The sequence below is a fragment of the Oryctolagus cuniculus genome, chromosome 16 (assembly GCF_964237555.1).
Source record: "Oryctolagus cuniculus chromosome 16, mOryCun1.1, whole genome shotgun sequence".
Classification (NCBI taxonomy): Eukaryota; Metazoa; Chordata; class Mammalia; order Lagomorpha; family Leporidae; genus Oryctolagus; species Oryctolagus cuniculus.
The window spans coordinates 4,499,869-4,644,047 of NC_091447.1; the positions used below are offsets into that span (position 1 = coordinate 4,499,869).

The following is a 144,179-nucleotide window of genomic DNA, read 5'->3' on the forward strand; positions in this document are numbered from 1 at the left end:
CCCAGAGTTGGTGTTTCTGCTTCTCTTGTCAGCAGGTAGGTGGCTGCCACTGCCCAGCCCACCAGCAGGTGGCCATCTCCAGGTCACTTTATGAAAAACACCTCCCCTTGTTTTCCTTGCCCCCACATTTGGGTCAAGACCCTCCCTGCAGTTCTTTGCCATTCTTGAATACACAGGTCAAAGTTGACAGAGAGGTCAAAGTTGACACACAGTTGTTTGCCACTTGACACACAGATCAGAGGGCTTTTCCAAGTAGGCAGTCCCAAGGGAGGGAGGGGCCGCTAACAGGAGCTCCTTCAGCGTCTTACAGGCCTGAGCCAATCACATTTCTTACCGCTCTCTGAGAGCTCAGTTTGCATCCTCTCAGTGGGTCGCAGAGGGATTTTGTCAATAGTGCAAAGCTGAGGCCGGCGCCGCGGCTCACTAGGCTAATCCTCCGCCTAGCGGCGCCGGCACACCGGGTTCTAGTCCCGGTTGGGGCACCGGATTCTGTCCCGGTTGCCCCTCTTCCAGGCCAGCTCTCTGCTGTGGCCAGGGAGTACAGTGGAGGATGGCCCAGGTGCTTGGGCCCTGCACCCCATGGGAGACCAGGAAAAGCACCTGGCTCCTGGCTCCTGCCATCGGATCAGCGCGCCAGCCGCGGCGGCCATTGGAGGGTGAATCAACGGCAAAAGGAAGACCTTTCTCTCTGTCTCTCTCTCTCTCTCACTGTCCACTCTGCCTGTCAAAAAAAAAAAAAAAAATAGTGCAAAGCTGGGTCTCCAATCTGGCAGAAACTGCGCGTTTCCAGGAGTCCCTGTAATAGCTTTCTAGTCTCCAGCAGAGCCAAGTTGCAGTTAGCCAATTTGTGGTTCTAGGGGAGGCTCCTCCATCCCTGGGATATTATAAAGCTTCACTTCTTTACAGCTTCCTTGTAAATCTGGGCTTTCTCTTTTCACACATTCCGTCTCCTCTCGGTCAGATAATTCAGTTTGTGTGTTTTCATCAAGACCCCCCTCTAAAGGACTAGTGATAAGAATGCTTATCCACACACGTGGGAACATTGCCCTTTTTCTAAATGTCAACCACTCAGTCTAAAAATTTCCCTGAAAACTATAGAACTTTCAAGCCCTTTGTTGGAACTTCTGGTGAGTTTTTGGGTTTTTCCACTCAAAGGCAAACAGCTCTTGGGATTCAGGATCCAGAGGCATGTCTGCCATTCTTCCTGACCCTGGCAGACTGGACAGCAGTGCCAAGGACTGGGAACTCCAGTGGATTGTCCTGAATGAGGTCAATCACCGCCCTCGGTCCCTGTCCAAACCTGTGTCCATCAGATGCAGCTTTCTGCACAGGCCAAGCAGGGATCTCACCAGGCCACCTGGAGTGCCTCACCCATCCCTGACAGGAGCTTGTTTCAACTAGGTGAGACACCAGCTGTCGCTTCAGGTCTCAGAGGATACGGTTTAGCACTGGACCAGCGAGCAGTCTGCTTTGCTGTGATGTGTCCAGGCTGGGAGTTGTCCACTGACAACTGACCCAGGGCCCATACTTCTGGATGAACCTGGATGCCGACCTTCCTGGCGTGGTTTCAGGGCACTTAGATGCCTCCTGGGGAGAGCCAAAGGACTGTGCCCTCTCGCTCCTTGGGCTGTCCACTTCTACTCAGCCATGAGTTCACTGCTCAGGGGCGCCTTGTTAGGTTACGAGGTGCTTCACATGAGTGGACTGTGGCATTCAGAACACACAGAAGAACTGAAACAGAACCGTAGATCCTACTTGGCAGGTCAGAGGCTACAGAAATCTCTTTACATCCCCCTTTCCTGATGCTCTTTTTACATTCAAAAAGCCCGTTTCAGTAATTGACCTAGACTGTACGGCCCAGCATTAAACTACATCTCTGCTTTCTCAGCTTCTATTTTGAGAACAATCTGAGACTCCTCAGGGAAAACTGGATGAGGAAGAAGGCCCCAAAGCTTCTTCCCTCGGGAGGAGCAGGAAGGAATCAGGCTGGCTGTGAGCCCTCACCTGCTGGGGGAGCCCGGGACATGCTCACACCCAGCATCCCTCTTGCTTTCGTTGTGCAAGGGGGGAGCTGGGTCACTCACCCATGGCCGCTTTTCTCATCCTCCTGCACTGCCTGGAGCAGAATGGGAAAAAACAACCAGAGACCTGCCTGCCTTTGCATCCTTTTGCCATCATTCTCCTCTTCCACCATAACTTGGCTGCTGAAAACCTCCAAGGCAGTCTCTACCGCTAGCCGGTTTCTGACGCTTCCTCCAGTGCCCCGGAGTTCTGGGAGATGCAAAGCAGATGTTTACAATGACCTGACTTAGCTGGGCTCAGGGTCCAAAGAAGAATCCTGTCTGACACACTCTCCACCTCTCCAGGAAGGCAGAGGGACCGGGAAAGACCATTTGTTCTGTCACCGTTGTGTAGGGGTGGTTACAGTCATGGCCACACACCTTCCCCCTTGCCCTCTCCACAGCCCGCTGAGGGGTGGGACATGGCTGCTTAGCCTCCGTCACTTCCTTTTCCCTCACAGTGGCTGTCTCTGGGCTGCCCCTGCACTGGACTCTGGAAGGAATATCTATTACGCAAAGGGCCACATGCCTTTCCCTTCTGTACATGTACAGGAGATGTGGTTTTTCTCTGTTGCCCACTCAGATGGGTTCAATTTTCTAATTTCCGCTATTGTGCTGTTAGGGCTGGCAGCTGCTCTACACTGCTTCCCCCAAAAGTTCTGTTGACTCTTATTTCAGCGGCTCTCCCAGAACTACTCTTATCTCAGCACTGGTATTCCTTGTGATGTAAATTAAATTTATTTGGTAATTTCATAATTTAAAATGGTTTTTCTTAGGAGTGGAAAGAGAGGAACACAGAAATTGATCTTTCCAGCTGATTAGCTTTAAGATATCCATACAAGATCAGAAATGAAAATTTATGTTCAATCTCTTTGTCTATGGGATAGACTTAGGAAAATGCCAATATAAACCAAGAAGTTGAGTTAAAAGTTAAGATTAATATATTGTGAACAGAGAAAGGAAACGTGAATGTGGTTCTTGAGAACATGAAAAAAAAAATAAAGTGAGGACAACAAAACAATCGGGTAGCCCAGGAAACTCCTGGGATGTAAGGACAGAGCAATTCACACCGAGGCTCAGCCTGGCTCCAGACAGCTCAGTCCCATGATCCTGGCAGCTGCAAGGTCTGATTTTGCTGCCAGCCCTTCACTGCACAGCCCTTGTCTCGTAGGATGGGAGATTCCCCCTGATAACACTGCTGATCATCAGGGCCTGACTCTGCAAACTCAAGAATGCAAGCTCCCCTCTGATTCCAATTCCAGCAGCTCAAGAGAAGGATACTCCCTGGCTGAAAACAACTTGAAGTCTACTTATTTATATTACAATGGAACTCATACTTTGTCATTGCAGTGCAATTAACTAAGTCATTTGCTTGCTTAGTTCGTTCAATTTCATTTCTCAAAAAAGATGAATAAACAAGGCCGGCACCGCGGCTCACTAGGCTAATCCTCCGCCTAGCGGCGCCGGCACACCGGGTTCTAGTCCTGGTCGGGGCGCCGGATTCTGTCCCGGTTGCCCCTCTTCCAGGCCAGCCCTCTGCTGTGGCCAGGGAGTGCAGTGGAGGATGGCCCAGGTGCTTGGGCCCTGCACCCCATGGGAGACCAGGAAAAGCACCTGGCTCCTGGCTCCTGCCATCGGATCAGCGCGGTGCGCCAGCCGCAGCGCGCCGGCCGCGGCGGCCATTGGAAGGTGAACCAACGGCAAAGGAAGACCTTTCTCTCTGTCTCTCTCTCTCTCACTGTCCACTCTGCCTGTCAAAAAAAAAAAAAAAAAAAAAAAAAAGATGAATAAACAAATGCAGGGCGTAAGGCATAGGGATGGGATTTTCTTGCTCATGGTATCTTCATGGTTAAAGATATGTGGAAAGAAGGAAATAAGAAAAGAATGGAGAAGTAGCAAATGGAGGAGTATCTGCTCTCTTCCTGTTTTAAGCAGGGAGAAGTGAAGTGGCTGAATGGTGGCTTGAGCACAGCTGTTTCTACTTGTTATGTGGATGGCCTGCGATGGTGTGGACACATGCATATGAGGTGGGAGAACTGAGGTTTGATTTTATTAATCCAGGTCCTTGCCTTTTACTTAAGAACATTTTAAATGCAGGCACATATACAGTGCACAAAATAGTAAAGCTTATGTAAATGGTAAGAAAGCAAACACACACACACACACACGTACACGCACACACACACACACACACGTGGGCATAGTTAGAGTGGGCCAGAAAGAGAAAGAGTGGAGGAAGGGAAGGAGGGAGAGGGGGCACCCTCAGCACCTTCTTTTGTCCTTGTCTCTGATGGGAGAGAGAGTGAGCACCTCCCAGCATCTCCTTTTATGAGATAGTGTGGTCACCTGGGAGATTTATGACACCTCCATGAAATTCCACGTGGAGCTTAATATTATATTTACATGGTGACCCTTTCCCAGGTTCCTGATGGAAAAAAGAGGTCTATTTGTATGTAAATACAAATAGAATAGAATTACATGGGTCAGAGCCTTGTGGTTTGTGACCTCCAGCTCAGCTAACTACCTTATCTCATATCACTTACATGGTGGTTTGAAACTTGGTGGAATAATTTGATTTTGCAAACTATTCAAGTCACTAATAATTGTGCACAGTATAAGTTCTGTGGAGATACACATTGTAGTTTTCAGATAGATGAATACTAAGCAATCTTCGGAATGCAATTCATTTCATAATTGAATTATCAGAGAATGTTCAATGGGCAATTAGAAACTAGGGATTTATGACAGAGAATTTGTTACCGAAATGTTGGAAGGGGTGGAACAGCACATGAGAGGAACAGTGGGGAAATTGTTCAGCTAATATCCAGGATCTATACAGAGCTCAAGAAACTCAACAGCAACAAAACAAACAATCCAGATAAGGAATGAGCTGAAGACATGAAGACATTTTTCAAAGAATAAAATACATGGCCAAAAGACATATGAAAAAATGCTCAGGATCACTAGCCATCAGGGAAATGCAAATCAAAACCACAATGAGGTTTCACCTCACCCAGTTGGAATGGCTATCATACAGAAATCAACAAGCAATAATACTGGCCAGCATGGGGGGGGGGGCGGGGGGATGGACCCTAATACACTGTTGGTAGAAATGTAAACTAGTACAACCATTATGGAAGACAGTATGGAGATTCCTCAGAAATCTGAAAATAGATCTACCATATGACCCAGTCACCCCACTCCTGGGAATCTACCCAAGGGGAATGAAATTGCATATACAATAGCTAAGATATTGAATCAATCCAGATATTCATCAAATGATGACTGGATGAAGAAACTGTGATTATATATACACTATGGAATACTACTCAGCCATAAAAAAAGAATGAACTCCTGTCTTTTGCAAGAAAATCGATGCAACTGGAAACCATTATATTTAGTGAAATAAGCCACTCCTAAAAAGACAATATCATATAATTTCCTTTATTTTTGGTAGGCAGAGAATTTCAGTGAGGAACAAAGGACTGAGAGATTTCCAGCTGTCATTGCACCTTAGCCCTGCATTGCTAAAAACTCCATCTTCTTCCATGCCAATTCAACACACTCACTTTCCCATGATGCATCTAAGCTTCTTGTACCATGAAGAAGAATCCAGGATGAACAAATTACACTGAGCTCCTCATGATTCCCAGAGATCATTGCATACACGGAACTTTGCCCAACTCCACCTCATTTGTATATTCAATTAGGGCACCGTCCCTTATCCAATAAAATGGACCACTGAACTCAGGTGCGCATGGACTCTTGTTTTGGCACATCTCTCCTTTGGGGCTGCCCACATTCACCTCTGAATATGCACTATTTCTCTACCTCTTTAAATACATCCTACTCCCATTCATGTACTTCATCTATGTACTTCATCTGTGTCTCTGCTTTGGATCCTTATCTCGTGTGGAGACAAGAACCTGGAATAAATACAGCTAGCAATACTCTCCCACAACAGAACCAGGTACTCTGATATAGGATGTAGTAATCCCAATTTGCTGCCTGACCTGCCGCACCGCAAGGCCCACGCCAGAACCAACAACAGTCACCTGTGGTTGTGACTGGACCCACCCTCAGCCATGGTGGGCCATAATGGGCCATAGTCACTGGCCAGTGATGCTGCTCCCGCTGCAAGGGCTGTAAGAAGCAGAACAACAGAAATGTGTCAGTGAGCCACACTGAATCTTCTCTTTGCATGAAGGTCACATTAACATGACAAAAATAGAGCAAAGAAAGAAGAAACCTTCTCCCTGCTCACTGTCTTTCTGGTTCCTCATGGAAACAAACCAAGAGTTCCTTGCAAATATAGTCTGTATGCCTTCTGCCTCCTGAGATACAGAGGAAGCATAGACCAGAAAAGGAGCTGAGAACCAGGGACAAGTGCCCTACACACCATGTACCTGTACTCCCATGATCTTTTCCTGTGTTCAGGTTCATTCTGTTAGGATGCTTTTAGTTTTTATTTTTTCATAAGTATACAAGGATCTTCAATAGTGTTTGGAAGATGGAAATGTTTTTTGGAGAAGCAGTTGAGCATGCAAAATAGTATATACATGTAATAGATCTCACTAGTACAATGATCAGATACTAATTGTAACAACTAATTCAAGATCCTTGAACTTGAGTGTGAGGTCTGAGGGGACTTTTTAACTTCCTTATACAGCAATTAAGTCTTCCAAGGGACTTTCAAGTAGTCTGTATATTCTGCCCTGTGTGTTTTATGAACTAAAATCAATAAAAATATATTCAAATTTGGGGATGTCTAGTACAATTTGTAAGGAATAAAATGTGTGCGTGTGTATGTGTGTATGTGTGTGAAAGAGAAAGACAGAGAGAGACAGAGAAACAGAAACAAAAGTAAAGAATCCTCAATTTATTATATGTTCAAACTCCAATCAAGGCCACGAATACATACTTTTATGTCACAGCTGGAACACATTTTGCTAGAGACTTAAGTCAACTATGTTTGAGTATTGGCTACGTCGGATATTAAACACACGTTATCTCATTCTGGTGCAGCTGTCACTGAGAAGCAGTGATGAAACCCCACCCAGTAATCAGGTGCAGCACAACAGAAGCAGAGAATGTGGCCCTACCTTGTTGGTATTGCCAGATATGGGACTTAACTGGGATAGCCTGAGAGAATCTGCTGGCAGGCTGCTCTCAATCCTTTCCCAATTACCATAAAAAACATACTTTATGAAACTCTTTATTCCATTACGGTTGTGCTGGTATGAGTATAGGTATTAATTAAGCTACTGTATCTGTTTCCTTTGAAACAACAAACAAGATTTTGATGCATCCTTTATTTTCATAAAGGCACTGAAGCTGTTGGTTTCTTCCACAGTGAGTCTGGTGTATGTTAATTTAACAGGAAAGTCAGCCAAAATTCTCCCTGATAATCATGGAATCTGTTTTAGATACACTACACAGGTCTTGATTAGAGTGAGGCTCATTAAAACCTAGAAGGGCATTTATCACAAGCTTCCAAGACACTAACTTAGTTACTATGCTCATTTCCAGAGAATTTCCTGGTCTGGTTGTTGGACAGCATTGGACTTTCTGCCTGTAGATTAATCTTAATGGTCACTGAAGTGGAAGAACTGAAGAGCGTGGAATGACTGTGTGTTTATCAGATGTGAAAAGGGCAGAGGTTCAGCTGCATGCGGCAACCTGGCTCCTATGCGTGATACGAAAGTTTCATATTTTCTCCTCTCTCTCTCTCATTGTTCTCCACCCTTTTTCCTGTTGTCCTATGGGATCTTGGATATGAACACAGAAACCAGGGCAGATGTTGTGGTGGAGTAGGTTAAGCCACTGCTGTGGCTCCAGTAGCCACTATTGCTGTACTGCTTTGCATTCCAATTGCTCTGATTCTGATCCAGTTCCCTACCAATGCCCTTGGGAAGGAAGAGGATGCCAGCCCAAGTACTTGGGTCCCTGCCAGGTGGAGCTCCTGGCTCCTGAATTTGGCTTGGCCCTCTGCTTCCTCTTGCAGCCATCTGGGGAGTGAACAAGCAGATGGAAGATTCTCTCTCTCTCTCTCTCTCTCTCTCTCTCTCTCTCTCCTTCCTTTCTTCCCTCCCCTGTCTCTGTCTCTCCCCCTCTCTCTGTAGCTTTGCCTTTTAAATAAACAAACAAATAAATATGTAAAATAAATAAATAAATGATATTCAAGAAACAAAAACAGAAACCTGACTCTCTAAACTTGAATCCTACATATTTTTTTTTTTTTTTTTTGACAGGCAGAGTGGACAGTGAGAGAGAGAGACAGAGAGAGAAAGGTCTTCCTTTGCCGCTGGTTCACCCTCCAATGGCCGCCGCTGCAGCCGGCGCACCGCGCTGATCCGATGGCAGGAGCCAGGAGCCAGGTGCTTTTCCTGGTCTCCCATGGGGTGCAGGGCCCAAGCACCTGGGCCATCCTCCACTGCACTCCCTGGCCATAGCAGAGAGCTGGCCTGGAAGAGGGGCAACCGGGACAGAATCCGGCGCCCCAACCGGGACTAGAACCCGGTGTGCCGGCGCCGCAAGGTGGAGGATTAGCCTATTGAGCCACGGCGCCGGCTCGAATCCTACATATTTAACACCGTGTAACCTTCCCTCATTGCATGATTGATATTTTATCTGTTTAATTGCAGACTGCATAGCACCTGTCTCATAGATTTTTAACAAAGATTAAGAGAATTAATACTTGCAAAGTTCTTAGAATGGTGCCAGGCAAAGTGTAAGCATTCCGTAAATCCCTTCTCTCACTTTTACTCTGGAGTGTTTGCTTCCTTTCACGGTGTCCAGTGGTTGGGGTTCACTACCCATTTAGGCTCCCAGGTCACTTGGTACTGTGAGTTTTCCCTCCCTTCATTTCTCTGTTGCTCCTCTTCTCTCTGCATTCTCTGGACCATATTATTTTTAGTTCTAGTAACATGATTTCCACTACTTACTCCCCTCTCCTCCTCAGTGCCTCTTTCTCTCCCCTTCTTGACTCTTTCCTTCCTTTCTCCTTTCCTTCTCTCTCAAGTGCTGACTCCTCCAGACTCACACAACCACAGTCCTGACCTCAGGGACAGTTGCTATCTTTCAGAGAAACTGCAGATGTGGTTGCACTGTCTTGCTTATTATCTTGTTAATTTTCCTTGTAAACTGCATATAATTGATCTTTGGTATCCATGGAGTCTGCCTCTGTGGGTCAACCCATCACGGATGGACAATGTCGCGTTGTTGCTGACAGACACGCTGTGATTGGGCTGACATCATTTCATTTGTATTGAACAAGTAAGGACTTTTTTTTTGTGTTGCCATCATTCCCAGACAATACACTATGACAACTGTGTGCACAGCATTTGCATTGTGTTAGGTATTACAAACAATCCAGAGAGGATTTAGAATCCTGAAAGGATGTCCATCAGCTCTCTGCAAAAGCTAAGTCCTCCTGTACAAAGGAGCTGAGCATCCTCAGGTTTGGACCCAGGGTTCTTGGAACCAACCCCCGCCAGCGTTTCCTGACTTGAGTGTTGACGGAAGCCAGGCAAGTGTGCAATGTCAGGCTGTAATTCGACTGCCTGGTCGGCAGCTTCACAGCTGACTGATCAGCCACGCCAGTGCAACATCCTCTACCTGACAAGCAAACAGCTTCATCAAACCCTCATCTCCTGTCTTCTAGAAAATGCCTACAGGCCTTGGATCATTCCACACTCAGTTCCACTCCTTTCATCACACATTTCTTTCTTCCCTTTTCAGAAACACTTTTTCTTTCCTCTTGTTTCCAAGCTTTGTCTTGCCGCAGTTTTTTTTTGTTTTTTTTTGTTTTTTTTTGTTTTTTTTTTGTTTTTTTTACTGGTCCAACAGTCTTGTCTTCACTTTTCTTTTAAGCAAGAAACAGAATGCAAGTATCAGAAAGCACTAGCAGGCATCAGTTAATACAAGATACAGCTTCTTAGTTCCAAAAGCACTTGCAAAGAAAACCACTGGTAGGGAGGGAAGGGATAAGGAGAGGGGAGCAATTTGTAATAACTGGAATCCCATGAGTGTGTACACCAAGTCTCATGAGGTTATTTTTTAAATTTATCCTTTACTTGGTCACTTTTTTCCTCAAATACTACAGTTTTTCTTTGACTTTTTTCCTCAAAGTATAAAAAGTATGAAATATAAACAAGCTCTTGCATTGTACATTTAGAAGTGTACAATTCAAGCATTATAGAGCTATCTACATACCGACAAATCCCATCAAATCTGGATAATTCAATAATATACAAAATATCAGGGCACAGAAAGAACTAAAACCCACTTCTTTTGTTACACGTAAGATTCAAATATTCAATCTAAAGAAAAACACTTAATCATTTTGGCTCTCTTCTACATGTGCATGTTGATACACTTATTAAAATATTCCTGTATAATCATGTTTGGTCTTAACTATTTCAAGTCAGGTTTAAAACCTCAAAATCAGCCATCCAGACAAAACAGGTAATCAGAAAGATTATCTCTTCTCCACCTCCCTAACCCCAAGAACTATGAAGTCAATTTTACGACATGACTCCAAACACTGGATTGTGACGACAAATGCTAGGTCCAATTTCTTCACAATCCTTTTTGGTATGGCACACTTGGTAGAACTCAGGTGTTGAAGCCAGCATCGATCCTCCAAACCAAACTGCATATCGTTGCATGTGGTGTGTAATAACTTGTACGTCGATAGGTTTTTGGCTTCAATCTACCGCCACTCAATTCTTCACTCAACTTCAGCCTGGCATCTACAGTTCTTTTCAAATCTCTTTGCAAACGACGTCCAAAGTCCCTGAACATGGTTGAACCTCCGGAGAGGACAATATTCTTGTAGAGAGGACGTCTAACATCAATAGGACAATTCTGAATTACTTCATGTACAACTTCTGAGATAGGCGGCGTAAAGTCTGGATTAGCAAACCCTGGATGAAAAAAGATTTCAGGTCCCAGGAATCTCTCATAACCAGCATCAATGGAAAAGTCTTTCTTAGAGATAGCATTGATTCCAGTATACTGCTTAATCCACTTTGACCCATCTGTGTCATACTTGTTAAATTCCTTTACTAAATCTGGGCAGACATAACTATAGCGCTCCTTTACTGCCATAGCAGTTTCCAGGGATTGTTCTGGAGGGATTCCTACTTCTCGGTCTCTCAGCAGTTGCTGAATAAAGTATGTTATATCTCATCATGTGTTTAATACAGCTGCCAATCACATACCCTTCAGCCACAGGAATGACATGAGTGACACCATCTCCACTGTCTATTACCGTACCAGTCAATGTCCCTTCTCCTACTTGTCTTGAGGTCCAGGATGCCGCTAAGGCAAGAACAGCCTGTACAGCAATGTACAAGCCTGGAACATTGAAAGACTCCAACATTATTTCAGCAGTATATTCCCTGTTTTCTGGAGTATTCAGTGGAGGTTCAGTCAAAAGAAAATAATGGTCTTCAGGTTCTGCCCTTAAATATTTAAAGATCACTTGTTCCATAAACCTTTCCATCAAATCCCAATCTTCCACTATACCATGGCGAATTGGCCACTCTGTTGCATATGTAGGTTTTTCTATTGCCTCATCACCAATGAAGAAGTCTAGGTCATCAACACCTTTCATCACCCTCCTTTGAGCTTGATCACCCACTTTTGCTGACTCCTTAATAGCAATACAGGAAGGGATGATAAACTGTGGTTCTGTATCTCCAGCATATCCTAGTTTTGTATACCCCATGCCACAGTCCACCACACAGGCCGGCAGCCGTCCCGCCATCTTCCTCCTCGCCTGCTGCTGCCGCAGCCGCCGCCGTCTGCTGTGTGCTGGTTGGGGCCAGGGATTGGCGGCAGGAGATGGGAACTATCTGACCATCCACAGCCGGGCCGCCCTCTCCGTCCGGGGGGGGGGGGGGGGGGGGGAAGCTGGCAAGCCGAAGCAGTAGCAAGAAAGCAGCAGGCTCGGTCAGCGGCTACCACTTGCGCAACCCAGGCAGCCAGGCAGTCCCCGCCCTGCCCCGCCCCGCCGTGGCCTCCTCCCCCTCTCTCTTCCCTCCTCCTCACTCCTGCCCCCACCCTACAACTTCTCCCCCTCACGCCGCCTTTCCCCAGCGCCATAGTTTTTTTATATTCTTCTCACCCACTATGTGTGTGTCATTCATTTCTTTTCTCATAACCCCTCCCGCAATTTTTAAATGCCTTATTTGTTCATCACTGTTTTATCTGGGCATGAATTCTCTCACACACGAACACCAGTCCACGCTGCACCTGTCTCACAGCCCCTCTTTCCACACTTGCCGTCCTGGTTCCTCCTCTTGTTCACTGCTGCACCAATTCCAGGAAGCTTTGCTTAGCCAGATCCTCCTGGACTTTACAAGAATGCCCCCAAAAGTTCACAGAACGTAGAGTCGAAAGATAGGTTTATTTAGGTGCAACAAGGTCACAATCCATGCAAAGTCTCTTTCATAATACTCATTTTGCGTGAAGTTTTTGAAGATCTATCATCCATGATCTCTCTGGGGTGCAGCAGACACCAGGACACTGAGCCCCAGTGCTGGCTGCGCTCCAGGCTGGAGCTCTGAGAGCTCCGCACTTTTGCACCTACTAGTGATGCATTGAAAATGATTTTTTAAAAATATGTTTTATATGACCTTAATTGTTTTTGTTGGAAAGTTATGCAAAGTGTCTAATCTGCCATATTGATGAAGCAGAAGTCTGCTTAGCTGTACACTTTATATGTAATTATGTAGGCATTGACTTTTAATAATTGAGAGAAAAAGACATGAAGGGAAGTCATAACAAACATCAATATTTCTGAAATTAAAACAGACGAACCACGTCAAGATTTTCTTTTCAGTTTGTTTATTCATTTGTACTTATTTTAAAGGCATAGCAACAGAAACAGGGAGAAATAGAGAGATCTTTGTCACTTTCCAAATGGCCACAAGAGCCAGGGTTGAACTAGGAGCCAGAAACTCCATCCTCTTCTGCCACATGGATGGCAGGCACTGAGGTACTTGGACCATTGTCAGCTGATTCTCAGATGCATTATCAGGGAGCTGGATTGGAAGCAGTGGTGGGACACTATGCCACGCACTCCAGAATGGGATGTATATAGGAGGCCCAAGCTGCAGGTTAGCCCACAGAGCCACAGTGCACACCCACTCTGGATTGTCCTTTTTTTTTTTTTTTTTTTTTGACAGAGTGGACAGTGAGAGAGAGAGAGAGACAGAGAGAAAGGTCTTCCTTTTCCGTTGGTTCACCCCACAATGGCCAATGTGGCCGGCAGGCTGTGGCCAGTGCACCACGCGATCCGAAGCCAGGAGCCAGGTGCTTCTCCTGGTCTCCCATGGGGTGCAGGGCCCAAGGACTTGGGCCATCCTCCACTGCACTCCCGGGCCACAGCAGAGAGCTGGCCTGGAAGAGGGGCAACTGGGACAGAATCCGGCGCCCCGACCGGAACTAGAACCCGGTGTGCCGGCTCTGCAGGTGGAGGATTAGCCTATTGAGCCACGGCGCTGGCCCTGAATTGTCCTTTTTAAAGATTTATTTATTCTATATGAAAAAGTGACAGGGACAGGAAAGGGACAGTAACAGAAATATCTTCTATCTGTATGTTCATTCCCCAAATGCCTGCAACAACCAGAGCTGGGGCAGGACAAACCTAGGGGCCAGGAACTCCATGCAGGTCTCTCACATGTGTGGTGGGAACCCAAGTACTTCGGACATCATCCTCTGTTTTCCAGGCCCATTAACAGGAAGCTGGATAGTAAGCTAGAAGCAGTTGGATTCAAAGCAGCTTTGTATTTTGGGCTGTGGGCGTCTCCACTTTATCACAATGCCCAGCCCTACTTGAAGGTCTTGTTTATTATATACTTAATGTAGTGGCAAGCTTATAATTTTGTATTAGTCTATGAATTAAATTATGTTACCATATAATTAAAGATGTTGATCTTATATTCAGTTTTATTCAAATCATCACATCTAATAGCTATTATACTTTTTCACTGAATGTGTTTGAATCAAATTCCCCTCACTTATTACTAAATTTGTATGATATATATTTTATGTGTAGGAAATATAATTATACACATATATCTGCATACATTTACATTATATTTATGTTATTTTAAGTTATATATAATTATGCAAACTTACAAATCATGTAGATATCACTTATATATATAAGAATGTATGTATATAAAACTATGAGTTACAGTTTAAAAATGATTGACTATAATAGTGTTTCATAATTAAAGTGCATTTTCCTCACTGGATATAGAAGAAATGCATGCCACTTTCCAGGCCTTGGATTTTTTTTTTTTTGCAAGATATAGGCTTATATTTCTTTTTTTTTTTATAGGCAGAGTAGACAGTGAGAGAGAGACACAAAGGTCTTCCTTTTTTCCGTTGGTTCACACCCCAGTGGCTGCTGTGGCCAGTGCGCTGTGGCCGGTGCACCACGCTAATCCGAAGCCAGGAGCCAGGTACTTCTCCTGATCTCCCATGGGGTGCAGGGCCCAAGCACTTGGGCCATCCTCCGCTGCACTCCCAGGCCACAGCAGAGAGCTGGCCTGGAAGAGGGGCAACCAGGACAGAATCTGGCGCCCGACCAGGACTAGAACTCTGGGTGCCGGCGCCACAGGTGGAGGATTAGCCTAGTGAGCCACAGCGCCGGCCTGTAAGCCTATATTTCAACAGGCACATAGGGCACAGTCGTGTCATGGTGCTTCAGCTTGGTTCCAGCATGAGAGGCACTGGCCAGCCTGCACAGCCTGGTCTTAGGGCGAAGTTTTCTTTCCGTGTTGGATTTCATGTGATTGTACCCTTTTGGAATCTTCTTCATTGAAGTAGGAGGACTTTCTGCAGAGGCAACCCAGAGAGAGAAAGAGAAGCAAAACAGCAGAGGGAAAACAGAGAGCGGGAGTACATAGACATTGGGAAGAGCCAGGAGAAGGGAATGTAATGAGTTAAGTGGTCCATTTTTCTCCTGTTGTCTTTGGAGAGTTTACCCGCGTCAGATGCTCTCTGACATTTCATTGCTTCTGCATTTTGGATGTAATCAGACAGAGTAAAAGCCAGGTGGCTGATGGCTTGGGGAAGCTCTGGAAAGAGTGTTCTCCAAGTAGACTGGGGAGGATAAGTTATTCTTACAGGTAGGAGGAAGAATTCTAATGTATTGTCCAAACGGAGCCCTTGTGAAAATGAAGATGTAACAGTAAAAATTACTCTCCTTAAAAGGGTGCAATTTATTTCTGCCTGGGGCAAACCGGATATGTCGTGACCCTAATTGCAGCTTACTATGCTTTTCTTATGACTGTCGAAGTGGAAATGAAGCCACATCTACCTTTGTCACTGTGATGGTGTTGGACGAAGGCATTGGCTAGGTCCACAGACACCTGCATTAGCAGGTGGTATTAAAGCATTAGCATGGTGGTGTTAAAGACCCTGTTTTGGTTTAAAGACAATTTAGAAAAAAAATTCCAAATGTTTTATGACACAAGTTTAAAAGACAGAAGAAATTTATTGACAAAAGACATTCAAACATAGATTTTTAGGAAAAGGCTTATTTATTTGAAAGGCAGAGTGGCAGAGAGAGAGAGAGAAAGGAGAGAAAGAGAAAGAGAGAGAAAGAGAGATCTTTCATCTGCTGGTTCACTCACCAAATACCCACAACAGCCAGTGCTGGGCTCAGCCAGAGCCAGGAGTCAGAAGTCCTTCCAGGTCACCCATGTCTTGGCAGCAGCCTGAGTCCTTGAGTGCACAATATCTGTGTCCCACATACATTAGCAGGGAGCTAGATTGCAAGCAGATAGAGCATCCAGGACTTGAACCAAACACTCTGATACGGTGCAGGTGTCTCAAGTAGTGGTTTAACCTGCTGTGCTGCAACATCCTCTCCTCAAATACAGACTTGAACAACTACTTGTAAAAGATGCGTCGTCAGAACTCAGTCAACTTCTTGACATTTATTACTTGAAAGGCTGTTTTAACTTGGAGCTTCGGTGCGTCTACTATTTACTTTCTATACATTAAGGTATTAAGGAAAGAGAGCCACATCCATTTTTGGAAATGTGTATGTTTATGAAAGAAAGAGTCATGGAAAATAACCAAGAAACTTTGAGCATCTCTGACGAACCCCACCATTCGTTGCTTCTCTTTTTGTCATAATGCTGGAGAATCAGATTTACTCAGGGTTAGGCTATCAATGGGATAAAAAGCAATCAGCCACTTCTCTACAGTTTACTCATGGAAACAGGGAGAAAAAATTAACTACTGGTGTTTCCAATCTCCCTTCCCACTGGGTGTGCATTCCTTGGATTCTTCAGTGAAGAGATATGGCAGAAGTAAGCCCAGAATTGTCTTGGTTCACATTCACCTGCAGTCAGTCCATGTTTAGTATTCTCAGGAGAAGCTTGGGATGTGTCCAAATCCAGAAGCCTTGTTTCATGATCCTCATCAACAACTTTATCATAACACACACTCGGGCGGCTTAAAAATTATTTTATTTATCTGAGAGAGTGACACAGGGTAAGAGGGTGAGAGAGATCTTTCATCTGCTGGTTTACATCTCAAATGTCTACAACAGCCAGGGTTGGGTCAGGCAAATCCAAGAGTCAGGAATCCCACCTGGGTCTCCCACAAGGTGGCAAGGTATCCAGGCCGTCATCACCTCCCGTCCCAGACACATTAGCGGGGAGCTGGACTGGAGGCAGAGTAGCTGGCTGGAGCCCAACTGGGCACTCCGATATGGATACAGTCATCCCGAGTGGCAGTTAAACTGCTACACCCAACACCTGCCCCAACCCTGGGAGACTGAACTTAATAAAAAACTCTTTGTGCTACTTTTTTTTTTTTTTTTTTTTTGGCCACCCATTTACCAGAAATCAGAATAGAACTTCTTGGGGCTTCATTACTTTTGTCATGAGAAAAAATTAATGAACAGACTTTCCCATTTTCATTTACAGCACATACAAAATTTCTTGTGGCTTTTTTCTCTTTTTTTGCAAAGGAAACAGCATTTTTTTCTTCTACCTTCTGATATAGAGGATCCTTAGATGAAGAAAAATTTCTGTTGGCAAAGATTCTCCCTTTGGGAAAATAAAGTGAGGATGGGTTCACCTATTGGACATTCCAATGCTTCAGGTTATAGGCCTTCCCTGGAAAAACCTCTTTCCTATCAAATTCACACAAATTGGATCATACTTAAAACTTACCACCTTTTCATAGTGATCAGTAACAGCAAAAGTTAGACAGCAGAACCTAAACATTCACCTCTCTTTTCCTGTTTATAAGGAACCAACTGCTGACTTCTATTTTTCACTTCTTAATTCACTTCTAAAAATGAGCAAGCTCAATGCAAGCGACCCATGGATCAACACACATTCACCGGCTAACTTCATGAATGGTTCTCCTTTATTTTCTAAATCACTTCCTGAATCAACCAGTTTTATGAAGGTTGTCAGAGACTATTTTTGACTTTTTTGTTCTAGTCTCTAGTATACTATTCTCTGTACACCATATCCTGTGTTTGTGATATCTTGGTTTTATAGAGTAGAGGCATACTCAGGGACCTGCAAGGTTAATGGTTTATTACAAAGATGAAAGTGGCAACACAGTGAACAAAGATGTGCTAGCCTTTTGGGAATTCAAGGAATAACCTCAGGAAATAGCAAGACCCAAAGTGCCCATACTGGAAACTGAAGTTAGGTATGACTCCAGGCTTGTTGGGGACGTTGGCATCCGAAGGCACTGCTCTGTACGTCAATATTCGGTTATTAATGAACTCCGGCTACTCGTCTCATCTCTGCTCGTCAAGACCCTGTGCACCTTGTAGTGCTTCTGCCTAAATGGATCCACTGTCTTCTGCCCTGAATAGCTTTTCTGTAAGTAACAGCTAATGCTTACCCATGACTTCGGTTGCTTCAGAGCCCATCAAAGGCCCCGTCTCAAGGCCTTGCTCTGTGCAATCTTTCTAACGTCAGCTCCCAGTGTTTACAGCCTTGCACTTCAAAGCCAGGCTAGGGGAAGAATTTGATTGATCTGATCTCTTATCACTGGGCTTTACCACAGCATAGGCAACCTAAATCAAAGGCTTTACCCAATCAGGTCTGGCCGTGGAGGACAGGAGTGGGAGGGTAAATTGCACAATTGTTGCTGGAAGCTTCTCTCTTTGCAAGACATGATATGAGGCCGTTTGCCTGAGAATGAGCTCCAGATACACAGGATCCTAAGGTTGCTTTCAGTCCCTTCGGGGTTGCTTCTGCACAGTTTGTGGAAACCCCTCTTGTCAATGTTACCCATGAGCTCTCTTTCACAGATAAGCTGATCACGTTCCATCACTCCTCATGGCATTTACCATTTTATTCTTACTGATATTTCTCTCCTTTCCAAAACTCTCCCCTGTCTTGTTTTCCCTCCTGCTTCTAATTGTGTTAGCCCTTTCTCCTCTCCTAAGATCTCTTCTGCTCAAACTCCCAACTGGGTCTTATATCCTCTTATCTCTCCTTTCTCTCTCTCTCTCTCTCTCTCTCTCTCTCTCTCTCTCAATTTCCTAACCTATCAGTTGCATCTGCATCATTAATCCATACTGACTCATAATTGTAAATCTTTGGCTCTAAGTCTCCCCTCTGTCTCAAATTCCTACTTGACATCCTCACTTGGATTCCAAAAGACTGTCTCACTCTGAATATAACCAGACCTGTATTCTTGGTATTATCCCCAAACCTGTTTCTACATGATTCTCTGTTCCACCCAGATTCTCAAGCCCAAAACAAGCAAAATGTCTTTTTCTCAGCCTCCTCTGTTGCCCCTTAGCCCAAGCACTGATCATAATTCACCTTATTTTGCGCAACAGATATTTAATGAATCACTTTTCTCCCACAATTCATGCTCTGCATTTGGAGTATTCATTTAAAATGTGACTCAAACCATGGGACTCCCTGCCTGAAGTCCTCTTATGGCTTCCTTCTGCATTTAGGGAAAAAATAACAATTCTGACATGGTTCTACAAGGCCCTATATTATTTGTCTTCTGTCTGCTTCTCTTATCTCTTATCTATCCTGTCCTATTTTTTATTTTCTTTCCTTTTTTATTTTCATTTATTGCAAGTTTATTCCAGATCCAAAAGCCTTTTACTTCTGAACTACTGATCTTCCATCACTTAGTCAGTTTCTTTTTCCAATGAGTTCCAGATCAAATATCCCTTCCTCAGAGACTTTCCCATAAAATCCAAATAAAATGAGTCACATCTGGGACTGTCATATGTCATTTCATTGGCTTTATCTTATTTCAAATGTCCCTGTTGATCAATTGTTTATTTACTGTGTGTCTCTCCCACTGGAGTACAAGCTTCACAACCAGGCAAGACTTCATTGTCACTTCATTCTCCATTCTCAGGGTCATAAGCATGGTGTATATGCATCATTTAATAAATACTCAACTATTATTTGGTAAATATTGGAAACACAATGAACACATGAGAATCGACTCTTTCATTAATGGCAAATAGCTGATACAAAACTGTTTGAATATCAACTGTGTGCAACGTGCTAAATAAACATTATCTCATTCACTAATTAGTCATACTCGTTTACTCAGTAAATAGCAAGTGCCTAAATATGCAGTACCTTGTGGAACACAATTTCTGCCAAGAAGAAATGCTGTCTTCTCCACTATCAGCTGCCTTATTCTTTAAAGGAGACACAGGTATTCCAACAATTAAAAATAGTGCTCTGGAATCAGCCTTGTGGCCCATGGGTTATGCTGCCACTAGTGACACCAGCATCGACTGGTGCCCTTATTATTCCTGGCTGCCCTGCTTCTGACCCAACTTCCTGCTAAAGTGCTTGGGGGACAGCAGAGGATGGTGCATGCACTTGGACTTCGGCCTCTGATGTGGGAGACCTGGCTTGGCCTGGCCCTGCCTGGCTATGGTAGCCATTTGTGGCATGAACCCATGGATGGAAGATCATTACTTTTTCTTTTCTCTATCACAGTACCTTTCTTTTTTTTTTTTTAACTTTTATTTAATGAATATAGATTTCCAAAGTACAGCTTATGGACTACATTGGCTTCCCCCCACCCCCCGATGACTTCCCTCCCACCCGCAACCCTCCCCTTTCCCGCTCTCTCTCCCCTTCCATTCATATCACGATTCATTTTCAATTTTCTATGTATACAGAAGATCAGTTTAGCATACATTAAGTAAAGATTTCAACAGTTTGCACCCACATAGAAACACAAAGTGAAAAACACCATTTGAGTACTCGTTATAGCATTAAATCTCAATGTACAGCACATTAAGGACAGAGATCCTACATGAGGAGTAAGTGCACAGTGACTCCTGTTGTTGACTTTACAAATTGACACTCCTGTTTATGGCATCAGTAATCTTCCTATGCTCCAGTCATGAGTTTCCAAGGCTATGGAAGCCTTTTGAGTTCTCCGACTCTTATCTTATTTAGACAAGGTCATAGTCAAAGTGGAAGTTCTCTCCTCCCTTCAGAGAAAGGTACCTCCTTCTTTGAAGACCTGTTCTTTCCACTGGGATCTCACTCACAGAGATCTTCACTCATAGAGATCTTTCATTTAGGGTTGGTGTTTTTTTTTTTTTTTGTTTTGTTTTTCTTTCCAGAGTGTCTTGGCTTTCCATGCCTGAAATACTCTCATGGGCTTTTCAGCCGGATCTGAGTGACTTTAGGGCTGATTCTGAGGCCAGAGTGCTGTTTAGGACATCTGTCATTCTATGAGTCTGCTGAGTATCTCGCTTCCCATGTTGGATCGCTCTCCCCTTTATTTATTCTATTGGTTAGTATTAGCAGGCACTAGACTTGTTTATGTGATCCCTTTGACTCTTATTCCTTTCATTATGATCAATTGTGAACTGAAATTGATCACTTGGACTAGTGAGATGGCATTGGTACATGCCACCTTGATGGGTATCACAGTACCTTTCAAATCAATAAGTAAACCTTAAAAAGATATGTTGTAATTGTCATGTTGTTCAACTGCATGAACACAAACACATGATGGCACGAGGAACACGCATACCCACAGCGGTCTGCCTCTGGTAGACAACAAAGGTAGAAGATAAACATTTTGAGCACAAATTGATAGCTGTAGAATTTGCCATGCAACCAAACTTGACAAGTACATCCCTTTTAGGTAGAGAATGCAACTGAGAACACATTGGGAAAATGAGTGTAAAAAGTGATCGGTGAATTACAAACAGTTCAGTTTGCTTGCAAGGCTAAAAGAAACAGTGTTGATAGACAATTCTAGAAATGAAGGCAGAAGTCAACTTATAAAATGTCTGAAAATCAATAGAGTTAAAATGTATGTGAAGATGCTAGATGAGTACCTTCAGAAAGGATTAAGTTGTCAATCAGAAAAAAGGAAATCACTCTGGAAGAAAACGCAACAGTTTGCAAGGGGAAATCAAGATACAGAAAAGCCATTCAGGAGGCTCTTAGAAAATTCTCATCCCAATTGATGTGGGCCTGATTTGTGAGGCAGCACTGATGCTGAAGATCAGGAAAAGAATATGTGATCTATCTAGGAAGTAGGATCCACAAGTTTAGAGAACAAAGGAGGGACATCTGGGCTGACTCCTTACTGTCTGATTTGCCTATTTGGGGTGTTTGGAGGTAAGCACTTTGGGGTAGAAAAGGATGACTTCTTGCCAGATCTGAGTGATTTGTGCTTGGTTGATGTGGAAGAGTAATCAGTTACTCCAGAGCCTTGCATTAAATATAGATTTCAGAGTTACTAGTAACCAGATAGTAGATTTAAGAGTATAATGGCTCTGAGGTAGTTAGTAGGAAAGACATGAAAAAGCCCACGTGTGGATTCCTCTGAAGCATGGTGTACCAGGTAGACTGCAACGCCGAGACAGCATAGCAGTACCATGGAAACTTAGGTGCATGTAAAGTTTCAAGGCGGTTTGGGGAAGAACAATACTGCTCACAATCTTGAGAAAAATGGAGTCTGAAAAATTATATATTTGATTTGGAAAACAGAGGGTCTTTGGCTGACTTAATGATAATACTTCAGGTGACTTAGGTGAGCAGAAACCATCGTGTAGTAGATTGAGGGGTTTGGAAACAGCAAGTAATTCCAAGGCAGTTACGATCTGTTCATTCTCAGAATTTGACTGCAAGAGAAAGTAGAGATAAAGATAAGGATAATGAACTTTTCATCAGCAAAATGGATTCCACTGAATGAAAACAAAATTGGCTCATTAAAAAAAAAAAAAGCTGCTCTGGGAATTAAATAGTATCTTTCCATTATTTACTGTAGAAGTTGAGCTCAATATTTTTGTGCGTGAATTCCTAATAGGATCACATAGTTCTAGATCTTTCATGGTGTAATACTGTAAGTGACCCAAAAAATTATCCCAAGACCAATTTTGAATGTCACCACAAATGGAAATGCCCCTAGAGTAAGGAAGGAAACCTTTTTTGTTCTTTGGTAAATTTCCACAATTCTCCTTGTTGACTGCAGACAAAATCAAACAGTGTATATGGCGAAAAGTTGCTCTGAGACTGGTTGTTCAAATTTCTGAAATCCCAATGGTGAAAAATGTAGAGCTGTTTCAGATATCAGCAGTATATTACCTTGCTACTGTTATTACTTAGAAGAAGAAAAAATGTCTTTTTAGGATGGGGAAAAAAAGCTCTGATGAACTTTTTGGAAAAAGATAAAGCTCTAATCTCATATTATTGTGCACAACCACATAGCACATGTTTAGTGTGTTTCTGAACTATGTTGTATCTGGTTTGTGGCTTGTAACCCGGGCGGAGGTGATGATTAAGGGACAATTTTCTAGTCCTTGAACAAACATCAGAGGACTTTCTTCTTCATTCATGTTACCATGGTTAAGGTTAATTAGTGCTGTCTCTGTGACTGAAGTCTGGATTACTGCAATGAAAGACACTTTCACGGTATGCTTCTGTTGTTTTTTTCTCATTTTTTCTTTTCTGCGATTAATAAAGCGTTTTATTTTCTGATTATTTCTCTTGGGATTCTTCCAACATCTGATCTTACTTACATTTCTCTTGGAAAATGTATTTACATAAACATCTAGCTAATTTTCTCTCATCAATGGATATTATTTCAGAGAATCTGTTCACAGATTATTAAAAAACCAAGGTTACATTTGAATAAACTAAATGCATTTTGGTATAGGAATACAATGGTTTAAAACATAATTCTTTCCTTATACTTTATTTGACTCCTTTTGGTTTAAAGGATAATCAAGTAGTTTTTTTTAGTTTTTAAAGATTTTTTTTTGACAGAGTGGACAGTGAGAGAGAGAGACAGAGAGAAAGGTCTTCCTTTGCCGTTGGTTCACCCTCCAATGGCCGCCTTTAAAGATTTTTTTTAAAGATAGGAGAAAGAGGAAGAAGTGAAAGGTGGGGGGGGTGGAGAAAGAGAGAAATCTTACATCCATTGGTTCAACTGGTTCATTTCCCCAAATGAATGCAACAGCCAGAACTGGGCCAGGCAGAAGTCAGGAATCAGGAACTCCATCCTGGTCTTCCCTATGGGTGGCAGGGTCCCAAATACCAGGCCACCTTCCGCTGTCTTTCCAAGCTAGAATTAACAGAGATCTGGGTCAGGAGCAGAGTATCTGGGACCCAGTTGGTATTGCGATATGTGATGCTGATATAACAAGCCACAGCTTATCCTGCTATGCCACAATGCTTGCTTCAGTTGAATATTTTTCATTTAATACTGAATCAGGTTCTGAAGCGTGGCATAATAGTAACAATTTATTGGTCATTTAGTGACATTTAGTGGTCATTAGCATGGCTGAAGAATCAAAGAAGTGGCCAACACCGCGGCTCAATAGGTTAATCCTCCGCCTTGCGGCACCGGCACCCCAGGTTCTAGTCCCGGTCGGGGCACCAGATTCTGTCCCTGTTGCTCCTCTTCCAGGCCAGCTCTCTGCTGTGGCCCGGGAGGGCAGTAGAGGATGGCCCAAGTGCTTGGGCCCTGCACCCCATGGGATACCAGGAGAAGCACCTGGCTCCTGCCTTTGGATCAGCGTGGTGCGCCAGCCACAGCGGCCATTGGAGGGTGAATCAACGGCAAAAGGAAGACCTCTCTCACTGTCCACTCTGCCTGTCAAAAAAAAAAAAAAAAGAATCAAAGAAGTAAGGGAAGGCTTTGTGGCCCAGCAGTTTAAGTCATTGCCAGTGATGCTGGCATTTCATATGGGCGACAGTTCAAATCGTGGCTGCCCCACTTCCTGTCCAACTCCCTGCATGTGTGCCTGGGAAAGCAGCAGAAGATGATGGCTCATGTACTTGGGCTCCTATTGCCCATGTGAGAGACCTGGATGGAGTTACTGGTTCCTTACTTCTGCTTGGCCCAGTTCTGGCTGTTACAGACATTCAGGGAATGAACCAGTTGAACCACTGAATGTAACATTTCTCTTTTCCTCCCTCTCTCTCCCTCCCTTTCTCTCCCTCTCTCTCCTTCTCTCTCTTTCTATCTTGATCTCACATGTTTAAAATGGCTGTTGAAAGGTCTGCTCTTGTCTGCAACTGAAACCCTTGTAACAGTTTTGATGCCTCTCAAGCAGAAAGATTGCTCCACTTTAATTTTCCAGTCAGAACTGTTTAAGTAGAGCCGATTGAGATGTCTGTGGCATTGGCTACTGCATCTGCTGTTAACTGTCAGTCTTTTTAAATTAGGGAATCAATAACATTATTTTGTTTTCCATTCTAATTGTTGCGGACAATCTGTCACTGAAGTCTTCTTCTTTATTATCATTTCATCTCGTCTTAAACCAAGTCCACCATTTGTAAACTGTTGATTTCCTTGGGGGCATTGTCCTCATAAACTTTTCATAAAGCATCAATAATTTCATCCTTTTTCACCCAAGTTACATCATATATTGATGTTTGTTCTTCAATTTTATCAAATTCACTTTGCTCTGATAGGAGTTCTTTTCAAACTGGTGTCATATCCTTCTTAAAGTCTCAAACCAGATATTGATCAGATATGTTATAGCAAGTTAGTATGAGTTTATTTTTTTACAAACAATAATTGAAATTCATCCATAGTTTTCTCATAATACTCATTTTCCCTGAACTTCCTAAAGACCTTTTGGGTATATGTGTGTGTACCTTTATCTGTACACTCATTAGATACTTCAATAGTCAATATTTTCCAAGACCGTAGCAGATACAATTCTAATGGTGTCTCCTTAAATTTGGAAAATCCTCTGAATTCCACTTCTAACATATGCAGCTTATTAAGAGAAAGAAAGGGATTAGCTGTTAGCTTATATCAAAGAGTTTCATGATGGTTTTTGACCTTTTGGTGACAGTATTGTGGAAATCGGCTTTTCAAATTGGTAAGAGTGCTTTGAGCCGAAATCCGTGGTAGTTCCTCCCTGTGCTTGCTCCCTGACTCTGATGTTTGGTGACTTGTGTGTGTTGAGTGTTGGAGCTTACTTGAAGAGACCCTGCAGATGGGGATTTGGGGAGAAAGCAAATTAATTTATCCTGGAATGACAATTGTCATGGTTTTGCTCATATTCAGATGTTTATTTAATTTACTGAAACTCATGGATGTTTAAATTATGTACTGAGAGGCCAGTGCTGTGGCATGGTGGGTGAGGCCGCCGCCTGCAGTGCCCGCTTCCCATAAGGGCGCCGGTTTGAGTTCCAGCTGCTCCTCTTCCAATCCAGCTCTCTGCTACGGCCTGAGAGGGCAGTGAAGGATGGCCCAAGTGCTTGGGTCCCTGCACCCACACAGGAGACCCCGAGAGGGCTCCTGGCTCCTGGCTTTGGATCTGTGTAACTCCAGCCATTGCAGCCGTCTGGGAGTGGATGGCGGATGGTGGATGGCAGGTGGTGGATGGAAGACCTCTCTCTGTCTCTGTCTCTGCCTCTCTTAACTGTTCCTTCCAGATAAATAAATAAACAAATAAATCTTTAAAAAATTATGTACTGAAACATTGAGATAGTTAATAAATTATATTTTTCTCACAAATAAATAAGGTACTTCAGTAGAGGTTTAACATCACATTTAATAACACTACTGAAATTAGAAAACTACAGAAATGTGAAGAGAAAATAATTTATTAGAATGATGAAGTCATTCTCCACCTCCTTTTGGTAAGGGAGCCCATTTTTGGAGTATTAAAATGAAAGTTTTTTTAAAGTGAACATTTCCCCACATTTCAGCAACATTTAAAAATGTCTGCCATGTGTGATAAATATCTCTGTGAAAAGGTGTGTAGAGAGTGTGTATTCAGTGAAAGGTTCAAGATTAGGAAAAGCTACATTCATTGCTACCTAATGTGTTCAGGATTCTTAGATTTTCAGAAGTTCAGTTTCTTCATAGGAAATTACCCTTATCTTGAAGTATAGGTTAGGTTATTAAATGAAGAATTTCATGTTTTACTAGGGTAGCATCTCTCTCTCTCTCTCTCTCTCTCTCTTTTTTTTTTTTTTTTGGCAGGCAGAGTGGACAGTGAGAGAGAGAGAGACAGAGAGAAAGGTCTTCCTTTGCCGTTGGTTCACCCCACAAGTGGCCGCCACAGCCGGCGTGTTGCGGCCGGCGTACTGTGCCGATCTGAAGCCAGGAGCCAGGTGCTTCCTCCTGGTCTCCCATGCGGGTACAGGGCCCAAGCACTTGGGCCATCCTCCACTGCACTCCCGGGCCACAGCAGAGAGCTGCACTGGAAGAGGAGCAACCAGGACAGAATCCGGTGCCCCAACCGGGACTAGAACCCAGGGTGCCGGCGCCACAGGCGGAGGATTAGCCTAGTGAGCAGCAGCGCTGGCCTGCATCTCTTAGTAAGTGATAATTTCCTTTGTTTCATAAGAAGTCTATAAACTTTAAGATTTATTTATTTATTTGAAAGAGTTACACAGAGAAAGAAAAGGCAGAGAGAGAGAGAGAGAGAGAGAGAGAGAGAGAGAGGGAGAGAGGTCTTTCATCCGCTGGTTCACTCCCCAGTTGGCTGCAATGGCCAGAGCTGTGTTGATTCAAAGCCAGGAGCCAGGAGCTTCTTCCAGGGGCCCAAGCACCGAGGCCATCTTCTCTTGCTTACCCAGGCCATAGCAGAGAGCTGGATCAGAAGTGGAGCAGCCGGGCCTCGAACCGGCACCCATATGAGATGCCAGCACTGCAGGTAGCGGCTTAACCCGCTATGTCACAGCACGAGCCTCAAGGAGTCTATAAACTTAAACTCTCTCCTCACAGCCCAGATTGCTCAAGCTCTGTTACTAAAACCCAGAGGAGGCTCCACTGGAGGCTGCAGTACTACCATGCGTGAGTTTCAGTGTTGCTTCAGGCTCCCGTGTGCTCCTCAATGTGAGTCTTACCACTGGTAGGATGCCATTTCAGCAAGTCTCAGAACTGATGGAGGATATAAACGCATGTTACTCACAGCAGATTTTCATGAGTAGATAAGGCCAAAGAGAATTTAGGGCATTTTAGAAACTTCCTGGGGATGGCGCTATAGCTCATTGGGTTAACGCCCTGGCCTGAAGCGCCGGCATCCTATATGGGCGCTGGTTCAAAACCCTGCTGCTCCACTTCCGATCCAGCTCCCTGCTATGGCCTAGGAAAGCAATAGAAGATGGCCCAAGTCCTTGGGCCCCTGCACCCGCATGGGAAGACACAGAGGAGCAGCCAATTGGGGAATGAATCATCGGATGGAAGACCTCTCTCTCTGCCTCTCCTCTCTCTGTGTAACTCTGACTTTCAAATAAATAAATAAATCTTTAAAAAAAGAAACTTTCCTACCCCACTGCAATATCTACATTTTGTGGCAGAGGGTAAGTAGAACACACAGTAGTTCCAATTTATTGTTTTTCACTGTGAAACTTATTTTCCTCAGGCTTCTCATGACTACTCTCCACAAGTGAAGACTTTGAAGTGTTTATAATTATTCTAGAAGTAGACCAAGAAACACAATTCTTCCCAAGTAGGCCTCATAACATCTTTCTCTTGGTAGAAGCACTATTGAAATCAGACTTTTGCATATTTCTATAGACACACAGAGACTCTGCTATTCATTTAGACATTAGTTTTTAAAAGAATATGGAAATGCTATATATCACCCTTAAGGCCAAATGGATGCAAGGGCTTCCTCCAGATTTGCAAACTTCCAGTGGAATTTGATTCAGAGCATTGTCTTCTATGTGTGTATGTCTTCAATGTGCCTGCTGATTCTAGGCCAGAAAAACAAAGGCAAACCATGATTGAATCATAGGTTGAAATGACAAGGGAGGCATTTTCTCAAACCGATCACCCTCTTCATTAGCATGGTAAAGAGTAATGCTTTGTTTTTAATATTTTGGAATAAAGTGCCATGGATATTATTACTCATATCCCACTCACTATGGGACTTACCTTAGTTTACATTTGCAGTCATGTGAATGCGATTATCTACGTTCCCTATTGGAGAAATGGGGAAAACGGGACATTATGTAATTTAAAGAATCTCTCCCCAGACATCCATCTATTTTGTTCCTAGGAAACCAGGAACAGAATTTAAGAACTCCTAACTCTGCACGCTGTATTTTATTCACTGAGCCAGCATACTGAATTCAAATTGTGTAGGCTATAGAGACGTTTGCATGTGACTCCAAGGAGCAACAGAAATATTACTATGAGTTCTTCAAGTACATTTTGATAACCCCAGTTGTGGATGTTGATCATGCCAGTGCCTTCTGATATTTTAGACATGAAAAGCAGTGAAGGAGGAAAGTGGAGAGACGTGAAAAAACAGGGCATCGTCATTTCCACGCTAACATTTCTTGAATCCACGTAGATCAACACAAGTCTCCACCCGGGCTGAACTGGTCACAGCGTATGTCAATGGCTAGCTTTTCCCATCTGGGGTGGACAGTTCATTTGGATAGCAATCCATTCTATTACAACAGTTTTGTTATTCTTTACCATGATCCTGATAGGAGCCTGTATTGATAGCCCAGAGAAAGAGAAAACGTGAAAACTACAGTTCAGGGTATTCGTTCGTATCCATGTTAACTCCTAATCTTGACAGCATCATAAATTTACCCTGAGATGAAACCAAGGTTCTACAAAGCTTCCCCATTTGGTTTGCTTTGGAGTCTGACTCATCACATAGTCGTATGGCGGGAGCAGTCTTCTCTGGGCAGCAAAGATGTTCCCTTCAATACCTTCAGAAGCCTGGGATTATCATTATTTTGAAGCTGTAGAATGTAAAGTTGAGATCACAAGAAAACCAAAGCAAAACAGATGATTCAGAAGACAATGTTTATTTTCCTTAAGATTTTAACCTTGCTAAATAGCCTAATGAAAAGAAACCTCACATGAGAACAGGACTTCTGTAGGATTGACTTGACCTGCAGCTCTGGAGTTGGTGTAATGAGAGAGCCCAGATGCAGGCTGAGCCGGGTGCCTTTAACATTTGACCCAGTTCATCCACTACTGCAGAGAGGGAAGAGAGAAGCAAGACAGTTCAGACAGCAAACCTTGACATACTCTAAGAGCAATACCAATTAATGTGGGGACACAAACTTATCTTAATTCACTTTCTTATTAATATATGAAGCATACGACAAAGAGCAGTTTGTGAATGAAAATTAATGAGGGGGAATGATTTACTATGCTGTGAGAAGTTTTTGTCATTCTGGACATAAGAATAGGTGCAAATTCTTCACTGATCCCAAGGTTATGATTTGTAAAAGTTATTTGGATTTGTTTTTTAAGTTCATAAACATTTAAAGAAAATCTTTGAGGTGTAAATTTGAAAAACACAAAGAATTTATGGAAAAGAACCAAACAAATAAAAGGATTTATCAAGCTAGTTGTATTGTTTTGGCTTGGTATAATTCTATAATTAGATAAATTTTGTGTATGCTATCAATTAAGCCATTTTGCTATCAAAATTATATTATCAATATATTTTATTTCTAGAGCTTTGGATTTTGCATCAAAAGCATATGAAAGACTCATATTCTTGCCTTCTTGGTCACACTTGACGGCATTCTGGTATCTAATTTTGCTTATTTTATTCTTTTTTTTTTTTTTTTTTTGACAGGCAGAGTGGACAGTGAGAGAGACAGACAGAGAGAAAGGTCTTCCTTTGCCGTGGGTTCACCCTCCAATGGTCGCGGCGGCCGGCACACTGCACTAATCTGAAGCCAGCAGCCAGGTGCTTCTCCTGGTCTCCATGGGGTACAGGGCCCAAGCACTTGGGCCATCCTCCACTGCACTCCTGGGCCACAGCAGAGAGCTGGACTGGAAGAGGAGCAATTGGGACTAATACCCGGCGGGAGGCATTGTTTTTTAATGCCTGTTTTGTCGTTGTTGTTGTTGTTGTTGTTTTGACAGGCAGAGTTAGACAGTGAGAGAGAGAGACAGAGAGAAAGGTCTTCCTTTGCCTTTGTTTCACCCTCCAATGGCCGGCGGTGAGGGGCCACACATCATGGGGCGGGCTCAGCGTGGGGGCCTCATCCGTGAATGAACTCCTCCTGGAAGTTGCTGATGTCCGTGCACCACGCTGATCCGAAGCCAGGAGCCAGATGCTTCTCTTGGTCTCCCATGGGGTGCAGGGCCCAAGCACTTGGTCCATCCTCCACTGCACTCCCGGGCCACAGCAGAGAGCTGGCCTGGAAGAGGGCAACCGGGACAGAATCCGGGGCCCCGACCGGGACTAGAACCTGGAGTGCCGGCGCTGCAGGCGGTGGATTAGCCTATAGCCTAGTGAGCCGCGGCGCCGGCTGCTTATTTTATTCTGTGATAAAACTTAGGTTAGTGATGTGGGTGAGGAGAGGGTTGGGTGTACAAGGCGCCTCATGCTAAGACAGGACAGCGCCTGATAGCACAGAAGCTGGAATCTAAGACTTCTGGCTGCTGAGAATATGCCCAGGAGATGTCCAGGTGGAAAGGGTGGATGAACTAGGCTTGATGTCACAGTTTCGTGCTACCTTGGGCATTCCCCTTTCCCTACCATAGCTAACACCAAGCTGCCTCCAAAGGGTCGGTCAACTTCTTTCTTAAATTATTGGGCCTGTGTGGACTAGAACTCCTACTGTTTTTTTTTTTTTTTTTTTTTTTTTTTTTTTAAGATTTATTTGTTTATTTGGAAGGCAGAGGTGTTTTTTTTTGGGGGGGGGGGAGGCGAGGCGAACCCCAAGGGCCTTTTTTAAAAACTAGGATCCCTGGGTCAGGGGGCGGGCAGGAGAGGGGGGCGGCTAGCAGCCCCCAGCCACAAAGTCAAAGTCCCGGAAGGCTGCCTGCTCGGCGGCGGTGAGGGGCCGTGCGTCGCGGGGCGGGCTCAGCGTGGGGCCTCGCCCGTGAACTCCTCGTGGAAGCTGCTGACGTCCGTGCGGCCGGCCAGCGTGGGCACGAAGGGTGGCGGCAGGGGCCGGGCCAGCAGGGCGTCCCAGCCCAGCGTCCTGAAAAACGGCTGCTTTTTGACATCCTCCGCGTCGCGCTCGCTGGACCCCAGCCGGCGCTCCGGCTTCCTCCCCAACAGCCTGCGCATGATGCCGATGGCTTCGGCCGGGAGGAAGCGGGGATAGCGTTCTTCATCGTTGACGATGCTGTCGAACACCGCTTCTTCGTCGTCCCCTGGGAACGGGGACTCGCCAGCCAGCATCTCGTAGAGCAGCACCCCTAGCCCCCACCAGTCCACGGCCCACGTGTATGACGTGTCCGTCAGCACCTCCGGCGCCAGGAACTCGGGGGTCCCACAGAAAGTGCTGGTCCGGTCCCCGTAGCCCATCCCCTCCTTGCAGAGCCCAAAGTGTGCAAGAAAGGTGGAGAGAAAGACCTTCCATCGAGAGAGGTCTTCCATCCACTGATTTACTCCCTAAATGGCCATAATGGCCAGGCTTGGCTTAAGCTGAAACCAGAAGCCCAAAACTCTATCCAGGTTCAGCAGGTGGGTGGCAAGAATCCAGGTGCTTGGGTCATCTGCTTCTGCTTTCTCAGGCTCATTAGTGGAGGGCTGGAAGTAGAACAGCTAGGACCCGAATCAGCCCTCATTTGAGATGCTAGCATTGCAGGTGACATCTTGATCCGTGTGCCACAATGCTGACCCCAGAGCTCCTCCTCTTGGTTCTCCTTAATACTGCTGAAGAAGGCTAGATCCTATGAGAAAACGTTGTTACATTCCCTTAGAAAACCAATCGTGCAGAATTTGAAAAACATGGAGCGTTTCTTTCAACAAAGCAGAGATTTATGAGCTTAAGCTAGCTGTTTTCAGATAGCTGCATGATGTTTTTCCTCTCTTGACCTAGTACTGTACTCTTACAATAAACTGTGTTCTGCTAATATTTTGACTCCAAATATGGGAATAATATCTCAGCTATCTAAATACTTTTTCTCGAAGAAGAAATTTTTACTTTGCTTCCTTCCAAAAATTCTTGTTTCATTAAAATTTCTCTCAGGCCCATCTTGCTGAGAATAATTATATGATAAGCTCTAGAAATATATTGGTTAAAGCAAATATACACACATATACAAGATTTAGCAACTTAAGGTTTAGAATCAAATAAAAAGGAATGAGAACTATGTTTCTCTTAAATTGATATTACTAGAAAAGAAGTGTAATGCGGTGGAAGACAGCTGGGGAATTGCTCATACAGGCCCTCGTTGTCTTTCTAATAATGACGGCTTGTATTTTTGCTCTTGTTGTTAACTAGTGGTACTAGGGGATTATCCGTTTTATTATGTTAACAAAAATCCAACTTTTTTTTTGCTTCATTGATTTTCGCTATTATTTTTCTTCATTTTATTTCATTCTAGTTTTTTTAACTTCTACTTATTTTGAGTTTAATTTGATATTCTTCATTAATTTTTAAGGCTTATGTTTCCCTCATTTATTTAATCTTTTTCTTATCTGACATAGTATTGTCATTTAAAGCTATAAATCCCCCAGTTAGTACTGTGCTTATGCATTTCACAAGTTATGACAAACTGGGCTAATGTTATCATTTAGTTTCAGATACTTTCTTATTTCCCTTGCGATTCCCTGTTTAACTCATGGGTTATTTGGAAGGATACTATTTCATTGGTAAATTTATTTTTGTCTTCCTACTTGAGAGATATTTTCACATACTATGGAATTCTGGGTTGGTAATTTTTTTCTTTCTTTGTTGTTTTTCACTAAGTCTCTAAATATATTCTGTTTTCTTCTGGCTTTCTTCTTTCTTTTGAGAAATCAACACTCATTATTTTTGTGGTTCTTCTATACATCTGTTTTTAAGGTCTGATTATTTCAGGATCTTTTTCTTTTTTTAAGTTTTTATTTGTTTTTGTAGATTTAGTTATTTATTTGAATGGCAGAGTTAGAAAGAGAGAGAGAGAGAGAGAGAGAGAGAGAGAGAGAGAGAAATCTTCCATCCACTGGTTCACTCCCCAAATGGTTGTAACAGCCTGAGATGGGCCAGGCCAAAGCCAGGAGCCAGGAGCTTTTTCTGGATCTCCCACATGGGTGCAGGGGCCCAAGCACTTGGCCATCTTTCACTGCTTTCTCAGGCACATTAGAAGGGAGCTGGATTGGAAGTGGAGCATCTGGGACTGAAACCGGTGCCCATAAGGGATAGCAGCACCTCAGGCAGCTGCTTTACTGTCTACACCACAGCACTGGTGTCTTCTCTACTTCTAATCATAAGTCTGTTGATTGTGATGTGTCAATATTTTGCTTATTCTGCTTAGATTTGACTCTCTTTTCCCCAATTTTTGCATGTTTTGGAAAATTAAATTTAGGAAAATTTTATCCTGTGGATTTCAAATATGTTTGCAACCCCAGCCTTTCTATTTTCTCTTTCAGATTGCAATTTCAAATGCATTACGCCATGTGATGCTGTCCAACATTATGTTTTATCTTTTCCTATTTTCTTTTTCTGTGGCATAGTCCAGATTATATATTTCAACCTGGCATTCATTTTTCTGACTTGCTTTTGTCATCTCAATCAAATTAGAGTGAAATTTATTCTTTAATATATTGCAATTCAATTCTAAACTTTCCATCTGGGTCTAGACTTTAGTGTTCATTTCTATGCTAAGATTGTCCTGTATATCCTTGGTTTCCATATTTTTATTTATGTTTTGAATATTTAAGAAATGGTGACTGACATCTTGTTTGTTTTTTGTAACATTTCATTCCTCTCATGGCATGTTTGTTGACCGTTTCTGACTTTGCATATACTCCACACTGTCCTGTTTCTTCTTATCTTATAGTCCTTGAATTGTTAACATTGTGGATGATGTGTTCTGAATTCTGTCTCCCTCTGTTGAGTGTGCTGTTGTTTTCCTCTCCCTTGTGTTACTCACTGATCACTGTGAACTTCATGAGCTTTATTTTTATATCTTAGGCAGCTGCATTTCAATATCACCATGAATACAAGGAAAAACACTTAGGTCTGGGACATAGCCTATACTTGAAAGGTGCGGCTCTTTTAGATTGTCAGTGGAACGCCTGGGATTCCTAGAAGCCCTCTAAAGGGGTGCAAGTCACAGTCTCAGCTCTGCCTCCCTGGTAGGGACATCATCTAGGATAAACACGCATTCTTCCAGGCTTCAGCTAGCTCGCTTTCTACCAGCTTTCCTAGTCTCCCTGATTCAAGTGCATTTCAAGGTTTGCTAATGATTAAAGGCGTTTTTAAAAAATTCTTTTATTTATTTTCATTTTATTTGAAAAGCACATATAAGAAAGAGAGAGAGAGAGAGAAAGATGAGAGAAGGAGAGATCTTCCATCCAATGGTTTACTCTCCAAGTGACTGCAACAGCTAGGGCTGTGCCAAGCAGAAGCCAGGAGCTCTGTGCTCAGTTCACGTCACCTATGAGGGTGGCAGGGACCCAACTACTTGAGCCATCAACCGCTGCCTGTCAGCATGCACATCAGCAGGAAGCAGGAATTGGGAACTCAGGCAAGATGTGCACCAGTCACACCTGTCTGTGATGCAGGCATCCCAAGTGACATCCTAGCTGTTGAAGTAATTCCCACCCTTAAGGGTATTGGGACACATATTAGGGGCACTATGCCCCAAATCTTTCTCCTTCATTTTATTTTCATTGTCAGATGTCCGCTCTTCTGGTAGCCCAAAATTTCATCTATGATACCCCAAGCTCATAAAATCAGAGATTTTTGCATTTCATTCTCCATGTTCTATGTTGTGTGGTCTTGGGAAAAGTCAAATGTTGAATTCCCGACAGTTTCTGTCTATTTTGTTTGTTGTTTACTGCTTCTAGGTTTCAAAACATTCTTTTTGTCTTCCAAGGTTACAATTATATTCCTAGTGGGCATCTTAGTCTGATAGAAACTATTCCATAATTACTGGAGCCAGAAGACTCTTAAGTTAATCATTTTGTATTTGAAGTTCCTCATAATGACAGTGGGTCCCAGCCACCTCTGCTTTCATCCAAGACTGGACCCTTTCTTCTGATTTTTTTCACAGCCCCTCACCAATGGCAGGCCTGCTCCCTCTGTGGGAACCAGGACCAGGCATCTCATTCTAGCTGTGTGGCTGCACATTGTTTGCTCAACTGTAAAGGGCTTATTTTGCTTTCAACCTCAGCTCACGTCTTCCTTGCATCCATCACTCATGATATTAAGAAAAGTGTGATTTATATTTCATGCAATTTCCTTATAATTAATATAAGGACTATTCAATTTATTATTAAGTACTTATTTATGTTCATATGGAAATATATAATATAAAATATAATTTATTTATATAATATATAATACTTATTATTTAATATTATATTTAATTTATAATTTAATATAAGGAATATATTAATATAATTAATTTATTTCATGTTTTTCTGTTTCTTAACTAGAAGGAGAAATGACCTGCCTTTATTTTATTTAATTTCATTTTTTAAAGATTAATTTATTTACTTGAAAGTCAGAGTTACACAGAGAAAGAAGAAGAGGCAGAGAGAGAGAGGTCTTCCATCTTCTGGCTCATTCTCAGTTGGCCGCAACGGCCGGAGCTGTCCAATCTGAAGCCAGGAGCCAGGAGCCCTCTCAGGGTCTCCATGTGGGTGCAGGGGCCCAAGGACTTGGGCCATCTTCTACTGCTTTCCCAAGCCATAGCAGAGAGCTGGATCAGAAGTGGAGCAGCCAGGACTCGAACTGGCACCCATATGGGATGCCAGCATTGCAGGCAGTAGCTTTACCCACTCTGCCACATGCCGGCCCCTATTTTATTTAATTTTGAAGATTATTTATTTTAAAGACAGAGTGACCAAGAGAGAGAATGAGGGAGAGAGATCTTTCATCTGCTGATTCATGCCCTAAGTGGCTGCAACAGCCACATCTAGTCCGGCCAAAGTCAGGAGCCTGTAACTCCTTCCTGGTCTCCTGCATGCTTGGCAGGGGCCCAAGTACCTGGGTCATCATTTGATGCTCTCCCAGTTACATTAGCAGGAAGGTGGATTGGATACAAGGTAGCCAGGGCTGGCACCGTGGCTCAATAGGCTAATCCTCTGCCTTGCTGCGCCGGCACTCCGGGTTCTAGTCCTGGTTGGGGCGCCGGATTCTGTCCCGGTTGCCCCTCTTCCAGGCCAGCTCTCTGCTGTGGCCCAGGAGTGCAGTGGAAGATGGCCCAAGTGCTTGGGCCCTGCACCCCATGGGAGACCAGGAGAAGCGCCTGGCTCCTGCCTTCTGATCAGCGCGGTGCACAGGCCGCAGCGCACCGGCCGCGGCGGCCATTGGAGGGTGAACCAATGGCAAAGGAAGACCTTTCTCTCTGTCTCTCTCTCTCTGACTGTCCACTCTGCCTGTCAAAAAAAAAAAAAAAAAAAAAAAAAAAAAAAAAAAAGGCAGCCAGAATTCCAATTGGCATTCCAATATGGAAGGCTAGGATTTCAAGAGGTTGTTATGGAAATGGAAGTGGGCTGTTCATTTCACTTAGCATTTTAAAGAGACTGACCCATTTTCTCCAGGTTTCTGAAGATTTAGTGGAAAGTCAGTTTTCCCTCTTACTGTTGTTTCATGGAGATAATGCAACTTTTTTCTTCTTTTTCCTTTTTTTTTCCAGACTGTATTCTTTGTGATTTTCAGAAGTTCTACTGTGAATTGTTTAGATGTCATTTTCTGTTTTTAATTGTATTTGAATTTTGTAGTACCATTAGAATTCATACCTCAGCATCTTTCATAGATTTGAAAGTTCTTGACTTTTATATTATATACCCCTCAACTTGTATACTCAATTACATATTTATTCAGAATTTTCACTATGTTAGTACATTTCTCATTCTCTTTTATAATTTTCATTCTCCCTTTTCTCTACAATCTGGATATGTTCTACTTGTATTCTATTTGGCTTAATAATCTTCCTTTTGATTCCTTTGTTAATCATTTCTTAATGAAGTGTTTAGTGTCTCAGGAAGTATTGTGTTGGTCCTCAAATATTTTTATGATTAGCATAATAATTTAATTTAATTTAATTTTGGTGATCTTTATTCTTCAATATATTTTTTTAAAAAGATTTGTTTTATTTGAAAAGCAGAGTTACAGAGAGACGAGAGAGAGTGAGAGAGACCTTCCATCTGCTGGTTCACTCTTCAAATGACCTCAAAGGCCTGGACTCAGTGAGTTCAAACCCAAGAGCTGAGACCTTCATCTCCCACATGGGTGCAGGGACCCAAGGACCATCTTCTACTGCTTTCTCAGGTCATTAGTAGGGAGATGACTGGGGAGTGGAACAACTGCGACACCAGCCAGCGCCCATATGAAATGCTAGCATTGCAGGTGGCTGCTGTAAACTGCTGTGTCACAACACCAGCCCCAATTTGAAAAGATGGGAGGAAGAAAGGAAGGAAGGAAGGAAGGAAGGAAGGAAGGCCGGCCGGAGGGAGGGAGGGCGAAGATAATGCAGAACCCCTGGGCCTCAAAGTGGCACCCATGGCACCAGTCCAAATTTTACCAAGCATCCGAGGTATCTTGACAATCTTATGCCCTACTACTTCTCTGAAGGAACAGAATTGGAATAATCAGGGAGCTATTAGAAATATAAAATCCTTAGGCCAGTGCCACAGCTCACTAGGCTAATCCTCTGCCTGCGGGGCTGGCACTCCAGGTTCTAGTCCCGGTTGGGGCACCAATTCTGTCCCATTTGCTCCTCTTCCAGTCCCGCTCTCTGCTGTGGCCCAGGAGGGCAGTGGAGGATGGCCCAGGTGTTTGGGCCCCTGCACCTGCATGGGAGACCAGAAAGAAGCACCTGGCTCCTGGCTTCGGATCGGCACAGTGCGCCGGCCATGGCAGCCATTTGAGGGGTGAACCAACGGAAGGAAGACCTTTCCCTCTGTCTCTCTCTCTCTCACTGTCTAACTCTGCCTGTCAAATTAAAAAAATATTATTGCATGTGACCTTTAGTCTATAGGAAATATGATTTCTTCCTGGTTCTTAAGTATATTTTCTCACCTGTCATATTGTATTTATTTGTTTTTTCCTATCTATAATTGTTTTTACCCTACATACTTTATTTACATTCAAAATTATCAACTTCTCTACTTAATATGATGACACAGAGATCTAAGCTTTCCTTCTTTCTTATCTGCAGCCCTGAGTTTATACAAGTCAAACACAAGTAATATTTTTATTATGTGTATTCTATCACTGCTAAATGCTCTTCTCGAGCTGAGAATCATATTATCATATTCTTTAAAAATAATTCTCTATCACACTACCTTCTACAAGGTTTTGCTCCATTTTGAATGGGTGAGACATTGGTGAGATTTAGAGTTAGAATTGGTATTTCAGGGAACGCACATTATGTAAAACGCAGTTGTACATTAGGTTAACCTTCATCCTGCCCTACCCCTGAAGGGTTTTTCTTGACCTTGGCAGGCCATTAAAGGAAAGACCATCTACACTAGAAGCAGAAGTGTAGCAACCAAATGCAAAATGACTGCCTGGCAATACCCAGACTTGTCTCAACTACTCACCGTAGCAATATTAGAGTTCTTCCAGGAATGTCTTATTTTCTCCCGTTAATTTCAGTGTGTGGGATACTGAACTGGTAGCTGGTTATAAGCATTAGAACCACCAGAGGTTTTGGGATATTAAGAAAGGAGCACATTAACAACAAATCAGCAAATGAAAGACTTGCTTGTAATTAACCTTCAGATCCCAAGCCCAGTTAGCTCTCTGGGAAAAATAAAATTAGCATCAATTATGAGAAAATGTGTTGGTACAAGTTATTAAATAGCATATTCCTTCCAATAAGACGCATCCAATTATTGTTGTATTGCTAAGGAAGGGTATGAAATTGCTCCCAGAGAAAAAGCAGAAGCAGGCGTGCAAGATGATGAGCAGGCAGATAGCTTAGGGCTCGCCCTGTGTAAGCTGAGTCCCTGGGAGGTGGTAGGTTTTTATGGGAGGTGATCTATTGGTGGCTGGAAGAGTGCTTGACCCCTGAATTGCTAATGACTCATTGTGAAGTTATCAATTAGCCAAACTCACTGCTACTTGTAATTCTTTTAATTTATCTTTTTCCTAATGCAGCTCTTTAAATGTTTTTTTTTTTTTTTTTTTTTTTTTTTTTTTTTTTTTTTTGACAGGCAGAGTGGACAGTGAGAGAGAGACAGAGAGAGAAAGGTCTTCCTTTTTGCCGTTGGTTCACCCTCCAATGGCCGCCGCTGCAGCCGGCGCACCGCGCTGATCCTGGCAGGAGCCAGGAGCCAGGTGCTTTTCCTGGTCTCCCATGGGGTGCAGGGCCCAAGCACCTGGGCCATCCTCCACTGCACTCCCTGGCCATAGCAGAGAGCTGGCCTGGAAGAGGGGCAACCGGGACAGAATCCGGCGCCCCAACTGGGACTCGAACCCGGTGTGCCGGCGCCGCAAGGTGGAGGATTAGCCTATTGAGCCACGGCGCCGGCTTTTAAATGTTTCATTAGTCTACTGAAACTAAACTTTGCCGAGATGTTATTATTTCACTTCACTGAGAATATAAAGCTGCTGAAACTCCCTCAGCTTGCTTCCAGTGCGTTTCAAAGTCCCCTTCCATCTTCAGCGATCTTCCTTTCATATCAATTGGTTTTGAAAAGTAGAAGTTTGTTATCTCACATAACACTGGGGTTGATATTATTTAGTAAGATCCAAATGTATTCCATGTTTCTATTCCTAAGTCCTTTCTGTATTGAATTTGTCTGCAGACTTTAACTCCAGTGATGACTGTCACAGCTGCAAGTTGCAAACATTACACAAAAGGGTACAGGAAAACAGGAGGACTGTGTTCCTCAGTGTCTCCTTCTGCGACCACGACCAGCACCCAGCTCTTCACATTCTCTGCCGTGCCCTTTCCACCACTGAAGCCTCCCCTCCTTCCTTCCTTTTCCCCCTTGGCACCATGGGCACCCTGTGAGTTTCACTTCTTCACGTATTGTCTTCATCCTCGAACAATCTGTGCTTTTCTAGAGGGAGGGGATTCTGCTTTAAAAAAAAAAAAGATTTATTTATTTATTTGAAAGTCAGAGTTACACAGAGGAGGAGAGGCAGAGAGGAGAGGGAGGAGAGGCGGGGGGGGGGGGTCTTCCATCCGCTGGTTGACTCCCCAATTGGCCGCAACGGCTGGAGCAGCGCTGATCCAAAGCCGGGAGCCAGGAGCTTCTTCCAGGTCTCCCACGCAGGTACAGGGGCCCAAGGACTTGGGCCATGTTCCACTGCTTTCCCAGGCCATAGCAGAGAGCTGGATGGGAAGAGGAGCAGCCAGGACTTGAATCAGTGCCCTTATGGGATGCTGGCACTGCAGGCCAGGGTGTTAACCCACTGTGCCATAGTGCCGGCCATGCTTGCTTTTTTCATTGCTGTCCTCCCTGAAAATGTTGTGCCCTCAGCTCCTCATTTCATCTCACTCATTCCATCCTTGTCTGTGACACAGAAAACTAGTTTATTTCTTTAAATTTCCCATTTCTGGTGGCAGTATATTTTTCTCAATTGTCTTTTACTGCTATGGACACTATTCTGACTTCTCTGCTTTATCCTCTGCCTCCTTGAGAGATGATGAATATAATCCTGCTGTGTGTCACTTGCAGCACAACTGTTTGTTTTTTTTTTTGTTTTTTTTTTTTTTGTTTTTTTTTTTTTTTTTGACAGGCAGAGTGGACAGTGAGAGAGAGAGACAGAGAGAGAAAGGTCTTCCTTTTTGCCGTTGGTTCACCCTCTAATGGCCGCCGCTGCAGCCGGCGCACCGCGCTGATCCTGGCAGGAGCCAGGAGCCAGGTGCTTTTTCCTGGTCTCCCATGGGGTGCAGGGCCCAAGCACCTGGGCCATCCTCCACTGCACTCCCTGGCCATAGCAGAGAGCTGGCCTGGAAGAGGGGCAACCGGGACAGAATCCGGCGCCCCAACCGGGGCTCGAACCCGGTGTGCCGGCGCCGCAAGGTGGAGGATTAGCCTATTGAGCCACGGCGCCGGCTCACTTGCAGCACAACTGTTTATGGTAGTCATCCAGGTACTAATGCAGCAGACATGAAATCAAACATGTATAGAGCCTCTTAGATGGGCAGTAGGTGTTCTGGCCAGAACTTAACACAAAGTTCCTCATAGTCACAGACAGATTTGGAAGTATACTCCCATTGCAAACCCAGAAAGGGACGGCACTGAAATTCTTTGGCAAACTGTTTTCCAGGAAACTTGTGATCACAGCACTGCTGTTCACATAGAGAGTCAAAGTGCCCTGGCAACTTTTAAATTCCTTAACTGACCACCCACGATGTGTCTGACACCTGCTGAGGCTCCAACCCTCCAGCTAGGATGGCAAGAAGAATTGCAGGATGCACTGCTACATTTTAATTTCAGGGGCCAGCATGTGGCATAGTGGGTAAAGCTGCCACCTTCATGCCTGCATCCCATATGAGTGCTGGTTTGAGTCCCAGCCGCTCCACTTCTCATCCAGCTCCCTGCTCATGCACCTGGGAGAGTAGCAGAGGATGGCCCATGTTCTTGGGCCCCTGCACTCACATGGGAGATGAGAAGAAGCTTCTGGCTCCTGGCTTCAGTGTGGCCCAGCTCTGGCTGTTGCAGCCATTTGGGGAACAAATCAGCAGATGTAAGAGTTCTCTCTCTCTCTCTCTCTGTAACTCTGCCTTCAAATAAATAAAATAAAATCTTAAAAAATTTTAAATTTTAATTAAATAAGTTTTATAAAGTGACAATTGTTTCCTAAATGCCTTAGGAAGCAATATTTACAATTAAACATAGTCATTGTTTATCTGAAATGAAAATTTAACTCAACACCCTGGGTGTTTTTGTTAGTATAAACCTCAAAAAATTTCCTTCCCTCTATTTTCCCAGTTTATTCTTTCATATTGACCTTTTGTTGGCTGACCCCTAAGACTGGTCCAGAGAATCATGGGACCTAAGAAGGATTTACTGCAATTTCTTTCCTTTCTTTTCCTTAGTTTAGGTTTTTGTGCCTTTTCCACTTTTTTAAAAGATTCATTAATTTATTTGAAAAGTCAGAATGACAGAGAGAGAGAGGGAAGAAGAGAGAGGGAGATCTTTCATCTACTATTTTACTCTTCAAATGCCTACAATGGTCAGGGATAGGCTGGGCCAAAGGCGGGAGCCAGGAACTCCGTCTGGGTCTCCTACATCGAGTGACATGAATCCAAGTATTTGGACCATCACCCTCTGCCTCCCACATGCTTTAACAGAAAGCTGGATCAGAAGTGGGGTAATTACGATTTGAACAAAAAAAAAATGTTCTTTCCTAAAAGTTCATTGATAGAATATTTTGAGGGGAGGGAATCAAAATTACTAAGGAACAGAGATTTGAAAGTGCCATAGTCATGTGTAAAAAAAAAAAAAAAAAAACTTTGCATTTAGTATACACTATAGGATATTTTTATTGTATTTGTTCAGTGGAAACAGGACTAGATGGTTTTGGGAGAAACCAATCTGTGAAATCTTTATCAATTTTTCAGGTTAGAAGCAGTAATTAGTTTCATATATGTTATTTTCAAAAGTTTTCTGGTTTTGCAGCCTGGTACTGGCACAAAAACAAACGTGTAGACCAATGGAGCAGAACAGAAAACCCAGAAATAAGTCTATGCATCTACAACCAAGGAGCTAAAAATCAATACCTGGAGCAGAGACAGTCTCTTCAACAGATGGTGGTGGGAAAACTGGATTTCCACATGCAGAAGTATGAATCAAGAACCCTATCTCACTCCTTATACAAAAATCCACTCAAAATGGATAGCAGACCTAAATCTATGACCCAATAACTTTACAATATATTGACAAAGGCAAAGAGTTCTAGGGAAAAAATCACAGAGCCACAGAGCATCAAAGCCAAAATTGACAAATGGGATTACATCAAATTGAGGAGCTTCTGTACTGCAAAAGAAACAGTTAGCAAAGCGAAGAGGCAACTGACAGAACAGGAGAAATTATCTGCAAGCTATGCAACTGATTAAAGAGCTCAAGAAACTCAACAATGAAACAAACAACCCAGTTAAGAGATGGGCAAGGACTTAAACAGGCATTTTTCTGTATTTCAATTATTATTACTTTATGAGTCAATGAATTACCCCTTGCTGTTGGTAGTAGTACTTTTTTCTAAAATGTTCTGGGAATTTGGTATGATATGAGGAATTTGTAACCTTCCTGGTAAAGAAACTTTGCAGAAATTTCCAACCAAAAATAAATGGTTTCTCTTTCACAGTCTAAACTTTTCTCTGCTAGTAACATTTTAACTGGTGCTCCAAATTTTGTGTTTGTATTTTCTTTTTTATTTTTGCGAATTTCCTGAACAAATCTTTGGCAAAATTCATTCCTCCCTTTGCTGGAACCCCATTCCCATGTAGGATGGAATGGAAATTGCCCTCTACCCTGTGAAGCTTTGCTGGAATGAACTGACAGCAAATAGAATGAATGGGAGAAAAAGCACACACATTTATCAAGGTGCAAAAGGGGAAAATCACATCACAGAGGTCCAACACAATTCAGACTAATCCACCTCCTCCCTGTTTTCTATCAGGAAGGGGGAGAATGGGAATGCCAGCGGAAGGGTCCATTATTGTTCTTGAACTCAACAGAAAAGCAGGAAAAAAGGCTATGGGATCCATAGAGCAGACGATGGTGGTAAGACTGAACTAGGGAACAAGCTGTCCAGGTGTGCAGGAACCTGTGGTAGGAGTGGAGCTAATGAAGGCTCAAGGAAGGGCCCTGGAGCTGGCGTAGCTGTCTGTTCTTTGGTGGATCCTGTCTTTAGGCAGGAAAGAGGACTTCACGGAAAGTCTTTCCTTGAGCTCAGTGGGAGAGTCCAAGGGAGAAGCCAGCCAAGGTCAGAGGGTCCTTGATTCTGAGCTTGCTTTTAAGGCCTTTTAATTTCCTTTAGGTCAACTCACTCAGCATGCCAAGACTACCGTATTTTAGGGGTGTCATTGTCCAGTCCCTGTGGGGAGCAACTCGGACTAGACTAAGTTACTGGAATTAAGACTTATTCTATGCATCTGCTCTCCCACAATATGGCGCTGAGAAGGGAGAAACAGCTTCTACACAGCTGCCTCCAGTTCAACCAATAAACTGTAGGACCTGCTCCTGATTGGAGGAGAGCAGTGTACTCGGCGTGTGGGTAGCAGAGTTGGGATTGGTGGAAGAGGACTATAAAGGAGGAGAGAGACAACATGCACCAGAAACATCTAACGGGAACATCCAAATAACATCTGAGCAGCCCCCGAGAGAGCCGGCTGGCGGTGTGCCGCTCCCCCGCGGAAGTGGGGAATGTGGCAGGGGGAACCGCCCTTCCACGGAGGTGGAAGGGTCGGTAGCCAACCCGGGAAGAACCAGCAGCAAACCCGGGGAGGGCCGAGCAGACGAAAGAACAGCGCAGGGTCCTGTGTCGTTCCTCCACGAAGAGGGGGAGCGACAAGTCCCCACCACTGCTGAGTGTTTCCAGGCCTCCACTTACTGGAGATGCACAGGGAGCCTCTGAGGAGCTGCACAGCTCTGCTGTGCACCAGGGAGCGATGGGAGGGGAGGGCACAGGTGGAGAGGAAACCTGAGGAGCAGGGCTGAGATTCTGGCTGATTGCTTGGCTTGGCTCTCACCCTCTGTCCCCAGGTTTCTGAGAGCAGACACCCTTCCATAAGAGAGAAAGATGCTTGGCTTCTCTACCGAAACCAACCTGGAAAATTTTCCTGTAATGAAATGGTTTGAGAACCCCTCCCCTCTTTTTATTCATTCTCACCTGTATTCACTGTAGATGATATTTTTGGAACTCTACAGCACTTTCCATATTACAGTAAAGAAAAGAACATCTTTATAAGGTATATGATTGTGTTAAAAGTAAAAAAATGCTGATTGTGTTTTAGTAATTAGTTTCTAATCAAATCTACCACTTTTATCAACTATTTCTTTTTATGGTTTGGGACTGATTTATAAATTACTCATTCTCCATGGAAATCATTGAAATTTATTAGGAATAGATTTTTTCAGCAAATATGACAAGGAAAATAGGAAAAACAACAGATCTAGTATATTGAGGTATATATTATTGAGGTATATATACATTAGATTAATGCTTGGCGTAGTGGGTAAAGATACTGCCTGCATTACTGATATGCGATATGGACACTGGTTCGAGTTCAGGCTGCTCCACTTCCAATCCTGCTCCCAGCTAATCATCCTGTGAAAGCAATAGAAAATGATCCAAGTGTTTGGGCCCTTGTACCTCCATGGGAGGCTCAGATGAAGCTCCCGGCTCCAGGCTCCTGGCTCCTGGCTCCTGGCTTCAGGCTTCAGCCTAGCCCAGCCCTGACCACTGCAGCCCCTTGGGGAGTGAATTAGTGTATGGAAGACCTCTCTCTGTCTCTGTAACTTTGACTTTCAAATAGATAATGAAAAAAATCTTTTAAAAAATTTTGTATGTACCAATTGAGATAGGAATGTCTTCTGTAAAGTTACAAAGTAAAGAGAATGTATTTCCATGACATACTCTGTATGTAAGTAACAGCCCATCTACATTTGAATGGAAAACTATACTGAGAAAAATAGATTAAGAATTTTATGAATTCTCATTCAAATATGTAGCATTCATTTCACTGAATATAACTTTAGTTTCTATTTATGAACTTGGAAGCATTCATTAATAGCATGACAATGTGTATGCTTTAGGCTTCTGTAAAAAAAAACTTTTCACATAACTTAAAATTAACTCCTTTTAAAAAAATGAATTTAAGAGGCAGAAAGACAAAACACAAAAACAAACAAACAAACAAAAAAACGCTTTCATCCCTGGATCCATTACCCAAATGCCTGCAACAGCTGGGGTCAGCCAGGCCAAAACTGGGAGTTGGGAACTCAATCCTCAATCCAGGTCTCCCACACTGGGGGCAGAGACCTGACCACTTGAGTCATCACCTGCTGCCTCCCAGGGTGCATATTGGCAGGAAGCTGGAAACAGAGCAAAGCCAGCACTTGAATCCAAGCTCCAAGCAGTCCTACATGGGATGCTGGCATTCCAACCTGCAGCTTAACCACTTGGCCAAATGCCTGCCCCCAAATCAACTCTTTCTAAAGCAAACAATTTAGTGGCATTTGGTAGATTCAGTGTGTGTGACAACTGTGTCTAATTACAGCATTTTATCCTTGCAAATGAAAACCCTGTGCTCATTAAGCAATTGCTTTTTGTTTCCACATTTCTGAACTCCCAGCCCTGGAAAATCACCAATCAGCTTTCTGTCCCCTATGAATTTACCTCTTTTACCTATTTAATTCAAATGGAATCTTATAAGCCCAGTCTTGTATTGGGCTTTTTTCACTTACCACAGTGCTTTCAAGGTTCAATTATGTTGTACCATGTATCAGTATTTCATTCACTTCTGTGGATACATCATAACTCCACTGTGTGTTTAGACTATATCCTGTATATTCACCCTAAGTGGCCATTTGAACTATCCTTTGGTTATTCTCAACAGTGCTGCTATAAATGTCTTTGTCCAAGTATTTTTTAAGTATCCTTTTTCTTTTTTTTTTCTTTCTTTCTTTCTTTCTCTCTCTCTCTCTCTCTCTCTCTTTCTTTCTTTCTTTTGACAGGCAGAGTGGACAGTGAGAGAGAGAGAGAGAGAGACAGAGAGAAAGGTCTTCCTTTGCCATTGGTTCACCCTCCAATGGCTGCCACGGCCGGCGCACCACGCTGATCTGAAGCCAGGAGGCAGGTGCTTCTCCTGGTCTCCCATGTGGGTGCAGGGCCCAAGCACTTGGGCCATCCTCCACTGCCTTCCTGGGCCACAGCAGAGAGCTGGACAGGAAGAGGGGCAACCAGGACAGAATCTGGCGCCCTGACCGGGACTAGAACCCGGTGTGCCAGTGCCGCAAAGCGGAGGATTAGCCTAGTGAGCTGCTGTGCCGGCCTTAAGTATCCTTTTTCAACTAGGACTAGGAGTAGGGTTGTAAAGTCATATGATAATTCCATGTTTAACTTTTTTCTAAGAAATTTTCATTTTATATGAAAGGCATAGTTACATAGAGAGAGAGAGAGAAACAATCTTCCATCCACTGGTTCACTCCCCAATGACTGCAACAGCCAAGGTTGGGTCAGGTTGAAGCCAGGAGCCAGAACTTCACCCAGATCTCCCACATGGGTACAGGGACCAAGCACTTGGGCCATCCTTCAATGATCCCAGGCACACTAACAGGGACCTGGTTTGGAATTGGAGTAGCTAGGAATTGAACCGGCGCCCATATGGGATGCCAGCACTGCAGGTGGCAGCTTAACCTACCATGCCACACCAGCCCCTATAAGTTTACCTTTTTGAGAAACCAGCAAACTGTTATCCACAGTGGCTGGGCCATTTTATATTGCAGTGACTAATGGATGGTGGTTCCAATTGCTCTACATCCAACCAATACTTGTTTTGTTTGTTTGTTTTGATAGTAATCATTATAGTGGTGTTAAAGTGGTATCCCACTGTGATACATTGATTCCTATTTCCCTCGAGAGAATCTTTGCATGTGTTTTTGCCCATTTGTTTATCTGGTTATTCTAGTTCAGCATATTATTAAACTTGTTTTTTGTTTGTTGTTTGTTTGCTTGAGTGATAAAAGATCTCTGTAATCTATGTACTCTTCATATATATGAACTGTATCTCATTCTGTAAAACATCTTTTCACTTTGTGGAATATGTTATTTAATACTTTAAAATTTGAAGATTTTTTTCCTAAAAAAAATTTACTTATTTCATTTTAATTGTCAGGCAGAAAAACAGAGAAAGAGTGATAGAGACAGACAGAATGATAGACAGGTAGGTCCTCCAACCACTGATTCACCCCCTCAAAAGCCTGCAATGTAGTTCTGGGCCAGAATGAAGCCAAGATCTCAGAACTCAAACCAGATCTCCTGCATGTGTGGCAGGGACTCGACGACTTGAGCCATCACATGCTGCCTTCCAGAGTGCAAATGAACAAGAACTGGAATCAGAACCAGAACTCAAATTCAGACACTCTGATACTGAATGATGCATCCCAAGTCCTAACTTCTGTATGATTTTGATGAGATTTAGTGTATCTGTTTTTTTCTGTTGCTCAGTGTTCTAGTTCTTAAGAATCCTTTGCTTCATCCAAGGTCATGAAGATTCACCCTTTGGTTTTTGTCTCTGAATCTTTAACCTTCAATTGTTGATTTGAATAGAGTAAATTTTTGTACAGTATGAGGTAGGACTTCAACATCATTCTTCTGCATGCAGATGTCCAACATGATTTGTCAAAAAGGCTATTCCCTCCACGTTGAATAATCTCGGTACTCTTATCAAAATCAGTTGGAACTAGATGTATGGATTTATTTCTGGAGCTCAATTCTAATCAATTGGTCTACACTGCTATCCTAGGTCAGTTCCAAACTGTTTTAACTACTGTAGCTTTATAGTAAATTTTATTCCTTCTTCTTTTTTCTAAATTGACAGACACAATTGTGTTTTTTATTATGTACAAATTAATATTGTAGAGTATTCATATATTCTTTTTAAATTTATTTTGTTTATTTGATAGAATTACAGAGAGAGGTAGAGACAGAGAGAGAGAGGTCTTTCATCCTCTGGTTCACTCTCCAGATGGCCGCAACGGCAGGAGCTGCACCTATCTGAAGGCAGGAGCCAGGAGCTTCCTCCAGGTCTCCCACATGGGTGCAGGGGCCCAAGGACTTGGGCCATCTTCTACTGCTTTCCCAGGCCATAGCAGAGAGCTGAATCAGAAGAGGAGTAGCCTGGACTAAAACCAGCACCCATATTGGATGCCAGCATTTCAGGTCAGGGCTTTAACCTGCTGCGCCACAGCACTGGCCCCATTCATATATTCTTAAATGGTTTAAATTTTGCCAGTAAACATGATTTCTCACATAGTTTTCTCATAATGACAATAGTTAATACCGTATTATCTTCTTGAACATTGTAGTAAATTTTTAAATTGGAAAGAGGAAGTTCAACCTTATTCTCCATATTCAGTATTACCTTGGCTGTTTAGGCCCTCCTGCCAATCTATATGTGAATGTGAGTTTTGACTTTCCCACTTCTACACAAAGACTTTTAGATTTATAAATCAGAGATTGTATCAAATGTGTAAATCACTTCAGTAATATTGTCATTGGATGGCTGGGTTCAAATTCTTATCTCTGATCAAGGAAAGAGTTTGAGAACGTGATGTAAGCCAAGGTTAATAAAGTAATAAGACATTGTTAACAAAGCAGAAGCAAGCACTGGAGAGGCAGTGTGGGCATGCTTCAGTGTGAGCTGTGCCCAGCAGGTTCATGGATATCCCTTTCTATGATTTCAAAAGAGCAGAGGGATTGAATATTCACAGGGAGCAGTATTTGGGTTGAAATTTGAGTACCAGCCATTTTCTTGTCTTTTTTTGGAAATCTCAGAAAGTTTGTGGAAAAACGAAATAAAAGATAAAGTTATTTTAATGTACACATTGGAAAATTCTTAAGTATGCCTTTTTGTTGTTGTTGTTATTTACAAGTTCCATGTACTCTGTGAAGATTTCTTATTCTTGTTGTCCTCTTGGGTATCTGCTAGTGAGAAATGTCTATTCAGATAATTTACACATTTAAAATATGTGAGTTTTTGGCTGTTGAATTTTTTTGAGTTTCTCACATATTCTGGGCATTAATCTATTGTGAGATGATTACACTGTTAATATTTTCTACCATTTTTCAGCTGTCTATATATTCTGTCAATTATTTTGTCTGCTGCGCAGGGAGGGTCTCAAAGAAATGTCTGCACTTCCATGTTCACTGCAACACTATTCAAAATACATTAAGTATGGAAACAACAACGTTCCATCAAGAGATGAGTAGATAAAAAACCCACATATATACACAACAGAATATTATTCAGTCATAAAAAGGAGTGGAGTCCTTTTGTGTGAGGCAACATAGATGGCAATGGAGAACACTGTGTTTAGTGATATAAGCCAGGCACAGAAATACAAACATTGCATGTTCTGACTGATATGCAGAAGACGAGAGTAGAAAAGGGGTCACTGGAGGCAGCAGGGAAGCTGGAGGCAGAGATAATGGGAGGCTACATAAAGAGCACTAAACTACAGGGAGGAGGGAAGAGTTCTAGGGTTACAGTTTATCACAAATCTTATAAAGAATCAGGAGAAAAGAGTTCAAAGACTTTCAAAAAAAAGAAATTACAAATGCATAACAAGATGCAAATAATTACTCTTATTTGATCATTGAATGTTGTATACATGTTTGAATTGTTACACCATACCTGATAAATATGTACAATTATTATGTGCTAGTTTTAAAAAGAAATTCTATAGTATGTCTACATAAATATAGTCTATGATCTTTGACAAAGTTACAAAAACATTCAAATGGTAGTAAAGCAATTGGTCATCTTTATGCAAAAAATAAATAATCTAGACAGAATCTGCACACCTTTCACATAAACTAATGCAAAATAAATCAGATTGAAGTGTAAAATGCAATTCTACAAAATTTCCATAAGGTAAGATTGGAGACTGTCTTGCTGATACTGTATTTGATCACGACTTTTTATAGGGAAGGACAAAAAAGTTCTATGATAGAAAAAGTATAAGTTGTATTTTATTAAAGTGAAAAACTTGGGGCCAGCGCTGTGGTGTAGCAGGTAAAGCCACCACCTCTAGTGCCGGCATCCCATATGGGTGCTGTTCGAGTCCTGGCTGCTCCACTTCCAATCCAGCTCTCTGCTATAGCCGGGGAAAGCAGTGGAAGATGGCTCAAGTCCTTGGGCCCCTTCAGGAGACCTGAAAGAAGCTCCTGGTCCCTGACTTCAGATGGGTGCAGCTCTGGCCAATGCAGACAATTGGAGAGTGAACCAGTGGATGGAAGATTCTCTCTCTCTCTGCCTCTCCTTCTCCCTCTGTGCAACTCTGACTTCCAAATAAATAAATAAATTTTTAAAAAATAAAGTGAAAAACTCTTGCTCTATGAAAGGCATTATAAAGACAATAAAAATATAAACCAAAGACCGGAGACAATATTTGCAAAGCACCTAATGAAGGTATTATATCTAATATACGCAAAGAAATCATGACATTCAACAATTAAGAAACAAGTGAATTAAGAAATGGATAGAAATTCTGAACAAACAGTAGATGGTAGAATCTATACATGAAAAAAATGAAGCATAAGAATATTTGGTCAGGGCCTGGTGCCATGGCTCACTTGGTTAATCCTCTGCCTTTGGGCACCGGGTTCTAGTCCTGGCTGCCCCTCCTCCAGTCCAGCTCTCTGCTGTGGCCCAGGAGGGCAGTGGAGGATGGCCCAAGTGCTTGGGCCCCTGCACCGGCATGGAAGACCAGGAAGAAGCACCTGGCTCCTGGCTTTGGATTGGCGCAGTGCTGGCTGTAGCGGCCATTTGGGGGGTGAATCAATGGAAGGAAGACCTTTCTCTCTGTCTTTTTCTCACTGTCTATAACTCTACCTGCCAAATAAATAATAAAGAAAAAATTGAACATCAACAAAACAAGATACCAGTACATACCTATTAGAAATTTTTTAATTCAAAGAACTGAATAGCAAATGCTGGCAAGAACGTGGAATAACAGGAACTGTCATTTATTCCTGGTAGGGGTGCAAAAATGGCACAGCCACTTTGAAAGACAATCTGGTAGTTTCTTATAAACCTAAAATCTTACCATATATCATGCTCCTAGATATGCCCCCTTTTGACTTAAAATTTTATACTAATGCAAAAACCTGCATAGACATAGTTATGTTAATTTATTTCATAATCTTCAAAAATTGGAAGCCACCAAGTTGTCCCTCAGTGGACAAGTGGATAAGCAGGCTGTGGTACATCCATACACTGGAGAATGATCCATCAATACACAGAAACGTACTATGCAGAGGAAAGTCATGTGGTGCCGCTAGTTAAGCTCCTGTTTGTGATGTCTGCATCCCATATCAGAGTCCTGAGTCAAATCCTGGCTATTCCATTTCCTTTCCAGCTTTCTGCGAGTATGGCTGGCAAGATGACCAAAGCACTTGGGCCCCATCCACTTACCTGGAGTTCCTGGCTATGTGCTTCAACCTGGCCCAACCCTGGTTGTACTGTATGGGACACACTGAAGCTATAGTAATAGCTAATTAAGGCTTTTTTTTAATTTAGGGAGTAGATATTTAGTCTAGTTATTAGGTGCTGTGGCATAATGGGTTAAGTTGTGACTTGCAATGGTGGTATTCCATATCAGAGGACAGGTTTTAGGCCTGGCTGCTCTGCTTCCAATTCAGCTCCCTGCCACTGTGCCTGGAAAAGCAGCAGAAGGTTGCCCAAGTGTTTGGGTTCCTGCCACCCATGTGGGAGACCTGGATGTTGCTGGAATTTGGGGTGTAAATTAGCAGATGGGACATCTCCATCAGTCTGTCTATCTGTCTGTTTATCTCTGTGTGTTCGTCTGTTTTCTCTCTCTATCTCTCTGCCCTCAAATAAATTTTGAATTTTGAAATAAGGAAAATATATCTTAAGATATAAAACAGGCTATATATGAACTAAATGTGGGCCATAATCTTCAATATTAATAGATCACTTGCAGCTGTGGTTCAAAGGTAAGTTTAATAAATTTACAGGATAAGATATCCCATCATTTCAGCATTTTCAAAGATGATATCCAGAATATTAATACATATTCCATGTTTATTTTTTAAAAAGATTTTATTTATTTATTTGAGAGGGAGAGACAAGAGAGAAAGATCTTCTATCTGCTGGTTCACACCCCAAATAACCACAAGAGCTGGGGCTGGGCCAATATAAAGCCAGAAACCAAAATCCAAGAACTTCTCCTGGGTCTCCCATGCAGGTGCACTTGGGCCATCCTCTACTGTCTTTGCAGGCTATAGCAGAGAACTACATTGGAAGTGGAGAAGCTGGGACTCGAACCAGTGCCCATGTGGGATCCTAACACTGCAGGCTGCATCTGTGCCTGCTATGCCACAGAGCCAGGGCCCTCCAAGCTTACTTTTTAAAGCTAACCTTTCATGCTGTTGTTTTATAATAAGTCAATGGGCAGTTTTAACAACTATGACAATTAAGTACCAATTCCATGTCAATATGACACTAGTTCCTAGGGAAATCTGTCAGCTTCCTCTTGGCAGGTTGGTAACAATGGACTATTTTTTTCAGATAGGACACCCACCCTGGAGCTGCCTCTACTCAGTGCTTCTGGCAAACTATCCTGGCTGGACATACAGAATGCCTTATCCACCATTATGGTTTCCACCCGGCATTTTCCCAGGTGAATGTTCATTTTTTACTTTCCCTCTCAGAGTTACATAATTATTGAGTGCATGCATGTTTTCATCAAGTACAGAACTAAGGATTCAAATAAAATTAAGTAAGACTTCTATCCCTGAAGAGGTTACAGTCAGGCTAGGATAAACACATATAAATACAGAATGGTGTTTGGGCCCCCTTGAGATTACACTGCAATCAAATTAGTATAAATAGAAAAGACTCTTCATTTAGGGTTTGCTATGGCAAAGGAGTCAGTTGATTTCACTGGAATTTGCACAACACTCAAAGGCAAGGAGAGCAGTATAAACAATTTACAGTAAAAAAAAAAAAAAAAAAAGGAAGCATCGGGTGTACCCTGATTGTGGATTGTGGCACAGGGAAGCTGGAGGCAGGTTAGCCAGAAGTGAGCATGCTATGTAATTGGTGAAGGGGGCATATCTGTCTCCTCTAGTTCATTCTAAGGTGGAAATAGGGGGAAAATAAGGGAATCTAAGTTACTGATTAAGTCTTGAGTAGCTGGGCTGCAGATGTTGCAGTTTGATTCACTGTGCTGGTGGCTCCAGTCCGGAAGCTGGTGGCTTCTGTTCTTCTATGTGGCCTGACCATTGTCTGTTTCTGTGTTCAGACTCTGTTGTATCGAAACAGGTAGAGAATGACTGATGCAGGATATTTACATCCCTCACAACAGTCAGGAGAACATTTTGTGACACTGGGAGTGTGCGAATGAGTCCACATCCGCAGGATCCACGGCTTCACCATGTGCCTGCCTCACCAGCAGGGCATCCAGGGCAGTGGCGTGGTGAAGTCCAGTTACGGGGTCAGGTTATGAACACTACTCACTGAGATCATGTAAGAACCCAACAGATGGCATACAAGCTCAGTCTGCAACAGCTGATGAGCATTCGCATCTGAGAACCCAGGAATGATTTAGGATTCGTTCTTCTCCCCATTGTTCCAGGGATCCCAAAGCAGAATTTGCATTTCTTGAAAAAATTGGCATGAGCTAAATTAGAAGTCTGACTGCTTCAACTTTGTATGTAGAGAATTACACACAGAAGGTAAGTTCTTCCGCTTCTTTCCCTTAGGAGTCAACTCTTGAAATGCAGCGTATGTGGCTACCAGAGAGCGCTGTCTGGGAGAAGTAGCAATGAGTGCCACTTGGTACCATCTTCACGCCAAGTCTCCGTCCCTTCAGCTTCCTTCTGCTGTCTTTCCCTGCAGCACCCTATGATTGCCTTCCTGACAAAGCGGCAATGCACACACCAGGGGCTCTGCATTCTGTGGATCCCACCCTAACAGAGTACAGTCTCAAACATAACTGCTAGGTTTTCACTTTACGGAATGCAATTCAGAGAATTAGGATACTTGAACACACATTAGATTTAGGACCAAAGGATCATTTGTACAGTTGGACTTGAGGACTAATTTAGAATTATCAAAGAAAATACAAGTGAAAAATATATTTTTTAAAAGATTTATCTATTTATTTGAAAGGCAGAGGTACAGAAAGGCAGAGAGAGAGAGAAGTGCTCCATCCACTGTTCCACTCCCCAAATGACCACAACAGCTGGGGCTGCGCCAATCTGAAGCCTGAAGCCAGGAGCCAGGAGCTTCTTCCAGGTTTCCCACACAGGTGCAGGGGCCCAAGGACTTGGGCCACCATCCACCGCTGTCCCAGACCATAGAAGAGAGCTGAATCAGAAGTGGAGCAGCCAGGGCTTGAACCAGTGCCCATACAGGCTGCCGGCACTGCAGGCATTGGCTTTACCTGCTACATCACAGTGCTGGCCCCCAAAATTCAGCTTTTTACTAAGATTTATTTTATTTATTTAGAAAGGCAAAGTGACACAGAGACAGAGAGAGAAACAGAGAGAGAGAAAGTGAACGAGCCAGGAGCCAGGAACTCCATGTACGTCTTCTACATCAGTGGCAGGGACCAAAGTACTCGGGCCATCTTCTGCTGCCTTCTCAGGCACATGGGCATGGAGCTGGGTGGGGAACAGAGCATTCAGGACTCAAACCAGAGCTCTGATATGAAATGCCAGTGTCACAGGTGGCAGCTTAGTCCACTGTGCCACATCGCTGACCCCTGAATGAGGAACCTGTATACATACATGGAGCTGGAATGTGATCAGAGTTATATATAAAATAGGGGTAGAATCAACAGGGCATGGATTTTAACTGAAACATGTAGCATGGATTGTCTAGGGAGAGCGAGTGGGGCCATATGACAAGCAAAACCATGAGCAGCCCTGGAGAGGATGACAAGAATTACTCAAGATGAAGAAAATGAAATTGTGTAGAGGCCGGCTCCGTGGCTTAATAGGCTAATCTTCCACCTGTGGCGCCAGCACACCGGGTTCTAGCCCGGGTCGGAGCGCCGGATTCTGTCCTGGTTGCCCCTCTTCCAGTCCAGCTCTCTGCTGTGGCCCGGGAGTGCAGTGGAGCATGGCCCAAGTCCTTGGGCCCTGAACCCCATGGGAGACCAGGAGAAGCACCTGGCTCCTGCCTTCAGATCAGCGTGGTGCGCCAGCCGCAGGCCATTGGAGGGTGAACCAACGGCAAAGGAAGACCTTTCTCTCTGTCTCTCTCTCTCTCTGACTGTCCACTCTGCCTGTCAAAAAAAAAAAAAATTGTAGAAGCAAAGAAGCAGCTGAGGTGGGACACAAAACAGCAGAGTCAGGGAGTGTGGAGGTGAAGTTCAGGTAATAGTTTGCTTCTGACGCCATAGCCCATAGCAAGCATAGTAAGGTCAAGGATAATAAATGCCCAAATGCAGCTGGTTGATGTAGGATTGTGACTATTAGTGCTGGCACTGGGGAGAGGGGTGTTGGAGAAGCAATCACTTGCAGTAAGGGGACAATGGGACAGCAGAGAAGTTGGGGATTAGGATACGTTACAGAGATCAGAAAAAGCACAGCGTGTCCTATAGACGTCTCACAGTTGGTGACGTTAAAATATACAAATAAGATTGAGTCAGATGCCACACATCCACATGAATTTTGTCTAAGAAGACACTTTGCATTATCAGTAAACGTCTCATAGTGTGGGGTATGGAGAGAGCTGTGTCCACCTTGGTAAACATCTAATGCAGTAATTTCTACAATAGCTGTCGTCACTAGACTCCATGGAGTAACTGAGAAAATGTCCCCTCCTCTCCGCCTCTCTCTCTCCCTCTGTGGTACTGGAGCAAACAGTATTAGATAAATTAGAATTTATCTAATTCTCAAAGAGATCCCAAATCCCCAAAAGATAAATAGCCACATATGGAGGGTATATTCCAGAAGTTCTGCTTGCAGGAGATTCATTGCTTTTAGAAATGTTTTAAATTGCTGAACAAAAATGCAAGACTGTAATTATGATCTCAAGTATGCTCGTGTAGAGCTGAAGTGTGGGAAATCATGCAGACCCGGATAGCAGCGAGATAATTACAAGCAGCATGCAGAATATAATTGTGGGTGCAAATGCCAAGAACTAAGAGAAGCATGAACAAATAATGGATCTGAAAAAAGAAATTAATTTAAGGGAATCAAAGTGCTGGAAGGAGCAGGTGGGAAAGAGGGTTTAGGTTTCCCTGGAATGGTTACAGAATGTTGGTAAATCTTCAGTCTGCTGAATTATTAATTATATTTGGAAAATGAGGATATCAAATATTGATAAAAAGAGTATTTCCTTGGGCAGGAGTGATCCATATCTTCCTCAAGGTATCTCCTGTGGTTAACATAAAAAGAAGCAAAAAGTGATAATTTGAGAAGTACCATAACAAGAAATATAATAATATGATATTTTATATAATTAATAGGTCCATAATCTCCATTGTTAGGTCACCTTTCTTATATTAAACTCAGGTTTGTAAATGTTACCAAATATAACATGCTGCCACTTTTTAGATGTGATTTTCCTCTTTTATTCTATTTTCATAAATACTCAATGTGGGCTATGCATTACTAGGAAATTCAAAAAGAGTCTGGGTCTATATGTGATTCTAGACTCTGTCTTATCATTTTTCATTCATGTATTTAGCTCAACTGAGCTAGACTATAGTTCCTAAAATAAGAGTTCAACTCAAACACAGGCTATTAAGTCTGCTGCTTATATCTTCTCAGCTATTTATCAGTTCGATCCTAAATGCTTCCCACTTTTTCATCAAACAAACGCTTTCCAACATAGTCCAAGTTTTGCATGGTATTTTTTTTTAACTTTTTTGCCTCCTCTTCATGTCTCTTGTTACTGAAGTTGGAGTTTTCCTGTTGAGCCCTGAACCCTAATTTTCCCTTCTACCATGAGCGTCAAGGTTAGTGAGCATTTCCATGGTACCAGCTACCTTGAAGTGAATTGTGCTGCTATTTTTTTCTTTCCATTTTTCTATATGGCAGCCCAAGCACCAGCCAGGGCAGATTCTAATGGTTATGTAGGCCATCATGGCTGGAAAAAATAATCACAATAAAGCTAAGCTCAAGAGCTTTACAATCTGAAAGCCATCCCTTCTCATCTCATCAACTCTTACACAGCTCCTAGCCCTGTGTTGAGTTTCCCGAGATCTCCATTTGGTACTCCTGGCATTGAACATTTATAATGAAGTGGGCCCAGATGTGGTCAGGGTTAGCTGACTATGGCTTCTCAGGCTCGAGTGTGATGCTAACCTCTCATCTTCTCAGCCAGGTACTCATTGCAGCCAGGTACTGAGTGCATCCAGGTGCAGAATGCATTGGAGGTTACAGTCCTTCAAGGGTCCCCTGTCTGTTGCAGTTTGGAAAAAGCAGATGAACTTCCAGATCCCCAGCCAGAACACAGCACGTTGGTCTCACACCTGGTGAGACAGGAAACTTGGTGGCTTATGAGGCCATGAGCACACATGCATTAAGTTCTAGGATGGGGCCGGCCTAGTGTCTATGAGGCTCCACAACTCCCCAGAAACTGAATAAAAATACCATGGCATTTACAGAGGCTGCAGGAAAAAGGAAAGCACTTTATATTTAATGGAGCTTTTCTTTTCTTTCTTTCTTTTTTTTTTTTTTTTTTTTGAATAAGAAAACTTGCAATTTCATTGAACACCAGGAACCACGAATTATGCAACTGACTGTGGGCAGGGCTGCTAGATTTCAACCATGGTTTTACACTGAATAGTTTTTCTTGTTTATCAGGCAGTACAGTGAGGGTCAGGAGTTATCTAAGCATTTAATACTTTCTGTCTTCCTCACTCCATCTAAAGTGTGTAAAAGCAACTCTGGAGAAGGACAGGCAGCAGTGGCAGGGCACCATGCAAGGAGAGAGCTGTAGGTGTTCTGCCATGGACTTGACCTGTTTGGCCAATATTTGAGGACATTGTAAGGGTGAGGGTGGAAATCCAATGGCAGCATCTAGACAGACTCATAATGTTAAGTCATGGGTGGATTCTAATCATCTTGGTGAGGTTGCCCTGCTCTGCAGGGAGGTTTCTTTGATCACTGGCTACCATAGGAAAAGTACATAGAGGCTGTCTGAAAGGAGGTAGTGGGCACCATGGGCAGTTTGCATCAATCTAGGGCTACCTGGGGAAGTCTGTGGAGAGTCTAGGAATGGAAAAAAATCATCATTCATTGTATTTCGTGATACTGTTGAAATTTTAGGTCATCATTTGGGGCTGAATCTTTTTTTTTTTTTTTTGACAGGCAGAGTGGACAGTGAGAGAGAGACAGGGAGAAAGGTCTTCCTCTACCATTGGTTCACCGTCCAATGGCCTCTGTGGCCGGCATGCTGCGGTTGGCGCACCGCGCTGATCTGAAGGCAGGAGCCAGGTGCTTCTCCTGGTCTCCCATAGGGTGCAGGGCCCAAGGACTTGGGCCATGCTCCACTGCACTCCCGGGCCACAGCAGAAAGCTGGACTGGAAGAGGAGCAACTGGGAAAGAATCTGGCGCCCCGACTGGTACTAGAACCCGGTGTGCTGGCACCGCAGGCAGAGGATTAGCCTAGTGAACCATGGCGCCGGCCTGGGGCTGAATCTTTACATCTGCTGTGGCAAACAATTACAGAAATGAGAAAGAAATTTATGCTTGAGTTCTTTGGGCTTGTAGATTAGGGCACTGTAAAATACCTTCTCTAAGACCTTTTTCCTTCTCTCCATTCCTTCCTCCCTCCTTCTTGTTTTCCTTCCTTCTTCCCTCCCTCCATCCTTCTTCCTTTTTGTCTATAATAGTGATTTGAAATGTGTACCTTGAGAGGAAAGGATTTGTGTTACATTCATTGTATGTTGCCCAGCATGGAGCAAGGAGCTTGGTGTTGAAATCTACCAAATGTCTGATGGTCTCCAGGGCTTGGAGGGTTTTGTTTGTTTCAAGGGAAGAAGCTGTTGACTTCTTGGCCTCCTCCCTGATCTGCTTACAGATTGAATTTATCTTTCTCCATCTCTCTGTCCTAAGACAGGTTTGGGTAACCATGCTTTTATTTAAGCAATACGGGAAAACATTCTATACAGTTTGAATAAAACTATTTTCTTCTAATAGTTTATATTTGTTTTTGAATGATTTCTATTTTAGATCCCAGTTAGAATTGGGGGATTTTAATATTTTAAGACTCTATGGGGCAGATGTGGTATCATAACTGATAAAGCTGCCGCCTGCAATGCTGGCATCCATAATAGGCACCGGTTCCTGGCCTGGCTGTTCCTCTTCTGCTCCAGCTGCCTGCTAATGGCCTGGAAAAGCAGTGGAAGATGGTCCAACTGTTTGGGCCCCTGCCATCACATGGGAGGCCTGGAAGAAGTTCTTGGCTTCATTCCAGGCCTTTGCGTCCCTCTGGGGAGTGAACCAGTGGATAGAAAATCTCTCTCCTCCCACTCTCCCTCCCTCTTCCTCTTTCTTTGTAACTCTGGCTTTCTAATAAATAAATAAATAAATCTTTTTTAAAAAAAGCTCTATAGATAATAAGCCTCTAAGATATTTGTTGAGTTTAAATACACAAAAAGTTTCATGCTAAATCCAAATTGCATAGGAGATATCAAATTAAATTCATATTATTGAAGAAAGGGAGACAGCAGTTTTAAGATACCTAATGTTGTTACAGGCTATTGAATAGGCGTTAATAGATAAAATAACTGGTTTGCTTAACTGGTCTATTTTAATAAGATACAATGTGATGAGTCCATATAGGTAAAGTTTTTCCTTTTTAGTAATTACAGCTTGTTAGATTGGGGAGCCCATAACAAGTCTGTCTCAGTCCCTAAATATTTATTAGCCTATTATTTAGCCTTAAACACTTACTACTGGGAAAGTACAACAGCTTTACTGTAGGATTGGTTTTGTAAAAGTGTACATGGCTTGAGTACATACACAATGCAAGATTTTGATAGAAGAATGAAAGCCCTAAGCAGATGGAATTTTAGCCCAAAATTGGAGACAGGATAGAGAGACTTGCAAAAGTGACTGAAGATGAACTGCCTATCTCATAATTCCTTCCCTATTCCCTCCCCTCCATCCCTCAGCCATAAAGTCAAGTGACAAGGCTTTCATGGAGTAGCCATTCTCAGCCTCATGAGATGAAATATTATAACCCGCCAGGGGCCCTCTAACTGGTATAATCACTGCATGGCACACTTTATGAGGCAAATCCTCTAATCCCCCTCAGAAGGGCTCCATGAAATGATATAACCAACAAGCCAGTTTTCAGATTCGTGGCCTTTTTCTTTTTAATTAAAAATGTCTTGCGGAGTGTGGTTTTGGAAGCCTCCTTTTCAATTAAGAAGTACAAATATTGCTTTATCGGGTTATGAATGACTTTAATATCCCAGGAAGCAGTGGTGCTTTCAGACCCAAAGGCTGCATAAGAACCTCTGACTCTCTTGTCTAATATCAGGATTCCCAGAATGTGCCTCAGGATGACTCGCTTCTCTGAGGAGCTGCAGCAGTGAGGTCAATTCAACAGAGGTCTTTGGGACCCACTGTTTGCTTTCCCTGCAGGTCTAGGGTTCTCACTCTGTGACCTGCGAATATGCCTCAGCGAGTCAGAAAATGCTGGGAGAGCGTGCAATGTTTGGGGTGTACATGCCTGTGCTTAGGGTGGCTGCACAGATTTCAACAGCCACTTACAGTGATTCATAACTAAGACATGGACAAGTACTACGGTGAGGGTATGTCTCACCCTTAGCATTATTGACATTTGGGGCCAGATGCATTTCTGTGGTGGGCATTGTTCTATGCATGGTAAGAATGGAGGAGGTTGAGTAGCATCCACAACCTCTAACAATCAAGTATCAGTTGCAAATCCCCCAGACCCACCGGGTTTAGCCACCAGAAGTCTCTGCATGTAGTCACATATCCCCCAGGGGAGCCATCCGAAGCTGAGAATCACTGCATTTCACTACAGATATTACATAGAGATGTTTATGCTTAGCTAGCCTATGAAACTTTACTCTGTTCTTACCACATCTGGTCTCACATAATTCCAATAGGCAGCTGTATTTATCTTTAAAACAAGTGTAGCAAAAAGGCAACATTTTATTGTCTTCTGCCTCAGGGTAGAAAGAAGGGAAATATAATCGTAGCTCCTGCCCAGTTGAGCCATGGATTATGAAGTAGTCAATTCTGAGACCAAAGACGTGGATTTGGGGGGCCAGTGTTGCGGCACAGTAGGCTAAGCCACCACTTGCAATGCAGACATACTGTATCAGAGTGCCTGAGACCCACCTCCTCTGCTTTCCATCCAGCTCTCTGCTATGAACATAGGAAGGCAGGGGAAGATGTCCCAAGTGGTTGGGCCCCTGCAACCCATGTGGGTGACTAGGATGAAGTTCCTGGTTTCAGGCCTGACTTGACTGTTGGGGTATGCGCAAGAAGATGGAAAATCTCTCTTTTAGTTTCTCCATCTTTGTTGTTTTGTCTTTCAACTAAACACATTAGCTAAATAGATAAGTAAATCTATTTTTAAAATCTTGGATTTCTGTCTTAGACACTATTTTTAGTTACGTGATACTGAACATGTCCTGCTGGGGCTTCAATATACTCAATGATGGGAGGTTATTAATATTAACTAAGCCCATCTCATAGGATGTTTGAGCTTCAAATAATATTACAGATATGAAAAGATTCTGTGACCTGCAGAGGGCCATTAAAATAGAGAGTGGTAGAGAAAGTGAACTGTGTTTGTTCTCTCAGTACACATTCATGGTGGGACCCTAAAGCAGAACGAACTCTTTCCAATGTGCCCAAAATTATCTGTGATTCATTTTACCTCATCTTTTTGAATTTCCTAGTTGGAAAAGCTTTGGAACACTGATTTGTATTACTGCAGTATTACAATCTATGATTTACAAATAAGCCAGATCACACATTGGCAGAATACATTCAAAGGTGTTTTAGCAACAGAATCTTGAGAAAAATTCTGAAGACTTCATTCTGGGGAGGCACGCTCTGGGGAGCAGCATGAGCCTGTGGCTCTGGAACACTTTTTTCTTTATGTGACTGCAAAGTATTGCATTAGCTGCTTAGGGATTAAATGGGAAGTTCTTGTGCTAACTGATCATCAAGTTCCCTGCAGGTTTTCAAAATGTGGCTGTCCATGCCCAGTGGCAGAGAGGCTAAATCAAAATTCTAGAATTTCCATGGCACCCAGCATCTGGGTTTGGAGAGCAGGATGCTGAAATGCAATCTGTTGAAAGTTGACCTTCACCCTGTGCAGTTAGTGAGCAAGCTTCTAATGAATGTCTTTAGCAATTTTGCAAGTACAGGACCAGGTAAACCTAAGACTTACAGAGCAAAGAGATGCATATACGAAATGAGAAGGAAAATATTTTTTGTAGGCTGTTTCTGGAACACTCTAATGTTAGCTCTTTCTCTTTGTGTTTAACTTCAATCTCTTTGCTGTAAAGAATGAACATCTTTTCTCATTGTTGCCCCTAACCTTTAAATTTCTAAATATTAGAGAACTATTACAAAGTACTATGCATTGTAGTTTGTATCTCATTACTCTTTGTAGTTTTTATCTTTGCCAAGAGGAACCATTTCTAGGTACTGCCAGTGTTTTATGGCATGTCTCGTTCATAAGATATCAGGAATCAAGCTTAATGAAAGGAAACTGGATGGCTACCCTGGGAACCCAGCAGAAACACGTCATTCTTCAATGTTTGCAGAGACTGATCAGAAGCGTTCCTGAAAAGCTGACTCTCTTCTCTCAATCTCCCTTCCCTTCTCATTTGCAGAATAGACCCTGCATCTTCTTTGGAGCCTCACAGGCTCTCTGTGATTGAGTGGCTATGGAACCTGCTGTCACTCAGCCTCTGCCTCTGCGAATAGATGAGCAGTGTCGCCTTCTACACAACAGGCAGCTCACGGAGTAGGGAGGGGCTGGGGGGAGCCACGGAAGGCAGTATCCTCTAGAAGTCTCAACAGAACAAACCCCTCTGACAACAGTGCCCTTCTGCTTGTGCCACATAGTCTGTGGTGCCCCTCCATGGCAACCCCAGCAAACTAGTGCAGAGGGTGCCAAACGGTCATAAGGCATTTCAGACAGCTGAGCATGGGATAAGACTCAGGAAGCACTGCGCCCATGCTAAGTATGTTCATGTATTGCATTGCTTCCCCTTGGTTTTTGCTGTGTGTTTAAGATTCGTTCAATAAGCTATGTGGTTCCAGCACTTCAGTTTGTTCTCTAAGCCTTTCCATTGGACAACATCTGAATTAGCTTGTCTGGGAGGGCAACTACATGTTTTCTACCTCTTTTTAAAGGACTTATATATTTGTTTGAAAGGCAGAGTTACAAAGAGGCAGAGGCAGAGAGAAAGAGAGCGAGAGAGAGAGGTCTTCCAACTGCTGGTTCACTCCCCAATTGGCCGTAATGGCTGGAGCTGCACCAATCTGAAGCCAGGAGCCAAGAGCTTCTTCCAGGTCTCCCACATGGTGCAGGGGCCCAAGGAATTGGGCCATCTTCTACTGCTTTCCCAGGCCATAGCAGAGAGCTGGATCGGAAGTGGAGCAGCCACGATTCGAACTGGCACCCATATGAGATGCTGGCAGTGCAGGCAGTGGCTTTAGCTGCTATGCCAGAGCCAGCCCCAAGATATGGATCTTTATAAAAGCCAAAAGTTCTCTCTGCATTCAAATTTGGGTATAATAGAAAACAGTTCTAAGATGTAAGCATCATTAACTTGATTCTAGGAAAATTGATGCCTGGTAATGTAATTGGTATTTCTTACTGTCACCTTTTACTCATTTCTATTTCTATGTTGTGACTTTAAGAGATATTAAAGGAGACTGAAAACATTAAATCCTTACCGTTTTGGGGCCGGCGCTGTGGCGCAGTGGTTTACTTCCCTGGCCTGAAGCGCCGGCATCCCTATGGGGGCTGGTTCGAGTCCCGGCTGCTCCACTTCCGATCCAGCTCTCTGCTATGGCCTGGGAAAGCAGTAGAAGATGGCCTAAGTGCTTGGGCTCCTGTACCCACGTGGGAGACCTGGAAGAAGCTCCTGGCTCTTGGCTTCGGATCGGCAAGATTGCGGCCAATTGGGGAGTGAACCAGCGGATGGAAGACCTCTTTCTCTCTCTCTCTCTGCCTTTCCTCTCTCTCTGTGTAACTCTTTCAAATAAATAAATAAATAAATCTTTAAAAAAAATCCCTACCGTTTTAATCCAAGTATTATCTAATGTGATCATAGAAACCTGTTCAAAGTTTAACTCTATTTTTGTCTTTACTAAAACATTTGAATAATATTGTAATACAGTCACAAAAAATCTAAAAGTCTTCAGAAATAGATTTTTTAAAAAGATTTATTTACATTATTTGAAAGGCAGAATTACAGAGAGGCAGAAGCAGAGAGAGAGAGAGAGAGGGAGAGGTCTTCCATTCACTGGTTCAGCCTCCAAATGGCAGTAACAGCCAGAGCCATGCCCATCTGAAGGCAGGAGCCAGGAGCTTCTTCTGTGTCTCCCACACGGTTGCAGGGGACCAAGGATTTCAGTCATCTTCCATTGCTTTTCCAGGCCATAGCAGAGAGTTGGATTGGAAGTGGAGCAGCCAGGACTTGAACAGGCACCCATATGGGATGCTGGCAGCACAGACTGCAGCTTTACTCACTATGCCACAGTACTGGCCCCCAGAAATAGGGTTTCTCTTTCTTTTTCATTTTCTTTTTTTTTTTTTTTTTAATTTGACAGGTAGAGTCACAGACAGTGAGGGAAAGAGAGAAAGGTCTTCCCTCCATTGGTTCACTCCCCAAATGGCCTCCATGGGCTGGCGCTGCGCCGATCCAAAACCAAGGGCCAGGTGCCTCTTCCTGGTCTCCCCATGTGGGTGCAGGGGCCCAAGCACTTGGGCCATCCTCCACTGCCCTCCTGGGCCATAGCAGAGAGCTGGACTGGAAGAGGAGCAACCGGGACCAGAACCCGGAGCCCACATGGGATGCCGGCGCCTCAGGTGGAGGATCAACCAAGTGAGCCACAGCGCTGGCCCCAGGGTTTCTAAAAAATGTTCTAGGGCCAGAGCCGTGGCCTAGTAGGCTACACTTCTGCCTGCTGCACTGGAATCCCATATGGGCACCCGTTTGTTTTCTGGCTGCTCCACTTCCCATTCGGCTCTCTTTTTATGGCTTGGAACGCAGTAGAAGGTGGCCCAAGTGCTTGGGCCCCTGAACCCATGTGGGAGACCCAGAAAATGCTCCTGGCTCCTGGCTTTGCATCATTCCAGCTTGGGCTATTGCGGCCATTTGGAGAGTGGAGACCTTTCTCTCTGTCTCTCCCTGTCTCCCGCTGTAACTCTGCCTCTCAAAAACAATAAATAAGATCTTTTTAAAAGTTCTCTATTTGTTTATATTAAGTAAGCTCCGGATGGACTTGATTATCCAGGCTTGTCTGATGCCGCTGAATTCTTCCACTTGCTGGCTCCCTGTTAATCATGCTTGTAAATGCCCTGTAGGGGTTTTCAGGCCGACGTTTGCTTCTGATCTTTTATATTTAACTGCCCACATGAATCGAGATGGGTAGCATTTAGAGGTTTGCTTACTACTCAGAATTGGGATTCTCCTGGGGCAGGGGTCAAATTAAATCATGGGTTGTGATCCTAGCAATTTAACTTTTCCATTGTTTATTTCTTTCTACATGTAGGAATTTAGCGTTCAAGCATGCTATTTCAGTAAGGGATAATGGGAGTAACCGGGCTGATTGCTGATATGGCCGAGTATGATTAAACAGTATGGGGCTAAATCTTCCCTTCTCTAGTGGTGAAAAAGCGTTGCATTCAAAAATAGACATCAGCTGACTCACCCATTTACCCGAGCAATCTTGGCTTTGGCCAAGATCTGCCGTCTAGTCTTTTCCAAGGAGCAATTTTACAAAACACCAGTAGCAGGTTGGTTCAGTCCTTGAGCCTGGGAATCAGACTTGGTGTTTCTGCCTATAGCACCACATGCCCTGGGCTGAGTTACAGAAACCAGAGGCCTCAGCTCCCCATCAGTAACATGAGGGTGACTGGAGTAGCCACTTTATTTTTATTTATTTTTTAAAAATGGATTTTGCAGCTTTGCCTATTTATTTTAATATTTATTTATTTATTTGAGAGGCAGAGTTACAGACAGAGAGAGGGAGAGAAAGAAAGAGATTTTCCATCTACTGGTTCACTCCACAATTGGCCACAACAGCCAGATCAGCGCCGATCTGAAGCCAGGAGCCAGGAGCTTCTTCTTGGTCTCCCACATGGCTGCAGATGCCCAAACACTTGAGCCACCATCCATTGCTTTCCCAAGCCATTAGCAGGGGCTGGATGGGAAATGGAGCAGCCAAGACTCAAACCAGTGCCCATATGTGATGTAGGTGCTACAGGCAACAGCTTAACCAACTACACCACTGCATGGGCCCCTGGAGCAGCCACTTTAAAGGGATATTATAAAGGTTAAATAAGGTGACATGGAATATTCTCAGCACAATACCTGTGTTTTTGAGAAGCATTGCCTTTGCTAGTTGTCAATTTTTACTCTCTAGTATTCAGCTAGGTTTAACATTTCCTTTTTCTTTTTGTATGAGGTGCTTGTCTTAGAAATCTGTCAGATACTGGCTTATCCATGGAGGCTGTCAATGTTGTCATGGGGAAAAAGCGTAGGGAGCTGGTGCTGTGTTGCAGTGTGTCCATTGTCAGCCCACAGAGGGAATTCACTCCAGTGCAGAGGCTCAGGAAGGTTTCTTGGCCAGTAATGAAAGCTGAGACAGTGTAGTGAAAGTGTTGGAAGGGACAGTATAATGACAGCAAAGAGTCACATAGTATCTTGCTATGTGCAAGTAACCAAAATTAGGCAAATTCCAGAGAGTAAGATACAAGTGGGAAGAATGGAAAATGACTGAGAGTCCTTTAAAGAGCCTGAAGAATTTGACCTTCATTTTTTTTGTAGTAGAGACCAAGGGAATTATTTCAGCAGTGTTGCTCCATGGATCAACCAAGAGACAGAGACAGAAAGTGGAAATCACCATTTGCAATGAGGCAGACACAGCAGAGACAGAAAGGAAGGATGGGTGTGAAAATGTGTAGGAGGCAAAGTGAGCAGGACTTGGTGGTTGGCTGGAGCGTGGAGGTGAGAGACAGAAGAAAAAGGAAGAACTCAGGTTCCTGAGCTGTGCAATAGGATACATGGGGCTGCACTTCCCTGAGCCGGGGCCTGTGTGAAAGGGGTGGAGATGAGGGTGGGAGAGAGTGGAGAGAAGATATAGTGATGAGTATTGACCTGCACACCGTTTCTTAGGACACACACAGGAGAACATAGCCATTTCTGTACCTTTCGCAAGCCAACAAGAGGGAATCATAATTGAATTTCCATGAATATTTAAAACTGAAAGCAAGGAAAAGTCTTGAACTAGAACTATCATTTACAGGTGACTATATGTCAAGATTCTTTGCCAGCCTTGTTAATTTTACATATGCACTATTTTACCTACAAATTATATCTACTCTATCATTTTTTCCTCAAGAATCTATTGATATTTTTTAAAGATTTATTTATTTATTTGAAAGAGATACACAGAGAGAGAAGGAGAGGCAGAGAGAGAGAGAGGTCGAGAGGTCTTTCATCTTCTGGTTCACTCCCTAATTGGCCACAACAGCAGGAGCTGCGCCGATCCAAGCCAAGAGCCAGGAGCTTCTTCTGGGTCTCCCAGGTGGGGGCAGGGGCCCAAGGACTTGGGCCATCTTATACTGCTTTCCCAGGCCATAGTAGAGAGGTGGATCAGAAGTAGAGCAGCCGGGTCTCAAACCGGTGTGCACACATGGGATACTTCAGGTCAGGGCGTTAACCCACTGTACCACAGCGCCGACCCCTTGATTTTTATATAATTCTCTTTTTTATATTGTTGAAAGAACTCAAATAATTTCATCAAAGTGCTCTTTTTTTAAAAAATTTTAAAAATTTATTTGACAGGCAGAGTTATAGACAGTGAGAGAGAGAGAGAAAGGTCTTCCTTCCACTTGTTCACTCCCCAAATGGTCACCACGGCTGGCACTGTGCTGATCCAAAGCCAGGAGCCAGGTGCTTCTCCTGGTCTCCCATGCAGGTGCAGGGCCCAAGCACTTGGGCCATCCTCCACTGCCCTCCTGGGCCACAGCAGAGAGCTGGACTGGAAGAAGAGCAACTGGGACTAGAACCCAGCGCTCATATGGGATGCCAGTGCTGCAGGCGGAGGATTAACCTAGTGAGCCACGGCGCTGGCCCCGTAACTGCTCTTTTTTAAACTAATTAAACATTCAGTTAACCCAACATATTTTTATGAGATAGAGACTGCCTACCAACTGCTGGAAAGATGGTATAAAAATAAAACATAAACATTTTATTGTTTTATAAGACACTTGTGTGTTTTTAGTCACTACTTTCAATTATGTTGCTCCCTTCTCCCTCCACTTTCTGATTATCTTTATGAAAAGTTCAATCTAATTATTCTCAGAAGTTTCAATAGCCCCATTACTGGCTGAATTCACATTTTTAAGGAACTGGGAAGTGGATCCTGCTTCTTGGTGTTTGTTATAGAAAGGAGAGGAATCAGGGTTTATCCCACACAATTGGTTTTCTGTTCTTATTTTTTTATTTTTATTTTTTGAAAGAGAGACAGAGAAATAGGAAGAGAACTCCCATCCTTTGGTTCACTCTGCAGATGCACACAACAGCCAGGGCTGGTGCAGGCCAAATCCAGGAATCAGGAACTCTATCTGGTCTCCCACATCAGTGGCAAGGACCCACCTACTCTAATCATTGCCACTAGCTCCAAGGGTGAGCTTTAGCGGGAAGCTGGAATCAGAAGCAGAGGCTGGTCTCCAGCCCAGGCACTCCAATATGGGATGGCAGTATCCTTAGTAGCATCTTGACTGACGTGTCAAACACCCACCCCTGACGTTCTTGTTCCTGATCTCAGGGTGCCATTGGGCTGGCTCTGATTTTTCATCTCTCCATCTGCTTCTCTTAGACTCTGCCACTGTGGCACTAATGAGAGGAGCTAGGCCCTCCTGTAGTTATGTTTAGTTTTATCTTAGCCTCCTCTGTGGTGCTATGAGAGGAGCTAGGCCCTCTTGCAGTCATGTTTAGTTTTATCTTAGCCTCCTCTATGACTTCCGTAATCTCCCCCAGTCTCTGGATGGAATTATCTTACTTGGTCTAGTGCTTCCTGAGAAAAATTCAACTTCCTCCCCTTCTCTAACTTTCACGATCTTAACATGGAGCCATGCTAACACAAAGCCTCTCTTTATGTGGCTTCTCATACACAAGTCGTGGATTGCCCATTGCTTAGTGCCAGCTTTACTTCTCCATGATTTTGAAGTCTGGGACTTTTACTCAAAATTTCAAGGGTTCTTCTTGTATATTTAGGTAAGAATTCTAAATATAGGCTGCTTATAAATGAAACAGGCAATGTGGTACAGTTTTAGCATTTTTTCAGTGAGAGAAATATGCAGGAAAGTGTGGGCTTTATTAAGGGGACAAAGAAGTCCAGAAACTAAGTTGGGTCCATACCAGGTAGAGAGCAGGCCAGGAGCCACGTGGAGCAAGCATGTGAGCAGGAAAGCAGAGGCAGAGCGGTATGCAGTACAACAAGGGCAGGCCCACCATGCTCCAGGTCTTTTATTCACTTCCAAAGGGGAGTGGTTACATAGTCTGATTGGCAGGTAGGCTGTGAGATCACAAAAGGGGGCGGGATGAAGGCCTGGTCTCCAGCTTACAAATCTAATCAATTTGATCCTATCTGCCTATATCAGTTTCATCTCTGACAGCTGGCATTGACTACTCAATGGGCCTTCTGTCTCCAGGAATTTGCAGGAATGGCTCTGGTAGAGACCTCTGTTCACAGACAACTCAGAGCTGAAGTAGGGCACAGGATGAAGACCCCAGCCACTCCCCACTGCTCTTTGCTTCGTCCTCAATGACAGAGTATGATGAACACATAGTCTGCTGCTCATGCAGCCATCAGCAGGGGTCTTTGTTTTGCGGTCTCTCTGTTCTGTTCAAAGATCACGCTGGATTTGCCTTTGGGCAGGGAAGAAGCATCATCTGTGCTGTACTTTACGCTGCCACTGGGCTTGTGTTGTGAGGAGTCAAATGGTTTAACAGGCTGTCTGGAAATTGAGGGTGGAAAAATGTCCCCTCCAAAAGTTATTTGCCCACTCCTTGGTAGCTTCTGATTTACCATGAGAACAGCAAGGGAGTGGTCATTGCATCCTCCTGAGCTCACAGTTACAGAGTCACAGAGAGAGCAAGAAGGAGAGACAGGAAGAGAGAGAAAGAGAGAGATCTTCCATCCACTAGTTTGCTACTCAAATAGCCTCATCAGCCAGGGTTGAGTCAGGCTGAAGCCAGAAACCACAGGCTTCATACGGGTCTCCCACATGGGTGCAGAGGTCCCAGGACCTGGGCTCTCTTGCACTGCTTTCCCAGGCCATCAGCAGGGAGCTGGAAAGGAAGTGGAGCAGTCATGACTCAAAGAGAACCCATAGGGATGCCCTGCTGCAGGCAGTAGCTTTAACTTGCTGAGCCATAGTTCCAGCCCCTCAAATGCATCTTTCTAGTTTGCACAAGTCTGTCCTCTAAAGCATCCTATGACAACACTTTACACGATGGAATAATATTCATTCTCAAGGCTGTTTACTGCAGCATTATTGGATCATGAAAAATTGGAAAAAAATAGAAGTTATCTAAGTATGTTGATGTAGTTGTATAATGCAACCATTCTAATGTGCAGGATATTTACTTACATGAGTTACATGTAGTGATTGAAAGAAAGTTGTAAAGAAGTGGCCTACCAGATAAAGCCAGTAGCTATGACAGCTGCATTCCCTATGGGACGGGTTCCAATCCCAGATACTCCACTTCTTCCAGATTCCTGCTAATGGCCTGGGAAGAACAGCTGAAAATGGCCCAAGTGCTTGAGCTCCTGCATCCACATGGGAGACCCAGATGCAGCTCCTGGCTCCTGGCTTTGGCCTGGCCCACCCTGGCCATTGAAGTCATTTGGAGAGCGAACCAGCTGATGAAACATCTCCCCCCCCACCCTCCTTCTCTCTCTCCCTTCATCTGTAGGTCTGCCTTTCAAATGGATAAATGAATCTTTAAAAAATGAGGGTGCTCTCCTTTTTGGAGACAAAATAGGGACAGACAGATACGGAAAGATTTAATAGATACAGAGGTCTATTAAATACATTTTCATGCAGAAAGTACTCAGAAAAGAGCCATTCTAAATTTTAAGTGGTGGACCAAACAAAGTAATTCTGTAAAATAAACGCTTGCAGTAGCATCATGGGTTTCCTTTATCTTGTGACATTCTTATATAGGATCATTTGCCATTTGCAACCAAATATTATAGATAGGTGGACTAAATCCATTACAGCTCAGATGGTTGGCTCAAATCAGTATAATTATGCTAAATTTATCTCTGGGGTAGAGTTGGTTTGGTTTCCTGTATTATATATTTCTCACAAAACCATCACCTTGACACAATTAGCAACAAGAGTGCATGCTTATTCCTTTGGATACAAAAACTGAATTCCGATGTGTGTCAGTAACTAATGGAAGACTTGTCGTGAAACACCCAGAAAATCATAGAAACTAAGAACAAAGCTTGCCCACTGAATAAAACCCACAGGGGATCCATCAGAGTGTGGGTGGGAACAATCATTTAAAGAGATGGCATGGATTGTGTTTGCAGCACTTGACTGTAATATAATTATGCTTGCAAGTCTAAAGAAACAGGATTTTGTCAGTCATGGAACAGGGACAAATGTTTACAGTGACCAGTTTTCTCTTAGGTATTAATCGAGAGACTGAAGGCTATATCCATTCTACTTCAAGTGTTGCATTCACATTCATGGTATCATTTGAGTGATGATGTAGATAGATGCAGTGTCCATTTTATCATCATTTCATTAAGCACTTGCTCCCTCTAATTGCCTATTTCTTAATAGGAGGGTCACAAACCAAATGTTATTTATGAATTTGGCATCTGATGTAGGCCCACTTGTGGAGAGTTACGGTGCTGAACAGAGCATTGCAGATATTCTGGTCCTCAAGGTCATTGCTTCTGTTTTAGAATGGACACAGAGACATTCTGATGTCATCCACAATACAAAGACCACTGTGAAATGGATCAAGTGAATCCAGTCAGGTTTCATAGTTGGCAGATTGGAGAGCCAGCCCACACTGTGATGACCTCATCAACAGCAATGGCAATCTGAGACTTATTTTGAGATCAAGAGTGCAGGACTTTCCAGAAATGGGAAACTTTTCTCTGAGTGTTAATTTCCACAAGTAAGATATTTAATTTCTTTTGCAATAAAACATGCTCATAACAGTGGGGAAAATATTTTGTTATTATCCATTATCTCTGGAATTATTAAAATTTCCTCTCCAGATATAAATGAAAAAATGATTTAAGCAGTACTAAAAGGAAACTATAAATAAATGTTATGTAAATTCATATATGTGCATTGTCTGTCTATTGAACCTAATTATCAATTGCTTTGTAATATTTCTGTTACATAAGCAGAAAATACACTTTTTATCCAATGTCATGGAAAATTTTTAATGACAAGCAGAAACTATGTTATTTTATTTCATTGTGATAAAAACAAATAGCATGGGGCAGTTGTGGTACAGAGGGTTAAGGCACCATTTGGGATATGTGCATCCCAAGTCAGAGTGTTGGTTGCAGCACTGGCTACTCTGCTTCCCATCAAGGTTCTTGTTAACATACTTAGGAAAGCCACAGATGGTGGCCCAAGTACCAGGACTCCTGCCACCCATGTGGGAGATCTGGCTGGAGTTCCTTGCTCCTGACTTTGGCCTGGTCCAACTCTGGCCATTGTGACCATTTGAGGAGTGAACCAAAGAATGGAGGATCTCTCTTTCTCTCTGTCTCTGTCTCTGTCTGTGTGTGTGTGTGTGTGTGTGTCTCACTCTGCCTTTCACATAAATGAATACTTTTTTCAAAGATTTATTTATTTATTTGAAAGGCAGAGTTACAGAGAAAGAGAGGGAGACAGAGATAGAGAGAGATCTTCCGTCCACTGGTTCACTCCCCAAATGGCCACATGGCTGGACCTGGGCCCATCCGAAGGCAGGAGCCATGAGCTTCATCCAGGTCCCCAACGTGGGTGCAGAGGCTCAGGCACTTGGGCCATCTTCCACTGCTTTCCTAGGCCATAAGCAGAAAGCTAGATTGGATGTGGAGCAATGGGGACATAAACTAGTGCCGATATGGGATGCCGGCTCTGCAAGCTCCAGGAGTATATCTTTTTAAAAATCAGCTAACTTGAGTTTGTCTGCTTAAACAAATGTTTCACTGTATAGCCCTTATTTTTGGCCATATGTATAATGTTTTGCAAAAGAGCTCTAGACCTTATTCATCCTGCTGAACTGAAACCTTAATGCTTATTGATTAGGAGCTCCCATTCTCTCATCCACCCAGTCCCTGTTAAAAACCATCCAACTCTGATCCTATGAATTTTCTTATTTTAAATACCTCATTTAAGTGAATTCATCTAGTATTTGTCTTTCTGTGATTGGCTTACTTAGACTAATATCCTCATGGTTCAGTCATATTATTCAGCATATAACAGAATTTGCTTCTTTTTTCTAAGGTTGAAGAGTATTCCATGGCCTGTGTTTCCTTTGTCCATTCATCTCTTGGTAGATATGTAGGCTGTTTTCATACTGTGCCTCTCATGAATAGCGCTGTAATGAACATGAATGTGAATAACACTTTGGGAACCAGACCTTAACTTATTTGTTACTTATTTAAACAGAAGAGTGACAGAAATAGATAAGGAGAGATGGGAGGGGGAGGAGAGAGAGGGAAAGCGAGAGGGAGAGTGAGAGAGCAAAAGAGTGAGAGAGTGAGAGAGAGAGAAGGAGAAATCCTAAGATTTCTGATTCAGGGCCAGGAACTCCATCTTGGTCACTGACACAAATGGCAGGGTACTTGGACCATCATCTATTGCCTTCTCAGGCACCTAAAAAGGAAGCTGGATTGGAAGCAGAGCAGCCAGAACTCGAACTGAAGATCCAATATGGGGTGCAGTTGTCGCAAGCAGTGGCTTAACTCCGGTGCGCGATGTTGTTCCCTCCCCCATCCCATCTCAATTCTTGTTCATTCTTAGGTTGCCTTTTTAGTTTGCTTATTTCCTTTGCTAAGCTGGAGTTTGTAAATTGGATGCAGCACATTTGCCTATTTTTGGTTTCATTGCCTGTGCTTTTGGTGTTACATCCATAAAATCATTGCCAAAACTAACATTGTGAAGTCTTTCCCACATGTTTTACTTGGAATTTTACAGTTTCATGTTTTGTATATAACTCTTCAATCCGTTTTGAGTTGTCTTTTGTGTATGGTATAACAAGCAAATTTCATTGTTTTCTTGAGGATGTCCAGTTTTTCCAGCACCAGCTATTGTGTATTCTTGGCACTCTTATCAAAGATCAGTACAGTTGTACATGAGTAAATTTCTGATCTCTCATCAATTTAATTGTTCTATGTGTTTGTTCTCATGCCAGAACCATATTGTTTGGATTGTATGAGATTTTAAATACATTTTGAATTCAGAAGTGGCGTGCAACTGCCTTTATTCTTCTTCCTGAAGATTGATTTGACAAATCATGCTCTTTTGTGTTTGATGTGGATTATAGAATTTTGTTATCCACTTCTATTAAAAATGCCATTGAGACTTTCAAAGGGATTGCACTGGATCTGTGCATTACTTTGAGTCCTATGGACGTTTTAACACTAATCCAGTAATGTGGAGATTTTTCCATCTGTTTGTGTCTCCTTTAATCTCTTTGGTAGTTTTCACTATACAAGTTTTTTTTAATCTCCTTAGTTGAGTTTATTCCTAAATATTTATTCTTCTCAGGGCTGCTGTGCTGAATTAAATAAGCAAGAGGCCATCAGCCTGAGGCTCTCTCTATGCTTTGAGGTCCCACAAAGTGAATGGAAACCTAACTTGTTATATAAACCCACGAAAACCTAACTTAGGAATATAACCCACAGTCAAATGTTAACAAATCAGGAGCTTCTAGGTTTCAGTCCATCACAGCAGTCAACTCATAGCACCACACCTAATAAGGCAGCTGCCCGGCCACAGCTGACCCAGTGGCTTCTCTACTTGGCTTCTGTGTTTGGGCTGTAAAGGTCATCTTGGGTCACCTTGTTGAGAGCTACAGGTGGTTTCTTGTTCTTCTGAGCTTTGACCCATTCATTTTACATTTTATTATTTAAAGTCTATATTTATTTATTTGAAAGAGTTACACAGAGACAGAGGGAGAGACAAAGAGGGAAAGATTGTCCATCCGTTCTCCAAGTGGCTGTGATGGCCAGGGCTGACAGGCTGAGGCCAGGAGCCAGGAGCTTCCTCCGGGTCTCCCATGTGGATGCAGGAGCTCAAGCACTCGGGGGCCATTTTCAGCTACTCTTTCCAGGCCATTAGCAGGGATCTGGACAGAAGTGGAGTATCTGGGATTGGAACCCATCCCATATGGAATGCAGCTGTCATATCTACTGGCTTTATCTAGTAGGCCACAGCACCGGCCCCTACTTTTTCATTTTGTATTCAAATAAACTCTTCTAAAACAGCTTTATCTAAATTTTGCTTTTAATAATTTTCCATACATTTCCAATTTCCTTTTAAGTTAATATGTTGTTCATATGTAGAGATGCAAATAATTTTTCTAAGTCAATTTTGTATCTTGTAAGTTCACATAATTTATTTATCAGTTCTAAAAGTTTTTGTTGTTGTTGTTTAAGTGAAGTCTTGGGGCCAGCATTGTAGCCAGAAAGCTTAATTGTTGCCTGCAATGCCACCAGCATCCCATATGAGCACCAGTTCGAGTCCCAGCTGCTCCACTTCCAATCCAGCTCCCTGCTAGTGCACCTGGGAAAGCAGCAGGAGATGGCTGAAGTGCTTGGGCCCCTGCACCCACATGGGAGACCCAGATAAAGCTCCTGGCTTCTGGCTTTAGCCTGGCCCAGCCCCGGATGTTGTAGCCATTTGGTTCACGAACCAACTGATAGAAGATCTCTCTCTTCCTCTCTGTCCCTCCCTCTCTCTCTCTCTGTCACTCGACTCTTATAATAATTATATTTTTAAAAAACCCCAAGCCTTTACAGTTTTTTTAAAATTTAAAATCATGTTGATCTTTTCTGTTTTATTGCTGCTCTCTTTCTTATCTCTGTTCTACTAATTTTGGGCTCAGTTCATTCTTCTTTTTCTGACATTTTTGGGTGTAAAGTTAGGTTGTTTACTTGAGATCTTTCTAAATGTGGCATTATTTCTATAAATGTCCTTCTCACTACTGCTTTTCCTCTCTCCCAGAAGCTTCCATATGTTTTGTTTCTTGAGATATTTTCTGAGTTTAGAATTCTAAAAGAGTAAATGCTCTCCCACTTTAACTCCATAATTATTTCCAATATGTGAAACCATACCTAATTCATGTCTCCTTTGTGGAGCTGGTTCACAGATAGGTTTCTGATGCTAGAAGATGGAAAAGGGCTGAACTGCACTGTGGTCTGCTCTCCATGCTCAGAAATGTCTGTGTTTTTCTCTTTGACATTCGATTATAACCTTTCTTTATCTTCTAGGAATAAGGATGACATAAAACATCTTCTGTTCCAGGAGGGAAGTGTCTGCCACGCCACTCACTCACTGTGACAAATATTTACTGAGCAACAGCAGGGGAAGCTCTGTTCCGCACACTGAGGAGCGATCTGTAAACAAAGTCTTCAGTGTCTGCACTGTGGACCTTGATTCTAATGGGGGAGATAGACAGCAAACAAGAAAATCTACGGAAATACACAAGAAAACAGATGAGTAATACGGAGGAAGATAAACCGGGGAGGGAGTGGTAAATAGTGAGGATTTATATTTTACACAGGACAGCCTGAGAAGGCCTCACTGGAAATCTAAGATTTAAATTAAATGTCAAGGGGGATGTAGATAAGCCACGGCATAACTGGAGAAAAGTATTTTAAAAGATGTATTTGTTCTGTACATGTTTAATGAATGCCTACTATACTGAGAAATGCCATGGTCAGCTACTCAGATAGATGCTGTTCTCCTTTGAGCTTGAAAGTTGGATTTAAAAAAAAAAGATTATTTATTTATTTGAAAGGTAGAGTTAGAGAGAGGCAGAGAGAGAGAGAGAGAAAGAGAGAGAGAGAGAGAGAGAGAGAGAGAGAGAGAGAGAGAATTTGCCATCCATTGGTTTACTCTTCAAATGGCCTCAACAGTTGGAGTTGGGCTGATCTGAGTCCAAGAGCCAGGAACTTCATCCAGGTCTCCCAAGCGGGAGCAGAGGCCCAAGAACTTGGGCCATCTTCCGCTGCTTTTCCAGGGACGTTAGCAGGGAGCTGGATCAGAAGTAGAACAGCTAGGACTACAACCAACACCCATATGAGATGCCAGCACTGCAGGCAGCAGCTTTACCTGCTATGCCACAGTGGCAGCCCCCAAAATTAGATTTTTAACACCTTACAAAATAAGTCTGTTCTCTCAGATTCTGGGGTTGATTTGGAAAACGTGGAATTAATCATCCTGCTTAGCTCTAGAGTTACCTAAGAAGTGTTTTTAAAGAGAAACCAAAAATTAGGATTAAATGAATAAGGTTTTAACTGGTTTAACTAGAGAATATGCTGTACAATCAAAACACAAATGTCTTTGGAGAGGTAGAGGAGAGGCAGCAGGAACAGATACTGAGCTTGGAGCCAGTGGCCTTAGTTACACACCGCCCTCTCTTCTAACCAGCTTCCCACATCAGAGTATATGGGTTTGGTTCCTGGCTCCAGCTCTTGACTCCAGCTTCCTGCTTATGCAGACCCTGGGAGGCAGCAGCGATGCCACCCACATGGGAGACCAGATGGTTGGTGTTCCAAGCTCCTAGCTCTAGCTCCCAGAGTTGGGACACTGTGGCATTTAAAGAGTGAGAAAACAGCAAATGAGGTTTTTTCTCTCTCTCTCTCTTTCTCTCTCTCTCTCTTGTCTGTCCCCAGATAAACAAATAAATACAAATCCTTTAATCCTGCATCCTTATTAGGAAAATCTACTCTTGTTGGTGCCGTATTACGAATTCAATCATGGACAACCAAACCGCATGTTCCATCCCCCAGCACTATGATCACACTTTTCTTGTTGCCTTCAAAGTCAGTGTGGGTGCTCGCAAGACCTTTGGAAGAGACTTGGCCCCTTCCATGTCCTGACTTTGGGGTTCATGCTCCCTGTGATGGGGAAGAGCTGAGCTGGCAATGACTGAGGACAGGGCAGGAAGCCCTCGGTTCCCGTGTAGTGCAGTGAAAGTTGGAAATCAGGATGCCTAAACTAAGTCTTTTTAACTCTTTTCCCATTTTCAAGAAGCGTTTAAAAGTTTGTTCTTTTACTTTTGATTTTATGAAATAACCATCTTTTCTTTTGCAAAGCTATTTTCTGAGTACTTAGTGGATGGCAAATAAAACATACTCTCATTATTTCTATTTACTAAGAGGAAAACACTTATTATTTTCCCTAAAGACCAAGCTTCTAATTTTGTGTAGTTGTTTGGGAAAAAGTTTACTCCAGGTAGGGAATACAGAGTCAACAAAAAAGACACTGCTCCAATTATCAGAAGTGATTCATACAGTGCGACCACTTTACTGATATTAAACCCTTCTTTACTGGGGCCGGCGCTGTGGTGTAGAAGGTGAAGCTTGCAGTGCCAGCATCCCATATGTGCGGCCATTTGAGTCCTGGCTGCTCCACTTCTGATCCAACTTCTTGCTAATGGCCTGGGAAAGCAGCGGAGGATGGCCCAAGTCCTTCCACCCCTGCACCTGCATGAGAGACCTAAAGCTCCTGGCCCCTAGCTTCAGATCGGCCCAGCCATTTGGGAAGTGAACCAGTGGATGGAAGACCTCGCTGCCTGTCTCTCCCTCTCTCTTTCTAACTCTTCCTCTCAAATAAATTAATAAATCTCAAAAAAATAATCCTTCTTTACTGCTCTATTCTGTTTGATCTCTGAGGTCACGCTTACCCTAGACCAGTCCTGCTGAATCTCCTTGATCTTTAAATACTGGAGAATCCTCATTGCTCACATATTTTCTCTTTTGTTCTTTCTCAGATTCCCTGAGCACCCATTATTTTCCAACACGTTTAAATACCTTCTGTACATTGAGAATGCTGAGTCATGGTCCCTCCTGTGAACCCTAGACTCACAGACCCAGTCAACGCTTCTCTGTGACTATCTAACATGCATCCCCAGCTCAGATTCAACACTGAATTCTTGCTGCACCTCCAGGACTTGCTCCTGCCACTGTCTTCCCACCCTCCATTTGAAATGAAAACTCCATTCTTCCAGGTGCTCAGGCAGGGAAGAAACTGGAATCACGCCTGACTCCATTTCTTACCTGTGCAACCTGCAACCGGCTTTAGGCTGTCAGCGGTTCCCAGCAGCTCAGAAGTCAGGTTATGCCCAGATACCCCTTGGGCTTCTCTTGACTTCTATCAGCAGCCAGCCTCACCTCCCCCAGGGGATTACTGCAATAAGGCTGGGCTTGTTCCTTAATCCTGATCTTCTGACTTCTAACCCAGAGCTCATTCTAAGAAGTTAAAAAAAAAAATGAGATTACCTTACATAATAAGGCTGCCCTGCCGGGAGCTCCTCTGGGAGTGGTTAGGATGCAGAGGGAGCCTAAAACACTCTGAACACGCAATACATACCCTATCTTTCAGCAAAGCCTTCTAACAGCTTCAGAAGCAGTTGCAACACAACATGATAAGGCACATAAACTGCTTTTTTTTTTCCCCCAGAGAAAGAAGATCAGTGTCTTTAATCCCCTTGTGCTGTACACAGTGTCAGAAATCCGATCTTAGGGCTACTGGGAACATCGTGTTCCCTAGAATCTATTTGCAGCAAACTCTTTTGGGGAGGAAAACAGGGACTACAGGAGGAGTGGAGGAGATCCTCGGCTCTGCCACTTACCTGCAAGGAAGAGAAGAATCCAGGCAGCTGAAGCATTTGGAGAATTCAGCTGCCAGGGATTATGGGCATTAAACACCCCCTGGAAAAGCACAGAAGATGTAATATTAAAGATGTTTGCAGCAGCTGTGAAAATGCCCAACTAGTAGAAGACAAATGAAGAAATGGGGGTCTGCATTTTTACTTTACTCCCTAATTGCCAATAATTCTTTTGTGGATATTAAAAGTTATCTCCTCTGAATATTCAGAGCCATAAATCCTATAGCTTAGGAATTAAAAAAAAATTTATAGCCATGGCTATATTCTTGTGACCACAGTTTCCTCATGTGGAATTTAAAATTTTTTATTGGGATTACCATTCACCCAGTATCCCCAAGTCATCAGTATACTGGACTGCAGGAGTGTCTGGGAAAACATCAAATCCTCCTGGGCTTCCAGAGAACGAATGGACTAGAGAAGAAAGTAGGGTTCTAAAAAAATAGAGGCTGTGATGGAGTTTGGGGCAGTGGACAGGGCTGGAAGGAAAGAGGCACTCATTCGTTTGAACAAACTTGAATTGCTTACTTGAAATACTGCTCATCTATTAGTAACTTCACCTATTAGATCTTTGTTTTCCATTAAACAGGCCACACAGTCCTTTAAAATGGCAATGGACAGAAAAGCCTACATTCTGCCTCTGATTGTTTTTTGCAATTCTAGTTTAGGACTTGGACCCCCTTGAAGACATTAAAAGCTTATTGGGGGCCGGTGCCGCGGCTCACTAGGCTAATCCTCTGCCTGTGGCGCCAGCACTCAGGGTTCTAGTCCCGGTCAGGGCGCCAGATTCTGTCCCGGTTGCCCCTCTTCCTGTCCAGCTCTCTGCTGTGGCCAGGGAGTGCAGTGGAGGATGGCCCAAGTGCTTGGGCCCTGCACCTGCATGGGAGACCAGGAGGAAGCACCTGGCTCCTGGCTTCGGATCGGCGCAGTGCCAGCCATGGTGACCATTTGGGGAGTGAACAAGCAGAAGGAAGACCTTTCTCTCTCTCTCTCTCTCTCTCTCTCTCTCTCTCTCTCTCTCACTGTGTAACTCCGTCAGTAAAAAAAAAAAAAAAAAAAAAAAGCTTATTGGGGAATCAGGAGAGAGGAGGGAGTGAAATTGGCACTTGTGGAATTTCTACCATATGTCATCCTCTGTGCTTTACTGTTTATAATCATAACCAGGTTTAATCCTGGTAGAACTATGGATGGCGAATGTATCTTTCATTTCATAACCGAGGAAAGTGAGGCTCTTAGAATTCAATCTTACATCTTCTGTATATTAAGATAATCGAAAATGAATCTTGATGTGAATGGAAGGGGAGAGGGAGTGGGAAAGGGGAGGGTTGTGGGTGGGAGGGACGGTATGGGGGGGAAAGCCATTGTAACCCATGAGTCGTACTTTGGAAATTTATATTCATTAAATAAAAGATAAAAAAAAAAGAAAAAAATAAAAAAAAAAGAATTCAATCTTACAGCCGGCAGCTGGCAGGTGCAAGATCACCCCTAACACAGCCCAGCTCAGGGCAAAGGAGATGCAGAGATGTCCGGGGAAGCAGGGCAATTACAAGCCTCTATTTTTCACTTCATTTTCAGGGGAGGTCTGCAGGATTTTTCTTTTAATGGTTTGCAGAGACAAGTTTACAAGACTAAGAAGTCTAAGGCTGGTGAGGATAAAGACTATTTTCTCTATTATTTTTACTTATACACTGCTTTTTCATGTTCATGTATATATGCACGTATTAATATTTATAGTCAAATAACAATAGTTTCCTTTTTCATATTTCATTTACCTTTTCTTTTTTACTGTAAATTTGGAATAGAGCGTGTGTGTGTTTCACACCGCAATATAGTTATTGTGTTGAGATTTCAGTAGAATAATCAAACATTGAAGTCCATCAAACTCAAAAGACACTAAATTATTTTGAGCTTTTCCTCTCTTTTCCCCCCTTAAGGTCTTCAGTCGTGGAGGTGGTGGATGGTGTAGTTTGATCCTCTGCAATGCAGTTTTTGATTTGTCATTTCACTTACAGACATCAGCCGTTCCAGACGAGCTGCCCGTTCAGTTAGAAGTTACCATGGACACAGCTACAGAGCGGCGGCTCATAGGCGTTACTCACAGGTTACTCTGCCCGTTACCCTGTTCATCCGCTGCATGGTACAGGAGCCGGGGTGCGGCAGTCTCGGGCCAGCAGTTCTGTTTTACAGCTCAGAAGCTGCAATACTGCCCCCTAATGGCACACTGAGGTATGTCCCAGGGTGTGTCAAGATTTTCGGTAATATTGAGAAGGAAATGCTGAAAACAAAACTAGAAAAATCCTTCCTTTGAAGTCTGTCTGGTTATTCCTTATGAAAAAAGACTATGATGTCCCCGGGTGTGTCAAGATTTTTGGTAGTAGTGAGAAGGAAATGCTGAAAAAAGACTATGAAAGACTCCCTCCAAATTGTTAGCATATGATTTGTATTTGTCTTTAGTCTGCTCTATGTTTTCCAATGATCATTTGGGACTATTTCTGGCCAATGTAGAGAATAACCATTATTGAAAACAAAACAAAACAAAATCAGCTTATTAGAACTTCAATGCTCAAAATCTCGGCTAGATACCATGTTTTCTGAATGCAAGCATTGATTATTTGCCATGCGTTTCTATTCAGTTGAATATGGATGTGTTAAGAACATGAACTTGAAGCTGTTTTAAATAGCATCCCCTATTTGGAACATTTCTCCATGTGAGTGATAGGCAATTAAGCGTACTTTGCTAAGCTTGCACGTGAAGTGGAAACCAGCTGATTCTTTGAAGGCCCAGAAGAAGGAATAATGAGCTATTTAATCTTTCTGCTGCATGCTGTGGTTTTCAGAGCAGGGAAGACAGTTGATGAAAAATCTGTAGAACAGAAATGTTCTACATTAATGCAACCACACTAATAGGATGTAGATGCTAATCTTTAAGAAAAAGGAAAGAGATTGCCTAACAAATGATATGCCTCAAATTTTTTATTATACAAATAGTATTCAGAGAGTATTCAAATAGGTTTTTCTGATGTGGTATGCTGTCCATTTTACATGATTGCTTCCCTCAATATAATATTATAGTAGCTTGTTTACTTCAAGTTCTCCTCCATGGGTAGCAAGGACTAAGTACTTGAGCCATCATCAGGCACCTTCCCAAGTTCATTAGCAGGAAACTGGAGCAGAAGCAGAGCACCTGGCACTCAAAGCAGAACTCTGATATGGGACGCCAGGGTTTCAACAGTTTAAACTGGTGCATCACCATGTTGACCCCCAAATTATATTTTTGCTGCAGTGTATATATAAGCTTTTTTCCTGCAATATATATAACTTGCAAATTTACATACTAATATAGCAAATAAATAGATATATGCCTTTGAAGTGTTTGAAATATAGTACATAGTAGAGACTACGGAGTTCTGAACAGACCAATGTTAATTTTTTTTTTTTGACAGGCAGAGTGGACAGTGAGAGAGAGAAACAGAGAGAAAGGTCTTCCTTTTCCATTAGTTCTCCCCCCAATGGCTGCTGTGGCCGGTGCACCACGCTGATCTGAAGGCAGGAGCCAGGTACTTCTCCTGGTCTCCCAAGCGGGGTGCAGGGCCCAAGCACTTGGGCCATCCTCCACTGCACTCCCGGGCCACAGCAGAGAGCTGGCCTGGAAGAGGGGCAACCAGGACAGAATCTGGCACCTCGACCACCGGGACTAGAACCCCCGGGTGCCTGCACCGCAGGTGGAGGATTAGCCTATTGAGCCGCAGCTCAGGCCACCAATGTTAATTTAAATGTAAAGGTGTGAGTTGATCTAAGAGCTATACAAGTGATTAGCAAGATTAACAAAATGAAATAATCAGCAAGACTAATAGTGGTGACTCTTAGGTTAATGGCCTGTACACATACCCGGATGCAGAAATAACTAAGAGGGGGAACAGAGAACTGCATTTTAACAAGAGTTAAAAATTCAGTTTGGGATACGTTGAGTTGGCTATAGGATTTTCAAGTCAAAATGCCTGATGGCCAGTTAGCCATATGATCATAACAAAAAATACAGAAGTGAATGATACAAGAGACAGGATATGCATGCTCTGAAATATTAATACATAATGAACAAGAGAGAAGAAGAACTCCATGAAAGAGGCTGAGAAGGAGTAGCCAAGAGGAAGTTTGAAAATCCCATAGGGCAGCGGTGTTTAGCTTCATCGTTAAGACTCCCAAGCCACATCAGAGCACCTGGGTTCCTGTCCTGGCTCTGGCTCCTGTCTCAGGCCTTCTGCCAGTGCAGCCCCTGGGGGTGGTGGTGATGACTCAGGGAGTTGGTCCCTATCCCTACCACTCACGTGGGAGACCTGGATTGGGTTCTTGGCTCCCAACAGCTTAAGCCCCACCCAGCCCTGGCCAATGTGGATATTTGGGAAGTAAACCAGCTGATGGGAGTATATTCTGTCTCTCTCTCAAATACTTTTAAAAAGTTCATGGAAAATGGAATTAAAAGATAAATTTATTTTGGTGCAAAAATTTTGAACTTTATGCCATGGTTTTTAAAAAGTTCCTGGAAATTGTTGATTACAGGGATTTCAAAAATTCTCTGCACCAAGACAAACATCTTTCAATTCCATTTTGCAGTCCTCTGGTAAGAGTTACCAAGTTTGACCTCATGCGTGCCTGCTTTTCGACTGGAGTTGATTTTATATATACCTTATTTGTGGAGAAATCTAACTAAGGTATACGTAAAATACACATTAGTGGATCATCACTGTACACAGGGATCAGGGACATGTTAACATCATTTTTCATTTGTCTGTTTACCCTGTATACTTATACTAAGTATAAATTCAGAGTGATTTTAATGCCCCCAAGAGTGTAACTTACTGAAGAGCTATCCGTCCCATTCACTGCCTAGTGTCTGTAAAATAAGAAGTTGGTCAGCACACTCTGGTTTTTAACATAATTTATCCAACCAATGCAAACTGTAGAACTCACGGTCTTCACTCCAGGTCAAATAGTACTTTATGCAAAGAGCAGTTATTACATCAGGGTTTCCAATTTTCTTTTTTTTTTTTTTTTCTGTTATCTGCAGCTTGTAACATGTGACCATTTCTTTTTTTTTTTTTTTTTTTTTTTTTTTTTTTTTTTTTGACAGGCAGAGATCAAGAAACTCCACAAAAACAAAACCAACAACCCACTTAAGAGATGGGCCAAGGACCTCAATAGACATTTTTCAAAAGAGGAAATCCAAATGGCCAACAGGCACATGAAAAAATGTTCAAGGTCATTAGCAATCAGGGAAATGCAAATCAAAACCACAATGAGGTTTCATCTCACCCCAGTTAGAATGGCTCACATACAGAAATCTACCAACAACAGATGCTGGCGAGGATGTGGGGAAAAAGGGACACTAACCCACTGTTGGTGGGAATGCAAACTGGTCAAGCCACTATGGAAGTCAGTCTGGAGATTCCTCAGAAACCTGAAGATAACCCTACCGTTCGACCCAGCCATCCCACTCCTTGGAATTTACCCAAAGGAATTTAAATTGGCAAACAAAAAAGCGGTCTGCAGCCTAATGTTTATTGCAGCTCAATTCACAATAGCTAAGACCTGGAACCGACCTAAATGCCCATCAACGGTAGACTGGATAAGGAAATTATGGGATATGTACTCTTTAGAATACTATACCGCAGTAAGAAACAACGAAATCCAGTCATTTGCAACAAAATGGAGGAATCTGGAACACATCATGCTGAGTGAAATAAGCCAGTCCCAAAGAGACAAATACCATATGTTCTCCCTGATCGGTGACAACTGACTGAACACCAAAAAGGAAACCTGTTGAAGTGAAATCGACACTATGAGAAATGGTGACTTGATCAGCATAGCCCTGACTGTTAATGAACAACTTAATACATTATCCCTCTTAGTAGTTTTTTTGTCTGTTCTACTTGATATGACTGGTTTAATTCTGTAATTAATACACAGTTATTCTTAAGTGTTGAAAATTAACTGAAATGTGATCCCTGTTAAACATAAGAGTGGGAATAAGAAAGGGAAGAGATGTATAATTTGGGACATGCTCAAGCTGACCTGCCCCAAAGGGTAGAGTTAGAAACATAGCAGGGGATTCCAATTCAATCCCATCAAGGTGGCATGTGCCAATGCCATCTCACTAGTCCAAGTGATCAATTTCAGTTCACAATTGATCATAATGAAAGGACTAAGAGTCAAAGGGAGCACATAAACAAGTCTAGTACCTGCTAACACTAACCGATAGAATAAATAAAGGGGAGAGTGATCCAACATGGGAAGCGAGATACTCAGCAGACTCATAGAATGGCAGATGTCCTAAATAGCACTCTGGCCTCAGAATCAGCCCTAAAGGCATTCGGAGCTGGCTGAAAAGCCCATGAGAGTATTTCAGGCATGGAAAGCCAAGACACTCTGGCAAAAGATCTCTGCGAGTGAGATCCCAGTGGAAAGAACAGGTCATCAAAGAAGGAGGTACCTTTCTCTGAAGGGAGGAGAGAACCTCCACTTTGACTATGACCTTGTCTAAACAAGATAAGAGTCGGAGAACTCAGAGGGCTTCCATAGCCTTGGAAACTCATGACTGGAGCATAGGGAGATTACTGATGCCATAGACAGGAGTGTCAATTGGTAAAGTCAACAACAGGAATCACTGTGCACTTACTCCTCATGTAGGATCTCTGTCCTTAATGTGCTGTGCATTGAGATTTAATGCTATAATGAGTACTCAAACAATATATTTCACTTTGTGTTTCTATGGGGGTGCAAACTGTTGAAATCTTTACTTAATACATACTAAACTGATCTTCTGTAAAAAAAAAAAAAAAAGAAATTATCAATTCCCAACTTGACTCTCACTGGGATTAAACATGACAATAGGTCTGATCTGATTTCATCATCATTTAAAAAAATCATCTATTATTTTTCACTTTATGTTTCTGTGTGGGAGCAAACTGTTGAAATCCTTACTTAATGTATAATAAGCTGGTCTTCTATATATTAAGATAATCGAAAATGAATCTTGATGTGAATGGAAGGGAAGAGGGAGTGGGAAAGGGGAGGGTTGTGGGTGGGAGGGACGGTATGGGGGGGAAGCCATTGTAATCCATAAGTCATACTTTGGAAATTTATATTCATTAAATAAAAGTTAAAAAAATGTCAAAAAAATATTAAAATAAGAGATTAAAAAAAAAAAGAAAGAAAGACAGAGACAAAGGATTTCCTTCCATTGGTTCACCCTGCAAATGGCCGCCACGCGTGGCCAGTGTGCTGCGCTGATCCGAAGCCAGGAGCCAGGTGCCCCCTCCTGGTCTCCCATGTGGATGCAGGGCCCAAACACTTGGGCCATCCTCCACTGCACTCTGGGGCCACAGCAGAGAGCTGGACTGGAAGAGGAGCAACCCGGACAGAAACTGGCGTCCCAACTGGGACTAGAACCTGGGGTGCCGGCGCCGCAGGCGGAGGATTAATCTAGTGAGCTACAGCGCCGGCCTTATGTGACCATTTCTAACCACTCTTTATAATATAATTCATCAGAAAAGATCCTTCTAGAATTTCAGGGCAGATACTGCAATAAATTTAGAGGTTATTCTATATTACTCTGTGTACTCCACCACATCTGTTCTCCAGGTTGTGCAAACGTGTCAGGCTTTTAATCACGTTTATAGTTTGTCTAGGTCCCCCTCTGATTGGCTTTCAGACGTTGGAGAAGAACAGCGCATGAGAGTGGCTGCAGGCAGAGTGGTTAGGAGGTAACAGTGGGCACATTAACTTTTGAGGGTTGGCCTGGAGAGACCAAAGAATAACCAGAAATTTTTATTGCTTATTATTTAGTACACAGGGTAGATAGGTGTGTGAAACTCTTTACTTGATTTTCCCATTGCAATAAATCGTTAGTGTTTTGTGAAATGCCATGGAGACAGACTGCTTTCATGCTAGCATTTACGGAATTTTGAAACTTCAAATATATTGATTTGCATCAGTGATTTTTATTTCTGGTACTTACGTAATGAAACAACCGCAGCTCGTCTGTCCTCGGTTGAAATCATCATTATACATCAAGCACACGGCTCTCAGAATCACTCATTCAGTCCAATATTTCTAAAATAACTTCTCCTTAATTAAACACAGGGATTTTGTACAACTTTACTCTCAAGTGTAAAACAGGCTGGCGCCGTGGCTCACTAGGCTAATCCTCCACCTGCAGCACCGGCATCCCGGGTTCTAGTCCCGGTTGGGGTGCCGGATTCTGTCTGGGTTGCTCCTCTTCCAGTCCAGCTCTCTGCTGTGGCCTGGGAGTGCAGTGGAGGATGGCCCAAGTGCTTGGGCCCTGCACCCCATGGGAGACCAGGAGAAGCACCTAGCTCCTGGCTTCGGATCGGCGCAGCGCGCAGGCCATAGCCCCATTTGGGGGGTGAACCAATGGAAGGAAGACCTTTCTCTCTGTCTCTCTCTCTCACTGTCTAACTCTGCCTGTCAAAAAAAAAAAAAAAAAAAGAATTCAGTGTAAACAGAGTTTTGCTCTTTTAGTTTATTTTAGCTACTTGTACACAACATGTTACATGCGTAATACACAAAAAATTAGGGATCAGTGTGTAGGTATTGTCTAAAAATCTATTAATAAGCGGAGGAAATAGGAATATGGACCAAAAAAAATTATGCCATCTGATACCCTTAATCTTGGCACAGATATACCACCATGAGACAGGAGATGACACTGTAATAAAAGTGCCTGCCCTGAAGCCTGGAGTCCTGAGTGTGAAGCCTGAGCCTGCATTCTAAGAGCCTGTGAAAAGAGACAAACAGCTGACTTGAGCTTCCTCTATTGTCACGTGAAGATACCAATGTGACTATCATAGGGTTTTGTGTGGACTAAATGGGATAAATTGTATAAACACTTGGAGAAATGCCTTGCACATGTGGAACAGGATTGTGATAGATGCTGTCCTTTTTTTATTTTTTTTACAGGCAGAGTGGACAGTGAGAGAAAGAGAGACAGAGAGAAAGGTCTTCCTTTTCCATTGGTTCACCCCGCAATGGCTGCTGCAGCTGGTGCACCGCGCTGATCCGAAGGCAGGAGCCAGGTGCTTCTCCTGGTCTCCCATGGGGTGCAGGGCTCAAGCACTTGGGCCATCCTCCACTGCACTCCCTGACCACAGCAGAGAGCTGGCCTGGAAGAGGGGCAACTGGGACAGAATCCGGAGCCCCGACCAGGACTAGAACCCGGTGTGCTGGCGCCGCAAGGCGGAGGATTAGCCTATTGAGCCGCGGCGCCAGCCCAGATGCTGTCATTATTAATATTATTATGGGCAGATACAGGATGAGACAATGGTCCGCCTTTCGCATGTGTAACATGTTTCTAACTGAGACTTGCCCAGCTTAATCTACTGAACATATATGTCCTGCTTTCCAAAGGTCTCTATCCTGGGCTTTGGATTAATACAGCTGGCTACTTGAAGGACTCTTTCTTGGATGTTTTAATTAAAAAAATCTTGTATTATTTTCTCTTAAAGCCTTCTACTTTCCTGGGCACCATCATAAGTATGTCACCTATGCTAAGACATGCACACGTTATCTTAGACATCTCGTTCTCTCTCTCACACAACGATCAAAACACAAGTTCTGTTCATTCTACTGCAGGATGTTTCTATTTTGAATTTTCCTGCCAAACTCACCAGACCTAACACAACCTTCTGCCAGTCTCCTCTTTCCCATTCTTGCTCCCTCTTCCTCTCCCCTCCTCTTTTCCTTCCTTCTTTTCCTTCATTTTCCTGATCCTTGAGTAAATCAAGGTTGAGAAAGACAAGCTTGGGCTACTACACAATTTTTTTGAGATCTGCCTTGTAGGAGCCCAAACCTGCAAGTATGTTACTTGTATGTACTTTCTTCATAATATGTAAAGTTTTTTTTTGTCTATCACACTGTTAAATACACAATAGTTATGTCCCCAGAAAGATCTGTTGTACTTAAGAGATCACACACATTTCCCTTTTCTCCACCCGTACCACTGACTCCAATTACCTAGCACTTAACAGACACTATAATGGTCCTTGTGACAAATCAGGAAGTAACACTGATTTTTTATTGTTTTTAAAAGAACACTAAGCTGTCTCCATTTGCAAAAGTTTGCCATTTCAAAATTTTAGTTTGTAAAAGACTGAGCCCTTTAGAATTGGCTTTTTATATTCAACATAATTCTGAAATAGTAATCCATATTGTTGGACATAACCTTGGGGAACACAAAAATTCATGGAAAAATAGACTTAAAAGATAAATACAAAAAAACCATTTATTCCTCAACAAAAAGGTCTATAAAGTTCAATATATTTTAATTTATTTAAGAAGTAAAGAGACAGAGAGAGAGAAAAACCAATACAGTCTGTTGACTCACCTTCCAAATGCATACAAGGCTGTGACTGGGTTTGCCAAACGCAAGAGCTGAGAACTCAGTCCAGATCTTCTGTGTGGGTGGCAGTGCTCTGACCAGTTGAGTTATCACTGCTGCATCCCTGGGGTCTGTCTGGGCAAAATGCTGGAATCGGAAAGTGGAGTTAGGAATCAAACCCTGGCACTCTCACCTACCTAAAGACACTGTGGTAAGCGATGATACCTGTCAGGTAGTCATCCCCAAAGAACTGAGTCCTGGGAATTGAACCACATCAATGCAGTCCTTTGTTTGTTTGTTTGTTTGTTTTTACGTTATTAATGACAGCAAGTTGAGTACTCCTTAAAGTGTTCTTTAAAATCATCTATTATTTTTCACTTTATGTTTCTGTGTGGGAACAAACTGTTGAATCCTTACTTAAGGTATACTAAGCTGATCTTCTGTATATTAAGATAATCGAAAATGAATCTTGATGTGAATGGAAGGGGAGAGGGAGTGGGAAAGGGGAGGGTTGTGGGTGGGAGGGACGGTATGGGGGGGAAAGCCATTGTAACCCATGAGTCGTACTTTGGAAATTTATATTCATTAAATAAAAGATAAAAAAAAAAAAAAAGATTAGCAGACAAAAAGGAATCACAAGGAGCCCGATTAGGATCGGAAGGTGGCTGCCTGGTGAAGCCCCATAGAACTTGTCACAAAATCGTCCTTTGATGAAGGGAAAGAGCAGGAGCATTGCCATGGTGGTGGTGGTGGTGGGGGCTCTCTGGTGAACCATTTTTGCTCATTTTCCTGCTGACGTTTGGCTCGCTTTCTCCAAATACTCTCACAATACACACATGTTGCCCTCAGAAGCTGTTGTGGTGACCTTTGCTTGTGACCGGTCTGCTTTTCTGCTGACTGGGCCGCTTCCATCTCTTGGTTCCATTCCTCAAAAAAAAAAAAAAAAAAAGAATATTTCAGGATCTTGAAATCATTTGTTTAAAATTTCCATTGAAGATGCTCTCTTCCGCAGCTGATCTGGGCACAACAGGTTTGGCACCCATAGAATGGAAAGTTCATTCTGTCTTAATTTTTCAGTCAGGATTCTGTAAACTGAAACTGTTGACATGTCTGTGGTGTTGGCCATGGGTTCTGTGGTTGATCACTGGTTGTCTTCAGCTAGGGCATGGAACTTGAACTTTTCTTCACACTTTGATGTGGATGGTCTGCTGCCACAGGCTTTGTCTTCAGCATCATCTCATCCCTTCTGAAAAGGAGTTACAATAATTTCTTTGTGACATTGTCCCCCTAGAGTTTTCATAAAGCATCAATAATTTCAATGCTCTTCTCTCCTCCTTGAATTAGGGATAGGGTAGATGTTTGTTCTTGCTTCCATTTTAGCAGAATTCATGTTATTCTAAAGGAGCTCTTTTTAAGCTGATCCTTCTTAATGCCTCAAACTGTGTTCTGTCCCTGCCTGCTATACCATGTTAACACGAGTTAATTTTGGCGGGAAATCCATGCATAATTATTTCACAATATGTATTTTCAGTGGATATTTTGAATACCTCTCATAATTCTTTTTTGTTCCATTGAGAAGATGAGCCTTGGAACGCCTTTATTTCTGTATTCTATATGTGTTTGAAGATTAACTTTACTGTGATACAATTTCTAGACATTAGAATACACTAATTTTAGGTGTAGTCTTTAATGAATTTCATCAAGTATACAAATAACCACTACGATAGCAATGATACACAAAATTTTCATTACAAAATAATTCCTTGAACCATTTTTGCTTAATACGAATTTTTAAATTATAAACATTAAGGCCAGCGCTGCGGCTCACTAGGCTAATCCTCTGCCTTGCTGCGCCGGCACACTGGGTTCTAGTCCCAGTTGGGGCTTCGGATTCTGTCCCGGTTGCCCCTCTTCCGGGCCAGCTCTCTGCTGTGGCCCAGGAGTGCAGTGGAGGATGACCCAAGTACTTGGGCCCTGTACCTGCATGGGAGACCAGGAGGAAGCACCTGGCTCCTGGCTTCGGATCAGCGTGGTACGCCAGCCGCGGCGGCCATTGGAGGGTGAACCCACAGCAAAGGAAGACCTTTCTCTGTCTCTCTCTCTCTCACTGTCCACTCTGCCTGTCAAAAAAAAAAAAAAAAAAAAAAAACCAGAAATTATAAACATTAGAATATCACATTATATCTTTGAAAGCCTCTAATTTTTATTTCATTGCAACTGGAGTCAATTTTAATGTTTAGGGGATTTTGGAGGATTTGTCAAATGAAGTTAACATTTCCTGAAAAATAAGACATCATTTATAATTTATAACTATGAATAATATATTTTAATTTGCCTATGGTAATTTTCTTCTACTTCCTAGACATTGCTATTTAAGGGATTTTTTTATTTGTCATATATAGTTTGGATTTTGTGTTAGGGATATAAATATTTTGATGAACTAAGAAAAATTAGGCTTATTTATAATTATACCTTTTCTTGCCTAACAGAAAATGGAAGTTGAGCCATTTTTCCATGAATTGTGGAGTAAGCAGTACAATAGATTTCCTTGTCTCATTTTCTAACTTTAATTTTATAATGTTTTTAATTTTTTGTCATTTTTGTACTGTTTAATTTATTTGCTATAAAATCAGTATAAAGTATAATCACAAGTTTTGGAGACTTGTAAGAAAAAACAATCACCTTTATAATGTTCTTTCTCAATCTTTTTATTATGAAATATTAAAAATATTCTCTGAATTATTATCGACCCTTTCTAACATGCTATTTACAAAACAGTAAAATAAAGTACCTGAATCACCTGAACTCCACCTGGTAGAATGTATCTATGATACATTTGCATGTCACAAACTCCTCCTGATAGGATTTACCTATGATACATCTGCAATAAAGTTCACACATGCATGCTCATAGCAATGTGCTCCGTGGCCCCAACACAAACACACAACACTTGGCTCTCTGGGTTTGATTGCCGGTATTTCAATTATGGCATTATTATTTTCCTATAATTTTGAGTCAGACAGTCAAGTACTCCAACCTTGTTTTCTTGTTTGAAAATTTAGACAGCAAAGCAGGAAGCAAGATGTGGATAAGACTAAAATAATTGAAAACAGTAAACTTTGGGGCATTCTGGAAAATTAGTCATTGCCCAAAATAAGTTAAATGTTACATGATTATTTTCAGAATTCTTGCCATTAGGACATCTTTAATGCAGCTTTAATCTTAGGTGTCTTTGTTGGATTCTGATTATATTCAACTTGATAATCTAAGAAGTATTTAGTAAAAATCATTTTAAACATCAGAATATTTGGTTAATTTAAAGGTTCTGTGTATCCGTCTTCAGGTCATAGTATATCATATAAAAAAATTTATCATTGCATACCCAACTGAAGACTGTAATTATTTTTAGCTTTAAAATGTGTATTGAATTAGTGGTGTGGGGGGGGGGCATGCTGGTTCTTTCCTCAAATGCCCCCAAATAAAAGAACTGAAGTAGGCTACACATGAGCGACAAGGACCCAACTACTGAAGCCATCACTGACTGCCTCCAACCGTGCACACTAGTTCGAAGCTGGAATCAGGAGTGGAGCTGGGACTTGAATGTAGACACGCCAACATGGATGTGGGCATCCACATCAGTGTCTTCATTGCTATACTTATGTCTGCTCCCAAACTGTCCTATTTTGACATGAGAACACTGCAGTGCTTCGAGACACAACTCTAAACTTCAGTAACACCTTAAATACCTGTAGGAAAGGGTTTTAGGAAACATGACTAAAAAATAAGATTAGGGTGTGAGTGGACTTAGGTTGAACACTTATCAGGTTTTGATCTATCTGCTGTATATTTGAAACTTGTGGGGCTGGCACTGTGGCTCACTTGGTTAATCCTCCGCATGTGGTGCCGGCATCCCATATGGGCGCAAGTTCTAGTCCTGGTTGCTTCTCTTCCCTTCCAGCTCCCTTGCTGTGGCCCGGGAAGGCAGTGGAGGATGGCCCAAGTGCTTGGGCCCCTGCTCCCGAAAAGGAGACCAGGAGGAAGCACTTGGCTCCTGGCTCCTGGCTTTGGATCGGTGCAGCGGTTGCCATAGCAGCCGTTTGGGGAGTGAACCAACGGAAGGAAGACCTTTCTCTCTGTCTCTCTTTCTCACTGTCTATAACTCTACCTGTCAAATAAATAGATAAATAAAAGAAATTTGAAAATATAAATAATTTATCTTTAAATAATATATAGGGATGGTCAAGAAATTCATACTATAATCAGGTAGTTAATAATTGGCGTAATAATCCACATAAACACTAAATATATTTAGTTTAAATTTATTGTGGGGCAGATAGAGTCTAGTTGTTAGGACTCCAGTTACCATACGCACATCCCACACTGGAGCACCCGAGAGTTCTGGCTCTCGAATCCAGCTTCCTAATGATGAGACCCTGGAACTCATATGGGGATGGTTCCAGTAGTTGTATCCCTGCCACCCACATGGAATATTTGGATTAAGCTCCTAGCTCCTTGCTTCAGTCTGGCCCAGTTGTGGCTGTTGTGGGCCAGTGGATGAAAACCAGTGGATGAGAACTCTCTTTCTCTCTCACTCTTTCTCTCTCACTCTTCCTCAAGTAAAAATAAATATATAAATAAATATTTCAAAGTCTTTAAATATTTAAATATTTACTTATAGGCAAAGTGTAGAAAGCCCGGTAAAGTCAATAAAAAGGTATCAGAATAAATACAGAAGTGTAGCAAAGGTTGGAAACCACACAATCAAGGTATGAAAATCAATTGAATTTCAGCAACTAATTGTAATTTTATTTATTTATTTGAGAAAAAGAGGGAGCTTACTCCCCAACTACTAGGAATTCAATCCAGGTCTTTTATGTGGGAGGAAGGAATCCAATTACTTGAACTATCACTGCAGCCCTCAGGATCTGCATTACCAGGAAGCTGGAGTCATAAACAGAAGATGACATTGAACCCTGGTACTCTGATAGGGGTCTTAACTGGCATCTTGATGCCCACCCCTGGAATTGGAAATATAACAAAACATTTAAAATAGCATCAAGAAGCAGGCATTTGGAGATGTCCATCATTAAGGTGCTGCTTGGGATGCCTACATACTATACTGGAAGTGCCTAGATTGAGTCCTAGTTCTGCTATTTCTGGTCCAGCTTCCTGCTAACATGCACATTGGGAAGCATCAAGAGGATTACTCAAGTACTTAGGTTGCTGCCACCCATGTTGGGGACCCACACTGAGTTGCTGGCTCCTGGCTTCAGTCTGGCTAAGCCCTGCCCACTGTGGGCATTTGAGGAGTGAACCAGTGGATAGAAGACCTCTGTGTCTCTTCCTCTCTCTCTCCAACTCTACCTCTCAATAAATAAATATAAAATCTTTAAAATAAAAGACCATATACAAGGTGACCTTTCATGATCTTTGTCTTAGAAAATGTTTAGAATGACTCTGTTAGCCAATTGAATAATAAACATTTAAGTCAATAACAAAAGTCAATATAAGTAGTCTATTTACAAGCCAACATTGCTTTGATATAACATTTTAGTGATATTTATTATTTTTAATTTTTTAAAAAAATATTCTTTTAGTAGAAGAGAGACAGAGTTTTTTTTTATTATTTAATAAATGTGAGTTTACAAAGTGCAACGTTTGTATTGTTGTGGCTCCCCCCACAACCTCCCTCCCTCCTGTGGCCCCCCCCCTCCCACTCCCTCTCCCATCCCGCCCCTCATTGAGTTTCATTTTCAATTACCTTTGTATACAGAAGATCAACTTAGTATATACTAAGCAAGGATTTCAACAGGCTGCATTCACACAACCGCACAAGGTATAGGGTATTGTTCAACTAGTAGTGTTGTTTTTAAGTTTCATAGTAAAACACATTAAGGACAGAGATCCTACATGGGGAGCATGTACCCAGTGACTCCCGTTGTTGATTTAACAATTGGCACTCTTATTTATGGCGTCAGCAATCACCCGAGGCTCTTGCCATGAGCTGTCTAGGCTATGGAAGCCCCTGGAGTTCACCAACTCTGAACTTGTTTAGTCAAGGCCATATCACAGTGGAGGTTCCGTCCTCCCTTCAGAGAAAGGCGCCTCTCTCCTTGATGGCCTGTTCCTTCTGCTGGGGTCTTGTTCACCAGGATCTTTCATTTAGATTGTTTTTTGCCACCGTGTCATGGCTTCCCATGCCTGTGAGACTCTCATGGACCTTTTAGCCAGATCCGAATGTCCCAAGGGTTGATTCTGAGGCCGCAGTGCTGTTTTGGGTGTTTGCCATTCTATGAGTCTGCTGTATGTCCTGCTTCCCCGGCAGGATCATTCTCTCCCTTTTAATTCTATTCTTCATTATTTGCTTACACTGGTCTTGTTTGTAAAATCTCTTCGACACTTACCCTATCTTTTTTGATCAGTTGTGTACATATACTTATCACTTTACCAAGTGCGCTGACATTGGTACATGTCTCCTTGATAAGATTGAGTTGAAATCCCCTGGCACATTTCTAGTTCCACCATTGGAGGTAAGTCCTAGTGAGCCTGTGCCGAGCTATATATCTCCTCCCTCTCTTATTCCCACTCCTATGTTTAACAGAGATCACTTTTCTGTTACTTTTTAAACGCCTAAGAATGATTGTGTATTGATTAAAGAGTTCAACCAGTGGTATTAAGTAGAACAAACCAAGCAACAACAACAACAAAATACTAAAAGGAATAAAATTGTAAGTTGTTCCTCAACAGTCTAGACAAGGGCTGATCATGTCATTGTCACTGATAGTGTCCATTTCACTTTCAATGGGTATCATTTTAGATGCTCGTTTAGTTGCCATCCATCAGGGAGAATATATGACATTTGTCCCTTTTGGACTGGCTTATTTCACTCAGCATGATATTTTCCAGCTTCCTCCATTTTGTTGTAAATGCCTGGATTTCATTGCTTTTTACTGCTGTATAGTGTTCCATACAGTACATATCCCATAGTTTCTTTATCCAGTCATCCGTTGGTGGACATTTAGGTTGCTTCCATGTCTTAGCTACTGTGAATTGAGCTGCAACAAATATTGAGGTGCAAATGGCTCTTTTTTTCTCCTCTTTAATTCCATTTGGGTAAATTCCAAGGAGTGGGATGGCTGGGTCCTGTGGTAGTGCTACATTCAGGTTTCTGAGGACTCTCCAAACTGGAGAGACAGAGTTTTATCCACTGATTCACTCCCCAAATGCCTATGAAAATCCACAGAGCTGTAGCCAGCTGGAGCCAGGAACTGGCAACATAATCCTTGTCTCCCAGAGTGGTTGCAGGCACCCAATTACTTGAGCCATTACCACTGACTCCCAGGGTCTGCTTTGGCAGGAAGTTGGAGTCAGGAGCTGAGGCTAAGAAACAAACCCAGGTATCTGAAAAGGAACATGGGTATTTTAGCCACTAGGCCAAATGCCTGTTTTGTAGTATGTATTTTTAGCAAGCTTAAGTTCAAATAAATTGCTTTGGACAAATTAGCTCCTGAGAGTTTGCTCTCAAAATTGAAAATTTTTCCAGTTTTGGGTTCATTTTCTGACCAGGACCCAATTCCTTAGCTGGAACTACCAAAATTGTCCTCACAAAGTTCACAGAAAATGTGCATTATGAAAAAAAGCTGTGCATGGATTTCAATTTTAGGGACTAAAATAAACTTAATTTTTTTTCTTGTGTGGCTTTGAAAGAGAAACAGAGACAGATATAGGGAAATATTTTGTCTGCTTGTTCACTTCTAAATGCCTGCTACAGCAAAAGCTGGGTCAGGCCAAAGCCAGGAGCCTCGAGTCTCCTATGTGGGTGACAGGGACCCAACGACTGAGTTATCACCACTGTCTCCCATGACACCCATTAGCAGAAGCAGGAATGAAAAGTGGAGCTGGAACTGGAACCCAGGCATAGTAGTAATGGTTTAATGGTACTCCTAAGGGCTAGAAGGTGTAAGTGTATCAGAAAGTGAGCCCTGTTAGTAAGGACAACCAAAAATAACATCTCTGTGAAGGACCTTGGGATGGGTGCCCCTACTTCAAGGAAGCCATAGTTGCTAGGTAGCCCTAACAACTGAGTTCAGTTCACCCTGATTGTAATAATGACTTTGTTAATGCAGCCCTTCAAAGTTTTAAACCCTCCCCACATTCCTTCTTCCACAAAACTCAGACTTGATGTAGATTACTCAAGTAACTGCTCCTTGGTTTAACACTCTATGTGTCCACAGATGACACCCTGTGGACCACACTGGAGTGTCACAGATGTCACCCCTGTGGAACAGAAGACAGTCTCTCACTGCTGAAACAACTCTAGGCAGATCCATAACCTGCAAGTGTTCAAACCTATCTCTCCCTCCTGAGTTTGATTAAAACTTGCTCTATTCATGAGGTTATCTTACATGTTTCCCAGAATGTGCTATCTTGGTCTCCCTTCTCTAAGCCCAAAGATATCCAGGGTGAAAGAACTCCCAGAAGAGCAAGAACAAGGCTTGCTCCCGATCACTTCTCAACAGGCTTCCTCGGAGTCGCAGTGAGAACCGCTGTTCCTTTAAGGACTGTGGATGGACACATGTTTGCTGCACCACTTACTGAGAAAGTGTTGCAGGAGATAAAGCCATGTGTTTAAATTGGCAAGTGATTTAAAACATTCATATATTAAAATGAGAGTTAAAATGAACACACACTTCTCCTAATGTTTTCATGAAGAATAGTGATCACATTGCATTTTGCTTGCATTTTTATGTTTACTTATTTTATTTTAGCAAACCATTTCATATTGTATCCCTGGACTGGCAGAAGTTATTTTTACCCAATCACTCTGTTAAGACATTCATGAATCATGAAATTGTGAAGTTCTATCACTTTCCATAGTTGTAAATTTTTTAAAACAGCACAGGCTTACAAAATTAGCTTCTCATGCCTATTTCTCATACAAAAATGTTCAGTGTATTTGCTCAGCTACATTTGATTAGATGAATTCTTGAGAAACAGGAGAAGATTGCCTATATCTGTACTAAGAAGGCAGCTGGAGAGTGGGATGACCCCCGTGGAGACTCCCACCAGTTCCACTCTCATCAACTATTAAATACTGCAAGTTAGCCTGAACGATTCCAGTCACAGACAACCTTACCTTCTTTTCATTTATGACAATAGCTGCCAGAAAACACTGTTGTGCAGAGAATTAAATAGTCCCTTACAATTTGACTACCTTGATAGAAAGGCTCGCAACATGTACTTAGAAAACAAGCTCATCATTGGACTCCCTGAATCCTGCTGTCTTGAGATAGACCAATTAATGATCTTCCTACAGCAGGATTTGGTGTCAGAACTGGGCTTCACAAAACCCTCCAGCAACCAAACTCTTGTAGTAAGATTTTAAAGAATGTCATCCTAAAAATACCAGCTTCTGCAGTGGACACTGACGCACAGATGCCCAGACCTCAAATCACAGTGCTTGGGATCGAGACCCCCTATCCCCACCCCAACCCATCTGCAATCTTCCAATCTGTCTTCCTGCCAATGCACCTAGGAGGCGGCAGAAGGTGGCCCACGTAGTTGGGTCTCTGCCATTCATGCTGAAGATCTGAGTGGAGTTCGTGGCTCTTGGCTTAAGCCTGGCTTAGTGCTGGCTGCTGTAGTTGGTGGGCATTTTGGAGTGAGCCCACTGGATGGAAAATTTCTCTCTCTCTCTCTCACTCTGCCTTTCAAATAAACAATTAATAAATAAACATTAAAACTGCCACTTACCAACCTAGCTAGATTTTTATGTTTTCATCAGTCCACACACCCTGAATGCCTTTAATTTTGTGAGAGAGCTATTGTGCTCATAAGCAAACCAATAGTCAATGTGCTAATTCAAGTGCTAGCACAGTTGCAAATATTGACAGATACCTGAGGGTTTCTGCTAAACACTTCAGAAGGTAGCCATTGTGAAATATGGATAACAATGTAAACATCTGCTGCTTGAACAGCCTAAAAAGAGAAGTTTGAACTAATTTTTACTTTCAGTTCACAGTGCCCGAGCTAAGATATTTTAAGGTATATTGCAGAGATTGTATCTGTGCCCAAAGTGTTGGCTATTGTGAAAAATAATTTTTTAAAATGTGAAAGGATTAACACCAACAATCTCCATTTTCTATGGAATATTTGCTATTGTTTGAATGGAATTTAGTTATTATTGTAAAGAAAGCTTTACCATGAAAACATACAGATTGCTTTTGCCTCACATATGAAAATGGACTTTAATTTTCTGTTTGTTGAATGGAGTGGAAGGATTTCTCGACTTGGCATCGTTGATACTGAGAAGAGAATATGGGATAATACACATTGCTGTAAGTATATGTAAAGGCTTCTGTTCTCTTACTGAAAATCTTTAACATCTGGGCTTACCCAGGTCTTAGGGAATCAGAAAGTCGGGGGGAGGCCCAGCAATGAGAGCTTCAGCGAGCTGTGCAGATGACTCTGAAGCCCCTCTATTGTGAGATGCCCTGATCTACAAGTTGCTGCATTTTCCCAGGCACTTCTCAGTATTCAAATCAAGTCCACGAAAGTGAAAGATACCCACTAAAATATTATCTGGTAAATTTTGTCACTCCTGTCCTGTGGCAAAAATCCATAAAATTTTCAAAGTAGGCAGTGAGTGGGCACATGGTTTACATTAGCTGAGAAGCATATAGAAAAACACTAGGTAGGGGGGTAGGTCTGGTGCTGTGGAGCAGCGGTTTAAAGCTCCAGCCTACAGCACCAGCATCCCATATGGGCACCAGTTCGAATCTCGATTGCTCCTCTTCTGATTTAGCTATCTGCTATGGCCTGGAAAGCAGTGGAAGATGGGCCAAGTGCTTGGGCCCCTGCACCCATGTGGGAGTCCTGGGAAGAAGCTCCTGACTCCTGGCCTCGGATCAGCTCCAGCTCTGACCTTTTTGGGTCATTTGCGGAGTGAACCAGTGGAATGGAAGACTTCTCTCTCTGTGGCTCTACCTCTCTAACACTTTCATATAAATAAAATAATTCTTTAAAAAAAAAAAAAACACTAGGGAAGTTCCCTAGATGGAGAGAAATACACTTCATCTGACCCGCAAGGGCGATAAGCAATTAATCTCAGGTACTCTTGGATGTGTCTGCGTCCTCCCCATCCAAGTAAACCAGATCTTGGACTTTTTAAAATGCTTCCATGGAGACAATAGTTTGCGTATAAACTTTAAAAGCAACATCAATTTTTAAAGATCCGACAGAGCCACATTTCATGTGCTCCAGGAAGTATGCGAATCTTTTACATTGGTGACATTGTGATCCAAAATAAACAAACTAATTCGTATTTGATTATTCCGGCATCTAATTGAATTCAGAAAACTAAATTAGATGATTTAATGTGCATTATGCCTTAAGGCTGATCTTTGAAGTGGTTTCAATGTCAATCATCAAGACAACAGAGAAAGCACTAGATTTCTAGAAAAAACAAAACTTCAGAATAAAATCAAGTAATAAATGTTTTACTTTTATTGATCCCCAGGCTATGCTATTAAAGTAATTTATAATATCTATACAATTAACTTAACATGAAATACTTATAAAGCTTGGCTGTAATTTTTAAGTGAAATATTTACTGCTGTTACAGTGCATTACAGCAAAAGTGCTTTGCTGATATAAACTCACTAATAATGAAGTCAAACAATTGCAAATGATGTGATTGTTCTCACAAATGAAGGATACCAAATGTCATCTTTAGCAACTCGCCCTGCCTGTGTTTCCTCAATTCGTGTATCTAGGCTCTGTCCTGACTCTGATAACTGCACGATGAAGATCTGTTTTCAATTTGAATTTCATACAGGATGTTCTGTTTCAAGGATCAACACTCATAATTTTTTCTTCTTTTCAGAGTACTGCTGAATAACCGAGTTTTATAAAATCAAATTATATATTCCATAATTGGCTGTCAGTGGGTGGCAAGGCTGTATGTACCTTCTTTTTATGCATTTTCAAATAATTTTTCTAAAATAATGATATAATATTTTTGAATAGGGCAAAAGTACTCAAAAGTAGTCATTTCCCCAGTCAGTTTTCTTGTTACAGGAAGTGCTCCCCTGCCTATCTGATCTGTGCCATTTAAATTGTCCAGTGGCAACCCCTGTGGATTCTGAGCAGGAGGTAAGAGAGGAGAATCAGTGCCCACGGCATGCGATGACGCATAGCTATTCCTGCCATAACTACCTCAACACTAGGGCCAATTTTCACAGGAATTGAGAATCTTATAGAAATATCACTTTTCTAAATATGTCTTTTTCAGTTTTGACTCCTCTAGGATTTGATGCTAAATCATTGCCAAATTCCAGTTATCTTCTCTAAGAACACACGTTCTTGTATTATTATCTACTGTTGTGATTAGGGATAATACATTACCCAAGTTTATGCATCTACAGGAAGTTTTAGCTCTGTATGGGGATTTAATTGATTACCTCTATGTCATGATTCCTGACTGTGCATTGACACATGGCCAGGCTTAAAACTGGCTACTAGCATTGGATGTGGCACTTGAAGTGGGACGTGATAGTCTATGTATCTTCCCAAAAGAGGCCCTAGAGGCTTTGAAATTGAATAAAAATGGATTCAGATTCTGATTCAGAGCCTAGTTGACTGTCACCATTGGCCAACTTATTGATTTAATCTTTCTGGGATTCTGAATTTATAAGATTTAGAATATAATAATCATAGAGATGCAATGAGACAGTTTGTGTGAATGCATGGTAAAATACTTAGCATGTGAAAGGTGCTCATTTAGTTATACTTACTACTATTATTATTCTTGATCATAATCAGAATGACATATTAGCAAGGATATGGATGCCTTTTAAACACTTCCTTAGCTAATTTAGTATTGCAAATTTCCCAGGTGACTAGAGTCATAGCATAACGCCATCTTTCAGAACTCTATGCATTCCCAATGAGGTCTGCATGGGGCAGTGATGGCACAAAAGCTCATGGCTGTGAGACCATCCCTTTGGCTATTCCAGCAACATTTACTGGCAGTCACAGCACATCAGTCATTGCATAAGGTGCTGAAGATACAAATACAGTGGATGACTCCAAAGAAGGTGCTTAGGCTTCTACTGATGGTCCCATCCACTCCTCTGGAACTAAATACCTGGATTATACCAAAGAGTAATAGTACAAGATGCTATACCTCACTGCAAGTGTATTTATAGACATTGCATTCCAATATTTATAGTCCAGTTGATGAAATCATGCAATCCTGCTTGTTTAGGGAATACACATTGCTCATACTTTTACTTTATTACTTTTAAGAGCTATTTGTCAAAGAATATAATTTTTTTAGCAAATGAGTACAGAAGAACAAAAAGGAATCTGTAAACCGTTGTGACTTTGAGAAGAACCATTGGTAATACTCAAAATAGTGTTTATCAAAGACATTCCAAGGAGAGAAGCTCTTTGATCAAACAACAAAGCCCCTGATTGTAAGGAAAATGTGAAAACTAAAATGTTCTTGGGGCTGGTATTGTGGCATAGGGGCTAAGCTTCAACTTGTGACCCCAACATCCATTATCAGAGTACCAGTTCTAGTCCTGTCTATTCCATTTCTGAACCAGCTTCCTCCTAACACACCTGGGAAGACAGCAGTAGGTGGCCCAAGTACTTGGGTCCCTGTAACCATGTGTGAGACCAGGATGGGGTTTCTAGTTCCTGGCTTTGGCCTGGCCTAGACTTGGCAGTTGTAGTCATTTGTGAACGAATTAGCAAATGAGAGATCTCTCCTTCCCCCACCTCTCTCTCTCTCTCTCTCTCTCTCTTTCTCTCTCTTTCCCTCCCTCCATATCTCTGTGTCACTCTGCATTTCAAATAAATAATTTTTTAAATCTCCTTAAAAAACATAAAATGTTATTTTCAATTTGCTTTAATAATAAACTTGAAAAAAGTATATTTCCAAATAAAAATTGGCATAATACTCTTTTCTTTGTACAAAAAAAATGCAGCATTGTCTAAAATGAAAGCTTTTATTGACTGATTTTTTTTGAGTGATTATATTGTGCAAAAGTACAAAATGTCTCTGAAATCAAAGATGTTTACAGAGTTAGGCTCTTTGGCACTGCTTTTGTTGAAGCCTGCCAAATAGGTGTTGTCGAAATGCATTCCATTCTGTGTCCAGCCAGTAACCACATTCAGTACGACTTGACTTTGGAAGCGAATTTCCTAATAAGCTGGAATGTGATTTCTGTTTCTCTATATGTCACTCTCCAATAATCAGCACTCTCAGGAACTTTCTCTTTTCTCTCCGTGACAATTGGGAATAATACGTGCAGGCCAAGAATGAGAACTTTGTGACACTTACGTGAAAGATTTGCCTATCACACTAATGTTTTTTAGGAACCAGAGCTTAGAAGTCATTAAAAAGTAATCTGTGGTTGCTGGACGTGCCCAGGGCAGACGGAAAGGGGAAGGATGTGTGAAAATGCTGGGCAGTGTGATAGGAAAGGGACCATGGCAAGGTCACGAAGGTGGGTTTCCAGAGCTCCACTTGAAGCTCAGCTCTGCCTTCATTCGCTGTGTTTAAAGGGCTGGGTCTACGCTTGGCCCCTACCAGCAGCCACACACCTCACTGCCTGGCCTGTGGCAGATGTTCCTCAGATAACACTTATGATGGAGTAACATGACTGTCTCAATCATTGTGTTGCACACATCCCAAGATGTTTGGCATGAGGCCAAAGGCTTCTTCAGGGAAAATATCATCCCATTCCAACTTCCTGAAAAACATTAACTTGGAAAAACAGACAGGCTGTCGAAAGGACAACGGTGGTATTGAGAAGTCCTGGGAGGGATAGAAAGAGTTTGAATTAAAAAAAAAAAAAACATAGGGGAAGCTGAGTCTGGTTCGTTAATGTGTCAAGTGTATTAATATGAAATGTCAACAACAGGGAAAATGGAGTAAGGAGTATTTGAGAACTATTTCTATTACAAATTCACATTGTCTGTTCTGTAATTTAAATCTAGTCTAAAATAAATGTGAAAAACATTTAACTATTCTGCTGAGGCCCATGATGACGCAGACAAGGCAGACATTAATGAGGTTTTAACTGTAGCCGAGGTATGGTTGGGGCCTTAGAAATGAGGTACAAATGGTCTGATTTTTCTTTCTGACTTCAATTCTACATCCCATGAAAGACTGAAGTATTAAAGTTCTCACCTACCTTTAATCTATTCTGTCTGGAACTCTTTTTTCAAATCCCATTACTAAATAAATTGACCATAGGTAAGATCTCCAATCTACACATGTGGCCTGTTTTTTTTTTTTTTTTTTTTTTTTTTTTTTTTAAGTTGTAATTTAAAATGCCAAAGAAGAGAAGCTGGCACACACCTTCCAACATCAACTTCAAACATATCTCTGGCTTTAGCTGTCACAATGCCAATTATATGGTCTCCTTCCAAAGGAGCATGCAACTTCTTCTTCTTCTTCTTCTTTTTTTTTTTTTTTTTTTGACAGGCAGAGTGGACAGTGAGAGAGAAAGAGAGAAAGGTCTTCCATTACCGTTGGTTCACCCTCCAATGGCCGCTGCAGCTCCCATGCGGGTGCAGGGCCCAAGCACTTGGGCCATCCTCCACTGCACTCCCGGGCCACAACAGAGTGCTGGACTGGAAGAGGGGAAACTGGGACAGAATCCGGCACCCCTACCGGGACTAGAACCTGGGGTGCTGGAACCGCAGGCGGAGGATTAGCCTATTGAGCCGTGGCGCCAGCCCTGGAGCATGCAACTTCTCTTGCAAGTCCACCCAGTAAATACTACCTCTGCTCCCTAGCTCCAAGGAACAGTCCTGGCCCCCACAGCACTTCAAACCAGGACAGCACATCCCACTTAACCCTGAGTGTGCCCTGACATCCCAGAACAGTGCTCTTTCCCCTGCACCCCCAGTGCCCTCTGCATCTCCCCGTCCTGGCAGTAGCAGCTCCTCTGGTATCCTTTATCTTCAACAATAACCCCTGCTAATGTCCCAACTGTATATTCCCCATTCAGGTGGCTGCTTTTCAGGGGTACTCAACAGTGCCAATTGTTTTCTTAGCTCCTGCCACTCTTCAGCTCGCTGCTTCTCCTACAAACTCACTTCTGAAAATGCTGTTGCTCAATAACATCATAATGACCTGAACAGTGAAAATTTTAAGGATCTCTTAGTGACATACAACAAGTACACCCAACTCTTTATCTCCAAACGTTCCTCTTTATATTTGCATAACCTCACCTTCCTGGTGAGCTTTACATAAAACCATGCACTTATGTGTGATTACAACTAATTTCTTTCCTTCTATATCTTGGAACTGGCCTGCAAGAGAAAATAAAAAAAAAAAACACATATACTCTTACAATACCTAGAACTCTTAAACTCACAAATGTTTTCTCTGAATCCTCCACTGTCAACTTTAATATGAAACCCAGTTCCTTCATTGTTTGATACTCTCACACACGAATTCTCGTGCATATAATAAGCATTGAAGGACCTTATTCAAATTTGACAGCTTTGATGGTCTGTGACCACAGGTCCACTCATTTAGGAAGCATTTAGTGGGGAGCCATCCCACCTATGCCTATTTGTGTGTGTTTCTGACAAGCCTCCTCTCTCCATGCCCCTTCTACCTCCCTCTTTCTTCCTAATTAATCCTGTTAGGACAAATCCCACTGCCAGAAATCACAGAGCATTTTTTAAAGATTTTATTATTTATTTGTCTATTTGAGAGCTAAAGTTACAGACAGTGAGAGGGAGACACAGAGAGAAAGGTCTTCCATCTGCTGGTTCACCCCCTAAATGACTGCATTGGCCAGAGCTAAGCTGATCGGAAGCCAGGAGCCAGGAGCTTTTTCCAGGTCTCCCACACGGATGCAGGGGCCTGAGGACTTGGGCCATCTTCTACTGCTTTCCCAGGCCATAGCAGAGAGCTGGGTCAGAAGTGGAGCAGCTGGGACTAGAACTGGCACCCATATGGGATGCCGGCTCCATAGGATTAACCTACTATGCCACTGCGCTGGCCCCAGTCACAGAGCATTTTACAGTTCATTTTCTCTCCTAACCATGGCTTTTCACTCTTGTCCTGCAACCCAAGATTTACATTTATTTTTTAAAGATTTATTTATTTATTTATTTATTTGAGAAGTATAGTTACAGACAGGGAGAGGGAGAGACAGAGAGAAAGGTTTTTGTTCTGTTGGTTCACTCCCCAAATGGCTGAAGCAGCCAGAGGTATGCTGATTTGAAGCCAGGAGCTGGGAGCTGCTTCCTGGTCTCCCATGCAGGTGCAGGGGTCCAAGCACTTAGGCCATCTTCTACTGCTTTCCCAGGACAAAGCAGAGAGCTGGATAGGAAGTGGAGCAGCTGGGACATGAATTGGTGCCCATATGGGATGCCAGCACTGCAGGTGAAGGATTAACCCACTGTGCCATGGTGCTGGCCCCAAAATTTATTTTTATCTATTTATGTATTTGAAAGACAGAGTTAAAGAGAAAGGGAGAGAGATCTTCCATCCACTGTCTCACTCTACAAAGGGCCATACAAAGCCAGGAGACAGGAACTCCATCCTGGTCTCCAAAATGGGTGCTCTCTGCCTTCCCAAGGCACAATAGCATGGTGCTGGATCAGAAGTTGAACCACTGAGACTTGAACTGGCATTTAAATAGGATGTAGGCACTGTGGGCAGCAGCTTAACACTTTATGCCGCAATGCCAACTCCCCAGGCACATTTCAAAACATGTCTTCTAAACAACTAAAGAGCAACTCTGGTGGTTACTGCACATTTTAAACTTCAGCACATCTTTTTAAACCTTGAGGAAGAAGGAAAAGATCATTATATTAGGACACACATTTTCACAGAAGGAAGGAGATGAGGGGACAGCGCTAACTAAAGAGGGGATGGGCAAGCACCCAAGAAAATGCAGAGAGGCCACTGACGACCTTTTCCACAAGAGTTTTCCTTACCTTACAGTTTGGTTTGAAAACTAAATTTCAAAATTATCCACCCTCAACCAAAGCAAAGTCTTCCTGGTATGAAAAAACAGGATTTCTTTTTCACTGCACTAACAAATAGCCAGAACTCAATAAATATTTATTATGCTGAAAGTGAAACGAAGTTAGCAAAATAAGACACAGGAGATTCCAGCTTAACTGAATTTTTCCTTGACCTCAAATCCCTGTGCACTCACCTTCCCAGGTATGCTAGGTTGCAGTTTACAGGAGCCTTAGATGCTTTCCTTATCACTGTTCCCCACTATCTAAGAGGAGAAAGGCCTAAACTGTCCACTCTTCTCCTCTGTTTCCTGTGAGCCTCACCGTGATGCTTCTCCACATAGAAAGGGTACCTTAAATGCTCAGGGAAAATGAAATTTAAAAATGATTCATTTTGGTACAAAAAAAGGGGTGTTCAACAAGTTCATGGAAAAGAAATATAAGAAGACACAAAACTAGAGGAAAATATAGATGAAGCATTGCAAGAAATTGATATAGGCAAAGATTTCTTGGAGAAGATCCCAGATGTACAGGGAATAAGAGAAAAATAGACAGGGGACTACATCAAGCTAAGAAGCATCTGTATAGCAATGGAAATGCTCAACAAAATGAAGAGTCAACTGACAGAATGGACGAAAATGTTTGCAGACTATACATGTGATAAAGGAGTAATGTCCAGAATATATAAGGATCTCAAGAAACTCAACAACCACAAGACAAATAATCCAGTAAGAAATGGAGTAGGGAGATTAGGGATATGATTTTTTTTTTCTTTAAAAACAGCCTGGTTTCATCAAGTGCAGCTATTCTAACTCTACTCACTGTGTTTATGTGGTCAACTTGAAATTCAGAGATACGGTGCTCACAGTTGCATTTTGCAAGGGTTGGCTAGTTCTTGACTATAATAATTGGAAATTGCTGAGGTCCGAATGAGAATTACATGAGAAAAAACATTTCTTTAGTGAGGAGTGGGCAGTATTAATACAAAGTGGTTGGTATACCGCTTTTGTTGATCTCAGCAGGAATGTGGGGTTTATCCTTAACAATAGCTTTGTTAAGAACCTGTTCACTGTGTCTATGTTGGGAGACTGGGAGAGGACCAGGTCCACTCTGGAGCCACACTGCAGGGTGCGCTTTCCTCGGCCACCACTTACTAAGTAAGTGGAATTACTTAATCCTTCTGAACTTCAGTTTGTTCAACTTGAGAATAAAAATGCAAACAATAATATGCACATCATAGGATAATCCTGTGCATTAGGAAAGTCTTTAACTGGTGCTTGGTGTTCCTAGCGTTCCATTCATGTCAGCTGATTATCATCACCTGTGCATCTGTGATGACACTCAGACCATCGAGAGCCAGTCACGTCATACTATATTTTGCTGGGAAGACATTATGCCACAGCTGTGCCTATCTGCAGGGTTCACACTATGGTGCCAGAATGTCTGTGCTTCGTGGCTCCAGAAAGCAAGAAAAGTACCCCCACTTTGATCAACAGACTGTTCCTTAACACAGTACACACTAATTTTATTGTTCAGATCTAAGTGATTGGAAAAGCAATAACATTCCGGCATTACTTGAAACAGAAGGAAAACAGGAATAAGGAAGGGAGTGCACAACTGTCAGTAGCCTGATTGCGCCTACTCATTTTTTCTTCCTAGGTGTCAAGAAAACTACTTCCTATGTATATAGAAATTGATAAATCGGCAGAAAAATGTTGGGTGTTTATAAATATGCATGAGAGTTTTTTCACTGATGGAATTTTTTTCCAAGGCAAGGCGGGGTACTTCTGAACTGATTATTGTATACAAATAACCAAGTCCCATTGAAAGAATCTGGTGTCAAATTTATTTAGAATTGCCACAACTTCTCACAAGGATTTCATGTGGAGATTCAAATGTGAGTGAATTTTTAAAAGTAAAGTTGCAGATGGGCCATCTTTGTGGATGGCATGTGCTCTGATTCCCTCTAATGGTCAGTTTTGTACACCCCAACAGAGTATTTCTGAGGATAAGTACTAATGATTAATGGCTTTTACTTCCTGTTATTTTTAAATATGCTGAGGTAGATACTATATTCTCTGGTCCAGCCACTCAGTGCCCAAGGTAATGGAAGCCCAGGGAGATTTAGCAACTTGCCCAAAATGATGCAGCTATTCACCCATAGTGCCAGGCAACCTGACCCCAGAACTCCAGCTGTGAGCACCACATAGGGCAGGGAGCTCTCTGGTTATCTGAAAGGGTTGTGGGAGAGGTGGGGTCTAAATTCATACTCCAGGCCTATCCTATGCTTTTTATCTGGAGAAGCACTCTAAAGTTTCTCTCTCTCTCACCACGTGGGCACAGTTCTGAAATACAGAGGTCCAGGAAGGGAGGAAGATGGAGCAGAGAAGTACACAGAGTCTCAGCACTTGCCTCATGCTTGTTTGTGGAGAGGGAGAGACAGAGCCCTTCCCAGTTGTTGTCTTCTATTAGGAGGTTGGAAGGGGAGTGGTTATGTGGTGCCTCCCCCAGGTCCCAGGAGGAGGGGGATGCATCCTTGGGAAGTGGTTATTTGACTGACAGCTAGGTGTATAGGATTACATGTGGTGGATGCAGTGTGGCTTCCAGCTAGTGGCCCTGCTCTAGCTATATGCCTTACCCATATCAAAAGGAGAAATTACCTTGAGCTTCCTTTAATCCGTTCCTTTGAATGGTTAACTACAGATACGGATGAGGCTATGCTTTCCTTGTCTTGGACACACTAAGCCCCAAGTAGTGCAAAAACTTTTGTGATGGCAGCAACATAGAACTGAGAGTATGACTAGTTAACAAGGGACTTTCGCTTTTTATGTTTTTAGAATATTTGTGCACATAATTAACTATGGGTCCCCTTTGCCTTGATAATTTATACAAGAATAAAATCAATTGGGTAAAAATCAAAGGCATTTCTAGGAAATAATGTAAATTTATTGAATGTCTAGGATCATTATTGTAATTCTGATAAATGTGTTATTGCAATGACTGGATCTTCTGAACATGCTATTGACCAACTAAGAAAAACACATTTTTACAACAGTAGCTAGCACTCTTTTCCAGTCCTTACTCTGCACTAGGAGGTGAACTAAATACGCTTTTTCACTGAGTCACTATAGGAGCCTGAAAAAGACAGGACACATTCACATAGGAGCTGTCACCCAGAGAAGGGAAGACACATGTCCCACAGCTAGGAGGTGACAAGGCTGAGCTTTGAACTCCTGTGAGTGTCAAATAGACGTTGTGTCAAAATGCCTCTGGGCACTGTGCAATCTTTCATCATCTTCGGAAAAGCATTCTAAGAATTATCTCATCCCTGCTCCCAAAAGCTGCCTGAGATACACCAAAAGAAATGAGAAACGGAGTTCCAGACAGGGTAATAGTTTTCCCAAGACAATGGGATTTGTGGTAACACTCACCCTCCTGACCCATTTTGGTCTCTGTGTTCCTCCAATGCACGTACTTCTTCCTTAGATGACAACAACCAGATGCCTGCATTTTATCCCTCTTCTTCGACTCTTGCTTTGATTTGGCTGTGCAATTGAATTCTGGACACACAGAGTGCAGCTGCTGCCTCTCAGAGCCAGGAGCTCCTTTTCTGACCTTGGCGATGTCATTCAGAGGAAAAGTCAATCACAAATGTTTATCCGTCTGCCGGGTACCTGCTCCACTCTCTCTGAGCTCTCACTCCCTGGATACACAGGGTTTCCCAGTGGGTCTCACTGTCCTGCCCTCCTGCAAGTTCCATGGATGCAATCTCTATTGGGATCTCTCGACCTCTGTTCTTCTGTAACACCCTGAAAAGCAAACAGATTCTGAGGTTAAAGTCTAACAGCATTTCCTGTAGCCTTCCTCCCTCCTCTGACAGCCGCCTACCACCCACTGTAAAGGCTCAAGCCCTTCTCTTGTCTCCCTGCTTTCAACCCTCTAGTGTACTGTAACAGATGAGTTTTATTCTAATCTCACTCAGCAAAAACAAATTTTGAACTATGTCACTTATTAATCATGGCTTCCCAGCCCTTTGGCATTGTAAAATTCCTTCAAGTGACCTAAACTATAGCTTTCACACCTCCTAATTTAGTGACTCATCACAACTAAATATTCAGCCTCTTCACAAACACCCAGTCAAAGCAGGTAGAAACACATTTTCACTATTGAAGTCTATAATTCAGCAATTAAATAAGTAATTCAGGGGTCAGGTCTGTGGAGCAGAAGGTTACGCCTCCACCTGCAAGCACTAGCATCCCATGTGGGTGCTGGTTCAAATCTCGGCTGTTCCACTTCCCATTCAACTCCCCAGTAGTATGCCTGGAGAGACAGCAGAGAATGGCCCAAGTGCTTGGGCCCCTGTACTCACATGGAAGACCCAGAGGAAACTCCTGGTTCCTGGCTTCAGATCGGCCTGGTTCTGGCCATTGTGGCCATTTGGGGAGTGAGCCAGTGGATGGAAGATTCTCTCTCTCTCTCTCTTTCTCTCTATCTCTCCTTCCTTCCCTCCCTCCCCCATTCTCTCTCTGTGTATCTGCCTTTCAAATAAATGAATAAATATTTTTTAAAAAAAGTTTTTCAATGTTCCTGACCATATCATAAGAAGTCAACTGTTCAATAGTATGGACATGCACAAATAGCTAACTTATGTTTTCATCTCTGTTTCTCAAGATTCCGTGTGCACCTGAGCTCCAGAATTGCTGGCACTGCCTTCATGTTCCACACTGCTTCCGCTCCGTTCAGCCAACCAGGTGCTTCAGAAGCAACAGATGATGTGACAATATGTACACATTTGTGTGTGTATATAATTATTTTCACTTCAAATATCATAGAGCCTTTAGCTAAACTTTTACTTATAATTCTACGTCATTTAAATGAGCATTTAACATTTAATTATGTAGATGTGTCATAAGTTATGTAACTTACTAGTCTTCCCCCCCTTGGACATTACATTGTTTCTTTTCTTCATAAATAACATAAAATGTTTTTCTTGTGCCTACATGTCCATTTGAGTCTTTTATTGACTTGGGCTGAATGTTATACAAGAAATTGTGTGCTACACACAATTTGAAGATCTGTTGATGAACGCATATTCTGGTATGAGTAGAAAAGAATGTTACTTTTTTTAAAAAATTTTTTGACAGGCAGAGTGGACAGTGAGAGAGAGAGACAGAGAGAAAGGTCTTCCTTTTGCCGTTGGTTCACCCTCCAGTGGCCACCGCAGCCGGTGCGCTGCAGCCAGCGCACCGCGCTGATCCGATGGCAGGAGCCAGGTGCTTCTCCTGGTCTCCCATGGGGTGCAGGGCCCAAGTACTCGGGCCATCCTCCACTGCACTCCCTGGCCACAGCAGAGAGCTGGCCTGGAAGAGGAGCAACCGGGACAGAATCCGGCGCCCCGACCGGGACTAGAACCCGGTGTGCCGGCACAGCAAGGCAGAGGATTAGCCTAGTGAGCCACGGCGCCGGCCAAGAATGTTACTTTAATTCACACTCTGAAAATATCAGAAAAAAAGTAACCTTACAAAGTATACTAAAGTGAAGGAGATATGATGTCACACTGATTAAATATCTATTTCTTTAACAGCATCAAAGTTGGACTTCAGTCCTTCTCACATTTGTTAATCGATTGTTTCCCTTTCTTTGTCATCCTTAATACATTGCCATTTATTTCCTGTGGCCAGACTGCTAATGTGTTCCTTCTTTAGATGCATGAAAATTTATTGTGCATTAATCACTTGAACTCTGTGTGACGTTTTTAGCAGTTTGACACTTTGTGGTTTTGGTTTTCACACACAGATGCTGTTGGCAGAGTACAGTCACTGAGGTCACATTCCAGGGAGTTGACATTTCAGTATTCAAAGCATTTCCCATTAACTTGGTCTGTATAATGAATAATTATTTATTTCTTTGGATAAGTATTTTTAATTGTAAAAATCTGCTTTAATAGGGCTGCCTTGCCTGGCTTCATTGTTTTCTCATTTTACTTATATTTTATCTATCCATATCATGCACAGCCAACAGGCTTCAGTTGGATGAACATTACTCAAAAGTCATTAAAAATGATAGAAATAGGAGCACTAATGTTTTAGTCCATTCAGTCTCCTGTAACAGAATAACATAGATGAGTGTCTTATGAATAACAGCAAAACTTATTTCTGTAGTTCTGGAAGCTGGGAGGTCCAACCTGAAGGCATCAGCAGATGCGGTGTCAGGTTGAGAGCTGGTTCCTGTGTCCCAGATGGCTGTCTTTTCACTGGGTGCTCCCAATGCAAAGGGTCTCCTGTGGTGAGGCCGCACCCTCATGACCAAATCACACACAAAGGCCCTATTTTACTTTTTTTAAAGAATTATTTATTTATTTGAAAGGCAGTTACAGAGAGGCAGAGAGAGAGAAAGATCTTCCATTTGCTGGTTCACTCCCCAAATGGCTGCAACAGCTGGGGCTGGGCCAATCCAAAGCCAGGAGCCAGGAGCTGCCTCTGGGTCTCCCACATTAGTGCAGGGGCCCAAGAACTTGGATCATCTTCTGCTGCTTTCCCAGGCCACAGCAGTGGAGCAGCCAGGACTCGAACCCACCCACATATGGGATGCCAGTGCTGTAGGTGGTGGCTTTACCCACTATGCCATAGAGCCAGCCCCACAAAGACCCTATTACCAAACATCATCACAATGGGATTTAGATCTCAAAATATGAATTTTGAGAAACAGAGTCTGAAAAATCTAAGTATAAAAGGTTACTTCCAGTCTTTCTTAACCCAAAACTACCGAAACACAATTAGTTAATTTGTATAGTAACAGCTTGCTTTTGGTGTAATATAATGTATTGACATTGTTGAATTCACATAACCTAGAGAATATTATAAATCTTCGGGTTTTTATTAGAACATGCAAAAGCTGTAATTATCACTACTTGGCAAGATGATATTGAAATAATTAAAGGTAGAAAGATCTTGGTGAGAGGTCTTTAATTTCTGAAAATTCCTGATGTGAATATAATGTATTCCAGATGAGTTTTTCATCATCTTAGCATTATTTGATGTATGTTTTTATTTAAAATATCTTTCTAATTTATTGCTCTGTATTTGTGCAAAATTCCAGTGAAATCTGATTATTTGGATTTATCTGGGTCTAGTGTTGGGCTGCCAAAGATCAAGAGGTAAATAATTTCTTCCACCTAAGGTGGAAAACGCAACTTCCCAGTGGATGAGCAGTAAAAGCATATGAAAGTGATGGAATACACTGATTTCAGAACAGAGGCATCCTCAGAATCACATTATGATGTCTGCTGATGTTCAATTTGGACAAATAGTCCACCCATAAGTTAATGATCCTGGAAGTTAAAAATACTTCAACTTTGACCTGTGCCCTAAGAGTAAAAAGGCATAATTTCTCCATTTTGACCCATATTTTCACAACTTAATTTTTTATCATTAATCAGTTTCCCTTTCATGGAAAAAAGCATAAACTGGTTGTGTGAAGTAGATAGATCCCTCAAAGAATGAAATTTACCAAAGATGACTGCAGAAGGAGTAGACATTATAGAATACCACTCAGCCAAAAAAAGAAGAAATCCTGTCTTTTGAAAACATGGATACAACTATAAACCATATGCTTAGTGAAATAAGCCAGTCCCTAAAAGACAAATAACCTTGTTTCCTCTGATACATGATAGTTGAAGTGAAATACAAAAAGCTGTATAGAAATGAAATGGACATCTTGTGATATGATTATGGTTTTAACACTCAACACAGCTTTTAGCTTAACACAGTTCTTGTGGAACTGCCATCTTTCTGCTTTGTACTTATTGAATATTACAGTTTGTGGTGAATTAAGCCTGGGATTATAGAGTGGTTTGAAAGTATGTCTTTGGGACTGGCACTGTGGCATAGCAGATACATTCACTGCCTGCAGTGGGTGCCAAATGGGCACCAGTTCTAGTCCCAGCTGCTCCACTTCCAATTCAGCTCTCTGCTGTGGCCTAGAAAGCAGTAGTAGAAGATGGCTCAAGTCCTTGGGCCCCTGTACCCACATGGGAGACCCAGAAGAAGCTCCTGGCTCCTCCCTTGGGATCAACTCACCTCCAGCCATTGTGGCGAATTGGGAAGAGAACCAGCAGATGGAAGACCTCTCTCTCTCTGCCTTTCCTTCTCTCTCTGTGTAACTCTGACTCTCAAATAAATAAATAAATCTTTAAAAAAGGAAAGTATGTCTTGGTAAAAATTTAAGAAAAGGAGGAAGGGAAAGAAGCAGGATTGAGGAAGGGAGAAGGGGAGGGAGGAAAGTATGGCTGTCTTAGATCTGTAGCTGTGAAACACATGAAATATGTTTTCATATTCATAAAATTTAAAAAAATAAAATGTGAAGATTGCATTTTTATAAGGTAAATTTAATACATTATAGAAAAAAAAATGTCAGGCCCACTGTCTTCACAGATGAATTTCTTCAGTTATTTCAGGGATATTACACAAAGTCATCCAAAAAGGAGTAATAAATAAATACTCTTTCTGATTTTTTTAGGTCAGTATCATCTTGATTATAACACTTACATGGACCCCAAAAGAAAGAAAAATTCCAGCCAAGTATCTCTAAGACATTTGCTAAAATACTTAGCAATTTAAGTAATATATAAAAGAACAATCTATCAAAATTAGGCAGGTTTTATCTATGTGTGGAAGTAGTTTAGTATTTGGCAATGAATCAGTGTAATCTACTACAAAAAAGATAAGCAGAATATATATGTGTTTCTTCAATTATTGACAAAATTTTAGATGTGCAAGTAAAAGTAAACTTACAGTAAACTAGAAATAGAAAGGAATTTTCTTAATCTCACTTTAAAAGATCAACAAAACCTCTACAGTAAATGTGGAAGATTTTTGAATTCATGGAAAATATCTATTATGAAAAGACTATTCAAGAATTTCAAAGTATTTTGTGCTAATATAAACATCTTTGAATTCCATTTCTTCACAAACTTTCTGAAGTACCCTTTTATAAATAATGATTGAATCTTGAACAAATTTCTCTGAGATTAGGAAAAAGCAAGGATGCCTACCAACACCACTTCCATCTCATAATACTTTTAAGATCCTAACCAGCACACAGCAAAGAAAGAAAGGAAGAAGAAGAAGCAGGAAAAACAAAGCTGTCACTACTGCACACAACATAGTTACACTTACAGACATCCTGTAGAACCTGCATAAAAACCCCGGGACTGACATGTTGGTTCAGCAAAGTCATTGACTCTCTTATACACCTGCAACAATAAATAGAAAAGGGAATTTATGAGAACTGTTTACAGAACCAAAAAACAATTTAGAAAGCAAAGAATAAATCTAAAATTATATAAAGAGACATTTTCTGAGATGAAATGGATTTCAGTAAAGAGAGAACTATACAACATTGGTATAGAAAAAGAAAATTCAGTATTGTAAACTGCCAGTGCTCTACAAATCAATGAGCTACCATATAATTAAACCAAAGGATGAAACTGGAGCACCTGCTCAAGAGATGTTAAGACCTGGGACTGGCGCAGTGGCAAAGCGGGTAAAGCCCTTGCCTGCAGTGCCAGTAGCCCATAAGGGCACTGGTTCAATCCTGGCTGCTCCCCTTCCTATCCAGCTCTCTGCGATGGCCGGGGAAAGCAGGAGAGGGTGGCCTAAGTGCTTGGGCCCCTGTACCTGCATGGGAGACCTGGAAGAAGCTCCTGGCTCCTGGCTTCGGATCAGCACAGCTCTGGCCAATGCAGCCATCTGGGGAGTGAACCAGCGGATGGAAGACTCACGACTCACTCTCTCTCTCTCTCTCTCTTCCCAACTCTGCCTTCAAATAAATAAATAAATAAATCATTAAAAAAAAAAAAAAAAGATGTTAAGACCAGGGACAGGCATTTGGCCTAGCAGCTAAAAGCAGGTTTAGAGTCCAGGATCCAATATCAGAGTAGGAGACTAGGAGACCTGGGGACTGAATTCTGGTTCCTTTTCCAAGTCCAGCTTCTGGCCACCCATGTGGAAACCTGAACTGAGTTCCCAGCTCCTGGCTCCCCTTTCCTCCCTTGATTGCTTCAGGGGAAAATGGAAGAGCTCTTTGTCTTTCTCTGTCTTTGTCTCTCACTTTCATTGCTTCTCTTTTTTCTGTCTCTGTCTCTCTCTCTCTCTCAAAAAAAAAAAATCTGATCAAGAATATTCTTTTTAAATTGTCATATTTTTTATGTTATTTATTTGCATTTTATTCTCAGGCTGTGAGCATGGTGCTCAATTGGGTTGCAAACGTGCATGGCAGGGAACAAAGTACTTGGAGCAATTGTGGCTCAAACCTCCCAAGGCACAGCAGGAAGCTGGAACTGGACGTGGAGCCGGTACTCAAGCTCAGGCACTCCAAGCAAAAAACATACATCCTAAGCAGTGTCTTAACCGCTTTGAAAAGTGCCTGCCCCAGGACAAATTATAAACCCATAGTAAACAGCACAGTATGGTATCAGCACAAGAACAGGCAAATTCACCAGTGAAGCACACAGACTGTCCAAAATCAGACCCCGCATATTCAGTCTCCTGACTTAGAGTAACTGCCACACTACACTAGAGAGAGGACAATCTTATCGATGAATTCTGCTGATTCAAGAGAAAAAAATGACTCTGGATTCCTATCTTCCACCATATACAAAAATTAAATCTAAACGGATGGCGGACTTTAACATGAAAGGTAAAATAATGAAACATGTAGATTGACAACACAGAATGTATTTCTGGCTTAAAAATGCAAAAAAGTTCTTAAAGTAGATATAAAAATTCTATATATATAAAATAAACTAGATATAAAATTCAAAATATAGTAATAGAATATATTAAAAACTTATTTTTATTAGCAATACAGTCAGAGAATCAGAGAAAATTCACAGCTTGAAAAGGTATTTTCACTATAAATGAGTTCCAAGAAAAAGTCCATAAAACATAAAAAATTCTCATGGGCCATAAGAAAGAGAAAAACAACTTAAAAAATAAAATTTGGCAAAAGACTTGAGAGGATATTTCACAACAAATAATGCTCAAAAGGTCAATAAGCTATGAAACAATCCTTAGCATCATTAGAAAATGCAAATTAAAAACTCAATAAGGTGTGATCACACCACAGTGGCTGGAATGAAAGAATGATAGAACCAACACTGGCAAAGATCTGGTATAACCAAGACTTGTTGGCTACTTGTGCAAACAGAAAATAATATAACCATTGGAAAATGTTTTAAAAATATTTATACACACAATATACACATGCCCTGTGATCCAGAAATTCTACTCCTGGGCATACATTCAAGGTGAAATACATTTGGATTCTCACCAAAACAAAATATGTATTTCAGGCATGGAAAGCCAAGACACTCTGGCAAAATATCTCTGTGAGTGAGATCCCAGTGGAAAGAACAGGTCTTCAAAGAAGGAGGTACCTTTCTCTGAAGGGAGGAGAGAACCTCCACTTTGACTATGACCTTGTCTAAACAAGATAAGAATCGGAGAACTCAGAGGGCTTCCATAGCCTTGGAAACTCATGACTGGAGCATAGGGAGATTACTGATGCCATAGACAGGAGTGTCAATTGGTAAAGTCAACAACAGGAGTCGCTGTGCACTTACTCCTCATGTAGGATCTCTGTCCTTAATGTGCTGTGCATTGAGATTTAATGCTATAACGAGTACTCAAACAATATATTTCACTTTGTGTTTCTATGGGGGTACAAACTGTTGAAATCTTTACTTAATGTATACTAAACTGATCCTCTGTAAAAAAAAAAAAAAAAAAAAAAAAAAAAGAAATTATCAACTCCCAACTTGACTCTCACTGGGATTAAACATGACAATAGGTCTGATCTGATTTCATCATCATTTAAAAAAAATCATCTATTATTTTTCACTTTATGTTTCTGTGTGGGAGCAAACTGTTGAAATCCTTACTTAATGTATACTAAGCTGATCTTCTGTATATTAAGATAATCGAAAATGAATCTTGATGTGAATGGAAGGGGAGAGGGAGTGGGAAAGGGGAGGGTTGTGGGTGGGAGGGACAGTATGGGGGGGAAGCCATTGTAATCCATAAATTGTACTTTGGAAATTTATATTCATTAAATAAAAGTAAAAAAAAAAAGTTCATATCTGCATAATTCTTCACAAAGAAAAACTAGAAACTAAACAAATCCAAGCAAGGGAATGGATCAATAAATTAGGATAATCATGTCATAGCATACAGAATAAAAGATTTATCCAACAATATAGGTGAATTTTATAAAAATAATTGGATGAGAGAAATCAGACACACAATAAAATATGCACTACAAGTAGGGTCTTCATAAAGTCCATGGGAAATGCATAGCAGAATATGCATGGATTTCAACATTTGGTCTCCTTTTTCTGCAGACTTTTGAAGCTCCCTTCTACATGTGTAGGAAAGGATTAATGCAATCAATGCATTTAATTTGCTGAAGCAAATTATGGCTGTGACTATAAGCAGCATCCAGATCCCCTGAGGCCTCCTAGCAGATCTTCAAAGTGGGAAAGTGCTTCATGGCACCCCCACCATGACTGGAATCTACTCATGTGAAATACAAGAGCAGGCAAAGTTGATGTAACCATCAGGAGACAAAATGCACATGAAGCCAACTGGTGGGAAGGAAAACCTGAGGTCATTCTAGCTGCAGGTAAGAGTACTTTTCTTATTCTAGTTGCTGGTTACTGGTTATATATGTGTGAAATTCTTTCAGTTATAAAATCACACCTGAAAAGGGGCTGGTGCAGGGGATTAAGCCACAGCCTGCAATGCCAGCATCCTACATGGGCACCTGTTCAAGTCCCAGCTGCTCTGCTTCCAATCCAGCTCCCTGCTAATACACCTGGGGAAGCAATGGAAAATGATCTGAGTCCCTGTGCCTCTGCACCCATGTGGGAGATCTGGATGAGTTCCTGGCTCCTGGCTTTGGCCTGACCCAGCCCTGGCCCTTGTAGCCCTCTGGGGAGTGAACCTGTGGATAAAAAAAATCTCTCTCTCTCTCTCTCTCTCTCTCTCTGCATTTCAAATAAATAAAATAAATCTTTAAAAAAGACGCCTGAATTTTTTTGCAAGGAGTGGGAGTTACCTCTCCCACTCCGCAGTGTTTTCATCTCAGTAGTTCATGACAATACAGCTCTCGAATCCTCACCATCACCCCACTGAGAAACCCTGAAAATGGAGAAAGGAACACACAGAAAATAAAAAAAGAAAAAAATTTAAAGTGTTTGCATGCTGCTTGTCTGACTTATGCTTTAGTAGCATAACACTGCTTTCTTCTGGACCACTGCATCGCATTTACAATTTGGTTTTCATAGGCACTGCATTTCCCTAAGATAAAGAGGCCGAGTGAGTCTGGCTGGAGAACTCAGCTGTTCTTTAACTCATCACTGGAGGCAAGAACAGACAGTTACTGAGTCAGATTTACCAGTGTCCTTCATAGTCTCCCTGAGTCTCCACTGAGTGTGTGTGTGTGTGTGTGTGTGTGTTGAAGATGGATATTTGCTGCTAACATACAGTAAGGGGTGGCAACCAGGGAGGACCTGATTGACAGTGCAAGGAATACCTTCATTATTTGATTACTATTTATAGCTTTTATTTATATTCCTGTGAACAGTGGCTTTTCTATTTTTTCACTTGTAGAGCTCTTTATTTAGAAAAGCGTTAAACCTGTGATTATAAAATAAATTGAAAGTCTGTTATTGTGCCAGTGCCGCGGCTCACTAGGCTAATCCTCCACCTTGCGGCGCCAGCACACTGGGTTCTAGTCCCGGTCGGGGCGCCGGATTCTGTCCCGGTTGCCCCTCTTCCAGTCCAGCTCTCTGCTGTGGCCAGGGAGTGCAGTGGAGGATGGCCCGAGTACTTGGGCCCTGCACCCCATGGGAGACCAGGATAAGCACCTGGCTCCTGCCATCGGATCAGCATGGTGCGCTGGCCGCAGTGCGCTGGCTGTGGCGGCCATTGGAGGGTGAACCAACTGCAAAAGGAAGACCTTTCTCTCTGTCTCTCTCTCTCACTGTCCACTCTGCCTGTCAAAAAAAAAAAGTCTGTTATTGCAAAATATTAAAAGGAAAAAAATAAGACTGGATGGAAGATGGAGGGAGAAAAATGTTATATTCTTAGAATTATTGTCTATGTAATACATGAAATTTGTTCTCTTACTATATTTTAAAGATTTATTTATTTATTTGAGAGGAAGTTACAGAGAGAAAGAAATCTTCCATCTGCTGATTTACTCCCCCAGTGGCTCCAACAGCTGGAGCTGGACCAATCCAAAACCAGGAGCCAGGAGACTCTTGGGGTCTCCCACTTGTGTACTTGGTTCCACACACTTGGGCCATCCTCCACTGATTTCCCAGGCCATCAGCAGGGAGCTGGATCCAAAGTGGAGCACCAGGAACTTGAACCGGTGCCCATATGGGATGCCAACTCTGCAGGTGGAGGCTTAACCTACTGTGCCACAGTGCCTCTTATTATTAATAAATAAAAATGTATAAACAAAATTTTAAAAGAGGCTTAAATGCTACTTGTCTGCCTAAGTGCCTCTGGATGCAATTCCAGTCACTGTCCCCAAATATAGACGTCTCCCACAGCACAAATCCCTGTGTGGGGGTGTGAGTGTCGAAAATAAAATAAGTGTATATTAATCAAAGATCATTTTCTGAAGGGAAGCACATCAATTTGTCAAGCCCCAAAATGGAAATTCAAGGTAGAGATGAAAGCCCATTAACTCCATCCTCGGTCTGAGAGCCAGTGCTCCTCAGATAAAGCTCAACACAAAGAAAACTGCTTCATGTCATTTCTGAGTTCCTGTTTGAGAAATCATTCTGATCAAATGCAAGGGAGTTACTTAAACACCATTATTCTCGATTCAGGTCACAGCCCGTGGGTGCTGTCTCGTGCTGAGAGTCACTGATGGACAAAGCTCTCAGAAGCACAAGTCTGCCTACACACCACCCTCCAAGCACAGGAAAGGAGATTACTTTAAAAAAAAGCAGATAATATATAGAAAATTTTTAGAACAGATAATATATAGAAAATTAAAAAAAATTTTTTTTGACAGGCAGAGTGGACAGTGAGAGAGAGAGACAGAGAGAAAGGTTTTCCTTTGCCATTGGTTCACCCTCCAGTGGCCACTGCAGCCTGCACACCACGCTGATCCGAAGCCAGGAGCCAGGTGCTTCTCCTGGTCTCCCATGTGGGTGCAGGGCCCAAGCACTTGGGCCATCCTCCACTGCACTCCCGGGCCACAGCAGAGAGCTGGCCTGGAAGAGCAACCGGGACAGAATCCAGCGCCCCGACTGGGACTAGAACCTGGTGTGCCAGCGCCGCAGGCAGAGGATTAGCCCAGTGAGCCGCGGCGTCGGCCTATAGAAAATATTTTAAAAATGAAAGCAATATGCCCTGACATTATTTTTAAAGATGCAGGGATACTGTTATTTCCACTTAAGTTTATTCAGCTTTGATATTGAATACAAAACAATGTAAAACACTTAATTTCCACATAGGACGGACTCGGCAAAATATGAATTGTTAGCCCTAATTAAAGGCAGAGAGTGTTTCTTACGATATTTAACTCGTTTTAGATCTAAGCTTAGTGATGTTTGGGCCATGGCATTGGCTTTAGTCTAAATTTTCATGGCACATATGTAGTCACACATGCATTCAAACACACATGCACACACTTAAACATGTTTGCAACATGAATATACCTAGTACTATAGACACACTTAAACACACATATATATACATGTATATAAACATAAACACATTCACACACATATACAATTTACAAGCACATGCACAATAATGTATACACTTAAATGCACATATACATACATGTATAAATGCACACACATTCACATGTACAAATTTAAACACATTTACACATATATAACATATACAAGCACATATACAGTAATGTACACACATACAGGCACATACATAAACATGCACACACATGCACTTACACATACACACTTAACCTAGGGTCATCATAAGACCTTGATGAATTAAAAATACAACATGTCTGGCATGTGGCACAGAGGGTTAAGCCACTGGCACCATATGGGTGCCAGTACAAAAGCCCGCTGCTCCACCTCCAACTCAGCTCCCTGCTAATGCACCCGGGAAAGCAGCAGCAGATGACTCAAGCGTTTGGATCTCTGCCACTCATGTGGGAGACCTAGTTGGAGTTCTAGGCTCCTGGCTTCGGCCTGGTCCAGCCTTGGCTGTTACAGCCATTTGGGGAATGAAACAGCAGATGGAAGAGATCTCCCTCTATCTCTTCTCTCACCTTCTAACTTTGCCATTCAAATAAATAAATAAATCTTTAAAAAATACAACAATTTATAATTTGGATATTTGTACTTGAAACCGCATAGTCTTTCTACACACATTTTTCTTTTACAGATGAGAAAATGAAATTATAAAGCATTAACTGCTCCACTGTGTCATACTTTATGCTGACAGGTCCCTAATTCTGGAATTTCCATTACATCATTCTCCTTTTCATCATTCTCAAAATTCATGATATTTGTAAATTATCACAGAATTCAACATTTAAGAGTGTAACATATCTGGGGAAGTTCCCTTTGATTATTAATTAAAATTCTGATATCTTCTTTTTCAGTTTTACCCCTTTATTTAATACTAAGTATAAATTTAAAAGAAAGTCCAGGAACTGGGGTCCTAATATCTCAATTCTCTTAATACATCTTTTAGAAACTGTCATGATGAATTAGATACTTTCCTTGAAGAATTAGGACATGCCTTCCATTATGCTCAGTATAGGTTATAATACTTCTTCAGATATACTCATACATGCCTCTCTAATAAAAGATTGATTTATTTGAAAGGCAGAGTGACAGAGAGAAAGAGGAGGAAGCAAGCAAGCGAGCAAGAAAGATCTTTCATCTGCTGACTCACTCCCAAAATAGCCACAATGGCCAGGACTGGCTCATGCTAAAGCCAGGAGGCTAAAACTCCATCCAGGTCTCCCATGTGGGTGGCAAGAACCCAAGAACTTGAGCCATCTTCTGCTGTGGTTCCCAGACACATTAGCAGGGAGCTGGATAAGAAGCCGAGCAGCTGTGACTTGACCCGGTGCTTCATAGGGTGTGGCTTAACTTGCTCTGCTCCAGTTCTATATAACTTTGATAGTACAATACATTCTGGACAAACTCATGTAATTCACTAATATGCATGTTTTTGGGGTTGTGTTGGCCCAAGATGAGGACTACTACAATTAATTCAACATTCTTAAAAATCATTCAATTAGTGCAAAAGAATCAAGAAATCTGAACATTTCCTTCATGTGCTTTTCTGGGTTATTTTTAACAGTATATTAAGGTATAATTAACAAAAATAAATGACAATTGTCACAACTATATAACTTGATAGCCTTTAATGTGTGAATACACCTGTGAAACCATGAACACAGTGAAGACACTGCCTGATGGTGTAACTTTCTCTCCCCTCACCGCAAACCCTGACTCCAGACAATGTTGATCTTCATTCTATCATTGTAGGTGGTTTTGCATTTTCAAATATTTTACATAGGCAGTCATATAATATTCATTTTTAAAAAATTTAGCTTTTTCCTCAATATCTTTCAATTTGCATTGTAACATGTAACAAAATTCGTTCATTTTAAATGAGTTATTGTGTGAATATGCTGATTTATTGATTCATCCTTTATTACATTTGGGGTTGTTTCTAATTTTGGATATTACGGGTAAAGTTGCTATTAGAATTCATGAGCAATTTCATATGGATATACAGCTTGTTTCCACTGTATATGTGTGCAAATAACAAACTACTAGACCATTTTCCAAATTGAATGGGTAATTTTCCATTCTATAATGACCACATAAAAGTTCAAGTTCTTCCACATCCTTGCCACCACTTGTGCCTTTTTAATATGAGTTCTGCTGATAAACTCTTGCTAATACTGTTTTCATAATTTCCATTCTAGTGACTGATTTTCAGCATCTTTTAATGGATTATTTGCTGTCTTTTTTTTTTTCCTGACATGTGAACTATAAATATCTGCTCATAGTCTCTGGTTTGTCTCTGTAACTGGAGTTTGTCCTTGGAAGCACAGAAGTTTTTAATTTTGAAGAATTAAAGTCAAAAGTTCTCTACTACTTCATCACTTTGATCACAAACAATAACTATCATGTGTTGAATGTCTGTCATAGGCCAGACAATATGGAAGTCTGTGTGTGTTTCTAAGACAACATATGTTTAGTGTGATACTGATCCTCTTTGAAACTGTGTAAGCTGAGTGTTATCCCAATTTGTAGATGAGCTTCAACAACCTTTCTCTGGACATTTAGCCTAGTGTTTAAGATGCTCTTGTCCCACACTGGAGTGCCTTGGTTTGATTCCCGGCTCCAAAATTAGCAAAACTTAGCTAAGGCAGATGCTGGGAGGCATCAGTGATGGTTTAGGTGACTGGGTTCCAGTCATCCTCTTCAGTGGCCTGGATTGAGTTCCTGGCTCCTGTCTTTAGCTTGGTTCATCCCTGGTGGTTGTAGCTTGTGGGAAGTGAACTAGAGGATGGGAACTTTCTCTCTCCATGTCTCTGCCTCTCAAATAAAGCTAATTATAATAATATTTTTGTGACCACACCAATAGTGGAAGAGATATTTAAAACCAAATCTGCCTAATCCAGGTCCATCTATGAGTCACAGTACCCTGACAGGTATCAGACCAACTGTTACTTCATCTAATGATTTTAATAAATAGTAACTTTGTATTGATCTTCTTTCTCTTCTGTATGGTGACTTAACAGAGGACTGCTGCTTTCTCTGGCTTCCTCGTGTCTTCTCAGCACATATCACAGTGCCCTTCCCTATATGTAAGGTGCAAGGCCGAAATCAGTGAGTGACTCCTGCAATTAAAAAAAAAAAAAAATTCTGAGGTGGCTTGTTTATATCATTTACAAATTATGTGAATAGCGGGAAGTTTTGGTATCTTAGAGCCTGTGTTAAAGTCTCACTTTGCAAAATTTCAAAGCTGAGAAAAGAATTGCACTCAACAGGGACAGGCTTCCTGTTCCCTTATGTTCCCACCCCACCAAGGTGTGAGCTCTGCAGGGGGTCAACAGTCGCTGGTATTGCAGAACTTGCATGAATGCACTAGGGTAGAAGGTCATGCATCCAAACTCCACAGAGGAAATCACATCTGTTAGCTGTAACTCAGATGCAGGATGACAGCCGTGTTTGGTTTGTTTTCATATGTGATGCTTTTGGCATATTGTCAGAACAAAGTTTCTTCCAGAATGCATGCAAATAAGTTGGACGTGATTCTGTATCTTTGGACTTAGTACCCAACATCTTGCAGTCAGTGATGCACATTTTTCATTCTTATGAGACCACAGGGTGGTTGGACAGCAGCCTTTGATGTGGGACCGTCCTGAAGTGAAAGGAGGAATGTGTTTGCGCAGCTGCTGAGTGCTAGCAACTCCCTGCTCTGGGAATGAAGAGACAAAAGGCAGGCAGGAGAGACTTCCCTTACAGCACAGTTAGGTGGTGACCATAGCTGAGGCTGAGGGTTCCCTTTCTTGAACTATGGATTGCATGTGAAAATTCCCTTCTATTCCACTCATCTGCAAGACATGAAATGTGAAACCGCGCATGTTTCCCTGTGGGGTTTCAGGCTATCAGAATGTGGTATGTGCATATAAATACGCTCCTCACACACTGGTGAAGAAAGCCTCTTTGCTGCATTGGTTCCTTGATATTGGCTACTACACGTTGTAAATGAGATTATAAACAAGCCAGGCAGCTACCTCCACAGACTTATCAGCATTCAAATCAGCTGTTTTCTTGTTCTGTTTCCTTCTTGATTGATCCTGTCCCTGAAGTAGGAATTGCACAGCTGGCACAATGGGGAGAAAGGGAGGGGGAGGAATAACAAGGAGAAAGGGGTGGAGGTGGAGCAGGAGGAGTTCTGGGAGGAGGGGGTGGGGAGCAAGGAGTGACCAGGAAGTGGGGAGGTAGATGAGTGTAGGAGGAGGAAGGCAAGAAAGGCAATAATATCACCTAAGTGTTTCTCCACATTCTTAAACACAACAGACGAGGTACAATACAGAAAAAAAAATTCCTCTTGGAAAACAGCAGATGAGACTGAAATTCAACATGGAAAAATGCTAAGTGAAGCCAAACTCAGATCAAATTTATAAAGCAGCTAAACAAATAAGCTATCCACAATGCTCTGAGGAATAAGTCAGTCAGTGCCTTCAATGGGAAGCTGACTTGTGCACCTGTCTCACTCACAGGAGTGGCTTTGTCCAAGGAGTGATGCGTCTTTTAGCTTCTAATGGGAATATTTCTAAACACAAAAATGACAAACCAGAGAAAAAGATTGAGTAATATATCCACAGTCATAGACTGGAGATATATATTCTGTTTCAGTAATTGTGATTTAGCAAAATCAGCCTGAAAAGTAAACTCCAGCATGTATTGAGTGAAGTTCTCTTACACAATATATTTTTAAATTTTAGGGAAAGCTTTTGATAACATATGGAAAACACAGAACAAACAAGTCCTAGTCAATCTGATAATGTAACTTTCTTTTTGGTTGCCCTGATTTTTGATTCTGTGTGTGCAGGTGGACATGAAAGTCATGTCTCCAACATCCGTGCATATGATCACCCAGGCACACGCTTGAACCCTGGGTCTCTGATTCCTGGAATGTTCAATTCAGCCCTCTCTCTGCAGTCTTCCTCAGCAACAGCTTCCACAATTCAAAGAAAAATCTTAAGCACTGCTTTGAAAGAGGAAATGTGGCTTGTGTGAAACCTTATTTTCATTTTGACAACCTAATTGAATATATGAAAATGAGAACAAAATGAGTAGTGCTTTTATTAGACCAGAGCTTTTATGGAACTCTTTTCACTTACAAACCTTTGAACATCTGAACTTTTTGTCACCTGTAAACCTTCAGAGACCAGGTTGGTCAGTGAATTCTGATATTAAGATTTAACTGCTTCTCTGCTGGTATAGAACTAAGTGGTTTTAATTCTTAGTTCTGACACCCTTATTGATCAAATATCACTCTGTTTCCTATTTTAACTGTTATAAAATACTGCAAGACAGTACTATATAAACTTAGCTATGTGTGATAGGACTTAGTTGAATTTTCATTGAATATGGAAGCTTCATGCAAACATTGCATTGTGGGTGGTGTCGTAGGTGGTCTGAGGGTGCTGAGCTGTAAGATTCACTTCTCTCAGACAGGATCCAGTGATTTAGAGCTGTAGCCATGGCTTCTTTTTTATTTCACACACACACACACACACACACACACGGAGAGAGGCAGAGACAGACAGAGGTAGAGAGAAAATTGCCATCAGCTGATTCATTCCCCAGATGCCCAAAACAGCCAAGCCTGAGCCAGACTCAAGATAGCAACCCAGAACTCAGCCCAAGTTTCTCAAATGGGTAGCAATCAGTTGGAACACCACTGTTGCTGTCTCTCTGGATCAGTATGAGAAGGCAGTTGGATTCAGGATTCAGAGCCAGGTATAGAACCCAGGTACTCCAACATGGGACACAGATATCCTAACTGGCACATTATTACTAGGCTAAAGGTCTTCTGTGGACCCAGAATCTTGATGTTTTCCGTGCACTCAGAAGGTTCCTGGTCTCCAAGTGTGAGAAGTTAGATGGGTTAACAACAGGCAGTTAGGAAGGGGCCCTAAGGGAATAAGGAAGAAGCAGGTGTTTGTATAAAACCTGTCATCTGCTGATCGGACAAAAAACACATCTGAAGACATTGTGGGGGAACACAAGGGGTCCCTTACCCATAGGTAGCCATATAAGAAACTCGACTCTAGCATCATATCAGAATTCACCACAGAGCAACAGGTCTCAAGTGCTTAACTGGCCAGGTCAACAATATTTCTCAGTTGTCCATCTCCCAAGTGGTAGACATGGTAACATTTGTTAACTGATCAGGATCTGTGAGTGCTATGCAAGAGGCATAGAAAAACAAGGCAGACCCCTGCTCCATTGAAACTATGTAGAAGAACCGATCAATTGGTCTGCTCTCCCTAAATAAGCTTCCCATACCCACACCTTGCTGGACCCCTCCCTTGTTGACCACTCCTTCCTGACAAGCAGGAGTCTCTGTTTCTCAATAAAATCTACTTCCACTTGCTTTGCTCACTTCCCTTGATTGTCTACTTTGCAATTCTTCACTGCCATGAGGCAAAGAACAGACTCCAAACTCGTGCAACATAAGGACTGATTGCTAACTTTTAGGAAAGACAACTGATAGACAAGCTTATCACTCCATTCTCCCAGTGTGAATATCTTTCTAAACATTAAAAGTGGCTAGTGCCATTGAAATGTGAAAGATTTGCAGACACTCACTAAGGATGTGAGAATTTTCTCTTCTGGTTGCATCTAGAGACCTATTCCAAACACATGCTCTTTCAACATTGTCTGTTGTATCTCATGTTGCACATGCGACATGGCTCAGCAGGGAACTTTGCCTCTTTTTTAAGATTTTATTTATTTGAGAGGTAGTTACAGGAAGAGAAAGTTCTTCCATCCTCTGGTTCACTCCCCAATTGGCCACAAAGCTCAGAGCTGGGCTGATCTGAAGCCAAGAGCTTCTTCTGGGTCTCCCATGTGTGTGTAGGGGTCCAAGCACTTGGGAAATCTACCACTGCCTTATAAGGCTCTGAGCAGAGAGCTGGATTGGAAGAGGAAAAGCCAGGACTGGAACCAGTACCCATATGGGATGCTAGTGTCACAGGCAGAGGCTTAACCTACTATGCCACAGCGCCAGGCTCAGAACTTTGCTTTTTAAGACACTTAGAGACCATGTTGAAGCAAGATTCTTTTCAATATGGACTTCCAAAGTAACTGGAGCAAGGATAATAGACTACTACCCTGGTAGTTAGATGTCTTTGCTCAGCAATGACACGTCATTTCCACATAAATTTCATTAGTCAGATAAAGGCACATCATCTCAACTAATTTCACCAAGGGCAGCTAAATGTCACAAAAGTGGAAGGAGAATTGGAATCTGTCTGAATGTTAGCATGACCAGCTCCTGAATCAACATGGAGCTGCAGATGATCACAAAACCGAAAGAGGATTCACAGGCCTGATAATGTACCTGTGCTTTAGGGAATTCTAAACATCAATTGATTGCGCGGATTGTCATCTTTCCTGGGTCAACAGTGCAAAAGGCAAAGGAGAAGAAAATCCAACAGTTATTCATAAATTATTTTATTTTATTATCTGACTAGCAATAATTGATGTGGTTAAAATGCAGAAATGAGATTTAAAAAGGCATGCATTTATAATTGTGTTCCTAACTTGGTTCCCAGGGGTAATCATTGGTTTATGCATCTTTTTTTTTTTTTTTTTTTTTTTATTTTTTTTTTTGACAGGCAGAGTGGACAGTGAGAGAGAGAGAGAGAGAGAGAAAGGTCTTCCTTTTTGCCGTTGGTTCACCCTCCAATGGCCGCCGCGGCCGGCGCGCTGCGGCCGGCGCACCGCGCTGATCCGATGGCAGGAGCCAGGAGCCAGGTGCTTTTCCTGGTCTCCCATGGGGTGCAGGGCCCAAGCACCTGGGCCGTCCTCCACTGCACTCCCTGGCCACAGCAGAGGGCTGGCCTGGAAGAGGGGCAACCGGGACAGAATCCGGCGCCCCGACCGGGACTAGAACCCGGTGTGCCGGCGCCGCTAGGCGGAGGATTAGCCTAGTGAGCCGCGGCGCCGGCCGGTTTATGCATCTTCTTAGTTCTTCATTCTGCAAATACAAGGAAACAGTTTGATACAAGTAACTTCTGTCTCCTCCTAACACAGGATGTAATTTACAATATCCCCTTTCACAGCAAAATATATCCTGGAGACTTTCCCAAGTCACCACATAGAGGGAGTCTATTTCTTTTCAGAGATGCAGGGTATTCTAGGGAGTGATTATTACACTGAGGACACTTGGTTATTTCCACTGTTGGGTTACAATAATAATGTTAGAGATTTCATTTCTTGTTTGTGCTGGATGTACATAAAATAAAAAAAAAAAAAAACTCCTAGGATTGCTGTGTCAAAGTGCAGGTGGATTTTTATGTTTAACAGAGACTACCAAATTACCCTCCCTATAAGAGATTCTCCATGATTTTTCCTTCAAAATATACTGGGAATCTTTAATGTCTGCAGAATGATGCCTAAGAATAGGTGGTCTCACCAGAAGTCAACAGATCAAAGAGCTGAGGGGAAGTCACAGGTCCAAGATACATAAAATCCTTACATATGCACTAACAATCACGAGGTTGGAAATTCTTGGGTAATTTCTATCACCAGCAGTTAATTTTGGATACAGTGTTCCATTTTACCTTCTTTCATGATTATCTAATTGCTCAGGCAAACCTTTCTGTTTGAATATGTTGAAATATTATTGCCTCTTCTCATGACTCCATTAAATAACAGCATTACTCATTATCTTGAAAACCTTAATATAAGTTCTCAGAGCAGCAGAGAAGAGTTTCTGCTAACACTTGGTGATGGTGAATAGCACCTTGACTTTCTCTGCACTAGGATTTTATGTAAAATCCTCCTTCATGTAAAGTTGCACAGCCTCCTTTTCTCTTGCCCTGTAATTCTTCACTTCAAATAAACAATTTTAAAAAAGGATATGAATAATATGAATGCTCAACTTAGAAACAGAAAATACGTGAAGACTGGGACTGATGTTATGGTGTTACAGGTTAGGCCGCAGCCTGCAGTGCTGGCATTCCATATGGGGTGCTCCACTTCTGAGCCAGCTCCCTGCTAATGTGCCTGGGAAAGCAGTAGAAGATGGCCCAAGCTTGGGCCCCTACACCCATGTGGAAGACCTGGATGAAGCTCCAGGTCCTGGCCTTGTCTTAGCCCAGTCATAGCCATTGTGGCCATTTAGGGAGTGAACCAATGGATGGAAGATCGCTCTCTCTCTTTCTCTCTCTCCTTCTGTAACTCTGCCTTTCAAATAAATAAAATAGACCTTTAAAAGAAAAGAAAGAAAATATGTGAACATGGTGATCATGGCCTTCGGTTCAAAGCAGGCAATTTGCTGGATGTTTAGTGAACATAATCTGCTTTTATTTTCAGCATTTCTTTGTTTTATAAATGATAGAGATGTTAATAATTTCCAATTTAAAAGCAATTTTAATCTGGAATATTTTCATTAAGCCTAATTGAATCATAAAGATGTATATTTTGTTGAAATAACTGTGGTAGAAAATATCAAGAAATATAAAGGAGAAAATAAAAACATTTTGCTTTATTAGAGAGTTGCAGATTTGGTACGAATACATATATAATCACTTATTTAAAATTTATTTGTAAGAATCTTTTCATTTATATAAAAATTACTTTAACTAGTTTAAGATATCATAATGATGAAACTACTTAAGGTAAATAACTGAGTTTGCAAACTTATTTTTTTTTTATGACAGGCAGAGTTAGACTGAAGAACCTTAAAAATCAAACCAAGAGGGAGTGACTTAAGCTAACATTATTAAAAACAAGAAGTCACCTTTGCCCCAAATAAAATTAAAGTTTAAAAATTATAGGCCTAAACTTTTTCCCCCAAAGCTAAAATTAGGCGCAGCTATAAAAATAAGGGACCTATGCTTAGCTAGCTGCGACACTTGTGCCTGGCTGTGCTAAGACCTAACCCAGTTTGTATGCCTCCTAATACTCAAATAATGGTGTGGGAAGCGGGACGCTGCTCTCCCTCCAGGGGAACGAAGGGAGCGAGACATCGTCCCCCTCAGGATGAACTAGATGACAATGACAGGGAAAGGAACTGCTAAAGTAAACAACAAAATGGCGACGAGGTGCATGCCTCCCATGTGATCTCGTAGCTGATTGGATAGAAGACGCATGCCTTTCACATGATCAGCTCACGGATTGGACTGCTGTGTGCATGCCTCCCAGGTGATCCCATAGCTGACTGGATAGAGGACGCATGCCTTTCACATGATCAGCTCATGGATTGGACTGCTGTGTGCATGGACACTATAGTGCTTTTGATTGGTCGCTGCAGGTATATAAACCATGTGGCTCTGTGCTGGGGGCGCTCTCTGGACTCCCGAGTTCAGGAGGCCCGTCTGTGCAGACGCCAAATAAATCCTCTTGCTTTTGCATCAGCTGGTCTGGACTCTGAGTCTTTGGGGTGTGCCTCTCAACGTGTTAGCATCCTCACTCAGAGGGTCTAACAAGACAGTGAGAGAGAAAGATAGAGAAAGGACGTCCTTCTGTTGGCTCACCCCCCAAATGGCCACTACAGCTGGCGCGCCGAGCCGAGCCGAAGCCAGGAGCCAGGTGCTTCTCCTGGTCTCCCATGGGGTGCAGGGCTCAAGCACTTGGGCCATCCTCCACTGCACTCCCGGGCCGCAGCAGAGAGCTGGCCTGGAAGAGGGGCAACCAGGACAGAATCTGGCACCCCGCCCAGGATTAGAACCCGGTGTGCCGGTGCCGCAAGGTGGAGGATTAGCCTATTGAGCCGCGGCGCTGGCCATGAGTTTGCAAACTTCTGTTTCTAGTGTTAAGTATCAATTGAATGTGCTCCCTGGGAAGCAGCAAGTGAGGCCTTCAGGATTCACACCATGTGGGAGACTCACTGAGTTCCAATCTCCTGACTCTCTCCATTCTAGCCCAGTGTTTGTGGCCATTGAGGGAGTCAACCAGGTAACAGGAAATTCTCTTTCTCTCTTAGGCTTTCAAATAAATAAAAACAAAAACAATTCCTTGAAAACAAATCTAAACGGTTATTTCTGTGAGGTGGCTTATTATATGTGAGATTATTTGGTCAAAGGATGTGTTATCTTCAAAAATGTTCATAGATATTGTAGAAACATCCCTTTCCTGGGCTAAGCTGTAGTAGTGGAAGAACAGTAGTGGGGCCGGCACCGTGGCTCACTTGGTTAATCCTCCGCCTGCGGCGCCGGCACCCGGGGTTCTAGTCCCAGTTGCTCTTCTTCCAGTCCAGCTCTCTGCTGTGGCCTGAGAAGACAGAGGAGGATGGTTCAAGTGCTTGGGCCCTGCACCCGCATGGGAGAACCAGAGGAAATACCCAGCTCCTGGCTTCAGATCGCTGTAGCGGCCATTTGGGGGGTGAACCAACGAAAGGAAGACCTTTCTCTGTCTCCCTCTCTCACTAACTCTGTCAAATAAATAAAAATAAAAGGAGGAATATTAGCTTCTGCTTGCCTGTGGCCTGAGTCACTGAGATACACACACATGATATTCAAAATAATCACCAGCTGCCATGACACGGGCCCTGAACAAGGAGAACTGACACTGACCACCTACCGCTGGTGTGGATGTATGTCCTTGCTATCCATATAGCTTCATAGAAACATCACAACATTTGTTATTTAGTTTTATTTTTTAATTCTCAATGTTGTTGAATACTACCACATACTCCTATTTCCATGAAGATATTTCTTGGTAATAAAATTTGGGTGTAGGGAAAGAAGAGAAAAAATGATCCTTTAAAGTGGTAACTAAGGTTGAAAATACAAAGTAAATGTCAAAGCATCTCATTTTCCTCATCAGTTTTACACTTTTCCCTCCTCATTTCCCTACTGTCTATTCCAACCTCCCTAACGAATGCTCTCAGAAGTCCAGAGGGATGGTGTGTCTTCATCATCCAGGTGATCAAGGCAACATACACTACAAGGAAGAATGGTCAGCAAGGATCCCAGCTCTGAACAACAATGCTTCCTTATTTCTATTCAACCTCCTTCACTGTTACAGAAAATCATTAAATAAAACATTTGCATTCTCAGAGTTGTGGCAAATTTTATAGTTTTATTTTTTCCATGAAAGTAAAATATCACTTGGGTTGTTACATGAAAGACTTCTGTCCATATGATTCTAGAGAGAAAAGATTGCAAATACATGTAGGAATGGCAGGAATTAGGTATTAATGTATTCTATCTCATTTATTCTTGTTCATGGAGAATTTTCAAAAGTAATAAAATATCTTTCAGAAAGACAAGGGCATCAAGAGAAGGAGATAAATGATGGGATTTTAAAGAGACAAAATATTAAAATATGCAAACTTGTTTAAGACCGTGCTGTGGTTTATGGGAGGTGATAGTAGACATTCTATATGCTGATTACACTGAGGTAGTACACTTCGCTTCCGGTTTGTTACTTGCCAAGTTTAACCCAGGAATTGAGTGGTGTTGACCCTTTTCTCCAATATGGCATTGAACAATACTTGCATGAAATCCCACAGAATTTATCTTTTTATTTATTTATTTATTTGACAGATAGAGTTAGACAGTGAGAGAAAGACACAGAGAGAAAGGTCTTCCTTCCGTTGGTTCACTCCACAAATGGCCGTTAAAGCCGGCACTGAGCCAATCTGAAGCCAGGAGCCAGGTGCTTCTTCCTGGTCTCCCATGTGGGTTCAGGGGCCCAAGCACTTGGGCCATCCTCCACTGCCCTCCCGGGCCACAGCAGAGAGCTGGACTGCAAGAGGAGCAACCAGGACTAGAACCCGGCGCCCATATGGGATGCCGGCACTGTAGGCAGAGGATTAACCAAGTGAGCCACAGCACTGGCCCCAAAATCTATATTCTAGAAGAGAAAATTAGACTAAAACAAGAAAACATTTCAAAGACATACTCATGGGGCTGATGCTGTGGTGTAGCCAGTAAAGCCGCTGACTGCAGTGCCGGTATCTCATATGGGCGCCAGTTCAAGACCTGGCTGCTCCACTTCCAATCCAGCTCTCTGCTATGGCCTGGGAAAGCAGCTGAAGATGGCCCAAGTCCTTGGGCCCCCGTACTCACTTGGGAGACCCGGAAGAAGCTCCTGGCTCCTGGGTTTCGATTGGCGCAGCTCCAGCCATTGCAGCCATCTCGGGAGTAAACCAGCAGATAGACGACCTCTTTCTCTCAGCCTCTCCTTCTTTCTCTGTGTAACTCTTTCAAATAAATAAATAAATCTTAAAAAAACATGTATATTGTTAGGTATGAGAATACATTTAAAAGTTCCTGGAAAATGAAGTGAAAAGAAGCCAGTGTTGTGGTGCTGGAAGTTAAGCCACTGTCTGCGATGCTGGCAACCCCAGTTGAGTGCAGGTTGGAGTTCTGGCTGGTCCACTTCTGATCCAGCTCTACAGTACTGTGCTGGGAAAGCAGAAGAATACGGTCCAAATGCTTGGGCTCCTGTTACCCACATGGTAGACCCAGATGGAGGTCCAGGCTCCTGGCTTTGGCCTGGCCCAGCCTTTGCTGCTGCAGTCATTTGGGGAGTGACCCAGCAGATGGAAGACCTCTCTTTCTCACTCTCTGTCTCTCTGTGTGTGTTTGTGTCCCTCTCTCTGTAAGTCTAATATTCCTTTTTTTCCATGATGTACTTATTTATTTATAAATCAGAATGAGAGAGGGAGACAGAAAAAAGAGAAATAGAGAGATCTTCCATCCATTGGTCACTCCTCAAATGGATGCAGTGACTAGGGCTAGGTCAGGCAGAAGCCAGCAGCCAGGAGCTTCTTTCAAGTCTCCCACATGGGTGCAGGGGCCCTAGGACTAGGGCCATCCTCCTATGCTTTCCCAGGCACATTCCCAGGGAGTTGGATTAGAAGTCGAGCAGCTGGGAGTTGATCTGGTGCCCATATGGGGTGCTGGCACTGCAGGTGGAGGCCTAACTGCCTATGTCACAGTGCTAGTCCCTGTCTTATAGTCTTAAAATTGTATCTATGAACTACATGGACTCTGTTCTGTTTGTATTAGTATCCATTAACATGAGAATTGATGAGAATCCTGTTGTTAACTATCATACACATGTTGTAACCCTGAGAATCTAGTGTATTAATACATTTCTTAAAAATAAATAAATTAGGCCGGCGCTGCAGCTCAATAGGCTAATCCTCCGCCAGCAGTGCCAGCACCCCGGGTTCTAGTCCTGGTTGGGGCACCGGATTCTGTCCCAGTTGCTCCTCTTCCAGTCCAGTTCTCTGCTGTAGCTGGGAGTACAGTGGAGGATGGCCCAAGTGCTTGGGCCCTGCACCCACATGGGAGACCAGGAGAGGCACCTGGCTCCTGGCTTCGGATCAGTGCGGTGCGCCGGCCGCAGCAGCCACTGAGGGGTGAACCAATGGTAAAGGAAGACCTTTCTACCTGTCTCTCTCACTGTCCACTCTGCCTGTCAAAAAAAAAAAATTATGCCTTGGTGTGGGCAGCTAGCTTAGGCTTTAAGATGCTGGTTAAGATACCCACACTCCACATCACAGAACCTGGGCTTGATTCTCTGCAGCTGATCCTGACTGCAGCTTTCTGCTAATGCAGAACCTCATAGGGAGTAGCGATGGCTCAAGAACTTGGGTCCCTGCCACCCACGTGGGAGACCTGGACGTGATACTGGTTCCCAGCCTCAGCCTGGCCCTGCATTTTATGCATGTGGTAGTGACAAGTGGATGGAGGCACAGTCTCTGTTTCTATGTGTTTCTTACATTAAACCAAATTTTATTATAATGTTATACTTCAAAAAGATTCTCTAATGTTCCCAAAAGTGGACATTCAGTCTCTCCTTAAAAAAGAGTATAAAGAAAATCACAGAACATCTTCTTTGAAAGTTCCAGAATGAAGAAATGTCAATTTTCTATTCAGCAATTTACCTAATTTATTAGCAAAATAATGCTGCATTAATGTTAACTTAATCATTTCACTTTTTCTATTTTATGTAAAAATTACCTTATTCAATTCTTTGTAAGTTCTCTTTAAGGAATATCAAAGTCTAGCTTAACTACTTATAAGCTAAATATTTTCAAAGCATCTCCAATTTCAGATAAATCAGAAAAACGAAACACAAGACAAAAATTCACAACAGTGCTATCCTGTACTTCCTTTCTTGAATGCATCTTTTCCTTCTTCCTTCTGCCCTCCCTCCCCTTCCTTTCCCTCTCCCTTCCTCTCTTTCTCATTTGCTCCTTCCTTCCATCCTTCCTTCCTTCCATCCTCTCATCCTTTCTCTCTTTTTAGGGGTATTCCCTGTGTATCCCCATGCTTCTTCCAGGTCAGCAATGCTTTCCCACGGTCCTTATCTGTCACTGTCATTGACAGCAGCATCTACAAAAGGCTCACTAGCATTTCCTCCTCCTTGTTCTCCATGCTGCAGCGTGTGGACTGCACTGAATATCGCTCAGTTGGCTGTGTTTGCCCTGTCAGTAAAGTCTGGACATGAAGAGAATGTCAATGCGGTTAATGTCAAGGACTGTTCCAAAAAACTGAGAGAGCTTCTTAGCAACCAGACAGGACTTTTTAGAGACCGCTGAATCACACCATGGAGCTGCTGTCTTGTCTTGCGCATTGGATCAACCTCAATCTGCTGGTATATGAAATTGCCCTTGCTCATCCTGCTTTAATGGGGATTAAAGAACCATGGGTTCTGAGGAGGAAATCTAACCAATAATCACTTCTGTCAAGACTTTCCTCAGGGCTAGACATTTGGCTCAGTCACTAAGATGCAGCTTGAGGCACTGATATCCCTTATCAGAGTACCTGAGTTCAAGTCCTTGCTCTGCTCCAAATTCCCACTTCCTGCTAATGTGCACCCTGGGAAGCAGCAGGTGATGGCTCACATACTTGGGTACCTGCCACCCAATTGGGAGATCTATGTTGAGTTCCTAGCCCTTGGCTTTGGCCTGCCCCAGTCCTAACTATTGTGCATGCTTGGCTATTTGGTGAGTGAACCAGTGTGGGAAATTCTCTCTCTCTCTCTCTCAGAGAATTAAAACATAATTTTCATTTTTAAAGAAGACTTGCTTCCTGAGAATGGCAGGCCATTACCCTAAATTTTTTATATTGACTATGCATTCCTAATAGAGGAAACAGTTGCTCATTTCTTTCGAAAATATGAAGGAGAACATTGAACTTACGTGATTTGCCTGAGTCAATGATATTCTTAGATTTTCATGTCAATGTCATTCTAATAAAGTGAGAGCGAAATATTGTCAATGGAAAGGTTATCTTATTTATTTATTTATTTATTTATTTATTTATTTATTTTGACAGGCAGAGTGGACAGTGAGAGAGAGAGAGACAGAGAGAAAGGTCTTCCTTTTGCCTTTGGTTCACCCTCCAATGGCCGCCACGGCTGGCGTGCTGCAGCCGGCTCATTGTGCTGATCCGAAGCCAGGAGCCAGGTGCTTCTCCTGGTCTCCCATAAGGGTGCAGCGCCCAAGCACTTGGGCCATCCTCCACTGCACTCCTGGGCCATAGCAGAGAGCTGGCTTGGAAGAGGGGCAACCAGGACAGAATCCAGCGCCCTGACTAGGACTAGAACCCAGGGTGCTGGCGCCGCAGGCAGAGGATTAGCCTATTGAGCCGCGGCACTGGCCCAATGGAAAGGTTATCAATATTATCCTTATCTAAGTCATATTTAAAACATGCTCCATTTCCTGTAGAACTACTTGTGGATCTCCTCTCTGAAAGCCAAAATAGAACATTCTTATGAAAGTCAGCACTCAAGAGAAATCAGTACAGGGACTGAGGCTGACTGGCTACATGTGTCTGGTCACCACTATCCATTGCCTTCTGTATAGTTTCTGAGCAGTATTTATTTCCATAGGAAATGGTTAATTATGAGTATCTATGTATCTCACTTTCTAGAATTAATATGGAGGATACATGGGAGGAAGAATGGGCCACATTCATCCCAACTTTCCTGGTATAAAAATCAGGAATCCATTCCTTTGAAGATTTATCAAAAGCTGTTTCCCCTCTTTTCATTTTATTAGAGAATTGGGTTAATGGATTTCTCAGAAATAACCAGCAGTTAAATAAATGGCTTTTCTCATTAAGTTAAGGTGTCATCTACGTGATATTATAATTAAGGGATGTGTATGCAATCAAGCTTGTAATAGACCAGATTAATTTCAAGTTCTCTAGTTAATAAGAACCATCCAAAAATATAAAAAAGGCAAACTGCTTAGTTAATAACTTCATATGACTGAATCTTGCCTGTGTGTTATTCTGAAATTTTGTGCACTATTTTTCATTGCTATCAGTCTACTTGATTCTGAACAAATGAAAATGAAAAAAAAAATGTTTCAAGGCATTCAATGCTATGGAAGTGTTTCTAACGGGTATTGTCTTGTCTCTGATAGAAGTACTCAAAATAAGCCCCTGAATTCTGATTCCTGCAGTACCTGAGTATATTCCTGGAAGAGATGACAGGCTATTAAAACACTGGTTGAGACTTGTCTCATCCTAGGACTTCCAAGCCAGCTGAAAAAGGATACTCAAATGCATGAATAAATACAGGCAATGGAAAGCTGTTGTAGTAGTGGTGTCAACACTACAACATTTGATAAGGAATGTTTGGCTTATAGTATCTACAGATTTAACACTTTGATTCATAAAGTAGCATCTTGAATATGACAGTTCTGATTCTAAAAGAATGTCCCATCAGAGACTAATTCATAGAGGAAGACAGTTGTCCAAGTGAATTAACTTACTGTGTTCTTGCCATACCATTACTTTTAACTCGACAGAGAACTAATGTGTCATAAGACTTTGACTTTTCAAAAGATACAAAAGAAGTTCAGTAAAAGTTTAGCTTGATTTTATTCTTATGAAATCACAGGCCAGCCAGATAATCACATGGCTTTGAACAAACTATAATGCACAATGAGTCACGTAAGAAAAAAATCGTGCAACAGGCTTCCAAGATGGTGGAATAGGGAGTGAGCTTACTGTTCTAGTCTAGGAGAAGATTTAAAAAAATAAAGCACGTGAAATCTCAGGGAAGAATTAGGTAGAAAATTTCAGAGGAAACTCCAAATTAGTAGGACACTGTGGACGTACATGGAGGGTGTGGTTGTGCATAACTCAGGACCCCAGCAGCTAAGAGCCTCAGCACCAGCTTTGGAGAATGAAGTAAGACCAGAATGCAAGAGCCCAAGCCACTAGTGATAAAGTGGCACGAAGAGCCTGGCTTTAGTCTGGCTCAGAGCACTGTGGAGGACAGTGTACCTGCCAACATAGAGAACAAAAATGGGGTGTAATTCTCTCTCCCCAACCACCTGTCACTTGCGTTCTGTAACTAGCTGAGACAGGACACCATTTTGGACATATGAAAGAGCTGCGCTAGCTTATGGGTACACCTATCAATCAGCTGAGAGGAGATGCCTGAGTCTGGCTGGGAAAATTGACAAGGGGCTGGGTGCTTGTGACTTCAGGAGCCTTGGGTGCTGGGACTTTGAAAACACTGTGGCTGCACGTGAGGGTGCAGGGTGTGGCTGGGACCTTGGGCAGTCACTGTGGAAGGCTCCACATGCACAGGGCTCCCTGATTCTCTGGTGAGGATCACTGCTGCAGGATCCATATTCACACCAAGGAATTCATGGATCCTTTGTGTGATTCTTGTACCCACTAGTGCTAGCACCAAGGCATTGGTCTCCTTTCAGGAGAAGAGGTGAATGTGAGACTATGCCAACAGAACTCATGAAACCTCCCCTCTGATAAAAAAAAGATGAGATTTACCACACCCAATTTGGTGTCATCTTGGACACC

The 144,179-nt window shown here is 42.4% G+C and overlaps 2 long non-coding RNA genes and 2 pseudogenes across 8 annotated transcripts; 1 reads left to right on the plus strand and 3 right to left on the minus strand.

The window, feature by feature from the left end:
* Positions 1-9,900: 9,900 nt before the first annotated feature.
* On the minus strand, positions 9,901-11,956 carry LOC100357693 (actin-related protein 3 pseudogene; annotated as a pseudogene).
* A 19,236-nt stretch (positions 11,957-31,192) lies between these two features.
* LOC127487769 (serine/threonine-protein kinase N1-like) lies at positions 31,193-32,429 on the minus strand (annotated as a pseudogene).
* Positions 32,430-53,487: 21,058 nt separating this feature from the next.
* Positions 53,488-120,392, minus strand: LOC127487775 (uncharacterized). Of its 7 annotated transcripts, XR_011383041.1 has the most exons (8): positions 119,285-120,392; positions 118,784-118,860; positions 113,039-113,416; positions 93,585-93,724; positions 91,611-92,850; positions 81,179-81,257; positions 65,007-65,126; positions 53,488-57,473 (listed from the first exon to the last, which is right to left on the minus strand). It is a non-coding gene; the product is annotated as an uncharacterized lncRNA (long non-coding RNA). The 7 variants fall into 7 exon arrangements; XR_011383043.1 differs by lacking the exons at positions 53,488-57,473; positions 65,007-65,126 and adding an exon at positions 65,135-74,914 and having other exon boundaries at positions 77,655-81,257; XR_011383044.1 differs by lacking the exons at positions 53,488-57,473; positions 65,007-65,126 and having other exon boundaries at positions 65,135-81,257; positions 91,611-92,531; positions 93,585-93,720.
* On the plus strand, positions 83,179-87,521 carry LOC138845846 (uncharacterized). Its single transcript, XR_011383045.1, has 2 exons — positions 83,179-83,437; positions 86,340-87,521. It is a non-coding gene; the product is annotated as an uncharacterized lncRNA (long non-coding RNA).
* Positions 120,393-144,179: the final 23,787 nt, after the last annotated feature.